The 112,462-nt window shown below is 36.4% G+C and overlaps 5 protein-coding genes across 7 annotated transcripts; 2 read left to right on the plus strand and 3 right to left on the minus strand.

The window, feature by feature from the left end:
- Positions 1–701: 701 nt before the first annotated feature.
- Positions 702–6,063, minus strand: LOC112051305 (probable N-acetyltransferase san). The gene is made up of 3 exons (XM_024089891.2): positions 5,869–6,063; positions 5,407–5,730; positions 702–3,166 (listed from the first exon to the last, which is right to left on the minus strand). Exons 1-3 carry the CDS (start codon positions 5,874–5,876, stop codon positions 2,968–2,970), a joined length of 531 nt encoding a protein of 176 aa, XP_023945659.1. The 5' UTR covers positions 5,877–6,063; the 3' UTR covers positions 702–2,967.
- A 656-nt stretch (positions 6,064–6,719) lies between these two features.
- On the plus strand, positions 6,720–14,958 carry LOC112051310 (probable cytochrome P450 301a1, mitochondrial). The gene is made up of 10 exons (XM_024089904.2): positions 6,720–7,058; positions 7,758–7,995; positions 8,532–8,725; positions 10,939–11,137; positions 11,358–11,431; positions 11,698–11,801; positions 12,186–12,355; positions 13,098–13,163; positions 13,582–13,795; positions 14,654–14,958. Exons 1-10 carry the CDS (start codon positions 6,722–6,724, stop codon positions 14,762–14,764), a joined length of 1,707 nt encoding a protein of 568 aa, XP_023945672.2. The 5' UTR covers positions 6,720–6,721; the 3' UTR covers positions 14,765–14,958.
- LOC112051312 (protein lin-52 homolog) lies at positions 14,831–17,604 on the minus strand. Its single transcript, XM_024089905.2, has 4 exons — positions 17,493–17,604; positions 17,257–17,358; positions 16,915–17,013; positions 14,831–15,820 (listed from the first exon to the last, which is right to left on the minus strand). Exons 1-4 carry the CDS (start codon positions 17,590–17,592, stop codon positions 15,681–15,683), a joined length of 441 nt encoding a protein of 146 aa, XP_023945673.1. The 5' UTR covers positions 17,593–17,604; the 3' UTR covers positions 14,831–15,680.
- Positions 17,605–18,048: 444 nt separating this feature from the next.
- Positions 18,049–80,047, plus strand: LOC112051307 (40S ribosomal protein S19a). Of its 3 annotated transcripts, XM_052886040.1 has the most exons (32): positions 18,049–18,137; positions 18,833–18,903; positions 25,002–25,211; positions 25,957–26,133; positions 27,959–28,265; positions 31,106–31,360; positions 38,842–39,003; positions 41,177–41,428; positions 50,838–51,100; positions 54,102–54,289; positions 55,684–55,765; positions 57,421–57,453; positions 59,369–59,632; positions 59,976–61,512; positions 61,815–62,013; positions 62,359–62,483; positions 62,952–63,173; positions 63,258–63,570; positions 63,790–64,004; positions 64,751–64,912; positions 65,589–65,755; positions 66,458–66,573; positions 67,863–68,089; positions 68,960–69,197; positions 70,096–70,371; positions 71,295–71,430; positions 72,200–72,305; positions 73,118–73,243; positions 73,988–74,133; positions 75,098–75,309; positions 76,101–76,307; positions 77,298–80,047. In XM_052886040.1, exons 2-32 carry the CDS (start codon positions 18,833–18,835, stop codon positions 77,357–77,359), a joined length of 7,056 nt encoding a protein of 2,351 aa, XP_052742000.1. In that variant the 5' UTR covers positions 18,049–18,137; the 3' UTR covers positions 77,360–80,047. The 3 variants fall into 3 exon arrangements, with proteins under 3 accessions (XP_052742000.1, XP_023945663.1, XP_052741999.1); XM_052886039.1 differs by lacking the exons at positions 18,049–18,137; positions 18,833–18,903; positions 25,002–25,211; positions 25,957–26,133; positions 57,421–57,453 and having other exon boundaries at positions 27,890–28,265; XM_024089895.2 differs by lacking the exons at positions 27,959–28,265; positions 31,106–31,360; positions 38,842–39,003; ... (23 more) ...; positions 76,101–76,307; positions 77,298–80,047 and having other exon boundaries at positions 18,091–18,227; positions 25,957–26,164.
- Positions 80,048–81,094: 1,047 nt separating this feature from the next.
- LOC112051306 (uncharacterized) lies at positions 81,095–87,340 on the minus strand. The gene is made up of 8 exons (XM_024089892.2): positions 86,434–87,340; positions 85,831–86,354; positions 85,396–85,743; positions 84,863–84,998; positions 84,013–84,151; positions 83,342–83,450; positions 82,189–82,316; positions 81,095–81,342 (listed from the first exon to the last, which is right to left on the minus strand). Exons 1-8 carry the CDS (start codon positions 87,096–87,098, stop codon positions 81,199–81,201), a joined length of 2,193 nt encoding a protein of 730 aa, XP_023945660.2. The 5' UTR covers positions 87,099–87,340; the 3' UTR covers positions 81,095–81,198.
- Between the last annotated feature and the right edge of the window lie 25,122 nt (positions 87,341–112,462).

Genomic DNA, 112,462 nt, shown 5'->3' on the forward strand with positions numbered 1-112,462 from the left:
AGGCTTGGGATGCGTCAACGACGTTTGCGAAATAAAATAACTATAACGCCATATTGGATTTGGAATGACGTCACAAAGTGAACCATGCATTATCATCCAATTTGAACAAGTATCCAAAATTTCAACTTAATTTGTTGAAGACTATAAGTAGGTAGGTATGGTATACCTATACAAAACAAGTCTGGTTAGTACCACTTGTACCTCCAGTTGGTTTGGAATGCGTCAACGACATTTGCGAAATAAAATAACTATATCGCCATATTGGATTTGAAATGACGTCACAAAGTTTGAACAATAAGAATCCTTTCAACTAAATCATCCAATTTGAACAAGTATCCAAAATTTTAACTCAATTTGTTGAAGACTATAGGTAGGTATGGTATACCTATACAAGACAAGTCGGGTTAGTACCACTTGTACCTCCAGTAGGCTTGGGATGCATCAACGACATTTGCGAAATATAATAACTATACCGCCATGATGGATTTGAGCTAATTAAAAGCTTGTAAAATATTGCTCTCTTTTGTTTTAATGTACACAATTCTAAAAGCGTTTGTTTTGTTCTGTGATTTAACCTAACAATATCTTTTTCTCGTTAACGTGGTTAAAATTTGGCACAAAAAATATATATTAGCTAATAAAAAATAGAATTAAATAAAAAATAATTTTTATTTATTCATTGAATGAAATAAAAAGGCCAGTTGAAATTGTTAATCATGTTTATTGTACTAAATCTAAAAGTTTTAGAGAAACATGATACATCAACAAATATATTTTTAAGAAAATTTTAGACAGCGGGCAAATTGACTTTTGGTAACACCTATTATTAAAACAATGAGGAAGAAATTTATACATAAATAAAAATAAAATACTTTAACAAATTTGGGTTAAAATTAATAAATGTACATAGGTATTACTATAGCTTAGTTATGACAAAAACAACAACATTTTTACATTTTTTTCATGCAATGATAAAAATGTAAATCATAAAATATCAAATAATTGCGAGGCGACATCCTTTTAAAATTACACCGTTATATTTTGAATTGAAATGAAATGACATTATTTGGGAGTTTTCTATTTTTATCATACACCTTACATTATTATTCTAGTACAGTAAAAAATAGACACTGAAATGGTGCCATTCAAGTTTAGTTAAAAGAACGCCTAGAGCTAAATTATGTTACTTTATCCAAAATGGAGAGAAATTTACAAATACTAAAAGCTATTTTTCAAAAATTATAGAATCCGTTTCCTGTAAATGTATCAGATAGGCGCATTTTGGAAAGTAAAAAGATCATTGGTAACAGTCATCGAACTCCTATTAAAAAATGGATGCACAATCAGCGACCAAAAAACGTCCCCTTAATGAGTGCCAAACACAACTTCTTGGCACTTAATTCAAGTAGTTGCATTTCCAAATGCAACCTTAAAACTCAATGTTTACTCCTTATAACTCAACTTAAGGTTGAATTTGCTCTGAATTTGGGATTTTAGTGAATATTGGACTATATTTAAAGGCCCTTAGGTATAATTTTCTTTACCAATAATTCTAAAACTGTCAAAGCAAAATTGGCCAGTTTTTAAGTGAATATTTCTACATGATTGTGCACCCTTTTATTATAAGAGGTCAATGGTAACAGTACACAAATATACACAAGGATACCTATGACCTGTATGCCAAGTTTTTTGTATTTTAATTAATTAATATAAAAATGTGAAATTATAGGCATCACCATGACATTTCATTGTAAATCTGGCCTGCAATATTATTTTCCACCATATGTCTAGTTCCAGTCTTATCAAAAACACTTCATTTAATTATTTTTATTTTACCTTATAAATGTTTTGAATCAAACATGTGAATTGCTACAAATAATCATGATAATGAGATTAAAATTTAAGATAAAAAACCAATATTTTTTTTCCTTTTCATTGCATTCCTGAAGCAGAATATTTGTCATGGGAATTATATTAATAATTAGCCAAAATATTGTTGAACATTTTGCCAATTAATATTTCTCTTAGTGACCAAGGCCTAGCTTAATTACATCTATGTAGTACTTCAACATATAATACACATAATCTGTACAGTACAAGATTCGACATATTAGAATGAAATCAGTCATAATTCAGCTATCATTATGGCCACAATAGTCCAAAAACCACAACCCTACTAATTATTATTTCACTGTTACAAATAATCGTTCATTGTAGATATATGTGACTTGATTATGAATCCTTATTTTATTTATCACTTGCTAAGTCTCAGTTACATGGAGAGTTTAGCTCTCTTTTGAAATCTTTAAAAAAAATCATTTTGCATATTTTATTGGACCTTAATTTAAGAACTCCAAAAAATTGGAAGTAGCAATAGGTTACTTGAATCATATCAAATTTAATATAAACAATATTCATTTCGTGTAGTACGTGGAAATATGAAATATGAAAGTTAAGGATTTCTCATAAAACTCAATTTATATATCACGTATTTTTCAAATTTTCCAAACATCAAAAACGCTGTCGTCCATTTTGTGACGTCACTAATACCCTTGATGTACCAAACATCGAACTAATTGATAACTATTTTTGTCAAACGCTCCATTTGTATGGGATTTATTGTAGTGACGTCATAAAACAGTTGAAATATAGACTGTCATGGCTGACTGGCGTTTTGGCTTGTATTGTCAAAAACATATTTAAAAACTAATATTTTCAGGTAATCATGTCTCAAAAAAATATGAAAAACTTTTTTCAGTCTAGTAGAACGATAATGAACTATTTAAGACATTTAAAAAAGTGTCAACTAGCCTATTGTATGGTTTTATCAGAATATTGTACAATTCATTTGTTCAACTTTTAGTAGTAATACTTCAATTTATTGTATCGTCAAGTAGTCACTCTTCATGTAAATGAGGCTATGTGCAATAACAACTGAGTTGAGACATTGAGAATCCTTGGTTCGTTTCAATCGTGTCCATTGGTCTTAGCATGAGGCACAGTCCCATTCATTAACGGCGCAGACTGTGGTTCTCTAATAGTCTTTTGGAGGACATGAGCGTCGGCCGGCTCTATTCGTTTGTAGTAATGTTCTTTCGTTTCAACAATCTCAAAGCCAAACCTCTTATAAAAATCTATTGCACCTTCATTGTTGACTTGTACATGCCTGAAAATCAATACATTTTAGATTAATTATTCTAGTTTCTTTCAATTTGAATCTAATTCTAACAAAAAATATAGAATTGTCTTTGAGACAGAAACAAAGATTTGTCTAATAAAGTACTATCACTGTGCTTATTTATGTTTATTTAGCAGCATAGGCATGGTTCAGTCAGAAGTGCATAGTTCACTGTGAAATTGCAGGCACATAACATTTATAACCAAAGCATCAGTTTGAAAAGGACTAGGACAGCATATTTCTATGTCAATTTGCTGACATTAATAACCATATTAAGGTAGCATTCTGTTCTTGGCAACCGCAACCGGGTCAAACAACCCACTGTTTAGTATGAATTTATATGGAGCACTAAACGGAGCCCGAGACCGCGTCACACGACCGCCTTTGTTTATCCGCCGGTCGTCGCCAAGAACGGAATGCTACCTTTAGTGTTACATTCCATGGAGAGAATAAATATTAAATTATTCTATTATTAATATCAATAAACATAAATAAAATTGAAGTGTCTGTCTGATGATTTTAAAATAGCTGTCCGTTAGACCATGCTAATCTTTAAAATGGCTGGACTGATGGATGGCTGGATGGTTTTAATGGTGCTTTCACTGGAAGCTCAAGAAGGTTATAGAACAGAGACAAATATCTTATCAATTTAGTACAGGTGTGGGGTCCATCACATGGCAGAGAGAAAAACACCAAGCAAACTCCAGGATGTGACCAATAGATGTAGGTTTAAGAAATTCCTTGACAATCAATTAACACTCTCTTCTTCCCTTTCTCTGCTCGTGCTGTTCTCCCTGCCTAGCCAAATTTGGTAAGATCCTATTAGGGCAGCTTTTGATACCTATTCTAAAATAAACTTGCTGCAGTTCTAGACAAGGTCTTTAAGCAAGTACAGACTAACTATTAGGTCATAATATTTATTCACTTCTAATGGCTATCCTGGCAAAATACATAGTTCCTGCAGAATTTGTAAAATACTGACACTGAATATCAGTGGACGAATCACGGGTATCCCCTATAATAAAATTAAGCTATAATATTAATTTTATTGAAAAAAAAGTAAATTCATAGATTTGAACTTAAATATATATCCAATAAAAATAGTCAGTGAACGTTTGCTCTAAAAATAATCATCACTTTCAATATAAGTCACAAACTAAAATTATAAATGTGAAAGTCTGTGTGTTTGTTACTCTTTCATATTATAACTGAATTAATTTGGATCAATTTCTAGAGGTCCCCATTACCAGGGTAAAAGCTCTGGATTCACACATGGGCTACTTTTTATCACTGAAACAACTTTTTATCACGGTTCCCATGGTATGTGTGAAAAAATGAACTCCATGTGGACAAAGTTACAGGCTTCAGATAGTCCATACTAATGTTATAATGAGGTAAAGCTCATGGGTTTGTAAGACCCTTTGTAAAGGTTGTAGTAAAATATTGAATTTAATAATTATTTAAATAGCCATATTATTTGTGTGTTATTGGCTATATTTTACCCCTGTATTTTCACAAGAATGAGAAATATGCAGGTGACATTGCAGAGTGCATGCTAGTCTAGTCATTTATAAATTACTTAGCTATACTATTAAGGAAAGCAGATTTAAATATTAACACTTAGAAATAAAGATTTAAGTTTGCGCATTTCTAGCTTGGAAATGGATATGAATCCAATTGGTATTATTATTTTAAATTTACTCCTATCAAAATTTAAATTTTCTTTAGCATTACACCTTTCTGTATCTCACACAGATAAAAGATGTTTTTACTGATCTATATATTCTGGGACAAAGCATTTCATCCACTATGATTATTAAAGTGCATCAAATAAACCACACAATTGTCTATTTTATGTAAATTATTTTTTTTGTCTGTAGTTCTCCTTGGTTATAAAAAAGAGACAACTAGGTTTCAAATTGCAGGAGTAATAGTTCAAATTAGCTTAGCTCTTTTTAATAAGGCAAGATTATTGAGGCACTAAGACAAACTCATAATATCAAAATATGAAAATTCAGGTCTAGATTTGAGATTGAAAAATGTGATTTTGTCAATAATTACCAGTCTAATGTATTGTTTGATCAAATATATAAGTATGATAACATGATAGGTTACTTTTGCTGCAAACAAAGTTGCATGTTAACCTTCACCATGCCATTATATTTAATGCCACAATTATGTGGAATTATAGCTCTGGGCACTTGGATAATGTAAAAAGGTATACTTACAAGAAAATGCTGTCAAAATTGCCATCCTGTTCAACATACTTTAGCACATGCTCAACCATTAGAGTGCCTATTCCTAACCTTCTGTAAGGATACAGGCAGCCTAGCGTCATTATATACAGTCTCCTGGAGTTCTCTGACATGTCTATTCTACAGCAGACGGCACCCACCACGATATCATTGTAATATGCAAGTTTGGCCAATTCGCCAGCCTCTAGAACGTCTTTGTAAAATTTGTCGTTGTATGACACAGGGAATACGACTGTGTTCAGCTTCTTTAATTGTTTTATGTTATGCGGTGTCACGTCGCCGAGTTCTATTTTAGCTCTGAAATGGGAAAGATATTCGTATAAAACACGATTTCGAGTGATACTCTAAAGATGTACTTGGACCACATTTTCAGGAATGCAAGGGCAAATGTATCACTAAAAATATAAACTCATGATTCCAGTAAACGTTTATTACCTAGTCATTTTAATAACTATTTTTTATTTTACACTAAAATTTTAAAACTAATCTAACACAGTTATATCACACGAGATCACTCCCGCCATCTACTATTTCAATTTATTCTGTGCAGTATGCACTCCGAGCACTACCATCTACTTTGCTTACTCGCTCACTCTAGGCCACTTCCTTCTTGTACTTTTCTACAATCTACATGAAGGGGTGGTTTCATGGCCCCTCAACTCAACCATAACCAATTTTGACACATGACATTTGATAGATCTCTGCCAGTGTTTACAGTTAATTAGTTTCCGTGGTTAATCTTTACCACTTTGACTTGGACGTCGTTCTAATTCTAAGATGCGATGTATCGTCGTTTTACTAAAAATAATAATTACATTGTAACTATAGTTTATTAGTATAATGAACATGTCTCAACTTATGTATTTTTTTATGAGATACAAGCAATCAAGGAACTAAATGTTACAGCATAACTAATGTGCAGTACGTCTAAATCGAACATAGACAATCATTAATTTTATTAGTATACTGCAACATGATGGGAGCCTTGTAATTTTGAGCTTACTGTAGCTTATGCATATAATCATCAAGATAAATGCATTTAATATTCTTTGCGCCCCCCAAACTATAAACCACGAAATAGTATGCATTTTTTATGCATTACGTACCATAAATATTTGATGTCTGACGTCTGTGACCATAAACTAATTCTTTACAAATTCCAATTGATGGCGCCAAATTCAAACATTCGACAGAAAACGTCTTTTGTTTTCCAGTCAAGAGGTGAATACATTGTTTTACAATATATTATTACAAAAAAAAAACAAGCTTTAAAAACCAATAAGGAAAAATGATATTAAACCATTTGAGACTTGTTCATCGCAATGCAGACAAATATGTTATATCTAAATTAAATGTATGGAAGAATACTCGAATGCAGTCTTCTGGTCAGATGAGCAATGCTCAAGCAATATCAAAAGAGCAAGCGGTAGCTGAAAACGAATGCGATATTTACTCACCTCCACGAGTGGTTCCAATGGTGTTACATGATAGAGAAGTGATTGTTTTGCCTTTCGATGAAGTCCCTGGACCTAAGTCATTGAAGTATTTGTCAACTTTACGAAATTATTTGACTGAAATCGGCACACAAGTTACTGCTAGCTTTTTGACATTCGGCCTCAATATTGGTGAGTTAAATGTCGTAGCAAAGGAACTACTGATATGAAAACTACTAAAAATTTGTTTCTAGTGAACGCCATGTGTAGTCCTCATTTCTGTGGGAATACAGGGGTAAACATGTAGCCTAAGTTACCTACTTCCTAAGCTATAAGTATGACACTGAGAGTAAAATATGGCCCAGGCTTAATCCAGAAAATTAAGCGGAACAAACAGACAAAATTATTGTAAAAAAATATTTTTTGAAATAAGTAGGTAGGTAGGTACTGTTAGCTACTTTCATTTGCTTTTAGTCAAAAGCTGTTAGAATTATAAACAGACTCTACAATTTTATTTATTTGTATAGAAAAGTAATAACGGATCATACTTTTACGGCTCCGCTTTTAGAGAAAACGAAAAAATCAAGTGATATTTAGATTCTTATTTTTCGTACATTGACAAAACACTGTATCATCAGATACAGTGTTTTGTAATACGACTTTGTACTAATATTAAGGTACATGCATTTATTGCCATTTAAATATTTTAAAACTTGTAAACACTGAGCAGGGAACTTAAAACAAACTGCGATTTCCCTTAATGCGGATGTCTATGTCTATTATAATTATCACCGATACAAAAAATAAAAGTGGTTAAAAATAAAAACACATGTATGTATGTATGTAATTTGTTTCAATAATACTATTTTTAATTCTTATTTTAAATTTCAGGTTCGTTACTAAACAAGAGAGAATCGATTCGCAAAATGTCAACACTATTCGATGAATACGGTCCAGTAGTTCGCTACGTGAACCCATTGGGCACTGACATTGTGTTGATTAACCATCCGGATCACATACAGAAAGTGTTTAGTCTCGAAGGGGAGCATCCTGTGAGGTCCACGCTTGAGTCGATAGAAAAATTTCGTACTCAATATAAAAATAGCGCTTATGGAGGCATTTATACTGTGTTAGTTAATTTATTTGCATAATTGGTAATTACTCGAGACCCGTTTTGGAAGTCCATGTAAGCCTATACAGCCTACGACCAGTAGTTGACGTCCATCGGTCATTATTAGACGTTGATAATAAATGTAATAAGCATATAAAAATTGGAAGTCAGTTATAATGCAGCTGTACACTAGTACTTTTACCTTTACAGTGATTGTTATTGCAAAGCATGTTACATAACTATAGTATAGGTCCCTAGGACTTCAGCTGCTTTGCATTTGGTTATATAATTTTAATCTCTTGGAGAAGGGAAGCTCCAAAGGCATTACCATACATCATTACTCATATCTGGCTCACGAGCACGAGTTTCCTCTCAGAGTGTGAGGGATTAGGCTAATAATTCATCATGCAGGCCCAATGCGGATTGACAGACTTCACACATGCAGAGAATTGAGAAAATTCACGATTTGTTTTCAGTTGTTGTGTGTGTCATGTGTGTTCCGCTTTTAAAAACCCCATTATTAAGTAAATATTATAAATGAAACTATTTCATAGCAAAGGTCAAGAATGGACGCGACAAAGATCGGCTATTCTCACTCCAGCACATAATTTAATCGCACAACATGCACAAGGACTATACGATATTAGTGACAAGTTCGCAACAAAAGTGTACAATATAAGGAACTACCAGGATGAGATAGCTAAAGACCTATACAAAGAGTTGCATAAATGGGCATTCGATAGCATTGGTAAGTTTAATTAATCAAGCATAGGTCATAGATTCTATGATCTACGCAAAAAATAAGTAAATAAGATTTATTGCGTAAAATAAGATTAGTAACAATATCTGCTGCACTTCCGTGCGATGACATTACACTATATCTTTATTTTGTGTATTTGTGGTACGCAATTAGTTGAGTTCCTCGCACGTGGATAAATATTTTTAAGACCGGCACTTAATAAACACTTTTTCAAGGCTGAAAAATTTACTAATAATATCATGACAATAAAGGGTTTTGTTATGACTAAAAACAAAGAACTGTAATTTCTCAAAAACTCATGATTTTGGATGATGACTCATGCGACTTGGATGACAAGGGTCATCGTCTATTGTCCCGAAATCTTAAATCTTTACTTGTCGTAAATTTATTATTATTTAATTATTTAACCCCCAATGCAAAAAGATTATTTACAACTCTAATAAGAATGTACTTATAAAAATTATGAAATTAAAAATTTAATTTAATTTTTTATTTTATACTTTGGGCGTCCGCTGGTAATGAATAATTTGGTTTTATTAATACATACATAAATACTATTTATGTATGTATTAATAATCTATTAATACATCTATCTATTAATAAATAGTATTTATGTTATCGCCGTTTAGTGTTGGAAATAGTAGTCTGTGACGGATATGACGTCGCACGATCTCGTGTTGGGTGTTGGTTTCAGTGTGCTCGTTACGTTCGAACCGTCCACATCTATTGTTGTGTAATTCTTTATGGGTTACTTGGGATAGTCGGGGAGAGTGACTTGAGTGGAAAAGGGGAGTGTTTGATATCAGTCAAAGGATCCTTTAACCCTACACACATCGTTCGCAAGTACGTGACTTCACTCAAGGTCATTCTCTGCCATTCTAGGGTCTTATTTTGGTTATAGTTTGATTTGTTAATTAAGTTGTCCTGACAAGTGTTGTGAATCATAACCTTTGTTCGACATTAGTTTTCTTATATTTATAATCACCTTTGAGTCCTATAATATCAGAAGTGCGATAAAGAACTTGTGCCCACAAAGTAAACAAAGATAACGACGAAGTTTTAAACTACCCTAAATCAGGCCAATCGTTTTTCATTTAATTGTTAAATCTGGTATGAGAGATCATTTTTCATAAAAAGAGGGTAATAAATTAATTGAGTAAAATACACCGATGAGTTTTACATTACAGTAAAATTAAATTCGAATATCAATAGTGTGTGAATCGTGATTCCAAATTTTAAGTATTGACGGTATAACTTTAGTATTGACGGTATTGACAGAAATTGTTTAGAAATTGTGTTCCTCGGTATTCTCGATGAAATTTGCGTTTTAATATTATGACAAGACGCGAAATTATGCCGTATAGATTTTGTGTTAATAATTGCAACTTATAACTGTTTGAAATTTGTGAATTTTGGTTACCTGATTAAGTAACCCTACTGTAATTTTTCGATAAAAATGAGTCATACACGACCTTACATACAATGGTGACTTGAACTATACATAACCCTAGATACACAAGGCCCATACACACTCATTCGATTAAAAATGAGTCATACACGACCTTCAATAGTGGTTTGTACACGCTCAAGTTGTTAGTGTAAACGCAACTGCACCAGACACGGACGCGATCCAGGGACGGATGCGCCACCAGGATGGCCGAATGTTATCGCCGTTTAGTGTTGGAAATAGTAGTCTGTGACGGATATGACGTCGCACGATCTCGTGTTGGGTGTTGGTTTCAGTGTGCTCGTGGCGTTCGAACCGTCCACATCTATTGTTGTGTAATTCTTTATGGTTTACTTGGGATAGTCGGGGAGAGTGACTTGAGTGGAAAAGGGGAGTGTTTGATATCAGTCAAAGGATCCTTTAACCCTACACACATCGTTCGCAAGTACGTGACTTCACTCAAGGTCATTCTCTGCCATTCTAGGGTCTTATTTTGGTTATAGTTTGATTTGTTAATTAAGTTGTCCTGACAAGTGTTGTGAATCATAACCTTTGTTCGACATTAGTTTTCTTATATTTATAATCACCTTTGAGTCCTATAATATTTATGTATGTATAAATAGATTGAGTTTTTTTATTATTATTTTATACTTTTTAGGGAACTGTGTCGGGGGTTTTTAAATTTTTTTTTATTTTCTCAGAAATACATAAAAGCTATAAGAATATATTAATTGCATTTGATGGTTATTTGTAGGTCTGATAATGTTTTCTAAGGATTTTGCAATGATGGACACTGAACTAGTGTACAGTCAGTGTGACTCGTCGTGGATGTACCACAGTTTGGAGAATGCCACGGAAGCGATCATCAAGTGTGAGACGGGCATGCATTTTTGGAAGTTTTTTACTACCCCCGCTTGGTATATTCTCGTAAAATACTGCGAGTCTTTGGATAGGTACCTACTATTTTTTGACAAATACTATTAATATTGACACTTCTAACCGTTAATCAAACCAAATGTTTTATAGCCTGATCAGACATTTAAAAAATAAATCTTGTCTTTATTATAGGCTTTATGAAAATACGTATTTTATTGTTTTTAATTACATTAACCGTTCGAATTAAATATAAATTGTTTGAAGTTTATGGTCTTATTAATAGGTACTTTTTTACAGTTTAATTGGCAAAAAAATTTTAGAAACCGAACAAGATCTTACGAATAAGGCAAAGAATGCTGATATGCCGCCGAGTAAGTAATTTTAGATATTTTTGAATAACTGATTATCACTTTTATGCTTTGACATAATATGTACATTTTAAACATAGGTATGTTTATGTGATAAAATGGCACCACCATACTTACACAAGTAGTTACAAGTTACTTACTTATACTTTAAACAGTAGATTATTATTTGTTGTGTTTTAAAATATTGTCAAAGAAAACATTTTAAGAAAAGCTATTACTTAAAGAAGATGAGGTGTTGTATGTAAGACATGATGTAATTTTGATTGCAGCTATCGATTCTTTGGCGAGTGCAATGTTGCTAAATGAAGATAAGTTCAAAATGGAAGACATAGCAACGGTATTAATGGACATGATGATTATTGGAGTGAATACGGTGAAATTACTTTAATAATATAATATGAATAAATATAAAACATTGTGTTAAAAATCGAAGATTTCTCCAACGTAATTCGTTGATAAACAACTATTTTTATATAATCTAAAATAGGTGTCGAAATTTCAAGCTTTAAATAATTTTTGATTTTTTTCCGCACTAGTAACCGTAGTTGCGCCAGTGCTATTTAACGTCTCTGCCGTTCGGATATAGGATTAATTACATTTATTCGTAGAACAGATACCCTAGTTTTTAATTACGTACCTCTTAAATATCCGAATTTTATCGGCAGTAACAGTCATATCACCTCACTTTCTTGTGACGTACCTATGCCAGAGCGAGTCAATGGGACAGTAGATTAATATTTTTTTTTGTTTTTCACAGATCACCTCAGCCATGGCATTTTTGTTATACAACTTAGCGAAACATCAAAAATGTCAACGGATATTATACGATGAAATAAAAGGCCTATACCCAAATATGACAGTAACTGATGTGGATAATCTGAGAGAATATACGCCTTATTTACAATCCTGCATCAAGGAGACGTTAAGGTGTTAAAATCGATTTACCTAAAGCATAAAGTACCTATTTTCTACTAGCATACCACAAGTCAGTTTTATATGTTTTAGAATTGGTGGAAATGGCCCCTAAACATCCATTTTTTAACAATTTAATGCTAGTATAAGAAATAAGTTTTTTTTTCCGCTACTACAAATCCCCGCAAAAAGTGATCCAAATTTAGCTGCTCCACTGAGCGCACAATACACAATTTTGTGTTTACTTACTACCCTACAGCCGTTCTTGATGAGTACTGTTTACCAACAAACAAATTAAAAATGAGGGTATAAATGACTAGTAATTTTACACCTAATAATAAATTTGATAATAAGCTTAGAACAATTAAATAAGGTTAATATATTTTAGATAACATTTTATAAACAAACCATAGTACATTATTTAAAATAAATAAGTTATGAAATGACATGCGTTTTATACCTTCATTTCTAATTTCTTTGTTGGTAAATAGTACTTATCAAGAAAGCCTGTAGTATAAATATAGTTGAACACACAACTCGACATTGTATACAGTATTTAGGTACAGTTTGTTCTAATAACTTTCGTTGTTTACTATGCGACAACATGAAATTACGACAATTAGTCACATTTATTCACCTCAGTTTCGACGCATTGGTGACATATCTAATAGTAAAAAAATCTTCGGGTTTTGGGTTTCGGCCGTATCTAGTCGGTATATATTATCTGATAATTGTTTAATAAAATTATATTCTACAGGTTGACTCCCCCCATACCAATGCTCACCAGGGTTCTACCAAAAAATATTACATTGGACAAATATAAGTAAGTGACAACGAATTTTATAACGTGATAGGCCCTGGGCTGGGCCCTTCAATAGGAGGGCGGGCTGCATTTCATAAATAATTTTTAATAGTGTTTAAACTGATATGTGCCATGACAAAACACTGTATCTAGAAACATGAAATTTTAGAGAAATCGTTTGTTTTAGTCGAAGACAACATCTTATTATTTCCTAGGTGTATAATGCATTTTCCCGTATTTTTAACATAAAATACAAATAATCATTTAAATGCAATATAAAGAGTACGTAACCATGTGCAAGAAACTCATATAAAGGTGTTAAAACATATCAAGATACAGTGTTATGTATCTGAAGATACAGTGTAATGTCATGCCACGGCAGTCGGCAGGGTTATTTAAAAATTATTTTTTTCCGATTGTTTATTCATTTTTATTGCAGTATCCCAAGAGGAACAGTGATTATAATGTCCACACAACACGCCTCTCTGAAGGAGAGTAACTATGACGACGCTACAAAGTTCTACCCCGAACGTTGGACCAAACCAGACGCGGAGAATTACCATGCATTTGCCTCCATACCGTTCGGTCATGGCGCCAGGAAATGTTTGGGACAAAACATAGCTGAGACCATGATGACACTCATGGCTATAAGGGTGAGATATGAAACATTGATTAATCGTAATATTTTTTTTTATTATTTACAAGTTAGCCCTTGACTACAATCTCACCTGATGGTAAGTGATGATGCAGTCGAAGATAGGGAAGTGTATGGGACAAAACATAGCCGACACCATGATGACAATCATGCCTATAAGGGTGAGATATGAAACATTGATTAATCGTAATATTTTTTTTTTATTATTTACAAGTTAGCCCTTGACTACAGTCTCTCCTGATGGTAAGTGATGATGCAATCGAAAATGTAAGCGGGCTTACTTGTTAGGGGGGGATGAAAATCCACACCCCTTGCAAAAATGCACTGCCTATCCTAAGGACTCAATACAAACTATGTTGGACCACAGCATACATTGTTGGACAAGGATTTTTCCAATTTTTACTTATAGTGCATACCCTAGTTAAAAACCTTATGCACGCCACTGCCCCTTACGGTTTCTACACATCCTATAGGAACGCTAAATCACTTGGCAAAAATGCACTGCCTACCCTAATGACGCAATACAAACCTGTGTTGGACCACTGAATAGGTGCATAATGGGATAAGAAATCTTCCAATTTCTATTTAGTGCATACCCTAGTTAAAAACCTTATGCACACCTAAAGGCGGATTTAATTTGTCTGACGTGTCGAGTTGTGACGCATCAGAACAGAATCAGTTTCATAGATTTTGTATGTGACATGTCAAAACACATAAGTGTTAATGTTACCATACAAAATGTATGATACCGATTCTGTTTTGACGCGTCAGACAAACATAAATCCGGCTTTACTGGCCATTATTGGCCTTTGTATTAGTGAAGTCCATTAAAAATAAAGTCTATTGATTTTCGAAGGTTTTACAAAAATATAAACTGGAGTACCACTATCGCGATGTGAACCCTACTAGAAGTTTCATTGCGAAACCAAACAGGCCTCTCAAGATAAGATTCATTGACAGAATATAAGTTAAACTTAGTTTTTCATATAAACTAACATAATATGTTAAAATGAAATAAATAAAAATTATTAAATTTAAAACAAAGACTTTTATTTACTAATATTTACACTAGACTTTATAGTTTACAATAATTTATTTTGTGGAATATATTTTAGGTAAGAGTTTGAATAGGTTTTCGTGACGAATATTTCTAGCTCAAAACTAGTACATTGCTTGTCTGTGTTCTTGCATTGTTGTGTTACAGTACAGTTGAAATATACTAAGAGGTACAATTATCCGCCCACTTTAATATGAAGCGAGTATATTAAAGTGGGCGAATAATTGTGCCTCTGAGTATACATGAAATCCACTAATAACATGTTTAAACTATAAAAGCTAAAAAAATTAAAGCAAAAACCCCCTCTTCTATATTCAATATTAAAACCAGAAACTAATTCTCTATATTCGCTTTTGCCTCAGTAGGAAATGACTAAAAAATACATTTTTTGCCCAAGTCAACTATAATCTAGCTTTTTTGGTTTCCCTTAGTAGGAAATGGCTAAAAATTATATTTTTTACTTCTTGGGAAGGCTTCTTTCACAGAGAGAAAAAAATAGATTTACAGTGGCACCCCAATGGTGCCATAATTATGTGCAATATATATTCCGCAAATAACTTCACAATCATAAAGATCCATATAAGTATCCATATATTAATAATAATATACATATAAGTATTCTTTAGATCAGGGAAAGCAGATAAGAGTGCCAGATGGCTTTATTGACCTATGACCTCTAAAGTATTTTTCAGATAGCATGGGACATTCATAATATGTACTATTATCGTGAATCACGGCAAACTCTTAAGAGTGAAACAAACTGTCACCAAACCCATGCTATCTGAAAAACACTATAATCAGTAAAATACTGTCATTAAAGATAGTGTTATCGGTTTCTCCTAGAAAATATGTTTAAGTATTTGCCTCTTGTCATTTCTTTGGCTTCTTCCAATCCTAGTTGATAGGCAAGATCATGAAGTTTCTTGACTTCCATTATGAGACTGCTTGTTGAGAGGGAGCCTAATTCTGAAAGAGAACATAAATTAATATAAGACTACAATTGCAATCAGTTACTACTAATAACAATACATACAAAAACTCAAATAATCTAATTCTAATAAGGCCTATGTCCTACAGTGGACGTCCATTGGCTGACATGATGATGGTGATGATATTAATATTATAAAGGTCTCTGAAATTACTAAAACAATTTGAAAAATTCTTTAACTTTTGGAAATCTATATTATACCATTCTATAGGCTACATTTTATCACCGTATTCCTATGGGAACTGGAGCCACGGGAGTAAAATGACACAGCGTTTGCTAGTTTAATAAACATAACAGTCACATGTTTGTTAAGGTATGGCAATCTCACAATACTATTTATTTTTTTAATTAATTTATTTAAATTAGGCTTGGTTTTTGAGCAAAGTTCACAAGCACTTTTGTAACATCATAGTATTAATTGTCTGTGTGCAGTTACTAAAACAGCTTTTCTATAACTATTAATAAAATTTCCACAGAACTGAATGTTAAACTTGCAACATTGCAAGTATTGTGGCTGTACTAACACCAGATTTTCTCCAATAATCTTCAAAAAAATACATAAAAGTGAAAGGTCACACATCCCAAAATAATCTCCACTTGATATACAAAGATGAAATTTGGTAGGAGTGTAACTTATAGTTAGTAGATGTAAGTAGATAATGGATTTTGCAATAGGGCTGGAATAAGATCTAAGAGTGGACGAAGTCACAGGTGTTAGTGTTAATTTAATATTTTTCAACATCTAAGTCTTATACATTCAACATTTTCTTATAAATATACATATAAGCACACAAGACAGTCTTGTAAAATACACAAGATTAGAGATAAGCTTACACACACATATTTTCAAATTTCAAAAATGAATGACTTAAGTAATTTTATTTGTACTTAGGGAAAGTATTTGTTAGTATTGAAAATCTTATAACTTATTTTTTGCAATGTCCCAATTTAGAAAATTATTGCAAGTGGTACAAATACGATGTTTTGTTGGGAAACATGAAACTTGATATGAAATTTTAAATTTTGGGAATTTGTTTCATATTTAAAGTGTACACAGTTATTTTTAACTTACGTTGCATATATGTGTAGTCTTCTTTGGTTAAGCCTTTATTCCACGACGGTGGTGATTGGTTGGGATTCTGCAGCGGCGCAAACTCTGACACTCCTGGAACTGCGAATGAATCGTTAGAACACCTCGACGCTTCATCGTTCGATAAATTACTGTTTCCATCGCCCATTTCAAATTAAATGTTCAAAATTCAGTCGTTATTAACCGATATGCCAAGAATGAATAGGCGTAATGGACGTCGGAATGACAACATTAGAATGGTAAATCCCGCCACATTTGAAAATAATGACCACCATTGTGAATAAACTCGACCGTGCCCAAAATCCAAATAAATGATGATCTTACTTTGTTCGGGCCATAATTCCGGAGATGCCCGGTCAAGCTTCTCTAAACTTAATAGGCTTTCTTCTAAAGATGTCAGGGGAATATCATCAGATGTTGTTTGACCTGGAAGAATGTCATCTTTGAAACCAATTACGAAATGTTACAAGCAAAAGACTATTATGAAAAAAATAATAGCAGTCGCAGCGACGTCCAATTTTTATATCAAAAAAGTGAATTGCACTGTTCACGAGTTTTACCTATTTTATCTTCGTTTACAAGAGAATTTTGTTTCGCGGCCATTTTCTCAAATTTGACAACAACAAAACAAACATAGACACCAAAAGGGACCATAGGCATGTCATAGACAACAAATTCTGATACAGATAATATGTAAAAGATGGTTTTATTTTTTTGTCGCCAGATAGTCGTAGCAATTCGTTCACTGTGTTGGCTTCCTATTTGGTCTCAGACCAATTATAGAAGGACCTGTTTCGCACTCATAGTCACGAACAAAATTGTCTGTCATATTCTGAGGAAAACGAGCTTAAATTTGGTATATATCTTATAATAAACTAAAAGGTTGCGTCCGTTTTTTACACAATTCAATTACACAAAAAGGTATTTTTACGGAGCTCTTTAACCGACGAACATGATTACAATTATTTAACAACGATTATATACAGATAGTTTTTAAAATCGCATTAGATCGTTGATCATATACTTTTACAGAAAAGTAACGTCTAACGAGGCGGCTCCTATACATTAATTGGTCTGAGTATTTGGTGTTACCATTAACATAGTGCCTAACTAGAGTGCAAAGCCATGTCATAAACTAGAGAAGATGGATATTAAAAAAAAATACTTTGTCTCTTTCTTTTTCCGGTTGCCAACTTACAGGCAAGGTGAGTGTCGTGCACCACATGCTTTTTATTAAAATAACCAGTGCAATAACAAAATAAACGTGTTTAAATCGTAAAACATTGACAATTAAGGTAATTCCATACAATACTTCTTATTTAAAACGATTTACATAGATGTAAACAACAGCCTAAATTGACGACGAAGTACCTACTCGCTTGATCGGACGTAAAAACTATTTTCCATAATTTTCACGTAAATTATTATCGTATTATCAATCCATTATGAAAAAGGAATGTTATTAATCATACAAATTGTATGAACCATTTATATTACTGTTAAAAAATGTAAATATAGTATGTCATATAAACATAACCTTACTTTGTCTTAGCTACAGAAAATTGTGTTTTAAAATAATAAACTTTTACGGTTTCTTTTTATTTGAAGAGTGTGTTTCAAGTACAGATAATATTGATATACTTAAATATATTAAATGTTATAGTTTCTTTAGATGGTGAAAATGTGTCTCATAAATTCTCAAAAAGTCCTGTGCAATCTGCTATTCGATATTTCCTGCAGTTGCAGATCCCAGTAAAATACTATAGAAAGAAAACAACTCAAATGACACTGCCAAGTTTATTTATTACTAAACGAACCCCATACCCATGTAATGCTAGCATTAATGTAACTTTTTCAGAATAGTGATTTATTTTATTTTTTTGTCTTTTATTTATTTTAGATGCGTTCCGTCACATTGAAGGATGTTGAACAAGACAAGGTTGTCAAGACTGTCGCAGCTCACTTGAAGAAGTATGTATGATTTCTCTTCTAACAAAGGTCAATGGGCGCTAAAAACTTATACGTACTCCAGGCAGTACGGATATAAAATGGAATGGAATAGATAGAATTTCTCTCTCTTGTTTATGACCCATTTGTGGGAATCAAATCCAAAACCTTGAATGCAGATTTGACTGCCTCTGTGAAGCAGTGGTATGTGCGATGGATTTACAAGACGGAGGTCCTGTACACCCCGGCTGGTCCAAATCTGGCTGGTGGGAGGCTTTGGCTAGTTACCACCTTACCGGCAAAGATGTACTGCCAAGCAATTTGGCATAATGGCTAACTTGTAAAATAATAAATAAAAAAAAGAATTCACAACCGACTGCTACTTGGTCAACAAATAATAGTTTCTGTAATGATTCAATTCATAAAATTAAGGATGTTACAATAATAGTGTCTTAAATTTCTCGAACACCTCTCCTTGAATCTCCTTCTCAGCAGAATCTGCCTTCCGAACTGGTGGTAGAATCTTTACAAATAGTCAACTGACGTATCAAAAGTGCTTGTATACTAAGCCTACTTGAAATAAATGAATTTTTGATTTTTTGCAAGTAATATTAGCAACAGCTTTTTATTGACCTGTAACTTTTTACAAAATCAAAACTACATAAAATGATAAGTGTCTTTATCTTAATAATTTAAGTCTATACTAGAGCCTTTATTAATGAGTACTGTTTACCAACAAACAAATTAAAAATGAGGGTATAAATCACTAGTCAATTCACACCTATTATTATTTATAATTACTTGTCCTTAAATTAATGAATATAAATTTGATTAACAATCTTGGAACAATTAAATATAGTTAATATATTTTATACAACATTTTATAATCAAATCATACATCATTTAAAATAAATAAGTAATGAAATGAAATGTGTTTTCTACCTTCATTTCTAATTTCTTTGTTGGTACACATGTTGGAACAGTACTCATCAAGAAAGGCTACTACAGCTTTTCTTGATAATGATAGTTTGATTATTGTATTGATAATTTTTCACAAAAATTGGGTCAGATTGTGCCTGTAGGACCTACCACCTTTACCTACTGAAAGGCCCACCCTACACGTGTCCCCTGGGTGGTGCTAAACGAGCGACAACGCCGAGTCACAGGCGGCGATTAAATAACCTGTCCGTGGCTACCACAAGCCCTGAGGACCTAAATACCCTCAAAAAAATGTGGCAGTAGTGCCTTGGGAAAGTGCTACTGGTGTTCTTCCCAACCCCCCCTTTTATTATGAAATGTCTTGCAATAAGGAAAGTGATTTGTCATGCCATCCGGCTAACCCCCGGCGCTCTCTGGTATCCGGGCTAGAGAGTGTGAAATCTGTTACCGAAGACACCACTGGAGTGAGTAACCAGGCTCCAGTGCATGTTAATGTTACTGGAAAGAAACTAATTCAGCAGGCTTTTCATCCCAGCCTATTTGTGAGAACAAGGAGCATGTCTACAGGTAGTGCACCATGCTTTAGTAATACAGAACCACCTATAGATCTCACTGAACACAACAACAAGGAACCCCAAACACATACATCTGTTCAACACCCTGAGTGGCAGAGGGTACCTACAATCAGAAACCCGAAACGAAAGAATATGTCGGCCACACCATCACCAAAAGGGAACATGCCAGTGTCAAACCAATTCGGATCATTGAATATTGATGTAGATGATTCTGAAACCCTACCTACAAACAATAAAGAGCATGTATTCAAACCTCCACCCATCATGCTATATGGCATTGAAGATGTTGCAAAACTGACAGAACTAATCAGATCAAAATTAGATAAAGAAGAGTTCACCATCAAAATTGTTACCCGAAACCAATTAAGACTTAGTTGTCCGACTATAGAGTCTTATCACTGCCTTATGAAAATAGTAAGAGAAAACAATCTGATTGGACACACCTTTTCTAGAAAGGATACAAGACCTTACAGAATTGTAATTAAGAAGCTCCATCCAAGTACACCTAAAGAGGCAATACAAGAAGCTATAGAGCAGTCCGGAAACACAGTTTGTGGTGAAATAATAAATGCTCGATATGGACCTAATAAAATACCACTATCGACATTCTTTGTAAACCTAGACCCACATCCAAACAATACAGAGGTTAAGAAAATTACCCATATATTCAATACAAAGGTCATTATTGAAGATCCAATAAGAAAGGCAAATGTGCCCCAATGCAAAAGGTGTCAGCAATATGGCCACACTAAGAATAACTGCCTTAGGCCATATAGATGCGTGAAATGTGCAGAGAGCCATAACACAGTAGACTGCCCAAAAAAAGACCGGAATACCCCAGCAAAGTGTTGCCTCTGTTTAGGTAATCACCCAGCAAACTACAAAGGCTGTGAAGTTTATGTAGAAATCAACAAAAGAAAAAGAAATACTTCACGAAGAGACTATATAAAACCTAGAAAACAAACAGAGGATAAAGACCAACAACAAAGCACTGGAAAACAAGAAAATATACAAAAATTAGATAGACCCTTCGCATCAAAGGAGAAGGAACACGCATATACTAGACAACACTCATCAAGTCAGTTTAATACTAGGACATATGCAGAAGTCGCTAAAATTCAGAACATAGATGAAACTACAACAGAATCTAAGCTAGAAATACTACTCACAAAACAAGCTGAAAAGCTAGATAAATTAATAGACCAAATGTCAATAATGATGAACTTATTGACCACAGTAATACAAAAGATAATCTAATGGCTACTCTAAGATTGGCAACATGGAATGTTAATGGTCTGATTGGACATAAGAGTGACGTCGAACTACTATTGAAAATCCACAAAATAGACGTACTACTGGTGTCAGAATCTCATCTTACTACCAACCACAATTTTGCTATAAAAGACTATATAACATACACAACACCCCATCCTGATGGAACTGCCCATGCTGGAACAGCAGTAATTGTAAGGAAAGCTTTGAAACATGATATCCTTGAAGACTACAAAACACCTCACTTACAAGCTACAACCATTGTATTATACGATAATCATGGGTCACTTACTCTCTCAGCTGTTTACTGCCCCCCAAAACCAAACCCAAAGGAAACTCACTTCACAGAATATTTTAAAACGCTTGGAAATAGATACATCTGTGGTGGTGACTGGAATGCCAAAAACGTGCAATGGGGATCACGACTAACTCTACCACGAGGCAGAGAACTTAATTCAAGTATAATCAAAAATAACCTCAGTATTTTAAGTACAGGTGAACCAACTTACTGGCCTACAGATCCCAACAAATTACCGGACCTCTTAGACTTCTATATATATAAAGGGCTATCAAACTTGTATATAAGTATAGATAGTTGCTATGATAGTTGCTCAGACCATACACCAGTACTAAGTACGGTTAGTACATCAATAATTTCAAGACCCGCCAAAGAATGTCTATACAACAAACAAACTGATTGGTCAGCATTCAGAAAATATATTGATACTAATCTATCGCTAAAAGTTTCACTCAAAACGAATGACGACATTGATGAAGCAGCAGAAACCATAACAAACATGATACAAACTGCAGCATGGATTTCTACACCGGATATAAGATACACGCCAGGTAGTAACAACTTACCCATGGATATCAAAAATAAGGTACTAGAGAAAAGGAGGCTCAGAAGAGTTTGGCATACTAGTCGTCATCCGTTGGACAAAAAGGCGCTAAACCTGGCAGCAGCGGAACTTACATCCTATTTAAAAGACGTAGAAAATGACACATTGAAACACAAACTGATTAATCTGTCTGCTTCGAAAAACAATGAATATTCATTGTATAGAGCCGTAAAGACTAACAAAGCTTCGCCTGTAACCATAAAACACCCACTAAAACTAGATAATGGTACTTGGGCCAGGAAAGATAATGAACGTGCGGAAGCCTTTGCCAAGTTTCTAAGTGAAGTTTTTACTTCAAATAACGGCGACCCAGACACTGATAGAGAAATCGCAGATTTTCTGGATAGCGACCTTCAACTAAGCTTACCAATAAAAAGCTGCACCCCCAGAGAGGTCTGGAGAGTAATAAAAGAACTTGAACTTCACAAAGCTCCAGGATTCTGTTTAATAACGGCAGAGGTCTTACTACAACTTCCAAGAAAAGCGATTGTCTTTGTGACTCAGCTTTTTAATGGCATCTTGAGAACATCCCACTACCCGTCTATTTGGAAAATTTCGGAAATTATTATGATTTCGAAACCTGGGAAGCCACCGCATCTAGTCACATCTTATAGACCAATAAGCCTACTACCAACATTGTCCAAGGTATTTGAAAAAATAACTCTGTCCAGACTCAAAACCATTCTTCATGAAAGGGAAATTATTCCCCAGCATCAATTTGGATTCCGAAGCCGACACTCCACTGTGGAACAGGTACACAGAATAGTCAAACAAATTAGAGAAGCCCTAGAAAGTAAACAATATTGCTCTGCTGTTTTTTTGGATGTTCAACAGGCTTTTGATAAGGTCTGGCACAATGGATTGCTCTTTAAAGCCAAACATTGCCTCCCACACAACTTCTTCATGTTACTGAAGTCATATGTCAATCAAAGAATATTTCGAGTGAAAATCAATGACGCGTATTCGAACTTCCATGACATTCAAGCAGGTGTTCCCCAGGGTTCCGTTTTGGGTCCCACACTCTATTTATTATACACTGCAGATATTCCTATCTCAAACAGCGTACTCACCGCTACATTTGCTGATGATACAGCTGTATTGTGTAATAACAAAGACGCAAACATGGCTTCAAATATTCTACAAGTACACCTGAACAAGATAAATTCATGGATGATTAAATGGCGTATCAAAGCTAGTTCCACGAAGTCAACACATGTGACATTTACCTTGCGAATGGACGAATGTACTCCTGTTAAACTGGGAGTTGATATTATCCCCCATAGTGACACCGCAAAATATCTTGGGATACACCTAGACAAAAAACAAACATGGAGAACGCATATAGTAAAAAAACGCGATGAACTAAATCAAACCTTCAGAAAACTTAACTGGCTTATGGGAAGGCATTCGCATGTCTCACTCAGTAATAAATTGCTCATTTATAAAACAGTAATAAAACCAGTGTGGACCTACGGCATTGAACTGTGGGGCACAGCCAAAAACTCAAACTTGGAAATACTACAAAGATTTCAGAATAAAGTTTTAAAAACCATCACAAATGCTCCATGGTTCACTAAGATATCGGAACTACATGAGTATCTTGACATAAAAACAGTAAAAGAAGAGGTTGAACTCAGATCAATGTGCTATAAAAATCGCATAAACACCCATGAAAATAAACTTGCTACTGCCCTCGGTCATCCAATAGATGTTAGAAGGCTAAAGCGCGCCTACATATGGGATCTCCTGTAAAAAAAAAAAAAAATCAAAATAATAAGAATGTACAAATGTACAAATGAAATACAAAAAGTTAACAAATAAAATAAATTAGCATGGCCTTCAATGGAAGGTCAGCTACACATGCCATGTAGTACCCACAAGCAATTTGCTTAAAGCTGTTTCAGCTGATTGCACAATAGTAATGAATTTAAAAAAAAAAAAAAAAAAAAAAAAAAGATTGTGCCTGTGTTCTTATCCTATTATCACTTTGTTTTGAATATTCCAATGGTTGAATAAGTTTTTATTCTGCTTGTTTATTTTATTCATCCTACTAATATGCAAAAGTTTGTATAGGTGTTTGCTACTCTTTAACACCACTACTACTGAAATTTGGCTGAAATTTGGAATGGAAATAGATTTTACTTTTCATTCAGGAAGAATCCATGGTTCCTGTGGTGACATAATCGCGGGCATCCCCTACTTTACTATAAGACTGAACCAATTTATAAATATTTAAAATCCTTTACGGAACTTATTAACATCTAATGTACTCAACTCTTCTCCAACAAAGTATAAATGGTTTTCAAGATTCTCAATTAGATCTATGTGGGATGACTATCTTATAATCTTCTCTTAATACAGGTTTTCTCGTTATCTCTCTTCCAAGTTGTTACTACAATTTGTATTATTATTTTTTTTTAATTGTGTTTTCTAGGATTGGCAAGGTTAAGGTACCAGAGCACATGGACCTTGTGAAGACTGGCAGATTCAAGGAATTGGCTCCCTATGATCCCGACTGGTTCTATGTGCGCTGTGCTGCTGTCCTCCGTCACATCTACATTCGGTCCCCCGTGGGTGTCAAAACTGTCACTAAAATATTTGGTGGCCGCAAACGCAATGGAGTCACACCATCACATTTCTGCAGGTAAATATGATACTTGCTATTTAAATACAGTGGAGACTCCATCTATTGTATTCATAATTGAATAACCATTACTGATAAAATGAATAATTTTTTCCCTGGCTAAAGCAAAGCCAAAAGGAAGTGTATAGTTCATTACATGTAGAATGGTGCGAGTGTCAGTGCATTTCACTCTTGAAAGTTCCCGCATTTCACAATAATAATATGTATTATGAATGTCATACAAGTGACTGTCCACCTTACCCCTGCTATCTGAAAAACACTAACCATTTGACTCTTAAATGGACGACTGGTCGACCGGATCGTATCTGTTATGTGACATGTAAAAAAATATAAAGTAAACTAAGGGCAATAGGCGAGCACAGTATCATGCTCCGCATGATAGAGGAATATAAAGATGTTCTAAATGGCTCACAACGGTAGATTAAAACCGCATTCCCTGACTGTCGGCTTCTTCAACGCAGACGGGCTTTTCGATAAAATACTCGCGGGCAGCGAATGGTTAAATCATTTTGGCGGTCTTGTATGCGCGTATGTTCCACTATAGCGCCTAAACTACGGAACCGATTTATATGAGTGAGGTGTCAAACACTGAGCTGTCAGGAATACGAAAAAAATAGTCAATGTAATTTAAATCCAATATGGCGGACGTCCAAGATAGCAGACAGGCTATTTGAAATGCACCCCCATGATATGGGTATCAACCGTGTTTTTTAGTTTTTTAAACTATTTATGCTCTTTATTACAGATCATCTGGCAGTGTAGCCCGCAAAGCCCTCCAGGCGCTCGAGGCTTTGAAGCTGGTAGAGAAAATCCCTGATGGCGGTCGCATCCTCACTGTACAAGGCAGACGTGACCTCGACAGAATCGCCGCACAGGTCCGCCTAAAGGCGAAACAGGCCGCCAAACAGAGTGTTATTGTTCTGTAATTTTATGACAAATAAAAATTAAAAATATTTGGTTTTTGATTTCTTTTGATAGCAATATAATTTCATAAAAAAAAAAACATACATACAGCCGAACGTAGAACCTCCTCCTTTTTGGAAGTCGGTTAAAAATTATCTAATTTATACTTATAAAGCTTAAGACGCCGTATCTGTACTAATATTATAAAGCTGAAGAGTTTGTTTGATTGATTGAACGCGGTAATCTCAGGTACTACTGGTCCGATTTGAAAAATTCTTTCAGTGTTAGATAGCCCATTTATCGAGGAAGGCTATATATAATCCCGGTATTCCTACGGGAACGGGAACAACGCGGGTGAAGCCGCGCGGCGTCAGCTAGTCATTGATACGGGGCCGCCGGGCTACAGGGGCCCCTTACGTGTGAAAGCTAAATTTGGTAAAATGTAATCCACAATGTAACTTATCCTGGTGTTTCCCGAAAAAAAAAATATATAAACAACTGCCTAACTTTCACTTAAGAAATGACAAAATTCAAAAAAAGCAATATTTTTTCCGTGCAGCCAAAAAAAAAAGAAATATCCTATACGATATGTTACTGTAAATTTTATTTAAACAAGCATTTTTATTTCTTTTGTGAGAAATTAAAATTGGGGGCTCCCATAGAACAAACGTGATTTTTTAACCGTTTTTATAGATATGTAATAAGATACGTAGTACCACCATCTAATATTCTGTGTACAGGACCTATCGTGCGCCACCAGTGTGACCATCTACAATTTACCGATCCTGCCATAATTTATTATAAAACCTGACTCGAGTAAATAGAATGCAAAAAACTGCCAACTCAGTTTAGCGCAATATAAAATATTTTCAACCTTATTTTAAGTAAAAAAATGCACTTGTGTGTATTAGTATAGTATTTTTTTTACATATTTTTATTAATTTAAATATAAATAAACTACGTACCTATTATACAAAAACACGACTTTCCAAGTAGTAACTTTAAAAATAAACCTGAAGAAAATAAACGTGTCCGTCTCGGGACGCTCAGCAAAAGTGATAAGTTGTTAAACCTGCCGCATGCATGAGAGAAAGGGAAGCCAGGCAGAGACGCGCGTAACGCTTTACGTTACGGAGTGGTTTACCCACCCATATGAAGTACTTTAAAAAATAATTAAAATAGATCTTGAATCTTGGACATAACATTTCAATCATCATCTTCTAGTTAAAAATAACAATTAAATTAATCATCTGAATTATAAACTGACATTTAATAGAACACGAGAAGTCTTGTGTTTGCCGCGTTTGGTTTAGTAGGTAAAGGTAAAATAAATACGTGCCTTGATTTGAACTTTATTGGAACGAAGTTCCATATCGCGCGTTGCGAAAGGGGGCTGGATGGAAAAAATCAAGACCAAAAAAGTAAATGTAACGGCACTTTTTACCCAACTGCTTAAGAAGGTTTGAAATGTTTTTGCTGCAGTTCAGCTAGTGAGTTCCAGGGTCCTCAAAAGGCCCCCTGCCCCCAAATAAATTTGCTACATCGCGAAACTGTCAAAATACTGCCAAATGTCTGAAACGTTAACCGATCATGCCACACGCTAAAATTAAGTAAGAGGTCAATTCTGCCGAAATAGCAGGAAACTGCCACATATGGCTACACTGAATTTACCACAGATGTCAATATTACGCTGTCATTGTCAACTTTCCACACTGTCAATCGTCACATTTTGACGCAAAGCAAATCTGTCATTTTGTTCGATTCAAATCCATTGTTTTGTATCTATTGAGTCGTGTCTGTGGTCTAAACAGTAAATTATTGTAAATCATCGTCATTTGTCGCAGTTTTATTCGAATTACAGTCGAAGTTGGATGTTATTGGATTTGCAGTGATGACAAAATGATAGCGGTATTAGGATTTAAAATTAGTGTTATTGTAACAGTAAGTTTAATATCGTGCGTGTACAGTGAAATACAGTATGGTTCGCCGGAAGGTACACTTTACGTGGCAGATGCGCAGAATTCTCAGAAAATAACTGTAATAAATAGATATACAGACGAGAAAGATGTATCTTTGGCAAGAACAAAACGCGATGCCACGGTACCGCCGCCGCCGCTGGAGAAAACAGTAGAACGAAGCATTAGTACATGGGTAACTAGCATTTCCTTTTCCTTATTAATTCGATAGCTTTGACCGGGCCCTTTGTTTTGCTAGCACTCTCCTATCGTTCGATGCCCGCATGATGTGACAATGATTTATTTTACTGCTACTTATTTTCCGATATTAACAAAACAATGTTATGCTCTAATATAGTTGTTTACTTTGTCGCGTACTTTCTTCTATTTTTATCGTAAAACGTCGCGCGCCGTCACAAGGAAGACCTTTACTAATTATTTGTGAAGGGCACATTGGAGCGTAAACAATTATTTTAGGTATCATTACTTGCGTAAAATCACCTCAATGACAAGATAAAATTTTCGATACTGAACAAAATCAACTGGTGGTAATTTTTGTTTTACACATTTCTATTTTTTCAAAATAGTTTTTAACCTGATGCTAAGTGAAGATATGGTCTAAGATGGGCCACTTGCCTAGAAGATATTTAGTATACAAGATATAAGAACCAGGAAACATTTACCTAGACCAAATCCTAGTCATGAATTTAAGGAAAGAAGATGCAAAAACATCTGTATATTTTAATTTACAAAAGAAATAAGAAAATTTCTTAATACTTCAGCTTTCTTAAGCTCTTCATTACCTAGATAAACTATCAATATCTATCCATTAAATTAAATCTAAAATGTGGCCCAATTTAGTCAGTTAATAATAAAAACCATGTATATTTTTTTAATTTATATTATTGTATTATATTGCATCATAGTAATGAAAAGGGGTGTACTTGATGTCTATATTGTAATCATGAATTTAACAAGTTGGAAGAATGAATGTAAATGTATTGTAAATCAATACAATTTAAAAGAGAGAAAGGAAAAGTGAGTCACTCCAGATAACAATAAAATGATAAAAACATGGTTTATATACTATGTTTTGATATTATCTACCACAATGATAATACTAATATAAAGCCTTGTTTGTCCAGTGGTTAACCGATGTGGTTTTGGTTCCCCAGGTCCTGGGTAGGGCTTTAAAATAGTGAGCTATTCTTTCTCTGTCTCAATTCTAGATTGAGAATTGTTGCTGAAACTTTCATAGGCTTGGTGCAAACGGATGACCGACCACAGCCACCAGTGATTGTTGCGTGCTACCACTTTTGTAACAGTGTCAGAAGCAAGCGAAAGCCACCATTGTTTGGAAGCTGCTAGATTTTACTTGGAAGTACTACTGATGAGACGCGGACTCTGCTGTAGCGAATGGCCGTCTCCCGCTTTTTCTTACACAATGTATGAAAAAGTGTGTTAAGTCGCTGTTGTTGGCCACCATTAGCTGTGATTAGGAGCTAACTAGTTTGTGCTGAGCCGTAGTAGAAAAAAAAGCTCAGTATTTCATAGACCTAGACATACATTGATAGATAGTGTTGGTGGTGTTACACCCTGTGCCTCAGAGAGCATATTAAGCCTTTGGTCCTGTTCATTATCATTAGCATCTGACAGTAATTGTTAAAGAATTTAACATTATCACCCTAAGCCTGTCAACCTGAAGCAGCATGGTTAGCCTAAGGGATATGAAACTCATTGTTCATTTACATAATCAGCAACTGCTACCAATGACGTCGCTGACTGCAGTCAACTGCCGTTGACTGTCGCTGAAATGTTGCTGTCTGCAGTCGACTGCAGTCATCGGCGTCGTTAGTAGTTACTGCTCCCGTAAATGAAAACTAAGTTCCATATCCCCAGTCCTATTTTGATAGAGTTTTTTTTTTCATTATTCCTTCTTGACTGCAATCTTACCTGATGGTACTCGTAAGTGATAATGCAATCTAAGATGGAAGCGGGCTAACTTGTTTGGTGTAGGATGAAAATCCACTCCCATTATGGTTTCTACACAACATTGTACCAAAACACTAAATCACTTGGCGGCACGTCTTTGCCGGTAGGGTTGCAAAATTCTTATACATACACATTATTTGTGAGTGTCATAATATGCTTTATTTTAAATCCCATATTTACACTAAAACTGGAACTATGTAGGTAAAACCGCAGGGTATCTGTTAGTATTATGGGTATGTCAAGAGTACCTATTTCCTATCAATAGTTTAATATAACTTCAATGCTAAGAAATAACACTTTTAGTTTACCTTGTTATGTTGATAAGAAGTATTGGGGTTAATTAATATTACTGTGTACAATATTTGATTATTTATTTAATTTCTATTGTTCTTGGAATATACCTTTGGACTTTAGAATAGTGAGACTATTTCTGGGTTCTAAATAATTGGTCAATAATTTTAATTACTTATTCATTTAATTATGCCTTTGGCAGTAGCAGCCACAGTATTTTTAGCCGTTTAGGCTGTGGCTAGTTACCACCCTACCGACAAAAACATAACCGCCTTGCGATTTAACGTTCTGGTACAATGTTGTGTAGAAACCAAAAAGGGTACAGATTTTCATCCTCCTCCTAACAAGTTAGCCCGCTTCCATCTTAGATTTCATCATCACTTACCATCATGTAGAGATTGTACCATTGTGGTGAGATTGTGGTCAAGGGCTGGCGTGTAAAAAATAAAAAAAAAAAAAATATATAGAAGTACAGCTTGGCAAGTTCGTTGATGACACTCACATGTCTCTGCCGTATGTAGGGTGGTAGCTAGCCACGGCTGAAGCATCCCACCAGCCAGGGATCAAACCCAGGACTTCTGTTTTTGTAAATCCACCACGCATACCACTGTGCCACGGAGGCCATCAAAAGCTCAAGCTCAGACAAACGGATGTGATAATATGTGTATTGTTGGCATTGGGCTTTAAATTCCAAGCTTAATGAAAACCTGGTTTATACATATATTTAATAATAATTTTTTATTTTCTTAACAGACTACCCACCTTAATGACAGCCACCAGCAGTTGATGGTGCACTGGGTGGGAGAGGGCTCCAATGTCATTATTTGCTTGGCACGAGACTCCAGTACCAGGAACAAAGGGATCACTTCATCGTCAGCTCTGTACATCTCCTATGACTATGGAAAAAATTTCACAAACAAGACTGAGAGCTTCAGGCTGGGAGACGATGCCAACAGTGGATATGCCCAGTTGGATAAGTTCTTCAACCATGCTAAATATCCGGAGTTTGTAAGTACAACTAATCTAATAACCTATAATCACAGAATAAAGATCATACAGAATGAGTCTATACAAGTAGAAGTCGGTGAAACCCATAAAAAAAACAAATGTCCCGCATCTCCTCACGTCCGCTTATACAAATATTTTTTCATAATTTATATTTCAAAATTTAACACTAACAATAACTACGTAAATTAATATAATAATCAATAATTACCAATAAAAAATACTCTATCATATTTCTTTAGTTTTTATGAACAGTTTTAAAATATCTAAAAACATAAGACGCCATTTTTCTTGAATAATATTGAAAGTTACTGATGCGACGCTTCGTGTCGTACTGACTCGTAAATGTATTCTTTTTTGAATTTCCGAAGGTTTCCGTTTGAAGTTCCGTACGCTCTATCTGCCGTATTATTGATTAATCTGTGTCCGTAATCATATTAATCTGATAATTTGCTATAAACATAACTAGGAAGCCCTACACTTCCTGTATGAATGAAAGTACATTTTTCTGGCGTTTTTAATGGATTTTCCATTGTTTACATAGCTCTGCCTTTACAGAGGAAGAAAACTTAAAAGAATATTTAAACTATAATAAGATTTAAAAGGAGGAAAGGGAAAAGCGCTCAATATTTCTTAGTGAAAGAGGAAATGACATATACTCGTAATTACATAAATTCCTTAATTATATTTAATTTTATTTATATAAAATACATATGGAAATTAAGCCTAACCATAGTGCAATACAAACCATAGTTGTTTTTACTGTGCACTAATTATAATTATACAGTGAATATTCGAAACTAGAAAAACAAACAGACAAAAACAGAAAAAATACACAAATGAAATAATGAGTAATAATAATAATTATCCATACCATATGACTAATGTTTTTTAAGGAAAAATAAATAGACACTAGATTATTATCTATGGGCAAATCACTGGATTTTGCACATAAGACGCCTTGATACAAATATTTAAAATCCCGCTGAATGTCTCACGACAGATTGCAGGAGTAAAGAGAGACTAAAAAAAAGGAAAAATAAAGATAATTAACTAAATAACCTATGTAGTATTGCAAAATAGGACATTAGAGGATAAAGAAAAAAAAACAACATTAAATACAGCTGTATATGTGATACAAAAACACATTCTTCATCATACAAACAAAACATGACAAATTTTATCAATGATAGTCAATATCCATATGTACTTGAATTTGCTAAGTAGAAGTCAACGAACTATGCCACACAATAAAATGCCACTTGCGTCGAATGACCGCACGAGGACTCATTTTTCATCACTTACGTATGAATAGTAGATACCTACCTAGCTAACTGCTTTGTAAAATAAAAGTAGCTATTGAAGATAGCAGAATAGGCTAGTTGACAGTTTTTTTGAATGGTCCTATATTGTGAATTATCGTTCTACATGATTGAAAAAAAAATATCATATTTTTTTGAGGCGTGAATACATGAAAATATATTTTTTTTTATATTTTCTGTTGGCCATGATCTATATTTTATCGTTTAATTTTTTTTTTCAATCTAATAGAACTCAACAAGACTCTTTTAAAACAGTGTCTACTAGCCTATTTTCGAGAATTAGAAAGATAACTTAAGGGAATAAGAGAAGAGGAAGGCCAAAGAAGAGATGGTTGGATTGTGTGAAAGAGGACATGTGTGTAAAAGAAGTGGATGATGAGTTGACGAGTAAACGAGGCGAATGGAAAAGATTGACATATTTTTCCGACTCCACTTAAGTGGGATAAGGGTTAGGAAATGATGATGAGGAAGATAACTTACAAGTTGATTCAATTTAACTTTGGACTTAACTGAACATGTGATTAAATTCAGTCCTTTTCATCATTTATATGTGTTAGCCTGAAATTTGATAGCAATCCAAAATGCGAGAAGTATTTTAAAATCTATATTTACATTCCTAAAGGCTATCTAATATTTTGCAATGAAGTTTGTTAAATACTCATAATAATAGATTTACACGTACCAGTTTATATCAAAAGCAAAAGATGTTATCGCTAAGTAAAATAAAATGTTTTTTTTAAGTTAATTAATTAGTTTTTACGCACGCGGCACTATTGCGGCGGAATACTAAATAGCTTGACAACTGCTTTGTATAGTAGAAGGCCTATCCTCGTAGATTCAGTTAACTAATAAAATCACTAAAATTGGTAAGCGATTTCGAACCCTGCTTCGAAGCCAAATCGGTTTTTAGGGTTCCGAACGTACGTACGTAAAATAAAAATTTTAATAAAAAAAATTCAACTGACTTCCAACTCAAAAATTAACCTAAACTAAAAAGCAAAAAATAACATCTTACCTATGTACTACCTTCTGATCAGTTTGAAGGCGGTGCCAATCCAGTGTCATGTTTTAATTCAAGCCGTTTAAATTACACAATTTCTGTGGTTCTTTCAGAAACGGCTTTAATCCTCCTTTTTGGAAGTCGGTTAAAAACGGAGCTCTTATCTGTGCTAATATTATAATCTGTGCTGTGTATTATAAAACTGAAGAGTTTGTTTGTTTGTTTGATTGAACGCACTAATCTCAGGAACTACTGGTCCGATTTGTAAAATTCTTTCAGTGTGAGATAGCCCATTTATCGATGAAGGCTATGTATTATCCCCTTATTCCTACGGAAACGGGAACCACGCTGGTCAAACCGCGCGGCGTTAGCTAGTTTATAATAATGGTTAAACAAATAGGTTCACCTGATGAAAACCATCGTTAACAGCAACATTGCGCATATGCAAGGAATCGTTCTATGATGTGCTGCCTGTGAGAGTCCCAAACCCAAAACCAAAACCAAAATTTTTATTCATGACAAGCGGACGCCCGCTACTTCGTACGCGTGAAATTCTTTTCACGAATCTCGCGGGAGCCGTGTATTTTATCGGGATAAAAAGTAATCTATAAGTTGCTTCATAGTTTCCTGTATCTTCAAGAGTCCCATTAAAATCGGTTTGGCTGATCCAGAGATTACCCAGGACAAACAGACAAAAAAAATGCTTGAATATGTTTTAGTACAGTACAGATATTAAATAATTGATTATGAGACGCGGGCTAAAACTCGACTCGACTCGAGTATGCCCGACTAATTTCAAACCCATACGAGGCCCTTTGTTATGAGCTGGTTCTTGCAATGCGGCACGACTCAAACTGCGACACGGCAGTGTGCCTTTGATTGATGGTGATCATAGGTACAGCTCAGATTTTGAGTTGTTCATGGCGAATTGGACAAAATTATGACCGTAGCGAACCATGGGGCGTTTTACTTTCGAGTTAGACTCGTCCGATAACAAATATGCCCTCTGAAAATTGACCGACAAGATTACCATTTGATTTTGAATATCTTTTTTTATCTATTCTGCAAAAATCAGCTCTCAGATTACATTACTAGCGGACGCCCGTGACTTCGTCCGCCCCTAGATTCTCCTTAATCCAGCCCTGTTGTAATATTCGTTCTTAGCGGATGTCTAATCACATATTCAACAATCTTGTAACCCACTACCATGGTTCATTCATGTCCGACTTACCGTGGATTCCTTATACTATTAGACTACATACACAAAATTTGAAATAAATATTTTGTTACCCAATGACTAATACAGCAATGTTGCTTTATGCAAAAACTAGCGGACGCCCGCGACTTCGTCCGCGTGAAATTTAGTTTTTCACAAATCCCTCGAGAACCATGGATTTTTCCGGGTTGAAAAGTAGCCTAAAATAGTAGACTAAAATCAATTTCCATTCCAAATTTCAGCCAAATCGGTTTAGTAGTTGCAGCATTAAAGAGTAACAAACATCCATACAAACTTTCGAGTGTATAATATTAGTAATATACGCATGGCAGGGTACTTCCTAAGACGATCTGTGTCACAAAGAACTCGACTACTAAAACTCTTTCAGAAAAATTTCAGCTGCACCAGAAAAATTAGTCTATCACTTTTTGCGAACTTTTTGCTGCGAACGACTTTTTTGTACGAGTCAGTAAACTTTTTGTCTGGTTCAAAGTAACGTGGTGATTTTTTTGAATGGATCGTTTTAATGATAATCAAGAACGAAGGGGACTAACCGACATCAGACAGTCTCTATTATTTTTTGCTATAGCAAACATGAATTAGTTGTACAGTGGTCATTGTCCTTAAGATTAATTACAGATAACTGTACAGTTATAATAATTAATTATGATTCATATTCTGCCTATTTATTTAATTGACTATGATAGCGTATGAATACATAAACCTAAAAGTAATACATACATTAATGCATACACATAAGTATATACAATGCATAAAAATAAATAAATAGAGTGTACAATTATTACCGCTACAACTACAAAAATTTTTTTAATTTTTAATTTCCTGGGTTTTACCCTAGATTAATGATTTTTTCCATAATAGGTTCGTTTGTTTTGTAGGCGGGTTCATAAACATTAAAAATGTAATAAGTCACACTTCTTAGTTTTATTTAAGGGATTTTTCTGCTTGACTAATTGACTATAAATGATGCCTGATGAAAAATAGTTATGTGGTATAAGTTGTAGCTACATATGTGTAAAACAAATCTTACCATTTTTATTCTTTACAAGTTAGCCCTTGATTACAATCTCACCTGATGGTAAATTATGATGCAATCTAAGATGGAAGTGGGCTAATTTGTTATAAAAAACCGTGTGAGGAGGGTGAAAATCCACACCAAAGGGGTGTGGATTTTCACCCTCCTCACACGGTTTCTACACGACATCGTACCGGAGCGATATACCTATTTATAATCATTATTGACAACCCATATTTGGCTCACTGTTGAGTTGAGTTATTGTTATCATAGTTTCGTGTTTTTGTTTATTTCCGTATAAAACATTTGAAATACACCTCTGACGAAAGATAAAATAACGTGAAAGATTAGATAAACTGACAAACAAAATGAAATTGAAAACTCCCTACATTATTGTTTTTATCTATAACTCTTGAACTCAAAAGAATTTCATTTACTTATTGTTTATCAAAACAACGGAATATAACCGTATAATGACTAAAATTGTATCGTTCTTAAAAGGTTCAAATTACATGTAGGGATTACTACTGAACGCCTGGAACCTCGTTCGCCTCGAAATCGGTTTCGGTTTACACCATTGATGAGTCCCTTGATGATAAAGGTGCTTGGAGGTCATTGGATCAGCTTCCACCTTCACACAAGAAGTAAAACTATAAGAAATTGTAATATTTTCATCAATTGTAAATTAAAATACTCTTATGATTTTTTTAAAAAGAGCAACTGTTGAGTTTCTTGCCGGTTTCTTCTCAGCAGAACCTGCCTTCCGATTCGGTGGTAGAATCTTTACAAACAGTTAATTGACGTATCAAAAGTGCTTGTAAACTGATCCTACTTGAAATTAACGAATTTTGATTTTCTTGGTTTTTTGTAATGAAAAAAATTAAACCAAGATGTTAATTCAAGATATAATATATAATCTACATGTTAAAATCGATTTGTTGATGATTTCTCAACTTTCTTTTTGTCGAATTCCTGATGTGGACTCTTGGCACGGGCTCCGTATGACTATCTGGTTACGATACATAATAGCTCAAGCCTCAATAGCTCAAGGGTGTAGAGATTATTATCACCGAGAGGTGATGTCCTCATCCGCTCCATTATTGTCGCAACTACGAGTACTTCTAACAGTCTTTTCTGACTAGTTAAAGCTCAGTCCAAGTGGAGGGTCGACCAACACTGCGCTTTCCAGTGCGGGGTCGCCATTCCTGCACCTTGGGACCCAACCAACAACCAACGTCCATTGGCTTTTCGATCTATATGCCGTGCCCATTGCCACTTTAGCTTTGCGACTCGTATTCAGTTACAAATAATAATCAGTAATACTTGTATGAACAGCATTCCGAAATTGTGATACGATTTAAAATAACTACACGACCTTTAACTGTTAAAAGAACATGTTAGATTGGACAAGTTAATTGAATTTTTATTAATTTCCGTAGTATTTATAAATTATTTATAATTAGTACGACATAATAAATTTATATTGTAACTTTCTTACATCACAGTGTCAAATAACATCCAGTAACAAATCAGTTACAGAAGCAATTGCTTCTAAAGTACAGTTTTTTTAAACAGCTATAAAATGTATTCTGTGGTAATGCTAAATTCTTTCGAGAATTAGTGTTCAAAGGTGACCTTTGCGGAATATACTGAATTATTTATGTGTTATAGAAATTAGAACTGGTCTCCGAAGTCGTAAAAATAAAATATAGTAATATTATGTAATGATAATAATTGACAAACTTCTATGTATACGAGTATAACCAGAGAAAACTAAACAATCTAAAACATCGCTATCATTATCAACCCATATTCGGCTCACTGCTAAACTCGAGTCTCCTCTGAGAATGAGAGGGGTTAGGCCAATAGTCCACCACGGATTCCAATGCGGATTTGCAAATATCACACACATAGAGAATGGGGATGATGACTAGGTTTGAATATATTGATTTTTATGATACATTCGGGTAAATAAGGTCAATGTTAACTCATTTATACATAAAAAGCAAAGATTGACTGGATATTTGCAAAATAAATAAGATTATAAAATTTCAAAATCTATTAAAAATCTTTTAAGGTAATTAGATGAAAATTCATACAGTTTTAGCTTCCTTACATTAAATGTGACATTTTTTAATAAATGAACTATAAACATAAACGCACAAATAACAAAGATATTAGTAATTTTGTTTGAACGCCCATACAAATCTAACGATCATTAATTGCCAACGACGTCATAAGTTCGTACCATTTTGTATGGGGCGTTTTTCAGGGATCCGTGGCAGCGCCGCAAATCTGACCCTTTAAATCCCTGTAGCTCCAAAAGTAATGATCGCAGATACCCTGTTACTTTTACAAAATTGCTTTACTATTAGCATACTCTTAATTTATATACAATTTAAAAAACTGTCATCATCCCCATTAAGAAAATTCTCTGGTATGCAGGTTTCCTCACGATGTTTTTCTTCAGCGTTTGAGACACGTGAAATTTCTTAAAATACACATAACTGAAAAGTTGGAGGTGCTTGCCTGTGACCGGTTTAGAACCTACTCCCTCCAGATCGAAGGCAGAGGTCATATCATATCCACTAGACTATCAGATGTTAATGATAATGCCCAGAAGGAACAGCTTAACTTGCTCTCCAAAACACGGTGATGTAACACAACCAACACTCTATCTCCGGGCTGCTTTTATGTATTTCTTGGGAGAAAGTACTCAATATTTCATAACCCGATTAATCTAGGACTTGAATGTCCTGAATTCAAGGACAAAAATGCTCATGATCTGAAACCTCATAGGTTTTAGATGGAGGAGTGACGTCAAGTCTTAAAAGTGGACTCAAAACTGTGTATTCAATTCAAAAGCATTATTTTATTGGACCTCTTTATTTATTGCATTTTTTGTTTTAGTGCGTGTTTGTGGACTCTACGAATAAGAAGCTTTATTACACGCAAGATAATGGTGTGACCATAACCAGGTCGGACCTCAGTTTCCACCCCAGCGAGCTCGCTTTCGACGAAGAAGTGCCTAACCGATATGTTATATTGGACAAAGTCGACTCTACGAGAAATGTAAGTATCATAATACATATTAATTCTTTCTGATATTTCAAAATCCAAGTCAGTTTTTCAAAAACTTTTTAAACAGCTGATCGCTGAACCAATGTGGATTAATTTTCGTGCAGAGATAAATGAGATCATGAAGCAGAACATAGCAGAACATTTTTATTCTAGTTTTTCCAGAATTATTCACGGTTTTTGAAGCATTAGTGAAAACAGATAAAGTTATCGAAGTTCGAGGGGGTAATCTCTGGGTCTACTGACACGCTTTTAAAAGCTCTTTCACTAATAAAAAGCCACGTTATTTGTGAGAGACATGGCTATATTTTCTCCCCATATTTCCACGGGCACGGGAACTATTCGGGTGAAATCTTATAAATCTTAGTCGGAAAGACTGTGTAAGGAGTGGATACATCAGTAGATCAGCGGGAGGGGATCTAATCCTCTCGGTTGTAAGTTTGGCCTGTTGTGGTATTTAGTGCTAACATGTGACCAAAGACATATATCGTGAAGAGAAATAGACAAATATCAACCAATAACGGCGCAACCGGAAATACCACTATCTCTTTTATTGCATAAGAAGAGATAGGTCTTGGACAACTTCGCCTTCTACACTTAGCCGCATGTTAGCACTACTTATAGCTTTATTTAAAAAAAGGTTAATATTTTATATTGTAATTTATGTTTACCTATACATATTTAAATTTTTTTAAGTTTTTTATTATTTACAAGTTAGCCCTTGACTACAACAATTTCACCTGAAGGTAAAAAATGTTGATGCAGTCTAAGATGGAAGCGGACTAACTTGTTAGAAGGATGAAAATCCACACACCTTTCGGTTTATACACGACATCGTACCGGAACGCTAAATCGCTTGGCGGTACGTCTTTGCCGGTACTAGCCACGGCCGAAGCCTCCCACCATTTAAGTGATTTATATTTAAAATTTAAAATTAATATTGTAGTAGGTTGGTAGGAAAGATCGAACCACTTATATATTAATGACATACCTACGAGTAGTCTCTTATCATTCGGATATATATAATATATATAAATATTATTGTACCGTCCGTGGCGTGACTCACGCAGTTCACGGAGCCAACTGTGAGGTCTGGGTCAAGTTTCGGTTTCGCTGATATCGTTTGTTGGATAAATATTATGTCATTTAGAACATTATACGTGTAGGTATCAAATACATACATACAAAGCGTACGAGTGTCTGTAATGTTATCACTAGTAAATGCCTCGCGGTTTCTCCCGCGGGATAAAATTCACAATTCATTTATTTCAAGTAGGCTCAGTTACAAGCACTTTTGAAACGTCAGTTGACTATTTGTAAATTCTACCACCGGTTCGGAAGGCAGGTTCTGCTGAGAAGAAACCTGCAAGAAACTCAAGAGTTGCTCTTTTAAAAATCATACAATATATGATTATAATTTACAATTGATGACAACATTACAATTTCTTGTAGTTTTACTTCCTGTGTGAAGGTGGAAGCTGATCCAATGGCCTCCAAGCATCTTTATCATTGAGGAACTCATTAATGGTGTAGTAACCTCGACTAAGTAAATTTTCTTAATCGGTTCAGTAGATCCAGAGATTACCACTGTAATCTCACAAACATACAAACACAATTTTTGGCACTTTATTTCACACCTTATTATTCAAACCTATACTTAGATTTGCAGGAAACAAACATTTAGTCTCATTAATTTAAATTGACAGCCGCGTGGCGCAGTGGGTAGTGACCCTGCTTTCTGCATCCACGGCCGTGGGTTCGATTCCCACAACTGGAAAATATTTGTGTGATGAGCATGGGTGTTTTCCAGTGTCTGTGTGTATTTATACATTATATAAGTATTTATATGTTAATATTATAATATCATACCATAACACAAGCTACTCTGTATGCTTACTTTGGGGCTAGATAGTGATGTGTATTGTTCAAGTATATTTATTTTTTTATTTATTTATTGATAATTTTAAATACCTGTGTTATGTTTGGAATTAGCACACTTGATTAACAGGTAATACTATACTAATATTATAAAGAGGATAGATTTGTATTTTTTGTGTGTAACAAATAAACTCAAAAGCTGCTAAACCTATTTTCAAAATGATTCTAATTTCAGCTTTATAATCTTAGTATAGATTATTATCAATATTAAATTAATCTTTCGTTTCAGCTGTACATGACTCTAGATGGGGGAAAAACCTTCAAGTTGATACAGAGTTATGTGAAAACTTTCCTATGGTCTTCGGCGCCGGGTTACGCGAAGATGTTCTACGTGGAAAGGTGGAAGCCTGGAGGCAACAGTACGGTGCTCAGTGTCAATGACCCCGCCAACATCATGGTGAATGCCCATGAACTGTTCGCGGATGCTAAGGACTTCCAGATCAAAGGAGATTTCATGTTCGCCACAAAACAGTCTAAAGAGGTAAGTTCAAATTCAAAATTCATTTATTTCAATTAGGCTTAGTTTACAAGCACCTTTGAAATGTCAAGATTATGTCATAATTTAATTTAATCTAATGGTGGTAATAATAGTCGAAAACTTAAAATTAAAGTTGCGAGGGTTTCAAACGCGTCTTGGTCCAAGAAGAGCCCACAACAAACTCAGCTAAGGTTTATTTTTTTTTGTTTACCACCATTTTACAAATTTATTTAAAACTAAGCACACAGTCGTATAATACAGTTTAACACCAATCTTTTTTAACCGACTTCAAAAAGGAGGAGGTTCTCAATTCGGTCGGTATTTTTTTTTTTTTTTTTTTTTTTTTTTTTTTTTTTTTTTTTTTTTTTTTATGTATGTACACTGATTACTCAAAGACGCCTGGACCGATTTCAAAAACTCTTTTTTTGTTTGAAACGGTGTAGTCCCCATTTGGTCCCATTGCCATCATGTCAAGATCTGATGATGGGATCCTGGAGAAATTGAGAGGAACTTTCGAAAATTATATGGGTGTCTAGTGTGTTTGTATACTTTTCCATTTAGTACTTTTAAGCACTACAATTTCATGAAAGTTTAAAATTGATCTGATGATGGAGCCATAAAACAGACGAGGGAACTCCTCGGCGATTTACAGCAGTTACCTTGTGTTTGGGCTTGATTAATTTGTATTAATGAGAACTTTCCACATAGATAGGTTGTGACTGTCATTTAGGGGTTTGGTGATGAAGACCAAGGACAATTAAGGGAACTCCTTAACAGTTTACAGTAACTACCTTGTGTTTGACCTTGATTAATTCGTATTGCTGAGAACTTTCTACATAGATGAGTTGTGTCTGTTATTAGGGGTCTGATGATGAAGACCAAGGTCAATTAAGGGAACCCCTTAACGGTTTACGGTAGCTACCTTGTGCTTGGGCTTGATTAATTTGTATTGCTAAGAATTTTTTACCAAGATGGGTTGTGACTGTCATTAGGGGTCTGATGTATTCGTTTGAGATGAAATTTTACACTAAAAATGTAAAAATAATAAAAATTTTAATAAAAAAAATACAACCGACTTCAAAACCTAAAAACGTACCCACTAAACTAAAAAGTAAAAAATAACATATGTTCTACCTGCTGATCAGTATGAAGGCGGTGCTTAGCCGGTATTGTCTTAATAAAATGTATTAATAATGCTTACGTTCACAAAAGTGGCTTACGTTTGTAGTGAAAAATTGTTACGTGTTGCGTGCGGGTCTATAGGTTATTAGTCTAAGAGGTACAAGTTTATTCTAACTATTTTGATACCTCTATTATATACCTCTGACATTTCTACGCGGCATCAATTATAGTAATGGTAAATCGTTTGACGGTACGTACTAAGTACGTCATCAGTAGATCAGACTAGATCAGAGCTAATTTAGGAAAAAAAATTAATTAATAGAGTTGGTAATCAAACCTAACATATCCAATTGAGCCTGAGAGGTCGACATAATGCGGGCAGTTTAACAAAGTAAATCTATATTAATCTATACTGATATTATAAAGAGGTAAAGTTTGTAGTGTTTGTAGGAGGTAATCTCTGGATCTACTCAACCGATTGTAAAATCTTTTACCTCTACAAAGCCACGTTATTTATGAGTGTCACACATATTTTTATCCCCGCATTTTTGCAAAACAAACCGCGAAGCGTCGGCTTGCAATTAAATAAACCTTAGTGTTAGTATTTTCCGCACGAATTCTTTGATTAAGAATCTTAATTGATACCCTGCTAATAATGTTAATAAGTAATTCTACTGGTATGTTTCCGTGCTCAAAAGCTTACATTAAAGTCGCCATTGACCGTCAATTATTCTCACGTTTCTGAAAAGCAAACGGTAGAACCCACGCGGATAGAAGTCATGTACGCAGTGGCCAACACGATCAATTATAGTCGAGGGTGCTACAGAAACATGAGAATAATTGACCGTTTGTGGCTAGCATTAAACGTAGATATTTAACGGGAAAGTTCAACTAACGTCTACATTATGAATTATGTATGTAACATGCAGGATGGCATAAACTATGGGGTGCACTTTTTGTGAACGGGGCCACGATAATAGTTGCTCTTCATCCAATCAGCCTCTCAACGTCATGTTTTATTCATAATATTGCATATTCACACGTTGGGCGTTGTAATCAAGCGACTAAGGTTTTAGTTTTTAATATGTCTGGTGTTACACACGTTAATTTCATTTAGTGGCATAGTAAACAACGAAAGTTTTTTTGACGGCCTCTGTGGCGCAATGGTATGCGCGGTGGATTTACAAGACGGAGGTCCTGGGTTCGATCCCCGGCTGGGCCGATTGAGGTTTTCTTAATTGGTCCAGGTCTAGCTGGTGGGAGACTTCGGCCGTGGCTAGTTACCACCCTACCGACAAAGACGTACCGCCAAGCGATTTAGCGTTCCGGTACGATGTCGTGTAGAAACCGAAAGGAGTGTGGATTTTCATCCTCCTCCTAACAAGTTAGTCCGCTTCCATCTTAGATTACATCATCACTTACCATCAGGTGAGATTGTAGTCAAGGGCTAACTTGTAAAGAATAAAAAAAAAAAACGTTATTTGAACAAATAATACGTAAATATCGTCTACAATATTGTGTGTACAGGAAGTGTAAAAACATATACATAAATATATGTATAATGTAAGTAAATAGAAAATTGTCCATGTGTTCGTTTAGGGGAGTAGCCAAATTCGAATCACTTTTAGCGGTGATTTTGTAGGCATAACAATAAATCAGTCCTTATTAGAATTTAGATGGTTGTCCGGCATAACAACTCGACAATCATAATGATTGTCTAGTGTAAGAAAAGTATAAAGGGTATGGCTATCCCTGAAAAAAATGTGATAGGTATTCCGAACTACATAATCTACATTTCGCACAAATGCTAGTCGACTAAATAATTTTCTTCTTCTTCTTCTTCTTCCTAGCTTCCGGCATAATCTTGCCCACTTTGCCCGATCTTGAGTGTCCGATTTCTTAAGTTTGTTGGCTATTAGACTATTAACTAATATACATTAATAAAGATAATAGGAGGTATAGTAATATTTTCTTATAAGCTACTAGCGGACGCCCGCAACTTCGTCTGCGTGGAATCCAGTTTTTCACAAATCCCTCGGGAACTGATGGCTTTTCCGGGACGCCTAGACACGTAGCCTGTGTGTTAATCCTGAGTAAAATCTATTTCCATTCCAAATTTCAGCCAAATCGCTTCAGTAGCCGCTGCGTAAAAGAGAAACAAACATATATACTCACTTATACAGACACACAAACTTTGGCATTTATAATATTAGTGTAATGTGGAGACTAATATATCAATAAAGATAGTAGTAAATATAGTGATATTTACTTATAACTAATACTGCGCGTGTCAATCCCATTCCATAATCCCGATCGCCCTGACAGTTGTCACTCCGGCCGGCGCGAGGAAGTAGTTAGTAAAGTGAATAATGCGAGACAAATTCGTCCCATTTAGTCCTTTGAGTCTAGAACGTTCTCGTTGAATCACAGCTTTGACCTCTGACCTAAAGTGATACATGCCTCTCTGTCATAAGTACCTATTATTTATTTACATAAGGGTCGTTGAGTACATTTGTATTTCCTGTTTTAATAGGTAATAATTTAATATGTTAAAGGAAAGAGGCAGTCAAAATTTAAAACCACGTAGCATCGTACCGGAACGCTAACGTACTGGTACATTTTTGTCCATTGGATGGAAATTAACTATGACAATAGCTAACCCTATACCACTTCTGTATTCATCAACTTGATTTATAAATTGAAATTCATCGAACTCCTTTGCTATACAATATATTTTTCATATAACAAAGTTGCAATATACTCGTTAAAGGTCAAAAAAAAATAATAACAAACAAAAAGGGAAAAGAAAAAAGATGAGCATTTTGGTGCAACTTTTTAGCCGAGGTCTATACATACCTAGACACAGTACGGTATAATTAGCATCGTGTTATGTACTCGTATTTTCCTTAACTATAAAATAGTTGGAACGCCGGTGAAAATCAATTCACAGAATTGGCATAATACTGAGTGATTTAGGTATAGAACATAAAGCCACGTTGGTTTTTTTTTTAATTTATTTTGCATAATAAGATTAGGTACTGTGTCATGGCTTTATGGCAGAGGATACTCGTAATGTTTCTTTCTGTGTACATACTTGAAATAGTTATTTTTAGTAAATAACTAGCGGACGCCCGCGACTTCGTCCGCGTGAGACTCAATGTAAACTTTCAACTACCCCTACCCTACCCCTACCCCTACCCCTACCCCTACCCTACCCTACCCTACCCCTCGTCCCTACCCGCCGTTATGCATTCCTACTATCGACCTCATCTGACTTCGACCCAAAGTTTAATAAGAAGTCAATGCAAAGTTGCTACATATAATATTATAATTATATACTTGTTTGCTATACGTTCTACTAAACAATATTCTTATCATAAAAATGTACACCTCTGCAAGTAAAACATTATTTATTATAAATAACGTATAAGGTTTCTAGTTGCATAAAGGTAGTGTTATGTTCTGTAATGTTTAGTCTACAGTTCATGTTTGTAGAATTGCATCCGGTGTCAACTTTGTATATAGAAATCTGTAGTAATTAAATATTATATTTATAAAGCTGAAGAGATTGTTTCGTTGAACGTACCTCAGAACTATTGGATCGAATTAAAAAAAGAATTGTATTGTATAGTCCAGTTATTAAGAAAAGCCTTCTGTAATAACTAAAAAAAACTGTAAAGTCAAGAAAATAAGGCCTGGCCCTGCAATGGGCCAGGGTAGCTACGAATAAAAATAGGCTGACAATAGGGATGATGACAGTTTTTTAAATTGTATATAAATTAAGAGTATACTAATAGTAAAGCAATTTTGTCAAAGTAACAGGGTATCTGCGATCATTATTTTCGGAGCTACAGGGATTAATAGGGTTAGATTTGCGGCGTTGCCGCGGATCCCTGAAAAACGCTCCATACAAAATGGCACGATTTAGTGACGTCGTTGGCTCGCTGATCGTTAGATTTGTATGGGCGTTCAAACAAAATTACTAATATCATTGTTATTTGTGAATTTTTGTTTATTGAAAAATGTCACATTTAATGTAAGGAAGCTAAAACTGTATGAATTTTCATCTAATAACGATAAAAAAAAATTAATAGATTTTGAAATTTTATAATCTTATTTATTTTGCAAATAACCAGACAATCTTTGCTTTTTATGTATAAATTAGTTAACATTGACCTTATCATCATCCCCATTCTTTTATGAATAATAAAAATTTTAATAAAAAAAATACAACCGACTTCAAAACCTAAAAACGTACCCACAAAACTAAAAAGCGAAAAATAACATCATAATATGTTCTACCTGGTGATCAGTATGAAGGCGGTGCTAAGCCGGTGATGTATTAATTCAAGCCATGTGAGAATATCTTATAAATTTAGATTTTGCAGACAAAGTTGTTTCATGTTGTCCTGTCAGAAATGGCTTAAATTAAGACAACACCGGCTAAGCACCGCCTTCATACTGATCAGCAGGTAGAACATATTATGATGTTATTTTTCGCTTTTTAGTTTTGTGGGTACGTTTTTAGGTTTTGAAGTCGGTTGTATTTTTTTTATTAAAATTTTTATTATTTTTCCATTTTTAGTGTAAAATTTCATCTCAAACGAATTCATCAGATCCCTAATGACAGTCACAACCCATCTTGGTACAAAATTCTTAGGAATACAAATTAATCAACCCTAAGCACAAGGTAGCTACCGTAAACCGTTAAGGAGTTCCCTTAATTGACCTTGGTCTTCATCATCAGACCCCTAATAACAGACACAACTCATATAGGTAGAAAGTTCTCAGCAATACGAATTAATCAAGGCCAAACACAAGGTAGTTACTGTAAACTGTTAAGGAGTTCCCTTAATTGTCCTTGGTCTTCATCACCAAACCCCTAAATGACAGTCACAACCTATCTATGTGGAAAATACTCATTAATACAAATTAATCAAGCCCAAACACAAGGTAACTGCTGTAAATCGCCGAGGAGTTCCCTCGTCTGTTTTATGGCTCCATCCATATAGTGCTTAAAAGTACTAAATGGAAAAGTTTACGAACACACTAGACACCCATATAATTTTTGAAAGTTCCCCTCAATTTCTCCAGGATCCCATCATCAGATCTTGACATGATGGCAATGGGACCAAATGGGGACTATACCGTTTCAAACAAAAAAAGAATTTTTGAAATCGGTTCAGGCGTCTTTGAGTAATCGGTGTACATACATAAAAAAAAAAAAAAAATACCGACCGAATTGAGAACCTCCTCCTTTTTGAAGTCGGTTAAAAATTATAACCACATGAATTTAAGTTTTTATTGAATTAAAACCGGTGCGAAGCCGTGGCGCATTGCTAATTTTAAGAGATATCGCAAAGTCAGTGTAATAAATGTATATGTTATATAATGATTTATTTATTTTGCTATCATCCGCGAAAATTCGGCTAAATTGTAGTCAAGGGCTAACTTGTAAAGAATAAAAAAAAAAAAAAAAGAACCCATGCGACAACGTCACCCAGGTCCGACAAAATACACTCTACGTACGTTTCACCCCGAAACCGGAGCATCCTCAGGAGATGAGACTCTACAACGTGCAATTGCAAAGTCAATTGCACGTTCGCGGATGATAGCAAAATAAATAAATCATTATATAATCATGATGAACTTCCGCAAAGTAACGCCTGCTTCTATCCAATATTTAAATGTATATGTGACATTATAAATTATATTAAGTCAGGTCATAAATTAGTTCAGCAAAAAATAACTGAAAACTAAATTACATACCTAATTGAACTATTGTTAGGTACTTAAAGAGTAAAGTAAAGAGCCGTGATAGCCCAGTGGATATGACCTCTGCCTCTGATTCCGGAGGGTGTGGGTTCGAATCCGGTCGGGGCATGCACCTCCAACTTTTCAGTTGTGTGCATTTTAAGAAATTAAATATCACGTGTCTCAATCGGTGAAGGAAAACATCGTGAGGAAACCTGCATACCAGAGAATTATCTTAATTCTCTGCGTGTGTGAAGTCTGCCAATCCGCATTGGGCCAGCGTGGTGGACTATTGGCCTAACCCCTCTCATTGTGAGAGGAGACTCGAACTCAGCAGTGAGCCGAATATGGGTTGATGACGTAGGTACTTAAATATCATTACTGTTTCTGTTGCTTGTTCAGTTTGAATAACATAAAGTCGGTGAATTTTATATGAATCATGGTACCTACTCGCTTTTGTGACTCACAATGCTTGTGTTGTATTTGTGTTCCTAGTGAATACTTAATCATTATCAGCTTATTCGCCCGGACACACTCAAGCCAAAACACACTTCCAAAATTTTTTCGGGCCAGTTTCTTCATCGCAAGTAACAGTCAAAGTAACGTCATAAATCAAAAGTGACAGCCTTATTCACTGAAAAATAAAGTCTTCTTTACTACTTACTCTGACGGCCTCCGTGGCGCAGTGGTATGCGCGGTGGATTTACAAGACGGAGGTCCTGGGTTCGATCCCCAGCTGGGCCGATTGAGATTTTCTTAATTTCTTAATTGGTCTGGCTGGTGGGAGGCTTCGGCCGTGGCTAGTTACCACCCTACTGACAAAGACGTACCGTCAAGCGATTTAGCGTTCCGGTACGATGTCGTGTAGAAACCGAAAGAGGTGGGGATTTTCATCCTCCTCCTAACAAGTTCCATCCCGCTTCCATCTTAGACAGCATCATCACTTACAATCAGGTGAGATTGTAGGCAAGGGCTAACTTGTCAAGAATAAAAAAAAAATTACTACATTTACTGTTACTTTAGCTTTACATGAAGAAACTGACTGTAAGTGTCGCCGCACACGGGCCACACGCGACAGCCACAAACGCCGCCACAAGTAGCAAGAAGGGGCCACAAAATTGGCTGAAGCGTGCGACAGCTAATTTTGTGGCCTGTGGTCGACACTTGTTGATTGTAGTCGTTGGCTGCTACATTTTTCACCCATACATGCAGTATCATTATCGCGCGAGTGGCGTGTTACGGCGTTTAGTGGCCGGTGCGGGCCACAAGAAGCGAGCAGCGACGATTGTAGCGTGTGGCGGCTACCGGCGTCAACCGTGTGCGGCGAGTCCATACAACCGGCATATTTCCTGTAGTTTCATACATTATGAAACTACAGGAAATATGCCGTTAGCGCGAACACAAATCCCGCGAGAAGCGTGAATTTTTCCAGGCTAAAAAGTGGCCTATATCAATAATATGGCTCAATAAGCTCTAACTTTCACTAGAATCTTCTAGTGAAAGTCTCGTTTCAAAGATTAGCTTAAAATTAATAAAAAAGCTTATTTGTTTTACTTCCGAATTAAAAACTATAACCCCTTGAGAAAACATATTATTTTGAATTCACAGTCGGACACTTAAATTTTATTTATATGTATTGAAATATTTGGTCGAGGTCATCTATCACTCCTATAATATTAAGTCTAATTTTAAAAATTATATAGTACCAGCTAAAATGTAATATAAAAAAAAAATATTTTGTTTTAATTAAATTATTTCAAAGCTTCAAAGGTTCAAGGTTAATTATATTACTGAAGTGTACTTAATTACAGTGATTAAGTTTGCCGTGTACAAAATTAATTTTTGGCCTTGAGTGAATTGCAAATTTAATAACATATATTATTTTACATTTTATAATGAAAAATATATTATTTATTCTTAGAGATTCTATTTCTAAAATGTAGAACAGAATATAGAATGATACAGAATGAGTCTTTACAAGCCGCGCGGTGAAACCCCTGAAAAAAACGAACGTCACGCGTCTCCTTGTTATCCGCGTATACAAACTTTTTTCATAATTTGTATTTCAAGATTTGACACTAACAACAATTACGTAAATTGATATCATAATAGACTGATAATAATCTTATTTTTTTAGAGAGCGTGATAGGACCTGTGCCTCCGATTCAAGAGGGTGTGGGTTTGAATCCGGTCCGGGGCATGCACCGCCAACTTTTCAGTTGTGTGCATTTTAAGAAATTAAATATCACGTGTCTCAAACGGTGAAGGAAAAGCATAGTGAGAAAACCTGCATACCAGAGAAAAGCCTAACCCCTCTCATTCTGAGAGGAGACTCGAGCTCGGCAGTGAGCCGAGTATGGGTTGATAATGATGACTGATGCGACGCTTCGTGTCGTACTGACTATATAGAATGTATTCGTTTTTGAATTTGCATTTTGAATGGCTGCAACCCTGCCGTGTTCCGCTCTATCTGCCTATTATTCTTTAATCTGTGGTGTAGTTTTATTTGTATTATATGTTGAATATTTTGTTTCAGAAAAACTCTCTGGACCTCTACATATCTCACCAGCGCGGCCCTTTCTTCAAAGCCCAATTCCAGACTGAACTGGACCTCAACAAGTTCCACATCGCCGATGTGACGGACAAACGTATATTCGTCTCTGTCATGCACACAGAGAACTTGGCCAATTTGTACGTGTCGGAAATAAGCAGGAACTTCACTCAGTACAACTTCGTGTTGAGTTTAGAACAAGTGCTGTGTTATTTCCCCGAAGGAAATTGGAAGGACAGTTGGTTAGAGTAAGTATCATTATATCCTAACCTAGTAATTTTTTTTCAAAGAAAATTTGCCATATTTTATATAACTAGTCTGGAAAGACTGCTAGGAGTGGGTACGACAAAAGACCAACGGGGCGGGGATCGAACCACCAATGATGATGAGTCCAACCGCTCTTACCGTTGGGCTTTACATTTTTATATTATAAATGTAAAAGTTTGTATGGATGTTTGTTACTCTTTAACGCCGCAACTACTAGACCGATTTGGCTTTAATTTAAAGCGATGATAGATAATATCCTGAATTAACACATACGCTACTTTACATCCCGGAAAAATCCATGGTCCCGCGGTATTTGTGAAAAACTGAATTCCACGCGAAGTCGCGAGCGTTAGCTAGTGGACTATATTCCATTTTCCGAAAAATATATTAGGCATATGTACTTTAGTAAGTAATCATAAATTACTTACTAAAGTACTTAGCGGAAACCATATTGAATAATATGTTTATCAACAAACCAATTGAGAATGAGGGTAAAAATCGCTAGTCATTTTACACTAAAAAATAATTTTAATTAACTTGTTCCTAAAATAATGACAATAAATTTTATTCTGAGCTTAGAATAATTAGATGTAGTTTAATATCTTTTAAATAATATACTTATAGTTTATAAAAAAAACAATACATAATTTTAAGTAAATTAAGTATGAAATTATATGCGTATTCTACAATAATTTTAAATTTATTTGTTGACTAGCAGACGCCCGCGACTTCGTCCGCGTGGATTTCAGTTTTTCACAAATCCCGCGGGATCCATTGATTTCCCGGGATGAAAAGTGCGTGTTAATACAGAGTTAAATCTATTTCCATTCCAAATTTCAGCCAAATCGCTTTAGTAGCCGCAGCGTAAAGGAGGAACAATGATACATACTTATACACAAACTTTCGCCTTTAAAATATTAGTGTGAAGTGTGCATAAACTTTGTGCATCGAGATTGGTTTTAGTATAGTAAAGGAAGCTAAATAGACGTTTGTTTATCTTTCTGAAAAAACCTACTTTCATGTTATATTAAACTGAAGGAGCGTTATCAGCGGATACATTAAGTTTTACATCGAAACGTGCATGTCTAACAACTGGAATGTCCAACGCGCATTCCTGGAATAAATTGATTACAACACTATATGCTGTAATCTGTGACGTGCACAAAGTTTTTAACTAGGGTAGGCATTATATGTACAAATAGTAGTAGGCAGTGCATTTTTGTATCTATTTAGTGCACGCCACTGGGTCTGTAAGGGTCAGCGCAGACAGAGGAGTAATCCTCGCGCGGTCTCGGGCATTTTCTTCACGGATCGCGTATGCTCGAGCTTGGATGCGACTTCTTTAAGCTCAGTGATAATGACAACACTGAAACTGAATGAATTTACGCGTACGACTTGACGACGCGCGGGGATTTTCGCGTATCTTCGAGGACGTGCAAGCATTTTTTGTTATGATCTGGTGTTAGTCGCGATGTGCATGACATCATGGCGTTCGCCACCAACACACGATCAGTTTTATCGGACGTCAAGCCGTTAGCCCTGCAGTCATGTGAGATTACTTGATCGTCAGGTGCTGACAAACGGTTCAGGCATTTATGCACTTTAGTTTAATAATTTTAAAGTTTATTTTCAAGTGCGTTGATAAAATGCTCTCCGCTGCGCTCCGTTCTGTCTGCGCTGACCCTTATGCTATGAATTACCATATTTATTGACGCGTTTTCTGGGGAAACACCTAAAATACATGATTTTAAAAAGGGAAACCCAAATCGTTTTTATACTCGTTTGCCACCGAAATACGAATCCGAGAATCGCTAATTTAAATGATTACGTTTGGAAGAAGTATGGTGTGACTTTAATGTTTGTATTTCTTAGTTTCTTTTTTACTTAAAATATCTTTTATGAATTGATAATTAATTTCGAAAACTTAAATGTCAAGGATGGCTCGTAATGTATCGTTTTTCCTTGTGTTGAATACGAATATAACATAAGGATGCAGAAAAATAAATTTTACATTTAATTATTGAAATTCACTGTAAAGCTATAAATAGTTTTCCTGTTCACAACGAACAGTGCAAAAACAAAATGTATGTAACTGTTGAACAATAACTACCTATACTTAAAAAGCATTGTAAAATGTTATGAAACGTACCATAACTTTGAATTAGCAGATCTCTACAGCCTTTCTTGCTGAGTACTGTTTACCAACAAAGAAATTTTTCTTTCTTTTTCTTTTTTATAAATATACTTAAACAATACACATCACTATCTAGCCCCAAAGTAAGCATACAAAGAAAAATGAAAGTAGAAAACGCATGTTATTTCATAACTTATTTATTTTAAATTATGTATGGTTTGTTTATAAAATGTTATGTAAAATATGAGTTAACCATATATTAAGAAATTAAAAATCACGTGTCTCAAACGGTGAAGGAAAACATCGTGAGAAAACCTGCGTACCAGAGAATTTTCCTAATTCTCTACGTGTGTGAAGAAGGGCGTTATTAGAAGACTCAAAGTCACTCAGCGGGCGATGGAGCGAGCTATGCTTGGGATTTCTCTGAATGATAGAATCAAAAATTGATCCGCAGACAAACCAAAGTCACTGACATAGCTCAGCGAGTCGTGAAGCTGAAGTGCCAATGGGCAAGCCACATAGTTCGAAGAGCCGATGGACGTTGGGGTCCCAAGGTGGACCGATAACATCAAGCGGGGTGCAGGGAGCCGCTGGATGCTGGTGGCTCGAGACCGTTGTGCTTGGAAGTCCAAGTCTGATAATGATGAAACTACATATGCGTTGCGTTTTCACCTTTATAGATCCTTTTTGAGGAAATATCAAGATAAAATAAAAAGTAGCCTATGACAGACTATAATCTGTTTGCCAAATATCATCCGTTTAGTCGTTACTGTATGATTGAGTATCAAACATTCATCTATCCGTCCATATTAGATAGAATATAATAGTACACTTTTTGTGCATTGTAGAGACGTAACAGAGGACCCATTCACGGACTTGTACCGAGTTGAAGGACTGAAAGGAATATACATAGCGTCGAAAGTGAACCACAAGTCCCAAGTGTCCAACATAGAACCGGAACACTTGGTGTCACTTATTACTTTCGACCACGGCGTCACTTGGTCACCGATCAACCCGCCGGTAGAGGATGAAAATGGTGAGTTTTTGTACATTTTATACATGCGTTCCCCCTTTTCAATCGGCACTAGTGCCTTAGTTTAATAACATAAAATTGAAAATTTTGAATAACCCCCGAAGTTCATGTAATTGTTAATTATACTCTCGATCAAGTCATCAATATTCTCTTTCAGTGCGCTTTCATTTGGGACCCCACTCGAGTATATTTGTAGACATTCGGTTATTCTTCTCCACTTCCACATTCTCCCACAACTTTTAAACGGATCAACAGATTTTTATTAAACAAATGTCTAAGAACACTTGCACCTTTAATAAAAAAAAAACTAAATTGAAATTGCTTTATCGCTTTGGGAGCTATGGTGCCATGACAGATAGACAGACAGACAGAGTCTGCCTATTTTATTAATCTATGGTGTAAGTAAACTTGTAGCAGAATACAAGAACATGGTCACTTACACAAGTTAATTTGTACAATCTGTACAATAAATGTTGCGAAAATGTTATAGTATAATGGAACTTTCAATAACTGCAGTAAATTTTACGAAACACGAACATTTGGATTCGTGTTGGATAATAATAATCGAAGGCAATTATCGATACAACTTTTTACCATTAATAAAAACGATAATAGCAGTATCAAAAAAGCTAATTTTAATAACATTTTATAGTTGAAAATAATGTTTCTTACGTAAGATTTTGCAAATTATAAAAAGGTTTTCTCTGGCTACTGGACTATATATTTTTTGAAATGTGATGAAATTTCTTGGTTGGGAAAAATACAGCTGGAAGCACATTACATACAAGAAGGGGGTCCTGGGTACGATCCCCGGCTAGGCTTTTAGAAGTTTTTCTAATTGGTCCAGGCCTAGCTGGTGGGCTTCGGCCGTGGTTACCACCCTACCGGCAAAGACGTACCGCGTAGCAATCTAGCATTCCGGTACGATGATGTGTAGAAACCGCTAAGGGGTGTGGATACAGATAAAAAGTATTCCTTGTGCTTGATTTCACACAGATTCAGCCGTTCAATCGTATTGATATTTAGGACTAATATTTATACAATAAAGTGTGCCGTTATAGCCCAGTGGATATGACCTCTGCCTCTGATTCCGGAGGGTGTGGTTTCGAATCCGGTCTGGGGCATGCATCTCCAAATTTTCAGTTTTAAGCAATTAAATATCACGTGTCTCGAACGGTGAAGGAAAAATATTCTGAGGAAACCTGCATACCTACCAGAGAATTTTCTTAATTCTCTGCGTGTGTGAAGTCTGCCAATCCGCATTAGGCCAGCGTGGTATACTATTGGCCTAACCCCTCTCATTCTGAGAGGAGACTCGAGCTCAGTGAGCCGAATATGGGCTGATAATGATTATGATGATTTAGGACTATCTTATGCAAATAATGCTTTTTCTGCAGGAAAACCACTTAACTGCCACATAGAGAATTCTTGCAGTCTACACTTGTGCCAGAAATTCAGTCAGCTGTATCCAGTTACAAGGTGAGGATGATATAATCAAATCTAATAAACTCCACTTGCGTATGGGATTATATTATGTAGTTTATACTGCGCTATTGTGTACGACTTTACGCCTTATCCCTATTGCAACAAGGTGCTTTTGTGTTTGCCAGTAGTGACCTGTAATGGTATGCATTACCCCAGTTACAACAAATTAAACTTTAATACTATTAGGTTATTTTAAATTCGTAATAGTCCAGGTTTTAATAGCATTGTAGTATAACAGTCCAAATAAATTTCGTTATCTTCAAAAACAGGTTGATTGATTATTACATAATACACATTTTGAATATTTTGTTTGGTATGATACAGAAGTGGTTAATAAACGGGAAAACCTGATTGATAAAAATTGGATATTTGGAATTTTAGGTGATATGAAGGTCACTGAATTAGCTATACTGTTAAATAGTTTTATTTTGTGAATTATTTCGTAACTATTCACAACTATATTTATAAGGTAAGTCATGCTAAAAGTGGTGGCATTGGAAGATAGTAATATTTAATTAAAGTAGGTTTTATTTTTCCATGCGGAACAATCAACAGTAAAATATTAGTCTGTTCCACGTAAACTTCATGAATATAAATGACGTATTGTGTTTATGTGGTAAATTACTACAACATAGCCTAATGCTAGCCACCCACCAACCAATAAGCCCACATGCCTGCAGCGCTAACGGCTTGATATCCGATAAAACTGATCGTGTGATATCGCGATGACATCATGCAGATGTCACGATCAGTTTGATCGTATGTTTTTTTTTTAATTTTTTACAAGTTAAACCGACTACGCCTGATGGTAAGTGATGACGCAATCCAATATGAAAGCAAGCCAATTTGTTTTGAGTTGGATGAAAATCCACACCCCTTTCGGTCTCTACACGACATTGTACCGGAACGTTAAATAGCTTGGCGGTACATCTTTGCCGGTAGGATGGTAACTAGTCAGACCTGGACCAATTAAGAAAACTTCAATTGGCCCAGCCCGGGATCGAACCCAGGACCTCCGTCTTGTAAATTCACTGTGCATACCACTGCGCCACGGAGGTCGACAAATTCAATGACAATAAGTCAAGTCGTAAGCGCTGCAGGCATGTTGGTTTATTGGATGGTGGGTTGCTAGCATCAAGCTTCGCTTCACTACGTCATATTCTGAAGATGTTCATTCTATTACAACACTGTCAAGGTGAACGATTGACAAGTTCTCAAGGAAAGTCGCAAAATAGCTTTATTATAAAACAACGAGTATTTATATATTATATTGAACTAAATTTAGTACGATACTGAATGTCTTATTATTATTTTAACAATGAAAATAAAAGCAAAAATAATAATTTTTAATAGTTTTAAACGCAGAGGTAGCCAATTATTCGCAGTGCAGTATATAGTTGGTATATTTTTTAGACACCAGTAATATAAAATAATAAGTATAGTTGAGTTTTATTTCCTATTTTTTTACAAATATACAACATACTAAGATACAAGTAATTTAATTTTAAAACTACTTATCTTATAGATAACCTTGTGTTTTTTTTATTCATGTTTTGTTTTAAGTCATACTACCCAATATTTTATCGACTTAACGATAAAAGTGCCTAGTAGTGGACAAACACAATGTAATAGATAATAATTCTTTGCAGTAAACCTGGAAATGTCACAGACAGTGTGTCGAGGTAAAATACAAGAGTTATAGAGAATGTTGTGTTAATACATCTGATTTGCATTAGACACAGGGGAGCTTAATGTCTATATTTTTGAATTGAGAAAAAATAAATACTAAAAATTACATTATGTGGGATTTTATTACGATTTTGTGTATAATCATTGTATTTTTGCAATTATGTCATTACAGTGTGGCTTGGTTGGATTTTGTTTTAGATATCACGTTCATAATGACCATTAATTCACGGTATATTTCATTGTGTATATAATTTTGTTCGCAAATGAGATGCTATTTTGCGGTTGGGTATATATGTATATGCATTTGTAGTGTGATCACTATTTTATTTACTTAGAATTCTGTTGTGTGCACATAAAAATTGGTATTTTTTCTAGGACATACATTGTAAATTTTTAGTTGCCTAGGTTTTAGTAAAATTATTGTTTTTTAGAAACAGTATATAGAAATTTTTGTGGCAGATTTGTAGTGCTATTCTGTAACGATCATTTATATAAATCGGAAGTGCGAGTTTCAAATTCATCTCTATCTTTCTCATTCTATCGTATTGTGTTAGACAGAGAGAGATAAATGTGAATTCGAAATTCGTACTAGCGAGTTATAAAAAAAGCGTTACAGAATAACGTTTCATCTTTAGAAGTCTTCTACTTTTGGAAGTTACTTTTGGATGTAGTAGTAAAGTAAGTTATACAGACAAGCATTTGACGTTAGTGTATAAATTTCCGCGGTAAAATGCAAACATACTATTAAAAATACAAATTATTTGCCTGTGCTAAACAACGGTTTTTTGATAAACGGGTTTCGATGTGGTACGCCTCCCTCTGTATAATTCCCAAGTAATTTCCCAAAAAATTACACATTCAAAGACGTTAATGCTTTCAACTTACTATTAAACCCAAAGGTAAACGGTCCTCCGGGAATAGAAGAACTTTACTACATTCATTTATATATTTGTCGTTAAGCAACATTTTTTTCGGCCTGAAGATTATGGTTGCCAGTGTTATTACAGGCACATGTGGCTTAACTACAGCTCCAGTAGTGCTTACATGCGACCAACAACATTTCTCGTGAAGATAAATCAACCAATAGCAGCGCAACCAGACATACTGCTATCATGTTCATGGGTGTAGCCCTGATTCTATCTGGGGTTCAGTTATACTAAAATCTGTTTAATGGGGTGTGGACGAAGATGGGACTGGGACAACTCCGCAGGCATTTGTGGACATTTTGTCTATTTCTCTTCATTTGGTCGCATGCTAGGGCCTCATATCAGAGAGAACGGGCGCAAGGCAGCGCATAGCAGAATGTTCTTGAGAAGTTTTGCGAGGTGTTGTGAAGTTATAGATGACGGTTTTAACTTATCCTCATCTGGGACATGTGCTTTTATGTTGCAATTATTACTTAAGATAAGGCTTTTTCCAATTTTTTTAGCTAAGGACGAATGATTGAAGCTTTAAATCAGCATTTATGAGATACATACAAATCTTACAAATCATCTTTGTAAAAAAATCATGAATGGATGTCTTGCAGAAGTTACTGGTTTCATACATGTTTGTCTTTTAACAATTTATCCACATAATACTACAAGTAATATGTGTTCGAATGTAAACACAGATAGCAATATAAATAACAATAAATAATAATCATATATATTATATGTTGTGTGTTTATTGTATATACCGTATCATCAACAATGTAAGTTACTGGTATCAAAGAGTAATGAGATGCACAAATTATAGGTTAGAATTATATAGGTAATAATTTAAAGCGGATGGGCGAATTTGTTTATATATATACTAATATTATATAGCTACATACTTGGTTGTTCGTGCTAATCTCAGAAACAACTGTTATTGTGTTTGTTTATATACAATTCAAGTAATATGGTTATATTTTGTATTTTCTTTCAGATCGGCTAGTATAATGAGTTCTAAATCCGCTCCAGGAATTATAATGGCTACCGGGGTTTTGGGTAAATCATTAAAAGGAATCCCTGGGGTGTATATAAGTAGAGATGCCGGTCTAACTTGGAGGCGTATACTAAAGGATTACTACTTCTTCAACTATGGCGATCACGGTGGAGTATTGGTAGCTGTGAAATACTTCAAATCTAGGGGAGAAACTAGAAGGATATTGTATTCAACTAACGAAGGAATTGAATGGAACTCTTATCAGTGAGCAAAATTATTCATTTTTCGTTCTTTTTTTTGTTTATTGCATGAGTTACCAACTTTATTCAATAATTAGCAATGTTAGTCTCCAATGCTGATGGTTACTTGATCAGTTAAGTTTGTGCATTAAAAAAGAATTTAATAGTTTAAGAATATTAAAAAAAATCTTTATCAGGCTTATTAGAATGATGTATTGTTAATATACATAATTAATGATTATACCATCAACAATATCTGATTGTAATGTCAATAGATACTTGTTGGATAGTGCCGAGGAATTTGTCTTGACAGTGATGGATCATCGAAAGATAAACTTCACAGCCAAATAACTCCTTTGTTTCCTCAGGTTCAATGCTGATGACCTACGTATATACGGGTTAATGACTGAACCAGGCGAGAACACAACGACATTCACTATGTTCGGCTCAGCCAACGAACAACATCAATGGATCATCATAACAATCGATCTATTGAACACTTTCCCTCGCAACTGTACACAGGACGATTACAAATTCTGGTCTCCCACTCCTCCCAACTCGGCCGTATCCTGTGTGCTGGGCACTCGGGACACGTTCCAAAGGCGACTGGCTCATACCAATTGTCACAATGGCGTAGGATACGAAAGACCGGTCAAAAAAGAACTTTGCGAATGCAGCCGGCGTGATTACGAATGCGATTTCGGCTTTGTATTGTCCCATAAAGTGTGTATACGCAACCAAAGCCTCAAATACCTCATCCCCACTTACGATCCCTACGCAACTCCCTCGGACTGCAAGCCCGGACATTTTTACCAAAGAACCAAAGGTTACAGAAAGATCGACGGAGACGTTTGCACCACCTCATTTTATATGCCCTACGAACCAGATCTAGTGCCTTGTCCTTTAGAAGAGCCGACTGAATTTATCCTAGTCGCCCTAAGAGACAGAATCGCGCGTATCAATTTGTCCGATAACACTACCGTGATACCGGTCAAGGGCCAGCAGAATATTGTAGCCATAGAGTTTGATATGAAAAATAACTGCATTTATTGGGCTGATATTGAAGTAGACAAAATCATACGTCAGTGTTTCGATAGCGGAAATGTTCAAGAAACCGTTGTCGATACTGAGTTAGCTAGTATAGAAGGAATGGCTCTAGATTGGATTTCAAATGTACTTTTCTTCGTTGACGGCTTGAGAAAGAAAATAGAAGCTGTACGGACCGATCTTTCTAGTCGAGGTAGAATGCGAGCTACGATTTTGGATTCTAAAGTCCTTTCGAAACCACGTGGGATCGCTGTACATCCCAGAGCTGGATATCTGTTTTGGACCGACTGGGATCGAAACAGTCCATCAGTTTCGAGATCCAACCTCGATGGAAAAGAAGTCAAAAAGCTATTTACAAACCCGATCGTCAAGTGGCCTAATGGTATAACGATTGACCAAATGGCAGATAGGATTTATTGGGTAGACGCGATGGAAGATTACATAGCTAGCGCCGATCTGAACGGCCAATACTTTAGAAGGATTCTTTGGAACGACGAAAAGGTTACGCATCCATTCGCAGTGGCCGTGCTAAAGAACAAAATGTATTGGGACGATTGGAAGGCGAAGTCCATTTTTACGGCAGACAAGGATACAGGCGCGAACATAGTGACTATAAATGACTCTTTGTCTGGACTGATGGACTTAAAGGTGTTCGCTTATTTCATGCAACACGGCAGCAACGCTTGCTCGTACAAGAACACGAGCTGTGACACCCTCTGTCTCGGCACTCCGGGCAATAAGTTCAGTTGTCTGTGTCCGGATGGGTTCAAGAACGTTAATGGGAAGTGCATGTGTCCGAACGGGTTAGAGTCCGCACCGAACATGACCTGTGCTAAACAAGATGGATCCTGTAGTCCAGTAAGTGAACAATTTTTCCTGGTTTTGTACTAATGGAATATAAAGTTGCTGGAGACGTGACGTTTAGTCGTAAAACAACGTAATGGCTTGTCGTTTTTTAATCGTTATTTACATAATTATTTCTTGTTTATAGTACACCTGTTATTAATAAATGTCTTTACTGATGCCAATGATATGTAAAAATAGAACTGCCTTACCAGGCTTGTTTTAACAAGAATTTAGCTTCCTTCTTCTTCTAAAAATCCAAGTTTTCGAATAGACAAATACCCGTTTGTTTTAATTTATTGTTATGTGCTCTTCAGGACGAGTTTACGTGCAAGAACGGCGTGTGTATAACGAGCACGTGGCGCTGTGACGGCAACGACGACTGCGGCGACAACTCGGACGAGGCGAGCTGCACGTGCGCGCCGCACATGATCGCGTGCGACGACTCGCACTGCTACCTGCCGCACTGGCGCTGCGACGGCGACACCGACTGCCTCGACATGAGCGACGAGAAAGGTACCATATCATAAACAATCGCATACTGTGTCTTTTGAGTTTGGAGAAGTTAATAATAACAGGCATCACTGACGGAAAAAGACCGAGGGGCCGCTCACCAACACGATGGGCTGACTAGCTGAACGAGGATAAAGGGACGAAGTTCTACACTATAGCAGCGATGGCCACCAACAGAAGCCGATGGAAGGCGTGGACCCGCAGGAGGCTGGGATCTTACCAGGACCACGATCTTCATTAATGAAGGATCGACTATAGAGAGAGAGAGAGACTATCTTTTATCTTCATCTCGTGTCTTCTGAAAAAGAAGCAATGTAAATTGTTGGTTAACTTAGCGTTCTCTTTCAGATTGTGCAAAGCCAAATTGTACAGAGAATCAATTCACTTGTGCCAATGGGAACTGCATAGAAAAGAGATGGATGTGCGACGGAGATAACGACTGCAAGGATGGATCTGATGAACTCAACTGCACGGTAATATTTTAATTCAGTTTTCTTTTACATTGCGGGGAATGCAAGAAGCTCGTCTTAAAATCTAATGTCCCGTGCCTGTCTACCTAAAAAGATAATAGATATTAGAATCAAATACAGACTTACCTTACTAGAATTGACGCAAGTTCTATATTAGACCAGGTATTCAAAGCTGCTCTAAGTAGGAACCTATCAATATTGACCGGGAAAGGTATGCCATATTCCAATTTATTTGAGTGAAAAATGGATAAAACACGTTTTGGCTTCCTTATCACTACCTTACCTTACCTTATCAGCTGATAGACTACTGCTGGAAATGGACCTCTTGCATGGACCTCCAAGGACAATGGTCTCTATCATCATCATCTATCTAATGGTCAAGTCTGAGTGACTTTGAGGCTTATAATAAGGCCCATAGGCAGAGACCAAGCGACCTTGCGACATGAAAATTATGATTGTTGAACTTTGTAGCAAACTCCACTAAAGCGGCCGGACGAGGCGAGCTGTGCGTCTGACAACGTGTTCGTTTGCGGGAACAAGACCAACGGCTTCTGCATACCCAACTTGTGGGTGTGCGACGGAGAGAGAGATTGCCCCAGCGGCGAGGACGAGCGAGAGGAGAGATGCAAGAACTCCACGTGTGCGCCTTACATGTACCGGTGCCCCAGCGGAAAGTGCATCTATAGGTCTTGGGTAAGTACGTTGTTCTGTCAACATCAGAGATTTAAATTTTAGTAAATGCAATGGAAGAGACTCATGTCAACCTGTTGTATGTAGGTGTGTGATGGTGAAAACGATTGTGGCGACGCGGAGGGCTCGGACGAGAAGGACTGTCAGCCCAGAACACACAACAAGCTGCTGCCTCGCTTCGACAAGCCGGACTTCCCCAACAACGGCACATGTGCCGACTGGATGTTCAAATGCGACAACGGCAACTGCCTGCCGTACTGGTGGCGGTGCGACGGCATCAACGACTGCGAGGACAACTCTGACGAGGTCGCCTGCGGGCTGGTGTACCAGGACAAAACCGTCAGCCCCGAACACGACGCGACCGTGAAGTGCGGCAAAAACCAGTTTACGTGCTCCCCTGGTGAGTTTTATTCATTTGCATAATAAATAAAGAACGAACGAAATGATGGCGCGCGAACCTGTTTATTTTAGCGCTCGTAGCGGCCATTTAAGGAAAATTAACTTCTAAATCTTATAACGGAGGAAAGAAATACTTTGACACTCAATAACTTCAATCTGTATCATAGAAAATTTGTCATAAATATGATACAAAGATGACAATTATTCTCTCATTGTGTAGGTATCTGCATCCCTCTGTCATGGGTATGCGATTCGGCGAACGATTGCTCGGACGGCGCGGACGAGCGCAGCTGCACGCGCACGCCGACGGGCGTGCCGCGCTGCGACGCCGACAGCACGCCGTGCGCCGACGGGCTCGCCTGCATCCGCGACAGCCAGCTGTGCGACGGAGTCATAGACTGCGCTGACCACAGCGACGAGCAGCATTGCGCCAACGTGAGTACACTTGCCATGGATATAATGTATACTAGCGAAGCGCGACTTCGTCCGCGTCAAAGTCAATGTAAACTTTCAAGCCCTATTTCACCACTTCAGAGTTTGTATTTTAAAAAAAATTGAATTCCATTATATTTCGTATTTTTTTTATGATTTATGAACAAATTTTTAAAACTGTAACTCTATAAATGAAGGACTTTCCATATAAATTTCAACCCCTATTTCACCCCCATCTTATTTTATTTTCGCAATAAAAAGTATCCTATAACCTTCTCCGTCTTAAACCGTGCCAAGTTTCATTTGAATTCATTCAGTAGTTTTAGCGTGATGCCCGAATAACAAAAGAACACGGACAGACAGACAAAAAATCGAAAAAATTTTTTTTAGGTTCAGTATCGATTATATAATGCCCCCAACAAAAATTTCAATATTATAAGTATTGATTCTATATGGCGCCAGTAGTGCTCCATATCACGGTAACGTTTGTTGTTACAAATGGTAAAAGTAAAATCTCAAATTTCGAATAAATGTATAAAATTCGACCAGTTTTATTATAAGTATAGATGTAGGCATCCCTCTGTCGTGGGTATGCGACTTAAACGAGATGCAGGTATCAGGTAGCTATAGATCGTGGTACAGCCAACATATGCCTTTTGGAAGTCCTTTCAAAAGGCATATATTTATGCAGTGGACTTCCATCGGCTGATATGATGATGGTGATATAAGTTTTATTTTCATGTTGACAGAAACACAAAACGGAAGTGGAGTGTCCAGCGCGCTACTTCCAATGCGATGATGGCACGCGCTGCCTGTGGCAAGTGATGGTTTGCAACGGTCACCAGGACTGTTACGACGGCAGCGACGAGGCCAACTGCTCCTCTGACGCGAGCGAAGAACACTTTTACCAGGTTAGTGTTATAATAAAAAAACATGGACTCGAATTGAGAACCTCCTCCATTTTTTAAAGTCGGTTAAAAACAAGTGTGCTTTAGACCATACGATGGAAGTAAAACTTCATTCAAAAATAAAAAACAAAGCGCCATCTATGTACCTCAGGCATAACTGCATCGCAACTGGTTCTTGAAGTGTACGAAAAGGGATGGTTTCAAAGTTTTCTAAAAATTCCATCTACTGGGAGTTTAAAATAACACAGTTTCACTATGGTTGTAGGTGGCAGCACGCTTCTTGTAGGCTTTTAAGATTACACTTTTCGTAACGCATTGACCAATTTACTCCCTAAGTCGAGCGTGCATGAAGAAGTTTTACTTCAAACATTGTACCATCGGATCACGATGCTCTTTTGGTAGAGGAAACATCTCGAGCAGGTCTCAGGACTTGTGACCTTGGGTGTAGGTTTAAAGGTCCCCTGCCTGACACTTTCTCTATGCCCACACAAAATAATTTATTATTAACAATTACTTTACAAAAGTTATTGCATAAAATCACAAACACAACAAAACAATGTTAAGAAGTTACGAAGCCACAAACATACACACACACAGTTAAACTTATAACACCTCATCGTTATTGCGTCGAGGATTAATGACAATGAGGAAGTTACATTGTTTTGTTTGTTTTGTTCAGTTCCTGGGTATCGGTGTCGATCAATCGTCCATAAACTCGACCAGCTTCCTCATCTCGTGTTGGATGGCGCAGCAAAAGATGGTCCTGTACTCGTTCCTGCCTTCCATATCCAAGGTCAGCGACGGCGTTTGGAAGAATATGACGTGGACCACTGACAGTGTATATAAGTATGTTGAATTATTATTCTTTAAAATATAGTAAATATAAATACCAAGTAGGGAGCTAATTTGAATAAATTAATGACAAGAGCGGTATCTCTTGAATATTTTTTCAATTTTTTGATGAATTACATTAATAGTTTCTAGCGTTGAAAAGTTCAATAAGATATGATTTGCTGCATTACAAGCTAACAATAAAACATTAGGTTATTTGTGGCCATGGCATTTTATGGTCTGCAGGGTTATTATGTAACTCGGTGTTCCATTCAAGTCACTACATCGTTTTTCATCGTATTTTCGTTTTTGCAATCATCTAACATTGTGTTTTCAACGAAATGATACAATAATCGTCATTTTACGTAAAGTAACATTAGTCTACTAGTGATAGTAGCAGGTAGTAACGTTATTTTAACGAAAAACTGATATTTACGTTATTTTGTTGAAATATTCATGTTGGACGAATGTTAAAACAAAACATCATTGCGTCAACCATCAGCCATCAACTTAATGTAAAATGGCATGGTCAAGGTAATTTCGTAGAAATAATTATAATAGATGATCACAAAAACGAAAATACGACCAAAATCGATGTAGTGACTCATTGTTTGAATGGCACATTGAGATACACAATAAGGCCGCTGGTAACACCTTGTATGAAAGTGGCTAACTTCCCTTAATTTTATAATAAAATATAAAAACAAATTGTTACAGATTTACAAATTTGGAGCCGTTCACAAATTATAATGTAACAGTGTACATACAAGACAGCAAATCTAATAAGACTTACGCATCAATGAAGTACGTCAACACAACCACAGGAGAAGGAAGTATGTCATTGTTATTGTTTTTTAACGAGAATGCGGGTCTAGTTTAAAACAAGCTCAAGTTGATACTGTTTGTATAAAAGAAAGGTAGAATGTATTTTTTTTAATATGGTTATTCCGTTTAACAGTCCCACTATAGCTTGGCAAGGTTGTTGATGACATTCCCATATTTTTTTTTTTTTTTTTTTTTAATTTATTTGGTTAACCAACAACCTTACATTTCTTACAAGCTTTATAATATTTTAATAATATAAGGTATCAAGGCAAAATGTTCGGCCACTTATAGGTTAACACTACATGCTCTAAACATTAAAATTATCTAAATATTACAATACTAATTAGAGTTAAACAGCTCTACAGCTACACACAAGAATATTCATACAAAATTGTGAAGAAAAAAAATCACAATCGCTTATAAACGTCTTAGAAATATATTATATACCTACATATTTAAGAATAAATCAGAGTGTAATGGGACTATTATATTGCGTTGAGTTGTACGTATGATTTGTTAGTTGAATTTTTACAATGTTACCAACTAAACTAACTAAAATAAGAGACTAAAATATGATAAAACTAAAATAGATGTTGGAAACATTGTAAAAATTCAACTGCAAAAAATCTGAAGAAAAATATATATTTTATGGGCTTCGTATTTGACAACTTTCATTGCATACCGTTAACACGACGTTCCGGACAGAACAACGCCTGGAAGGTCCCCTAGTAGTCTGATTATTAATAAAGTATTCTTTTAAAAAAAAAACATCGTCACCATCGTTTACCAATTTTTTTTAAATATGACCAATATTCTCATTCCCGTCCAATTAGTTGGGAAAGACTTTGCTAGGAGTGGTGGACGATATACCAACTGGGCGGGGATCTAACCACCGGTGATGAGACCGCTCTTACCGTTGAGCTATTGAAGCTGTTAAGACGATGTTGATATAACGATTTTGACGGCCTCCGTGGCGCAGTGGTATGCGCGGTGGATTTTCAAAACGGAGGTCCTGGGTTCGATCCTCGGCTGGGCAGATTGAGATTTTCTTAATTTGCCCAGGTCTGGCTGGTGGGAGGCTTCGGCCGTGGCTAGTTACCGGCAAAGACGTACCGCCAAGCGATTTAGCGTTCCGGTACGATGCTGCGTAGAAACCGAAAGGGGTGTGGATTTTCATCCTCCTAACAAGTTAGCCCGCTTCCGTCTTAGACTGCATCATCACTTACCATCAGGTGAGATTGTAGTCAAGGGCTAACTTGTAAAGAATAAAAAAAAAAAATGTTGACGATGATTACAGTGCCGTCCCCACCTCAGCGTTTGGCGGTGCGGCAAATGGTCGGCAGCCGAGTGAACGTAGTGTGGGACCCGCCGAGCGAGCCGCGCGGCTTCATACAGTACTACACCGTGCACTACGCGCCGCCGCTGCCGCCCATAGAGAAGATACTACCCGCCACAGACAACAACTCCTCTGTGTCCTCTGTTATACTTGGATACTTCAAGCCTGGCAAGAGTTACTCCTTCTGGGTAAGTGGCTAAACATACAGCAAATGGTCGAAAGTGAAATGAAGCTATCTGTCATAGAGAAAAAACTACCCGCCACAGACAACAACTCCTCTGTGTCCTCTGTTATACTTGGATACTTCAAGCCTGGAAAAAGTTACTCCTTCTGGGTAAGTGGCTAAACATACAGCAAATGGTCAAAAGTGGAGGGAAGCTGTCTTTGACTACTTGCTTAAAAATAAGGCAAATGGTCAAAAGTGATGTGAACCTATCTGTCATAGAGAAAATTCTACCCGCCATAGACAACAACGCCTCCTGTGTCCTCTGTTATACTTGGATACTTCAAGCCTGGCAAGAGTTACTCCTTCTGGGTAAGTGGCTAACTTTGACTACTCACTTCAAAATAAGGCAAATGGTCGAAAGTGAAGTGAAGCTGTCTGTCATAGAGAAGATTCTACTCTCCATCGACAACGACGTCTCACTGTCCTTCGTCGTCTCGATGAGACGTTCAACTTTTTTATTTTCGAAAATTCTTGATTCTGAAACTGTAGTAGCTAAAAAAGTAGTAAAAAAGAACAGCTGGTTAGTATCAACTTTTAATAACCTCGTTATTGATACAAGTTGGGAGGAGGATAGTTTACCAAAAGTTTATGTTTGTTTTACTGTTGCTTAAATAATAGTTATACAACATAACATCCACAATCTCCTACAAATTGCGTGGTACATTATTATTTCATTTCCTGGTAACTCAGCTAGCTGCCAAATTCAAGAATTTTCGTGAATAAAAAAGCATCATCGAGATGAAGCTACTTAAGAAAAATTAACTAATTGTGCTAGTCTTATATGGATGATCACAAATAGTCTCTACACAAACATAAATACATAATTTTGTAGGTAACCGCCACGAACAACGCGTTTACGTCCGAGTCGACCGCCATCATGAACATAACATTCGACGAGGGCGGCGACGTAGACGACATAGTGAACGCGAGCATGTCCCGCCTGTCCCCCACCTCGGTGTCGCTCAAGTGGCACAAGCTGAGGGGGGTCGAGGGCTACCTCGTGGAGACCAGGCTGCCGCGCCAGTACCCGCAGCCTCCCATCATCAATACCACGGATAATAAAGTTATTGGTGAGGCTTCATATCGTTCTATGTCATCATCATCATTAACAGCCGATGGGATCCACTGCTGGACCGTGGACTTCCAAACACAATGGTCTCGAGCCGCCAGCATCCAGCAGCTCCCTGCAATCCGCTTGATGTCCTCGGTCCATCTAGTGGGGGGTCGAACAACTCAGCACTTTTCGGTACGTGATCGTCATGCCAGCACCTTGGGGACCCCAACGTCCATCGGCTCTTCGAACTATGTGGCCTGCCTATTGCCACTTCAGCTTCGCTACTCGTGGAGCTATGTCAGTGACTTTAGTTCGTCTGCGAATGTCCTCATTTCTGATTCAATCACGCAGAGAAACTCCAAGCATAACTCGCTCCATCGCCGGCTGAGTATGTTATAACTTATATCATAATTGAGCGGATATGCATTTGCATATTTAAGCCATCTTTAGCAGTAACAATTTATTTATTAAGGCACACTAACGATACACATATTGTATATTGTATTAAATAAATGCTAATTAAACATTATGCATAATATTGATATCTATATCGATAAAGATTATCAGCCTCTATGTAAGGACTTCCAAACAGCACTGTCTCGAGCTGCCTGTATCCACAGCTCCCTGTATTGGTCTGGTACTTGACATAATAAGTCCATCTAGTGGAGGGTCGATCTACGCTGCCCTTTTCACTGCGGGGTCGCCTTTTCAACATCTTTGAACCCCAAACTTCTTTGGTTTTTTGAACTACGAACATGTGCCCCGTCCATATCTACTCAGCTCGTTGAGCTAAGTGAGTGACTTTGGTTCTTCTGTGAATCTCTTCATTTCTGATTCTATCACTCCATTTGAGGCCCATTATCTCATGATAGAGGTCAAAGACGTCAAATTAACAAATACTAATACTGTTTCAGTGAGAAATCTTCCCAAAAATTCTCAAATATACATTGATATCAAGGCATACAAGAACGGTATAATGGGTCAACCGTTCACGATACCAGTCGCTACGGAAGGCACCCCGGAAGAGCCCATCAATCTGAACGTTGAACATGTTAAAGACAATCGATCCGCAGTGAAGTTGTCCTGGAACAAGCCTTCTGGTGACCAGAATAAAGACAAGGAAGTGGAATACGAAGTGCACTATTTACTGTTCAAGGATTTGAGACGGCATTCTGGACATATGGAGAACGGTAAGATGCTATCTTAATATAGAAATGCGAAAGGTCATTCATAACGAAATCTCAAAAACCACTTGACGTGCAAAGATGAAATTTGGCAGGGAGGTAGCTTATCGATAGTAAAGGTTCACTAAGAACGGATTTTGTGATAGGGCCGGATTTAGGAGGTCTAAGAGCGGACGAAGTCGCTGGCGTCCTTAGTATTTGTATGGGCATAAGGTTTAGTAAAATTGAAAAAAAAAAGATACAATAGTTGCAATAGTTATACATTAGAACTTTTATTTTATTTTAATGACTATTGACTACCATCGTCCGAATGGAGGATCTGCTGAGAATAAATTCAACAGCTGTTTTTTTTAAATCACACATGTTGGTTGAATACATTACAATTTTTTTTACTTTTACTTCCATTGTGAATGTAGCTCCTACTTTCGTCAATCAACCCATCCAGTGGCCTCCATATGTAGCATATTTATCATTATTTGATCAATGACCCATTTTTCTCTAAAGATACGTACAAATGTGTTGAATTTTCTATTTAAATCACCATCAATGCCAATCACATTTTGTTTTCATTAATGTTTGCAATTTATTCTGCGATTTCTAATTTTTTTTTACATCATCTTCCGTAAATTCAAATATAATTAATGTTGTCATGGAGATTTCAAAAAAATTAGAACGCTAACCGCTAGACTATTGTAACCGACAAAAACAAAATTTTACAGGAAAAGTTTTTTTGTGATATTTTGTATGTTGGATTAGGAATTTGATATTTTTATTACAACTATTTTGTCATTATGTATATTTGTATTTTGTCTCGGTGCTGTTCCTAGCGGATTTTGTCAACATTTCTAGAAGAAAATAACTCATTGATTAACCTCGACATTGTAAAGTTTGTCTATGAAGTTTCAATACCCCACAAATATTGTTGACAGATACGGAGATAATTACGAAGAACACGAGTGTAGTGATCGGCGGCCTGCTGCCGTGCGAGACGTATGTATTCTCTGTGGGCATGGTCGGAGGTCAGCTGTCAGTTTTGAAGGAGTTCGTCACAGGAAAGGATCCCAGGTGAGAATTTTTTTTTTATTATTTATTTAATAGGGTGGGCCTGGCATCAAGTCTATTATTATTATTTTTTTTTGACTGCCTCCGTGGCGCAATGGTATGCGCGGTGGATTTACAAGACGGAGGTCCTGGGTTCGATCCCCGGCTGGGCCGATTGAGGTTTTCTTAATTGGTCCAGGTCTGGCTGGTGGGAGGTTTCTGCAGTGGCTTGTTATCACCCTACCGGCAAAGACGTACCGCCAAGCGATTTAGCGTTCCGGTACGATGCCGTGTAGAAACCGAAAGGAGTGTGGATTTTCATCCTCCTAACAAGTTAGCCCGCTTCCATCTTAGATTGCATAATCACTTACCTTCAGGTAAGATTGTAGTCAAGGGCTAACTTGTAAAGAATAAAAAAAAAATAGTATCGGAATAGAATTCCATATCGGTATCCCAGAATCCTAGGGTGGCCACAGGTCCATTCCCGCGATGTGCAACCTGAAATTATTATAAAATGTACCTAATATAATAAAAAATAATTTCTTTGTTAGTTCAGTGGTTGGTCTGTGGCGTCGGATCACGAAGTTGGGAAATTCTTTGAAAAATTGACCTTTTCTTTCTTTCAACAAATTTCAGAAAAGTTTTCAGTCCGGATTTGTGACATAAGTCAACTGTTTCTAAGATGACATTTTGTCTTAAAAAATTCCTTTATCAAAACATGAGTTTTTTTTCTTTATTTAAATCTATAGATAGCAACAGTACCCTGTATTAATTATTTTCATTTAATTCACAGAGCGCCTATAAGGGATTTGCATCTTGTTTTTGACAAAAAGAAGTCTGAGCTTCAGATATTGTGGAGTGCAAGCTGTGACGTGGTTACAGAGCGTATTGCGTACAGAGTAAGTGGATCATGTACTTAATAACGAATGTGTTACGAGATACTATAGTGCGGTTTCAGACTAGCGTTTTATAAGCACTTAGAAGATCGTTTCCGGAAGTGCTCTTTTTTTTATAAATAATATTTGTCATACCTGCGCGCCATCCGGCGATCGGGCGCCGACTCCCCAATCGAGTTAAAACCTTATTTTGAATGTAATAAAGACTACTTTAGCAGGAATAAGTTTATTGAGTTACGACCTTTGTTAAATTTCCAAAGGATTTGAATGAAGAACACGGTCGAATCTTGTTCATTATTTTAGTTCAATTACGTCATCCGTAACAGTGAAGTTTGTATGGTTGTTTGGATGTTTGTTACTCTTTAACACCGCTACTACTGAAGCGATTTGTCTAAAATTTGGAATGGAAATGACTTTTTACTCTGGGTTAACACATAGGTTACTTTTTATTCCGGAAAAATCCATGGTTCCCGAGGGATTTGTGAAAAATTAAATTCCACGCGGACGAAGTCGTGGGCGTCCGCTAGTTGCTAATAAAATAATTGACATTCGCCGATAGTGTACTCGTATAAACCGTCAGATAGCCGGTTACAAACATGTAATTTAAAATCTACCCGCATTTTTTTTAGCAATTATTTATTTTGATTTTTTGTATGTAGGATTTAAGTCTAATTAGTATGTACACACGTGAATAATTACCTTAGTGAGTTAATTGTATTTCTCATATAAGCGAATTTTATGTAATTCTTTTGAGAAAATAAAGATCTTAAACCAGAGATTGGCGGGTATATTAAATTTTTTTGTTCATTTCACAGCTGGACATAACCGAGTTGACGCACAATTTGATCAGTCGCTACGAACTGTCGCCGACCAACAACGTCGCCCTGTCGCACGTCATCGAGAACGTGCCGGTGGGCGGGCGGTACAATGTTTGCATACACGTAAGTTGTGTTCATCTCACAACTGGATATAACCGAGTTGAGTGTCGTCAGCAGGGTTATTATGTAACTCGGTGTACCATTCAAGTAATCAGTCACTACATTGCAAAATGATTGCAAAAACGAAAATACGATGAAAAACGATGTGGTGACTAATTACTTGAATGGTACACCGAGTTAGATAACCCTGCAGGGGCCAAAATAGTACGAAATATTCCGTGAGGTAGGTGAGGCCGAGTGCTGGCTATGTAGGCGACTATAGTCTGGCAAGTTCGTTAATAGCACTCTCATGATATGCGGGCGACGGGCGGAAATACTGCGCGGATGGGAAATCGTGCGTGCGGGGAAGTGACGTCATCGGAAGTGTTATGAACGAAGTTACCAAGCTCGTTTTTGTGACGTTCGATCCGTCTACATCTTTTGTTGGATAAACCTTCATGGATTATTTTGGGATAGGCGAGGAGAGTGACTTGAGTGGAGATGAGGAGTGTTAACTATTTTTAAAAGACTCTTTAACCCTACATACAACGGTCACTAGTCCGGGACTTCACTCTAAGGTTATTCTCCAGGGTTTATGGTAACACTCATAGAGACAATTGTTAATTGTATTTGACTTCTAAATCAGGAGATTTAAAATATCAATCAATAAAATAAATATCTTTCATCAATGAAAAAAATCTGTGATGTTTTTATATTATCCTAAATTCCTTCGAAATTGTCTTGACGAATGTGTTCTGTTGTAAACAGACAGCAGTGCCAGATTCAGAAGAGAAATGCGCCGTCGTCCGCAGCGGCGAGGTGGAGGCTCCCCACGCAGTGGTCGCGTTTTTGGCTCCCAACGGATATCTGACGGTCATGTGGCAACACCCCGAAGACAACCACACCGAGCCCAAGTAAGTGGTCAAATTGTCTAAGATCCGGCATTAGAAAAATATACTATAGGAAATGACGTAAGGTGGCGCGACTTGTTTCCGTAAAGAGTGGGGAGTTAGAGAGGGGTAGCGATCGGTTGGCGGGAACGACTTGCGATATAAGGCGCTCGTCGTTCGGTTGGCTCGCTCGCATGCTCGTGGCGTTCGAGCTGCCACATTTCTTGTTGTGTAATTCTTTATGGGTTACTTGGGATAGGCGGGGAGAGTGACTTGAGTGGAAAAGGGGAGTGTTGGATAACTGTCAAAGGTGCTTTTAACCCTACACGCAACGTTCAGAAGTGCGTGACTCCATGTCATTCTCTACTACCATTCTAGGGTTTTATTTTTGTTACAGTTTGATTTGTTAATGAAGTTGTCCTGACAAATGTTGTAAATCATAACCTTTTGTTGGATATTGGTTTTCTTATTTTTGTAATCCATTTCTGAGTCTGCAAAAAATCGGTTATTTATTAGTGCTATGAAATAAATGATAACATGACATGATATGAGTTTATTCGGTAAATTAATTTTTGTAACTACGAGTAAAACTCAACATGATATTCGTATTTTTATTTTATAGAACAATTTAATTAATTTTATTAAAATGCGTTGTAATTTTAGTTTAATTTAATTTTATTTAAATATGTCTAATTTGATGTATTCAGCAAATAAAGACTTTTTATTAACCAACACAAAAATAATGTTTTTATCTATACTAATATTATAAAGCTGAAGAGTTTGTTTGATTGAACGCGCTAATCTCAGGAACTACTGGTCCGATTTGAAAAATTCTTTCAGTGTTAGATAGCCCATTTATGGAGGAAGGTTTTAGGGTATATATTATCCCCGTATTCGAACGGGAACGGAAATCACGCGAGTGAAACCGCGCGGCGTCATCTATATGATGCAACAGATACGGAGTATATAATATTAATGTATTTTACAGGCAAAAATACCAAATAATAATCTCAGATAAGGAGATAGCAGAGGACTTGCTGCATCCGAGCGAGGACATGAAGACGGTGGAGGCGGACTTCTCGCCTGTGCTGATGACGGCGAACAGTGTCCCCAACGGGCCGCTATTTGTCAGCGTGCGGGCCGTGTCCAAGGACGGCTACTATAGTGATTTGAGCGAAGTGCGCACTTTGACTATGGAGGGTAAGTCTATATAAATTTTTTTTTTTTATTCTTTACAAGTTAGCCCTTGACTACAATCTCACCTGATGGTAAGTGATGATGCATTCTAAGATGGAAGCGGGCTAATTTGTTAGGAGGAGGATGAAAATCCACACCCCTTTCGGTTTCTACACGGCATCATACCGGAACGCTAAATCGCTTGGCGGTACGTCTTTGCCGGTAGGGTGGTAACTAGCCACGGCCGAATCCTCCCACCAGCCACCAGTTTGTGAGGCTGTAAGGGATAATCTCTGAACCAATAGAATGCCATGTTAATTGTAAGTTAGGGATTTCCTAAAGAATTTAATTTAAAAATTATGTATTTTATCGTCGTCAAACGTCAAAAACGCTGTCGTTCATTTTGTGACGTCACGATGTTCCATTACATTTTTCGTAACACATTCACCAGCTTACACCCCAAGTGCAGCGTGCTTTGTGTCGTAGATTAGCAGTGTTACTACAGATGGCGCTTTGTATGTCATCTCGATTACATTTTTTGTAACACATTTGCCAGCCTCCCCAAGTCCAGCGTGCGTAAAGAACTTGTTGTGTCGTAGTTTAGCAGTATTGATACTGATGGCGCTTGATATGTCGTTTCGATTACATTTTTCGTAACACATTCACCAGCTTACTCCTCGAGTCTAGCGTGCGTGAAGAAGTTGTGTTGTGTCGTAGTTTAGCAGTGTTACTACAGATGGCGCTTTGTATGATGTCATTTCGATTACATTTTTCGTAACACATTCACCAGCTAAGCTCATCATCATTGTCTGCAGGCGCGGAAGCTATGGAGTCGGAGCGCACGGCGTCCGGCATGGGCGCGGTGTGGTGGGGCGCGGGCGCGGCGTGCGTGGCGGCCGTGGCGCTGGGCGGCGCGCTGCTGCACATGGCGCTGCGGCACCGGCGCCTGGCGCGCTCGCTGCTGCGCCTCGCCGCCACGCCGCGCTACGACAGCCGCCGCGGGCAGGCCACCATCGACCACGGTGAGAGATCGTGACATTGGAGTCGGAGCGACCATCGACTGTGTAGTGGAGCGCACGTCCGGCATGGGCGCGGTGTGGTGGGGCGCGGGCGCGGCGTGCGTGGCGGCCGTGGCGCTGGGCGGCGCGACCATCGACTATCGCTTAGTAGTGGTCACAATTATAATTTAACGCCTCATCAGTATCAGCCGATGTACGTCCACTGCTAGACATAGGCCTCTTGCATGGACTTCCAAACAAAACGGTCTCGAGCCGCCAGTATCCAACGGCTCCCTGCAACCCGTTTGATGTCTTCAGTCCACCTAGTAGGGGGTCGATCAAAACTGCGCTTTGGGACCTTGGGAGCTCGCTTTGGCTCTTCGAACTATGTGGCCTGCCCATTGCCACTTCAGCTTCGCGACTCACTGAGCTATGTCAGTGACTTTGGTTCGTCTGCGGATCTCCTCATTTCTGATTCGATCACGCAGAGAAATCCCAAGCATAGCTCGCTCCATCGCCCGCTGAGTGATTTTATGCCTATTATTCTAATAAGGCCCATAGTCAGCGACAAAAGTCTCGGCAGTATCCATAGGTCATCACTGGCAACACGCACTGATCTAAGACTTTCGTCTTCAGGTGTTTAACGACTACTTCGTCGTCGTCATCAACCCATATTCGGCTCACTGCTGAGCTCGAGTCTCCTCTCAGAATGAGAGGGGTTAGGCCAATAGTCCACCACGCTGGCCCAATGCGGATTGGCAGACTTCACACACGCAGAGAATTAAGATAATTCTCTGGTATGCAGGTTTCCTCACGATGTTTTCCTTCACCGATTGAGACACGTGATATTTAATTTCTTAAAATGCACACAACTGAAAAGTTGGAGGTGCATGCCTCGGACCGGATTCGCACCCACACCCCCCGGAATCGGAGGCAGAGGTCATATCCTCTGGGCTATCACGGCTCTTACGACTACTTATATTAAATAAATGATGTGATGAATGTTTGTTGCAGACGATGACGACGTCCCCCCGATCACCGGGTTCTCGGACGACGAGCCTCTAGTGATAGCGTGAGCTGCATTGTGATACAGCGCCGTCGTAGCTGGGATGTTCGAAAAGCTTTAACTAAACAATAAAAATGGCGGTTTGTTTATTTTCCTTTTGACAATCGTAGTCTAAGATCCGGCATTAGAAAATATACCCCCATCTGTTAATCATTAGTGCTTTGTAATAAATGATAGATAACGTTCACAGTGACACATTGCAAATAGGTTGCCGAGTTAAATTGCGGCCGAATACATTTTTCATACGAAATCTAGGAGACCATGAATTATATCAAAGTGAACTTAATGCAGTAAAATTAAGCTTAAAATAAGCTTTCATTTGACAAATTGGACTACTAAATAATGAGGATATTTATATAACACTAGCGGACGCCAGCGACGGTCCGCCTTAGACCTCCTTAATCCGGCCCTGTTGCAAAATCCGTTCTTAGCGGACGTCTACTATCTATAAACTACCTCCCTGCCAAATTTCATCTTTGTACGTAAAGCAGTTTTCGGGATTTCGTAATGAATGACCTTTCGCATTTATATATTAAGATAACTGAACTGTTTATATCTGGCAACTCCACAGTTGCAATATGAAAGCAGGCGACCTTTAAGTTTTCAGTTTTCTTGGGTATTTCCTTTTAATCATTTAATTAATTAAGCAAAGAAAGAAGTAGATTGAATAATTTTAATAAAAATTTACTCATTTATTCTCATTTAGTCACCAGGCACAATTTTACTAGGCAAACTATTTGCAATGTGTCAATGTGAATATTTTCTATAATTTATTTCTTATCCCAATTAAGTAACAGATGAGTGTATATATTTGTTATGCCGGATCTCGTACTAAATAAAATGGCGGTTTGTTTATTTTTTTTTTGACAATCATTTATTACTAAATTGACTGTAGTAAGGTCACCTTTTCATACTAGCTTTGTCTTGCCTAATTATATTTGTTAATCATAAATTAACATGTGATAATTTATCTTATGTTTTTTTTTTAATTTTGTCTTTTCATTAGAATGTAACTACGTTTTTTGTAATTTATTTTGATTTTGAATTCATATGAAAAGTTTGATTTTGGGGTCGTATTGCATTTTGTGACTATTTGGAATATCTTAGCTACGGCATTGGTCTCATAGTAATTCATATTTATTAATTATATATCTGTATTATGTGTTATGTACAAGGTAATATTTTTTATGCATTTGCCAGTGAACGTTTAAATAAAAATTATAGTGATTGTCTATGTCTTTAGTAATTATAAATATAATATTTATCTATGGTGACAGTGAAAAAAAAATTGTTGTGTTAGGTTGTATTATGTGAATTCATTAAGTCCTGTTGCCTGTATATACAATTTATAAAATATTCATCGTAGTACATAATTATAATGTTTGATACAATGTTATAAAAAAACACCATTCAATAATATTTAAATACGCTCGGAGTATTATTTTGTTAGGTACACTTTTTTACTTTAGCTTTAAAATTGTATTTAAAATGTAAAATCGTTTGTATTGTATTTTTAAAACAATCGAAAAACATGAAATTTAATATTTTTTTCTTTGTCATTAACTGTTAAAAAATTTCGATATTACTAAAAAAAGACTATAAATTGACTGTTAAGATAGACTTGAGGGGAAACGTTCAGAATTATGTTTTTTTTTGTTTTGTAATTTAGAAGGATCTACGCGTTTGCCTCGATACAAGTTCGACACCAAAGATCAATGTAAATCTAAGATGTACAAGTTATAAATAAAGCTGGGTTTAGACAGAGCGATTTATAGTTTAATGGTTTTATATATGTTTAATGGTTTTTGGATTTCGAAGATCAAAGGCCTTTATGACCATCCGTGAATTTGAATGAGACTCTAAATTGATAGAGTATAATATATACATTATTAAAAATATATAATAGTGCATTTTAATTTTGAAGGTACCAGGGAAAAAGATATAATAGATTTTAACGGTTCCTGCATAAAGTAGCTATTTTACCTACTTCTTTTTAAGACGGATTTTTGACATGTAAAATCTCAAACCTGGGCGTTTCAACACAAAATGAGTTATTATATTTTTTGATCATCTCAACAACATTTTCGAAATAAATTAAAATGGCGGCTGCTCAATGCTCATAGGTCCACCGCCCATACAAAAATCTTCGAAGTGCTATAGTAAAGAACTGAAAGAAAGAAAGAAAATATATTTATTACTACATTATGCCACACATCACAATTATTAAAGAATAATACCCTGCGATATGTGGCATAACCTAGAAAAAGGTCCTAGCTCAGCATATTGCTATATGCTCCCCATAAACGAAGAAGATACGCTGATTTTCAGCTAGGAACTGTTTGTTTAGATTTAATTTGTAGTTATTTGAACTGTTGTATGAATTTGTTCGGTCTATCTAAACTCGGCAGTAAAGTTGTCAGTGGCAACGTGTTGAACATACAGAGTAGGTGGATCTCGACATTCCCATTATTTTGTGAGAATATTTCGTTTTAGTTCCTATAGTTGTGTTATATCGCGTCATCTTATGTCTTCGTGCATTCTATGAAAATTAATATTGTCATGAAGCAATAATTTATAGTTAATTAGCATTAATAATATAGTATATTCATGAATATTAAATTTCTTTAGAGTGCTGGTCACGTTTAAACATCTTTTGGAACGATGATAGTATATTGAATAAATTATATAGGAAAAATTATTCGTGTTTTATTTATATTAATTCAAAGTACCTTTTGAACTTATTCAAAAAATCAAAATCAAAATTCATTTATTTCAAGTAGGCTCAATTTACAAGCACTTTACTTGACTATTTGTAAAGATTCTACCACCGGTTCGGAAGGCAGGTTCTGCTGAGAAGATACCGGCAAGAAACTCAACAGTTGCTCTTTTGAAATGAAAAAGTCATACAGTATTATAATTTACAATTGATAACAATTACAATTTCTTATAGTTTTATTTCCTGTGTGAAGGTGGAAGCTGATCCAATGGCCTCCAAGCACCTTTATCGTTAAGGAACTCATCAATAGTGTAGTAACCTCGACTAAGTAAATGTTTTTAACACATTGCTTAAAGTTGTGCGTTGGCAATTTCATCATCATCATTATCTGCTTTTTACATTCTTTATACGACGATCGTTGATAGAGCTTAGACCCATCGCTGCTCTAATGAGAGAGTGATAATGACAATTTATTTTAACGACCACGGCCTCCGTGGCGCAGTGGTATGCGCGGATTTACAATACGGAGGCCCTGGGTTCTATCCCCGGCTGGGCCTAAAGAAAGCCGGCCGTGGCTAGTTACCACCCTACCGACAAAGACGTACCGCCAAGCGATTTAGCGTTCAGGTACGATTTCGTGTAAGAAACCGAAAAGGGATGTGGATTTTCATCCTCCTCCTAACAAGTTAGCCCGCTTCCATCTTAGACTGCATCATCACTTACCATCAGGTGAGATTGTAGTCAAGGGCTAACTTGTAAAGAATATATAAAAAAAACATCATATGTTAATGATAATGATTGGGACTGACGGCTTAACGTCTTTACCGAGGCACGGGGGTGTAAACTTACCAACTCCGGAAGTAAAATTTTCGAAATATGTGACGACAGGGAAGCTCGCAAATATGACGGACGGAGACAGGGGGGATGAAATATCATCAATATAATATGACAATCAATCGTTATTAGAGATTTATATTTAATTTTAAAAATGTTATTGTCTGTAATTTTCTATGTACCTATTTTTTAAACATCGTGAACATTTTTCACTGTATACCTACATAATCATGTTAATAATATATTACAGTACATACTATTAAAAAAAAATTTTAAAAAATAATTACATTAAGTATAACTTAATTAATTTGTAGTTCGCGTAGAGCGCTGGTGGCCCATTCGAAGGCCGGCAGTAGTACTACTACGTTTTCTCGATACACCGCTACTCCGACCGCTGACACACGATCCCCTGTTCTGCAAAGTAATGGCCCACCGACACCAGTCTGGAAAGATTTTGTTTTTATTAACCATAGCAGAACCTCGCGGTTTCACTCGCATTATTTTCATTCTCGTGGGAACAAAAAATACAACCCATGTTATTCCCTGATAGCATTCTGTGGCGCAGTGGTATGTGCGGTGGATTTACAAAACGGAGGTCCTGGGTTCGATCCCCGGCTGAGCAGATTGAGATTTTCTTAATCGGTCCATGTCTGGCTGGTGGGAAGCTTCGGCCGTGGCTAGTTACCACCCTACCGAGAAAGACGTACCGCCAAGTGATTTAGCATTCCCGTGTAGAAACGGAAATTGGTGTGGATTTTCATACTCCTCCTATCAAGTTAGCCCGCTTAGAGTGCATCATCACTTACCATCAGGTGAGCTTGTAGTCAAGGGCTAACTTGTAAAGAATAATAAAAAAAGCTTTGTGTTGGTAAAAGACTATTTCAAATCGGCCCAGTTTTTGAGTTTATTCGGTACACACAAATCTTTCCTCTGATAATAATTTTAGTGTAACTAGATCATCCACTTGTACCACGGGTGCAACAAATCTATCTATCACCGAGTGGTCCATTCGCAGTCCGCACGTGGACATTTCGCGAGCGAGGCGATCCGGTGATGGTACGGAATTGATGTAGTGAGCGCATACCTATATAAATCTATACGAAGAATACTAACCATTCGAAGCGAGGCGGTGCGGGTCGGGTCCCGGGTGGCTTTAATGAGCTACGTTTAAACGGTGAATCGTGGAGAAACCTTGGATTTGCATACCTGATAATTTTCTTAATTCTCTACGTGTAATCCGCATTGGACTCGTCTTCAACAGTAATGGGTTGTTAATGATGAAAACTTACAACAGTTCCGCGTGTTTCCACTGAGGCACAAAACGCGTTGGTGGGTAGATTGACTTCGGGAGACGACACTTTGTCATCGCAAGTGCGCTGTATTGTCGCGCGTTGCCACTGAGGACGTTCCTTCAATGCTAGAAACAGAACATGACTTGAAAGTATTGTATAGTTCTTACCAAAGATTTAATACTATTAGATATGTTACTAGTGCATTCAAACTGAGGCAAACAAAGGTGGCTAATTGTCTTCATTTCATTTGGTAGCGTAGTAAACAATTCAAGTCATTTATACTTAAATATTATGTAAATTATCGAGTATAGCTCCTCCATCAACTTAGATATCTCAACGGTAAGTGCGGTCGAACTCATCACCAGGGGGTGGGTGGTGGTTCAATTTCCGCCCCGTCGTCGTACCCACTCCTAATAAACTCTTTCCGACTAGTTTGGGGGGAGGGGGGATATTGGTCATATTAAAAAAAAGATTAGATAGAATTAGAAGACAAAACAAAAAAAAAATGTCGAGTTGTGTTCAGGAAGTGTAACAATGTAAGTAAACACACATGCACAAGCATGTGTGCGCTGTACGTATGGCATAGCTAAATTCAGATCACTTTTTACGGTGATTTTGTAGGCACGTAACCAAAAAGTATGAAAAGCGTTGGTTCCCACATTTGCCGGCGGATTTACAAATTTGCCGCCACTACCCGTTCAATTTTTGCCGCTCCTTTTCATCTGAGAAATTCGATACCAGTTCGCAATCACATTAACCCATTCCCAGCATCGAAAGCGTTGAAATTTCGTGTTTGTTTATCTGGTAGGTACCTGACCCAGCTGGTAATCCAAGGTATAATCTATCTTCATTCCAAATTTCAACTTTATCGATAGGCACACACTTACCTAACAGCCACATACACTTCAGCCTTTATAATATTAGTGTGATTTGGTGGGTTCTGCTTATTCCACTAATTACCTACTAAAGAGTTTTTAGATAGAATGGGTACGGTGACAGTCGCCTGTATGACGTTCACTATTAAGTATCGTGAATTGCAGCAAACTTTGAACAGTGAAACGAACTGTCACCCGCACCATCCTACATGAAATAAACTGTATAGTTCAACAAATTGGAGACAATATAATTTAATACAATAAAGTATGCTTACCTTGGTCGTAACCGCCCCAACCAACGAAATAACACTCATCACCTACGTGAGGGTCTGCCAAGCAAGCGGAATATACGTTGGTATGCAGCCTTAGAGGACGTTTCCAGTGCTGTATTAGAAACAATATTAAATACAATTTTAAATTTAATTTCAATGGTATTGGTACATTTTTAAATTACCTAATCTAAACAGGATGGATAATTTTTTAGTCTTTAAAAAGGGCTACAATCTCACCAGACGGTAAGTGATGATGCAATCTAAGATGTAAGCGGGCTAACTTCTTAGCAGTAGGTGAAAATTCATACCCCTTTCGGCCCTTTGGGTTTCTACACGATATCTTAACGCTAAATCGCTAGGCAGTATATCTTTGCCAGTAGGGTGGTAACTAGCCACGGCCGAAGCCACCAGTCAGACCCGGACCAATTAAGGAAATCTCAATCAACCCAGCCGGGGATCGAATCCAAGACTTCAGCTTGTAAATCAACCGCGCATACCACTGCGCTGTGACAATGATAGTCCAACGAGCATCCAATGAGTCCAACGGAGATCACCAGGTGGGGAGTCGACCAACATTGCGCTGTCTAGTGCGGGGTCGCCATTCCAGCACCGTGGGACCCCAAAGTCCATCGGAAAAAATACATAGGTAGCTACTGTAACTAAATAAAGCTTACCAGTATAGCGAGATCGTTCGCTAGATCATCGGCACTAAACTGCGGATGAATGTGAATTGACGCCATTCGATGTTGTGATTGTGTTCTCTCTTTCAGCTTCCAAACACCTGCTACTGCCAAAATATCACCGGTTGCCTTTCTAAAAAATATCGCGAGTTTTATTCTACAAAATCTGAACTTTACTACAGGTTTTTTCATAATTACATACGATACAAAGTTGATTTGCATATTATAAAACAAAAGCCTATCCGCTTATCTGTTTGTTTTTTCAATTTATACGCTGATTGGGTTTTCATACGGTTTTCTTATGATGTGATTTATGGAGAAGGTTTTGGTACATAATTACCGTCTGATACTTTTCTTCTTTTCTATTGTAAGTAGATACTTAGTACCTACTACATTTATAATCTTGTCATCATATTCTCAAGTTAAAATTTTAATGAGACGCAATGAATTATAAAAATATCAAATTCAGTTTAGATATTATAATTATTATTTTAAATTAAATTAATTAATTACCAGATTGTGGATATACCTACCAAATAAATACAAAACTGTGGATGGATGGCGGTAATCAAAAGAGAATGGCAAATAAATATTTTTTGACACATAACAAAAAGACAAAGCGTCTATTAAAGTTACAGCTTAGTTGATAGCCTCCGTAGCGCAGTCGAATGCGCGGTGGATTTACAAGACGGAGGTCCTGAATTCAATCCCCGGCTGGCCCGATGAAGGTTTACTTAATTGGTCCAGGTCTGGCTGGTCGGCCAAAGAAAAAAAAAGCTTGCCTTCCATATTTTAATTCTTTTGTATTTTAGCTATTTATTTCTATCTAAAAACTAGAACTAACCCATGGACACAGCTAGCTGCCGTCAACGCTGCTCGTGGATGCAAGATAGTCGCGTAGCACAAAATGTTGTCTGGACTCTTTGTCAACACAACTACTACGAGCCAAGGATCGCTTCGCCCCTCTGATGGTCCTTTGCCTTTATTATATCATAAAATATCAATGAACTGCCCAATTGGGAAGACAAATCTATGCTAAATGCCTACTAATCTAATAAAAAGCTGATGACATTTGCTGAAGAGATTGTTTGTTTGCTTGAACGCGCTAATGTCAGTAACTAATGGTCTAATTTAAAAAATTCTTTCAGTGTTAGATAGCCCATTTATCGAGAAAGGCTACGCCACGCTGTTTCACCCACGTGGTTTCTGTGTCCGTAGGAATAGGGGGATAATAGCTTATAGCCTTCTTCGATAAATGGGCTGTCTAACACTGAAAGAATTTTTCAAATCGGACCAGTAGTTATTGAAATTAGCGCGCTCAAACAAACAAACACTTCAGCTTAATAATATTAGTATAGATAGTAAAAATGTAGATACCTGAAACGGAAGACTTCGTCACTCTCGTCTTACCACAATTTTTAAACACTTGTTGGTTAACATCAAATTCATCATCGTAATCAAAATCTACATTCGTTATAAAAGGAGATGTGTTTTCTATCGACTGTTCATCGTTTGTGTAGGATTTTTCAGTAGTGGGCTTTCTTGTGTGTTTGTCTTTGTTTTCGGCTAAATTTATTAGTTTGAACCCTTCCAATACGCGGAAATCTGGAGTTGAATGAAAATGAATAGTTTGACTTTCCGAAGTCCCCATTGAATCTTCAATTGCTGATGGAGTTATAGGTCGTTGTGGATGTCTTCGCTTGGAGGGGGTAGTTTTACGAGTGCCTGAAAACGACAGATTTTATAGATTATACAAGTCATTGATATTATTAGGTATTATATTTTTTAGGTATTGCATGAAATCAATATTACCAAATCGTGGATCTATTGTAGAATACCCAAATCCTTTGTCTTCTTCATCACTTTCTTCATCTATGCCATCAAATGAAAATCCTTTGTTTGTTTTTAATTTCCAGCTAGTTACTCGATCTTCGATATCAGAATAAAGTCCAGCTAAACCAGGTTTTGGTAATTCCGCTGCATAGTCCTCATCATAATCCTTTTTGTTTGCATTATTATTGAACTCTAAGTTTGGATTTCTAGATTTAAGATTTTTAATATTCCAAAATGGATCGACATAATCATTTGGTCTTACGATTTTTTGAACGGGACTTGCACGAACTGTTGTAGTTACAAATTTTGCTGATTCTGTATTAGAATTATATTTTCTTTGTAACAAAGCATTTCTTTGCTTTAGAGCAGCGTTTAATTGTTTGTCTGGATCAGAACGTCTATACCGCTTATAAAATACGTTAGAGTTCTGAGGTTTTGATGAAGATAGGGGAATAACGCAACAAATTTTACACGTGTTAGATGGTATATTTTTCGGACAGGAACTGCAAATAATTTTAAAATAATTATAATTAAAATGTTATTAATATTTTTTTTATTTATAGCTTTTGGAACAACACTTACCTTGGTGCATTTATGAATCCCTTTCGTACCAGACATTCATGTGGACTAACAAACGTACAGATGCTTTCTGTTTCAATATCTTTCTTTTCTTCTTCAAACCATATTTTGTCGTTTAACACAATTTTAGGGCTTCTTTGCTTTTTATTGACTTCTATTGTTGAATTGGAATATTTTAAATCAGTCGTGAAGTTTTTTATTTTATCCTCCCACGAATCTTCATTATCTACCGGAAAAATAAATTTAAACTCATCTTTACCTTTCTTACTTGATTCTTCCCGTATGACAGGGGTCGCTAAAGGTTCCACATTATTTTGTTTAATAGCTTCATTAATATTATTATTTAAAGAAATGTTTGTTTTAAAAACATCTTCTTTGCTTAATTTCGTGCGATCAACAAATACTATAAAAGGTAATATTTTGTTCTGAACTGTAAACTTATCATTGCTTTCTCTACCAGTTCTTTCACTGGAGTTCAACACATTGTCTTTAAATAAAACTTTAACACTTTCATCAGTTTCCAATTCGCTGATTTCTTCAAATTTTGGTTGCGGCGGTTCAATGTTGTGCATCGCTGCGACCTTTTCATGTAGCCACCAAAATTCACCGTTTAACTGGCACAAAGCAGTTTTCGATAGCACAAGCGTAATAAAAACGAGCGAGAGCATTGCCGATAGGTTTTCGCGCGTTCACGTTTTAAATGTAAATAGGGACTACGCACAAAAGGTGATAGGTTGAATTTAAAAGCACAGGATGTTACATAGAGTATGTCTATTACCGAGTGATTTTGATAATTATGCGGCTATTAGTTCGGTCGTTATGTTGTACGCGAATAATGTTTGACCCACTGTGCGTTGGTTCTGCGTGCAATCGTATGCATTGTAATGGACAATTAATTTGTGGTCAATTATCGGAATACGCTCATAATATATGTAATATGTGACTTCACTTCTAGGTATAGTTGACCCAGTAAATGTTTCGCAATCACTATCTAGGTACCTAGATCTAGGTACCTATCTGTACAATTTTTATTAGTTGTACTTAGGTATAGGTTTATTTATTTCCTATTACAGTTTTAAAATAAAGCGTTAATATAAAATGCAATGGGCCTGACTTTGTATGTAATAAGTTCAAAGTAGTTATTAAAAAAAAGGTTATAAAAAACTAATTTATAATTTGATGGTTTACGCTTTTGTTATTATATTAATTGTATATAATGAGGTTATAAGTTTATATTTGTTCTTTAGATCTTAAACAACAACAAATATAAAAGCTTTTTTTTTTAAAGTTTTTTGCTTTTAATTTAATTTATATAATATTTACGTTGACAATAAATAAAACAAATGTTGTTTTTATGGTATTCCGGAACACCATCGGTTCATAGAGCTTTTTAACCCAGTCTGTGCAGTATTTTATTCTGTGCTTTTCTATCTTTGAGATGTATAGCACTAGCAGATGCCGCGCGGTTTCACCCGTGTGGTTCCTGTTCCCGTAGGAATACGGGGATAAGATATAGCCTTGGGGATAGGGTAGCTTCCCAAATGTGGATTTTTTTTCTAATCGGGTCAGTAGTTTCAGAGCCACAACAAACAAACAACCAAATCTTTCGTCTTTATAATATTACTATATATAACCTATTATTTCAGTTTAAGTTTTTGTATTATTGAAGTTGACTGTACAATTTTATTATGAGTTCATCTGGGAAGGATAGATGACTAAATAAATAAATATTGACCTACATATTTATGAATACACTCATATTCCAATAAATCATTATTAGAATAGGTATGTATATTAGTCAAGCCCTACTGACCTACATAAAACCAAAAAAACATCCTACAAGGATATTTTAAGGTTAGATCTATAATAGGAAACTAATGTTAGTCATTGTTTAGTTAAATTATCATAATACTAACTAAGTCAACTATTACATGTTCCGATGTTTATTTCAGTTAATGGTCTTATAGCGGAAAGCTTCGATCAACATCTTAAGAAGCTTTCACTTAACTGTTGGATCAAGAGTCGGATACAGAAGGCAGTGATTCTTGAGACGGCGCGTATTGTGAGGAGGTTCCTCACTCCAGATCCCCAACCGCCGCAAACTCAGGCAGCCTAAAAACACTGGGTGTTGTTGATGTTAATAGCCGATGGACGTCCACTGCTGGACATAGGCCTCTTGCATGGACCTCCAAGCACAACGGTCTCGAGCCGCCAGCATCCAGCGGCTCCCTGCAACCAGCTCGATGTCTTCGGTCCACCTAGTGGGGGATCGACCAACACTGCGCTTTCCGGTGCGGGTCGCCATTCCAGCACCTTAGAACTCCATCGGCTCTTCAAACTGTGGCCTGCCCATTGCCACTTCAGCTAGGCGTCTCACTGATCTATGTCAGTGATTTGGTTCGTCTGCGGATCTCTTCATTTCTGATTCGATCACGCAGAGAAACTCCAAGCATAGCTCGCTCCATCACCCGCTGAGTGACTTTGAGCCTTCTAATAAAGCCCATCTCGTATACTTATAATAAGGATCAATACCCGGCTACCTAGGTACTTAAATATTGCGGAATTCAGTTATGCAGATTCAGTATTATTTAACATTTAAAAGCATCAACGATATAAAGTTTTTAACTTGTATATAGAGAATCTTTTAGCGAAGTTTTCATCTTAGACTCGATAGAAGTTAGGCACTTCAAAAACTTGTCGTGCTCTTCAAATTGATTTCGTTTGAAACTTTAACTGGAAACGCTAAGAACTGATAACTTCATTTTCTGTTCGCTTTGCTAAAAATACTTATACGGCATTAATTATGCTAAAAGGATTCGTTTTATCCTTGCTCGCCAAAAGTATACATAATCAATTACTGAAAAACTACTCGTATCTACGAGAACTTACTACCTATAATACAACCAAACTTACTATAGGTAATAGCAACAAACAAATTAGATATGAAGTTAGGGAAACACATGTTAATTAATAACTTATTTATTTTAAATCATGTATTTATAGCTTATAAAATGTTATTCAAAATATATTAACCAGATCTAATTGTTCTAAGCTTACTAATCTTTATTTACTTACATTAATTTAAGAACAAGTGGATTAAAAATATTTTCAGATGTAAAATGACTGGCGATTTGTACCCTAATTTTTTATTTATTTTTATTTAATTGAGTAATTCTACGTTTCAAAAATCTTTGTAATTTTAATTCTTTCATTAAAGTTTTGTACATTTCCCAAAAAGGATCTCCTACGGAAAGTGCCAATTTTTTTCGGTTTATTATAGATTTTGTGTCACGTCGTGTAGCTCACCATTGCCACCGTCGCCAGCAATCTACTCGTAAAATAGAAAAAATATGCAAATAATATTGAGAATAAACTATACGAGAGAAGGCCTGGCTATCATAATGATAGAAAAGTGAAATATCGTAGAACCCCATCCCCATCACAGATAGCAGTGTGGACCATACGAAAACCTATTCAAACACACACAAAAAGTCATCATCGGTACAGTCGTACTTCAGAGCGGACGTGCTAACAATACAAGTATATTTGCGTACTTGCCTACGGAAATAATCGAATAATAAAACAGTAAATAAATATGAGATATGTAAATAAATATAAATAATTTGTTTACGAGCATTCTACGCACGTTCGTTTGTAGGTCCATTTACTTTATATCTTTACAAAATAAACGTATTCAAATTGGTTGTTCAATACGTATCACAAAAGCTGGCGAAATGACGTGGAAGTAATTCAGTTATATTGATTGAGCCATTCCATAATGCGGTGCAATCAACAACTGGGCTGTAACCTGCTCAATGATGCTTTAAGGTAATTTATAGGAAAGCGAAACTGGTGGTCGTCTGTGACTTCGACTGTGTTATTCAATCTGAAACCTAATAACTGTGAAAAATAACATTTTTGGGCTTTGACAGCCTCTGTGGCGCAGTGGTATGCGCGGTGGATTTACAAAACGGAGGTCCTGGGTTCGATCCGGCTGGGTCGATTGAGATTTTCTTAATTGATCCAGGTCTGGCTGGTGGGAGGCTTCAGCCGTGGCTAGTTACCACCCTACCAATAAAGACCGGTACGCCAAGCGCTTTAGCGTTCCGGTACGATGTGTAGAAACCGAAAAGGGGTGTGGATTTTCGTCCTCCTCCTAAAGTTAGCCCGCTTCCATCTTAAACTGCATCATCACTTACCGTCAGGTGAGATTGTAGTCAAGGGCTAACTTGTAAAGAATAAAAAAAATATATATGTGCTACCTTCTGATCACTTTGAAGGCGGTGCCAATCAAGACGTTTAAATCATAACGTTTTTCAGAGAGATTTTCAGACGGTTCTTACCGGTGGTTCTTTCTGAAACGGCTTTAATTAATACGCCACTGGCTTGGCTCCGCCTTCAAAGTGATCAGAAGGTAGCACATACGATGTCATATTTCGCTTTTTAGTTTATTTTTGTGATTTTGAAGTCGATTGAATTTTTTTTTAAATATATTATTATTTCTTAAATTTCTTATATATATTTTTTTTGTTGATAAATCACACTGTCAGTCAATAGTAATGGGAGTTGAGTTGTCTTTAGATTTACATTTCAATATTTATTTAAAAAATCAGACAGAATCTAAATGGAAATTCTATATCTCTAAAAGTTAATACTCTTAGATCATACATTACATATTATCTACTCTCCATACTCACTGCATGAGAATACATATTCAGTTCATTTAAAATTCAAAGCTCGCTTGAAATACTAACATTGATATGAAGTTGAATTTAAAAATTCATCCGACACGTCCCACCATAAAAATATGATTAAAAAAGTTATTGCATCCCTCGTACTCCGGGAGTGACTTTAAATAAAACTACAAGCATATTTTGTATGTATAGGATTTTGTGTAACATGAAAGCATAATTTTACACAGGCTCTATAAAAGTTACGGAAAATATTCTACACAAGACATCGACACGCGGTTTCACCCCTGTAATTCCCGTTTAAGTGGGAATACAGAGATAATATACATTCAATGATACTAACAATTAACATGGCATTCTATTGGTTCAGAGATTATCCCTTACAGCCTCACAAACTGGTGGCTGGTGGGAGGATTTGGCCGTGGCTAGTTACCACCCTACCGGCATAGACTTACCGCCAAGCGATTTAGCGTTCCGGTACGATGCCGTGTAGAAACCGAAAGGGGTGTGGATTTTCATCCTCCTCCTAACAAGTTAGCCCGCTTCCATCTTAGACTGCATCATCAGGTGAGATTGTAGCCAAGGGCTAACTTGTAAAGAATATAAAAAAACCCTACCCTTATTACCCTGTTACCAGTCGTTAATTTATCATGCACACTATGGAGGTATGTTACAAAATAATAGCATATATCAGTAAGAAATGCTAAAGATAAGATAAGTAAGTAGCGGAAGTTCGCAACTTCCCTTAGGCCCTTAATCGGGCTCTCTTAAAATGCGTTCTTAGCGGACGTCTAGTAGTAGTAGTAGTTAATAGTAGGTAAGTAGTAGGTAAGTAGTTCATAGTATTTCATAGTTGCCAATATAATACTGAAAATGGTAAAGAAAAATGTATTGGCAAAGAAATACCTACTGACCTCCGCAGTGTTACAGAAGCGATATAAATGGGAGTGCGAAGTCCATTTTTGTTGGAATGTTGATCTCACAAATCTCTCTCGGTCGAGAGGATAGCGTCGGAGCAGTATTTTAACCAGACGCGTAACAACGTTCCACCTACGAAAACAATCTACCTTTCCGAGATTGGTTTTTTGGTACCGCCTTAGCTATTTGCAATCAATGTTTTAACAATTCAGACGCCTGGAGTTTGTTAAATTTTCACTCTCCACTTTAACATATTTTTTTTTATCTAAAACCACAGGAATAAATGTTTTGCCATGTTATTTTTATTTATATTTTACTTGTTTTTTTAAGCGACTTAAAAAGGAGGAGGTTTTCAAGTTGATCGGTATGTTTTTTCATGTACGTTCACGGATTACACGCTTGAAATGATTTAGAATTTTTTTTTTGTTGGAAAGGGTCTCCATGTGGTCCCATATTCATGATGTTAGGATTTGATGCTGGGATCTTAGAAAAATCGAGGGAACCTTTATAAAATTATAGGAGTGACTAGTGTAAGTATTTTAAAGCGCTACAATTTATTGTATTTTATGACAAGTTAGCCCTTGATTGCGATCTCTCCTGATGTTAAGTGATGATACAGTCTAAGATGGAAGTGAACTTACGTGGAAGAGGTACAAGTTTATTCTACCCATAACTCTGACGGTTTCTTTGCGGCGTCATACCGGAAAGCTAAATGGCGGTACGTCTTTGCCCGTAGGGTGGTAACTAGCCTTCCGCCAGACACAAACGGATTTTAACGGATAATATAACAATTAGCTAATCTGTAGGCATCATACACGTCTGAAAGTATGTCCCTACTCTAGATTATCATCATCATCATCATCATCATCATCCTCATCATCATCATCATCGTCATCATCATCATCATCATTATTAAATAGCTTCGTTGAGATTTGCACAGGTACCGTTAAAGATATAAAGACTAAGAAAACTAGATTTGTTAGTAAAACATGTTTTTGATTCTACCATAGAGTCATACATAAGGTTCTTCATTTAAAATGTACATTGTACAACTAGTTATTTACGTACCTAATTTATAAGAAAGTGGGTTAAGGCGGAAAATTACTAAAATACAGTTGCCAGTATGTATAAATCGTAAGCAAATTTAAAAAATTCAGGTCCATACCAACATAAGTTATACGCTGCACTCTGTTTCCATTTAGTTTTAATTTGGGAATGAAGGAATTTAAATAAAGGAAAACATTTTGAACGAACAAAGGTTTTATTTCAAACGGATTTATTTATTGCATTTCTTCGATTGCTTTTTTTCCATTTGATTGCATTGATCGGATCGTTATAATATTCAAATCAAACTGAAAATATAACGGCATGCAAACTAGTTTCATCTTTAGTGATGAATGTTCACGGCATAGACGTCATATAAAGTCCAGACACCGTCTGTTGAACTAAAAAGTGACGCACCGCAATTCTGCCAGTTCGTATATATGCGTACACGCCGACGTGAAACACAGATGCACCGAAACGGGTCTAGATTTTCATCATATTCCAACATGTTAGTTTCCATCTTAGATTGCATCATCACTTACCATCAGGTGAGATTGTAGTCAAGGGCTAACTTGTAAATAATAGAAAATAAATGTAGACAGACCGCCATTAATTTCCTATATCAGGAAATACACTTCATATTAACACATAGATATCTACTCGGCGCCATTATGGTGCTTCAGTTGTTTGACAGCGAGATACCGTCTGCCTATTTTATAAGTCTACGGTATACGGGCGGTTTGTGTGATACGGGATGCAAATATATCGAGCTAATTATCAATTTATCAATTACGCAGGCGTAGGTTAGCAGTATTGCTGATAATGTTTGCTGCAATGATTTTACGTTATTAATAACCTATTTGTTGTTGTTGCTCGCGGCTTCATTCACGTTGATTTATTTATTTATTAGGTTTATTTACAATCACTTACACTAACTAAAATAAAAAAATGTAACTAAATTATAAAGCACTATAAGTGTAATGATTACTTACAAATAAACACAGCATGAAATAAAGAAGAACAGTAAATAAAAGATAACTTAACTTGATGTAAATTTTATTAATCAATTTTATGTCCGACGACGTCTTCTGCCTTGTTGGTTCAATGGGCAACCCGTTAAAATTATTCGGATTTTGTTTTTTCGGAGACATTTGTTTTTTTGAAATTGGAATTAATAGACATTCCCTTGTCTCGGAGAACACGTTAATTAAATTGGTTCCTCACGACAACTGCAGTCGGTAGAGACCTTTAAGGGCGGATTTACATTTGTGGGGGGTCGTCCAACACTGCGCTTTCCGGTGCGGGGTCAACATCCCATCACCTTGGGACCCCAGCTCATCAGCTCTTCGAACTATGTGGCCTGCCCATTGCCACTTCAGCTTCGCGACTCGCTGAGCTATGTCAGTGACTTTGGTTCGTCGGCGGATCTCCTCATTTCTGATTTGATCACGCAGAGAAACTCCAAGCATAGCTCGCTCCTTCACCCGCTGAGTGACTTTGAGCCTTCTAATGAGGCCTATAGTTAGCGACCAAGTCTCGGCAACTCATCACTGGCAACACGCACTGTTCGAAAACCTTCGTCTTCACAATTCGGCACTGAGGAATTTCAGACGGAAAGCTGTTGAAAACCCTCGTTGAATAAAGTTTACACGAGCTTACGGCATTTATAGAATCAGAAAAAAAAATCTACCCACCTGTACTTTATGATAAAAATACTAAAATGTTAGATTTTTTTTCACAAATTTCTTCTCAGAACATAAACCATGTTAAGCAGATATGCTATATTCGTGAAAGCCCAGCGAGCCAGTGATATACGACGGCTCCTAGAGCGAGCACGGCTGTGCGGGATTACACGGAACCCTCCCGGGAGTACTGCCGGTGAAATATAGTCTTTGTGATCCCGACTTACAGGGACTTGAGGTTGTAATTAAACGTAAAGAGTAATTGCATCACTTACATGTCTAGTAATGTTTTGAAACAATTGAAAATTTTGTTGTAAAATTCTTTAAAATTTTACTCAATCTATAATGTATGACTCAATCTATAATGTATGTCGTAAAAATCGGAGAGTCATTAATAAAAATATGGACAGAATCGCTGACCTAACCTTGGTCATCGGCTCTGCCAATTACAATAGGTATGCTATGTTTATCCTTACTAATCGCTTACACAATAAACTACTCTTAATTTTACTATTTTACCCTGGTAGTTGTGGTAGAGGAAGCACATCGAGCAAGACCCAGGACTTGTGACCAAGGGTGTGGTTTAAATCAAAACGGAACAGTATTTTGATTGCAAAATGATTAGATTACTAGATAATAAGTCGATTCGAAGTAAATAAAGAGTAAACATGATAATTAATAGGTTTGAGGTTATAGATTTTTCAGTGAGCCAAGCTTCCACGGCGACATAATATATAAATGAATCGCAAAATGCATTGGTAAGCGCATAACTGAACGCCTGGACCAATTTGGCCAATTCTTTTTTTAAAATGTTCGTTGAAGTTCTAGGATGGTTTTTACAGTGAGAAGAATAATTGCCGGAAAAACCATAAAAATAGCCCTTTTCTTTTTAGTTCAAATTTTACATCGAGTTTCACGCGGACGAAGACCCGGGCGTCCGCTAGTAATTAATAATTTTGAAAAATATTTTTTTTTTGTCAAATATATTTTTTTCCATATGAATTATGTGTATGTACTAAATTATTAAAATACGTATTTAAAACCCTAAATAAATCAACGAGTGTGCTTTAGACCACACGACTGAAGTAAAACTTCTTTAGCTTTCCCTCTCAAAGTCTGTTCGCCTCCCTGATTACACTTTTCGTAACGCATTTACCAGGTTATTCCGTAAAGAAACTTCCGTTACTTCAAAACTCAATTTCTATTTGTTTTAGATCTTTTTTCTATTAATTCATGTTATTATAATAAATGATATATTTTTTCAAAACCCATTATTACTTATACTGATGATCATGAAAAAAAAAACTAATATTATTTTCGTTACCTGCAGTATAATTTAACAACCGAACGTAGAACCTCCTCCTTTTTGGAAGTCGGTTAAAAATATAAAAGTTCTAGTTAATTGATTATGAAACACGGCTAAAACTCACGTGATACAACGTTGGAGTATGCCCGACCATCCAACCCATACGGGGCCCTTAGTCATGAACTAGTTCTTGCAACGCGGCACGATCCAAACTGCGACGCTGCGGCTGCATCAGCTCATAACTAAGGACCCCGCATGGGTTCAAAACTAGTCGGGCATACTCCGACGTTGTATCACATCAGTTTTAAGTATTTCATAATCAATATGAATAACACTCACGACAGTTTAAATTCTAGAATAAAATTTCACTACTTATGCAATTTCCCATTACTGGAACTAGAAAATAATTTAAATTGCATTCAGCATGCAGACTGTTAGTATTCACGAACCACGCAATTAAATTGCATTCTGGGATCGTGCGATTTAATTTTTAATCTAAAGTTTATACTTATCATATTTATTTTATTTTTAGACTAGCTGACGCCGCGCGGTTTCACCCGTGTAGTTCCTGTTCACGTAGGAATACGGGGATAATATAAAGCCTATAGCCTAACCCGATAAATGTGCTATCTAATGCTGCAAGAATTTTTCAAATCGGACCAGTAGTTCCTGAGATTAGCGCATTCAATCAAACAAACAAACAAACTCTTCAGCTTTATAATATTAGTATAGATTATGTAATGAACATTTTATTAAATTAGCAGACGCCCGCGACTTTGTCCGCACGTTATCAGTTTTCCACAAATCCCGCAAGACCCATGGATTTTTTCGGGATGAAAAGTAGCATATGTGTTAATTCACTGTAAAATCTATTACCATTCCAAATTTCAACCAAATCGCTTCAGTTATAGCGGCGTTAAAGAGTAACAAACATCCAAATAAACATCCATACAAACTTTCGCGTTTATAATATTAGTAGGAATTCCTTAACCCTACATCCAGTGGTCGCAAGTCCTGGGCTTTTATCGCTCTACTAAGCGATGGACCCGGCACCCGCACGGTGAATCTATGGATTGCTAAAATATTCATCTCCGAGTGTGTCAACGTCTCTAATGAGCTGTGACGTCCATTCCCATAAGTAGTATTAGTAGTAATCATTATTATCAACCCAGATTCGGCTCACTGCTGAGCTGGAGTCTCCTCTCAAAATGAGAGGGGTTAGGCCAATAGTCCACCACGGACAACAAACTTCACACACGCAGAGAATTAAAAAAAATATGCAGGTTTCCTCACGATATTTTGCCTTCACCATTTGAGACACGTGATATTTAATTTCTTAATATGCACACAACTGAAAAGTTGGAGGTGCATGCCCCGGACCGAACCCACACCCTCCGGAATCGGAGGCAGAGGGCATATCCACTGGGCTATCACGGCTCTTCGGTTATTTGTAGCCTATTGTATTGTAGTTTTGGGCTATTAGTAGTAATAGTAAGTTTAAAAGGTTCATTTTCCCAATCGTCTAGTCTAGCGTCTCAAAATATCTCATCGTCCAGTCGACGTAGTGGACGCACTTGCAATTGCGACCAAAACATTTTTAAGCCAACTTGTAGGCTCTCAACTGAAAACCAAAAACACGATGTGAGCGGCAAACCGCAGTCGTTACACCGTAGTCCCTTTACATGCCGTCATGCGAAAAGGATTTAGAAAACAGTGCAATACCAACTACAACTCCGATTTGAGACTTTATTGTATTTGTAATAGAGTATATTTTGTATTGACACTTTACGCTCATTCTTTCCCTAATATTATATCATAAGTTCAGGAATACTTTTGTGTTTATTTTGTTTTATAGTGCTGTACTGTATCTGCAGTGAATTTAAAACACGGGTTGTGAAAAATACAAAAGATTTAGATAGGCGATGGATACAGCATGACAAGAAGTCCTTGGTCCCATTAGTGAAACTCATCAGTAACTTGAAACCAGAAAATAGTCAGTTAAATAATGTACCTAAACTAAAATACTTCTAACCAATAATTGGTCCCGACTGTTTTCTATTCTAATTGTTTTCTACACTTCTGGACTGAGCTTGTTTTTATATTACGAGTATATCCAGTTAGGTTTTATTAATTTCTTTAATTAATTTAATAATTTTAATTTTGAATTTCATTTGGGAATAATTATTATAATCAATTATAAGCATTAATTGTGATATATTCACACACAAATCACATCTCAGACGTGGCGAGTATCTTCAAAAAAATTAATGCTTTATCTGTGACGTTATTTTTATTGAATACGCGGAGTAAAAAAAACCTACAGTCTATATATTTACGTCATTGCTGCCATTGCATGCATAACACATGCATGCACATTAATATATTTTCGTACAAACGCAATTGGGCCAATTCTCATTTCGTCCAATAATCCTAACTCGCGATTTGTGTCAACTGCGAATTTGAATCAATTGAGACTTGAAACAATCGTGACTAAAACCTGATTCACAAACTTATTTGATTATTTTTTTAAATAATGTAAGTCGCTTCTTAGGGTTCCGTACCTCAAAAACAACTTTTTCCAAAACTTACAGCCTACATAAAAGTATATATTGCAAGCTCTTAATCAATTATTTAAATAATTAAAAAGGAGCTTCTAAGTACCTAATGTTTGTATTAATTAACCGATATCAAAAAAGGAGGACATTCTCAATTCGACGCGTATGTTTTTTTTATTTTTACCTTAATTTTTGTTTTTTGTTTGAAAGAGTTTATCCAGATTGGTCTTAAATTTTTGAAAGAAAGAAAGAAAGAAAGAAAGAAAGAAAATTATTTTATTTGGACACACACACACATAATACACAAAAGACAACAAATACCTAAAACAAAAGACAGAAATTTTAAAAATATAGTAAACTAATAATTTAAAGATATTAAACTAATGATTAAATTAAATCCAAAAAAATGATGTGTGTGGTACCAAAATGGTCTCCACTCAGCATGTGCTACGCTAGTGATGGATGCACCAGCGCAGCGCTGGTCTTCCGTGGAACCATGTGGTGACGCGGGCGGAAACAACAAGAAGAAGTGTTACTAATTGATAATTAATAATAAGAACATAATAAATAATTATATATATATATCTTTATAATTATATATATATATATATATATATAGTGTGTTAAATAAATTATTAGTAGTTGTCAGTGAGAAATATAATATAGAGTAGAAATAGGTCCTCAAAACCTTCCCGGAGACTATTTAATATTAATTAATTTTTAAAGAGGGTAGGTGAGGAGCCTGGGATTGGAGACTGTTACTTACCCTGCTGTTGTCAAAGTAAAAGGTTTTTTACCGATTTCCTAAACCAGGCTTTGGACTTACTGACATTGCGCATGGGGGGAGGTAGATTATTCCAGCACTTGGTGGCAGCGTATCTAAAACTACCCCGAAACGCAGCAGTAAAGTGTTGAGGTGCTCTCAGTGTCCAGACTCTGATAGAACGGGCGCTAGACTCTTTGTCCCAATGAAATCTATCGAAGAGATATTTTGGTTCTTTGTCTTTAAGAACGCCAAACAAAAGAGTTGCCAAGTGCAATTTTCTTCTAGCTGCCATATTTAGCAAGTTGCCATTATTAATATATGGTGAAATGTGAGATCTGGGAGGGATGTCGTAGCATTTTTCACGAAAATCGGTTCAGTAATTTTTTGTCGGTTAAATTTTCATGTTAAAAATATTTTGTTTTACGAGTAGGTACGTAGGTGTTTCGTTTACGCTTTGCTGGTTGCCACAATTCAGTGTGCACTAAAATGCGTATCACAAAATATTCTGAATTGTTTCCTAGGAAGCGCAAATGGAATAAATAGAGTGCGGTGTAATTTGATGCTTTGAATTTTTAAACGCGACCATTTTCACACAAAGCCGGTTCATATTGTACCGGATTTTCGTAATTCTCTCTTATCTGCTGTGTGAGCTTAAATAGCTTTTGTTCTATTAAAAATAAATTTTGGATGAACGTTGTGGTACCGTGCAACTAGGTAAACATATTTATATCCTATATATGTTTTAACTATATTATATTTTGACGACCTCCGTGGCGCAGTGGTCTGCGCTGTGGACTTACAAGACGGAGGTCCTGGGTTCGATTCCCAGCTGGGCCGTTTGAGGTTTTCTTAATTGGTCCAGGTCTGGCTGGTGGAAGGCTTCGGCCATGCCTAGTTACCACCCTACCGGCAAAGGTGTACCGCCAAGCGATATATCTTACGTTAATGTTAATTTTACCGTGTGTGAAAGTTTATACTTTTAGATGTTTGAACGTTTGTTACTCAAGCAAAAACACCATATGGTTGTATAGCTAATACTACCAGATATATATATTTGATAGCAATGACATTCTATTTAGTTTCCACATAGAGGCTAGTCTTATTATATACTAGCTGTCTCCTACGACTTTGTCCACATGAAATTTTTTCCAGAATAAAAAGTGGTATACCTACATTTTTTTTTGTTCAATAACCCTTTCTCCCAGTGAAAGTCAAATCGGTCCAAGCGATGCAAAGATTACCCTGGACGAGCAGGCAGACAGACAGACAAACAGCCAGACAGAAAAATTAAAAAAGCTTTTTTGGGTTTTTGTATCTTAAAGATAAATAACTTAAATCTCTTTTTTTATTCTTTACAAGTTAGCTCTTGACTACAATATTACCTAATGGTAAGTGATGATGAAATGGAAGCGGACTGACTTGTTAGGAGGAGGATGAAATCTACACCCCTTTCGGTTTCTATACGACATCGTATCGGAACTCTAAATCGCTTGGTGGCACGCTTTTGCCGGTAGGGTGGCAACTAGCCACGGCCCCCCAGGAAAGCCTCAATCGGTCCAGCCGGGGATCGAACCTGGGACTTCGGTATTGCAAATCCACTGCGCATACCACTGCGCCACGGCAGCCGTCAAAATACACTTATTTTTCTAAATCAACATCTCGGTATTTTTATAAAAAAAACCGAATAATATTAAGGTACTGTTACACATGCTCTAAAATAGCATGCTCAAAACGTGCTGTTAAGTATGCTCCATACGAGCATGCTTATCGTCAGTTTACATTTGCTAGCAAAAAGCATGCTATTTTTAAGTATGCTCCTGAATAAGCATGCTCAAAGCAAATATTTCAATTACACATGCTAATTTGTATCTATCGCTCTCTGTCTATAGTATCGTGTTAGACAGGTTGAGATGAAGGGGATGAGAATACAGAACAGCAATGCTGATCGAATAGCATAGCATCAATAAGCAAAACTGTTCAGGCGCGCTAAAAGCACGCCCCCTTCCACCCGTGCAGCAAGTAGCATGCTCATAAATCGCACGACTGTTAATTCTTGAGCAAGCTCAAAATAAGCATGCTCATTATTAGCAATGTTGCGATACACATGCTAATAAGTAGCAGCTGCTCAATAGTAGCATGCTTTCTTGCTTGAAATGAGCATGTGTAACAGTAGCTTTAGGTATTTCATTATGTCAAAATAAGTAAAAATATATTTTTTTTTTGGAAAAACAACGTAATTCAACTTGCATTTCTATTTTTATCTTACTCCCTTTTACCTACAACTATTTCCTTACACTCGAGCTTTTTAAATGCATGTGATAAGATCCAAAGTATCACGGGGACCACGAGGACGTTTCTATTCCTTCGGAAAATTTATAGACTGTGAAAATTCTGCTGGCTCGAAATGACAAACGTGACTTGGATGAAGAATTATGGGACCCCGTGGGTACGTTCCTAAACAAATTCAGGAGGAGCTTTAAGTGGAAAGTTTGACGCCTTGTGTGAGGATTATTGTCTATAAAAGTTCTTGTTTTAGGGTAAAAAAGAAAACTTCTTGTGGATTTCTATTATTAATTTTTCGTAATTAAATAATACCTCGTACTGGCCACTATGATATCAAATATCTCCTCTTCGGTTAGAAATTCCAATTTCAAATTTATACAGCTACTGCCTGACGCTGCGCGGTTTCACCCGCGTGGTTCTTGTTCCCGTAGGAATATGGGGATAATATATATCATATAGCCTTCCTCGATAAATGGGCTATCTAACACTGAAAGAATTTTTCAAATCGGACCAGTAGTTCCTGAGATTAGCGCGTTTAATCAAACAAACAAACAAACTCTTCCGCTTTATAATATTAGTATAGACTAGCGGACGCCCGCGACTTCGTCCGCGTGAAATTCACTTTCACACTTACACACAAACTTTCGCCTTTATTATTATTATTATTTATTAGTGTGATGTGAAGAGTGATAGTGTGAAGTGCGATTTACTCATGCTTTTGTGTTTTGAAAACCCTAATTCATTTGGTTTTTCCTCTTTTGATTTTTTCTTTGCGTCACTCAGTTTACAAAATGGAAAACTTGAAATATCACGATATAATATAAATCGGTATAGAACGCGGCCTATAAGTTGACCTATGCGCAGAAATACATTTTCGGATGTTAACGACTTGCCGACTATGAGTAACCATAGCCAAACCTTGACGACATTAAAATCGGGTAAGACAATTTCTATGATTTGACATCTTATGTTTTCCTAAACCGAAGGTTGCCTGGAAGAAATCTCTACTTAGCGATAAGGCCGCCTTTTGTAAGCTGATCTATTCATAATATGTTTTTATTTCTCTTGTTTTTGTCATTGTGGTGTGCAAAAAAGTATATATAATAATGGTATATGTAATCTTTAATGCACTGGGTAACCACGGTGCAGCATTTAACCCTTTGGTTTATAATTGTACCTGAGCAGATGACCGCCATTTTGGTTCAACTTACTTGCCAGGGTCTATACCTTTTTAAAACTCTCTAGAGAGAAAATTTTATGATTATACCAGAACAAATGTCAATAGTTAGGTATTTATATTTGCTGGATTTCGTATGATACTGTATATTTTCTTTTTTCTTATTATTGAGAAAGAATACAATAAGGAACTTAAGCTAACTCATATATAACTATATAAATCATGCCCACGTGGAATGGTGGCAAGAATACTGGCTGCATTTCCGCGCTGGACAGCCAGGCTGATCCTTTGCGCAAAAAATGAACCAGCCCTTCTGTCACCAGTCGAGGCAACAAGCCGCGGTGATATGATTCGGTAAAATTTTTTGGCACTGCGACTCTATGGCCCAAGGGTCTCCCCAAAGGTACAAATATTTAACTATATATATTGAATGTAATAAAACGATTTCTATGTAAACAATGATTACTGTTGTTAAAATTTAATATGCAAAGTGGATGGACCTTATGCAAATAATTTAGGATTTTATGATTGCCGCATTGATTTGCATATCAAAATTATGTTTATCATTAAATATACAGAGCTGATATTTTGGATTTTTAAAATACATATGTATATTTAAACGTTTCAATGCCATTGAAAGCAATATTGAACCTTAATTGAACGGTATAATATTAGCTTTACAAAAATACACGACGTAGACCATAGATTTTTACGTAGACCATAGATCTTCACGTAGACCATACGTAGACACTCGTAGACAGAAAAAAAATGAAGTAAGTAATCAATGTTTGTATTTACATTTTTGACTAGATTGTTTTTCTATAAATGCTATTCTTACTCTAATAAATAGTTAATTAAAAATAAATTGGAGATGCTACGAAGTGAACGTGAACTGTATCGAAGCATTCTCAGGGAGGTTGCGATTCTAATCGCTAGAGCTTCCATGGTATTACAATGTTTTATGAGGTACCTACAATGATGTTAGAAGAAAAAAGAGGTAAATAGGTTATACGCGGACCGCAAGTTGCACGTTAAAACTATGCTAATTAGCAAACCAGAGCTCAGTCGTCGCACTATTATTTTGCTGTTGACAACGGCGCTGAAATGATTTTTGTGTGCCTGTTTTAAACATCGAGTGTAGTTTATGTAACCTATCTACCTTATTTTTCTTCTAACATCCTTGTGTACCTACCTAAGGGAGAGGGGAGTCGAAGAGGAGTTTATGGTACTCCAGAAGGTGTGATAATGAAGGGATGCAGCCTTTGAAATGACTCTTTTTTGGTGTAATTTCACGAACTAGCGATTTGTCAATCTGTGTTGTGTGACGTGCTATACAGGTAAAATTTCTGGACACAATGCGTGCTTTATAATGACGGCTTCTGGTGTTTTCTGTGTTCTGAGTTTTTGGCGTCATTCGAGCGCAATAGATGAACATATGGACACCTTGCTCGTTGTTGGTTGTTAAGTACCTCCACCAAGTAAGAATCCATAATATTGGTGTAAAAATTCGGTTACGGATATTAAATTTTCAAGAAATTTCAAATTAAAATACAAATAGAAATTCGATAAATTCCATAACACAACACTTTTGTTACAATTTGTCAACTATTCGTGAATGTAAAATTGCAAGTTAGTACATTATGATGACAACAGAAGAGAACAAACAATTTGCGCGGCTTGTGTGTCGGCTGCTTCCGACTGATTAAAACAACGGACAATTACGGAGCTATCTAACATCCCTGCTTTACACCACCGGTCATGCTGGACTATTACAAGCAATTCCCAAGCGTGTAGAAGGCATAAACGCCTTTAAGAATGGGGAAAGAATTCAATTCAATAAAAATTACTTTTCTCTTATACCTTCTTACCTTTAGATTTCTCTTGCACAAAATTCGGATTCAATCTTTATGTCAACATGGTTTCGTTTGCAAAATTTATTTGAAATTCCACTACGCATCATATCTTCGATTTTGCTGAATCAAATAAAACGAAGCTTATATTGTGACTTGGAATCTAAAGTTAAAGTGAGCAATTCGTGAAAACCCCTCTAGTTTTGGCAAGATGCCCTTAAAGTAAGACCGAGACACAAAAATTCTAATAACTTCCTTTGTCTTCAGACTTTTTAAAGTAGTTTCAGAAAGTAAATACCTACTACTAGTTTCATTTGGATATTATTATTTACAAGCGGACGCTATCGGACTTCTTCTGAGAGTATTTCAGTTTTTCACAAATCCCGTAGGTACTGGAGGTACCGTGACTTTATCTGTGAAACATTTAAAATTTTGAAAATTTCCAATGGTCATAAAATTATTAATTACACTCTCGATCAGTACATCAATATTCTCTTTCAGGGCGCTTTCATTTGAGACCCCACTCGAGTATATTTGCAGACATACTGTTATTTGCCCCATTTTCACCCCCCATAACTTTTAAACGGCTCAACTGATTTTTATCAAACATGTCTAAGAACACTGGCGCTTAAGTCACTTTTAATAAAAAAAAACTAAATTATAATCGCTTCATCCATTCGGCAGCTATGGTGCCACAGACAGACAGACAGACAGACATGTCAAACTCATAGCACCCCTTTTTGCGTCGGGGGTTAATAGAGTATCCTATAATATTGTTCCTCAATAAGTTCCTCTACCTTCCCATTAAAATCGGTTCAATGGTTCCAAAGATAAGCCTAGACAAACTGACAAAAAGTCAGTCAGACAGACAAACAAAAGGTTTAACCTTAATTGTGTTTTGGTACCGTGTAAATAGGAGACTCAGAGGCAATTATCCGCCCACTTTAATATACTCGTCTCATATTAAAGTGGGCGGATAATTGTGCCTCTGACTATATATAATTATGTTAAAATCTGCTATCTTAGTACCCATAATACAGGCTATACGTTTACTTTGGGGCTAGGTATGTGTGTATTGTGTTAGTGTATTAATTAATTTATTTATTATTTATTAACAAAAAATACAATTTTTAAATTGACGCAACTGTGATTGAATACAAGTATTTGTCTGGTAAAAATAAAGTGCATCAATTTTGCCTTGACTCGGATCGCGGGTTTAGAATATCAAAGCGAAGCAAGGTGTCACAGAATCATCTTATTGGATTAAGAAAATTTAAACATTTCAGGGGATGTTTTGATCAACTAAGATTTGTGTAAAGTAAGCCGGCGCTTAATTGACTCGTTAACTAAATCAACATTATATTATACTAGCATCATCCCGCGAATTTCCCTGCGTGGAAAGCCCTTAGGCTATGTTCCCACTAGGAGCGGCAGATTTACAGGAAACCGGACAATGAACTGAGATGTTCTCATTACACCGGATCCTACAAGAAAATCGTACAGTCAAGTGAGTAAGTAATTGACTGTACTTAATCATTATCATCATCATCATATCAGCCGATGGACATTCACTGTAGTCAGTAGTTGACGGCCTCCGTGGCGCAGTGGTATACGCGGTGGATTTACAAGACGGAGGTCCTGGGTTCGATCCCCGGCTGGTTAGATCCCAGATTGAGGTTTTCTTAATTGGTCCAGGTCTGGCTGGTGGGAGGTTTCTGCCGTGGCTAGTTACCACCCTACCGACAAAGACGTACCGCCAAGCTATTTCGCGTTCCGGTACGATGTCGTGTAGAAACCGAAAGGAGTGTGGATTTCATCCTACTCCTAACAAGTTAGCCCGTTTCATCTTAGATTGCTTCGTCACTTACCATAAAGTGAGATTGTAGTCAAGGGCTTGTAGAGAATAAAAAAAAGTCAAGTACTTCAGTTATATTTGGACCTGTGGCAAAAATTCACGGATCGATTTTTTTTGCTGGAACCGGGAAAATTTGAATAGTTTCATAAAAATTGTTCGTACTAGCCCTTCGGGTAGTTTACCGGTCAGGCAAATCTCACGGTCCGGTGTAGTGAGAACCCGGCCTTAGTTACCCTTCGAATTTACAAGAACTTTCATATAAAGTTTCTCTCACTTCTGAATCAACCACGTCTTCAAAGTAAGCCCTTTTTGTATAATTTAGGCTGTTTGGCAGTCTACAAAAAGAAATATACAGACTGACAAAAGAAATCGCTTTCTGATAATTACTATAAATTAATCCCCTTCGTAAGTAAATAACATATTTTCAAGAAAATACTATCGAAATTTAAAATATCACTATTTAAATACAATAAACATGGTGTTTATATGCATCAAGGGTCACCAAGTTTTTAAACTGTTACATATAGCAGATGCCCTGCGGTTTCACTCGCTTAGTTAAATATAGTTTATATTACTCGCTAATAATGTAGCTTTCCCTTGGTGAAAGAATAAGAGGAGTAGAACCCCTCGAGAACCTTTGTTTATTATTGTATTAAAGTTGCATTTCTCCGAATGTATATGTGTAAAAGCTTTGTTGTAAAAGCTTTTTGGCTCTAGCATCGTTATAACTTGCAGTAGCAATTCAGGTCATGTTATAGAGGAGTGCAGTCTAATTAGGATACTAATTGAAGCGTCTGGGTGCTCGAATTAGGCCCAGAAAGAGCTTTCTATGTCTATACGTTTCTACGAGTCACAATAGACTGGGTTTGTTATTTTCAGTCTTATGAGATAGCTTTTTGAGTTTGTTTGGAGAAACTTTGAAAAAAATGAATGAAGTGTGCCATTTTAGTTTTACAATTAGTCAGGAATCCGTAAAACATTATGTACAATTGTAATTACTATCAAGTTAATTTTTCGTAAATAGCTTCATCTCGATGAGACGATCAACTTTTTTATTTACGAAAATTCTTGATTCTGGTAAGTAGCTGAGTTACCAGGAAATAAAAATTTGGAACATTTTCTTGAAACCAAGCTAGATCGATTTATCGCCCCTGAAGCTTTCACCAAACTTTTCATACCTAAAAGCTACTGGAGCCGTTATATCTACGTAAAGATGCCACAATTGCTCGTTAAAAGGCATTAGATAGATTGAGAAAGAATAGAATAAGAAACTTAAAATAACTTGTCCTAGTAACTATAATATAAATTATGCTCACGTGGAATAGTGGAATGGTGGAAAATGGCTGCAATGGAGATGATGACTAGGTTTGAATATATTGATTTTTATGATACATTCGGGTAAATAGGGTCAATATTAACTAATAATTAAATGAGATTATACAATTTCAAAATCTATTAAAAATATTTTGTTGTAATTAGATGACAATTCATACAGTTTTAGCTTCCTTACATTACACGTGACATTTTTTAATACTTGAATTATAAACATAAACGCACAAATAACAAAGATTAGTAATTTTATTTCAACGCACGCATTACCTACGACGTCATTAGTTCGTGCCATTTTGTATAGGGCGTTTTTTAGGGATCCGCGGCAGCGCCGCAAATCTGACCCTTTATTTCCCTGTAGCTCCGAAAGTAATGATGGCAGATACCCTGTTACTTTTACAAAATTGCTTTACTATTAGCATACTCTTAATTTATATGCAATTTAAAAAACTGTCATCATCCCTAATTACGAGTAAGTACTTTGAAACTGCCCCTTTTTGATTGATCCCTAATCTGTTTTTATAGATTTAGTGACAAGTTTGCTTACCAAGGGAACTGTGTGGCATATGTCGACGCATCGTCGCCATAAAACTCTTGGCGCCATAAAAAAACTATCAAGAAAAATTACGTGAAAAAGATAAAATTATATGGCGCGGCATAAACTGCGATAGCGGTAAAAATTTTTCATGAAAATCTTAACCCCGCAGCTTGAGCTTTACGACTTCAACCTGCAAAGCCTTCTTTGCTTTCAGCATATTATGATGAACCTAATATCATAATTTGTTATAATCTATCATATATTTTACGAGGTTTCTCATAATAAAAATAATATTACTTCAATTACTTAGTTATAGCTTGGAAAATTCGTTCGTAACATGGAACGGAGGGGGGTAGCGATGCCCCGTGCGCACGACTTCACACCCGCGCAGTCCTTTCCCCCCGTCGCCCGCATATCATGGGAGTGTCATTAACGTAATTGTCAAGCTATAGTTATTAAACTCAATCATTTTAATCCGCGGGAGTTTTGATCTTTATTTACTTACTAGGTAGGTAATTTTATAAAAAAAATCAAAATTAATTTATTTCAATTAGGCACTTTTGAAATGTCAGGATTATGTCATAATTTTATTTAATCTAATGGTGGTAATAATAGTCGATAACTTAAAATCGTTTGAGACATGTGATATTTAATTTCTAAAAATGCATATAACTGAAAAGTTGGAGGTGCATGTCCGGATTCGTATGCAATCAATCAATTTATTTATTTGCAGATACATGCATTAATCAAAAGTCTTCGAACAGTGCGTGTTGCCAGTGATGACCTATGGTTCCGAGACTTGGTCGCTAACTATGGGCCTCATAAGAAGGTTCAGAGTCACACAGCGGGCGATGGAACGAGCTATGTTAGGAGTATCTCTGCGTGATCGAATCAGAAATGAGGAGATCCGCAGAAGAACCAAAGTCACTGACATAGCTCAACGAGTTGCGAAGCTGAAGTGGCAATGGGCGGGGCACATAGTGCGAAGAGCCGATGGACGTTGGGGTCCCAAAGTGCTGGAATGGCGACCCCGCACTAGTAAGCGCAGTGTTGGCCGACCCCCCACCAGGTGGACTGACGACATCAAGCGAGTCGCAGGGATTCGCTGGATGCAGGTGGCTCAGTATCGTGATGTTTGGAAGTCCCTACAAAAGGCCTATGTCCTGCAGTGGACTTCCATCGGCTGATATGATGATAATGATGATGACATGCATTAATTATATATACAGAAGGTCGGTAGATGTAAATGGTAATCAAGGGCAGAGGTCACATCCACTGGGTTATCACTGTTCTCCGAATTTCCTTTAGCTAATTACAATTTTCTTAATAAATCATGACAATAAAAGAGAAAAGCGAAAATAAATCTTGTCTGTCACCAGTAATTTCATCTTTACTGAAGGGTGACGGAGTGTATTGAGAAAATGAATAGGGGACCGCCCCTCTAATGCGTACCGCATTGATACACAATTTTATTTATACGTCTTGTTTTGTAATTAGATATACTTCTAGTATATAGATGTCTTAACCCTTATAAGCTACAACGGTATTTTTACAGTCAGATGATTTAGTTTTGTATCTATATATTTTTCAATTAAAGAAGATTTGTGCAAGCCCTGATTTCGAAATATACTCGCAACCAGGTGTTTTACACCAATTGTAGTCATATTTAGGTATTGACTTACAGTGGAAGTAATGAAACTTTTTAGTTTTATTTTTAGGTATGTGTGCAAAATATGACATTTTCATGTGTATTATTGTATGTTTTATGTATAGTATTGATTTGTATTATTTCAAAGATTTTCTTGTTTCAGTCAATGGTCTTATATACATATAAGACTATTACTAGTTGTTAGTCTATTATTATAATAGTCTTAGTGTCTATTAGAGGAGTCCTCTCTACTTACGGCGAATTTATAGGTATGCAGGTTTTATATCTTAAAGCCTGTGTTGTATGTAGTTCCATCTCACTGGAGTTAATATAAAATACATTAAAAGCCCTAAAAGGCATCTCTTTCAGTCCTGCCCTCAAATAGTCTACAAGCATTTTCATAATGCCTCTCAAACGCCAATATAGCTGCACAAAGGGAGTCCTTTCTTTCTCGTCGCCTTTCACCGCAGTTTAAGTAGGGTACATCATTCGCCTTTGTCCGTTACAACTCCTCGTGCGGTGTACTTATTAACATCCCTGGCATTGCGTTTATCAGACAAGCAATAGAACATAAATGGTCGTAAAATGTATTACATCTCACCTTTACTTAGCAGACGGTTCGCGTTTTCACCAGCGTAGATCCAGTTCTCATGAGAATACGGGGATGAAATTTCACTATGTCCATATGTGGATCTTACCAAATATGGCTAGGCAGGGAGAACAAAACGAGCGGAGGCGGGGAATGTTGATTGATCGTCAAGAAATTCCTTAACCCTACATCCTGTAGTCACAAGTTCAGGACTCTGCGCAGAGTTTTTCTCTCTACCACGCGTCTCTCTCAGTGTAGCATTCTGTTAGTAAAGAATTTTCTTTACTAACAGAACTCGGTTCACTATATCCAGAGAATTACCCCTACAACCTCACAAACTCACAAAATTTATCTATCTAGATATATATTTAGATAGATTATATTTATTTGTATATTTGTATGAAGGCCTAGTTAATTTAAAGTTAGCTTTGGATTTAAGACATTCAAGTATCAGCTCGTTATAGAAATTGTATGTTCAAGAACATTTTTATCTTACACGAGTTTCATCTGAATATTTTCTATTATTAAAGGGGAATTACCTAAACTGTACGAGTCATACAAATTCGTGTTTTTATCTTAAGCGAGATTAATTCCCGATGAATCAGTGAGTTTGACGCCGAGCGAATTTTTTTACGGAGCCTTACCTACAAAATTACTCCTAAAAGTGGTGAATGTTACAACGCAAAATTACCTGAACCACTATCTGGTAGTTATAATATCAAGTGTCACCGTTTCCTCGAGGATACTCACAAATAATGAGGCTTTCTATTAATAAAAGACATTACAAATTCGGGTCAGTGTATTCAGTGATTACTCCCTTACAATAACACAAACACCTTTATAATATTAGCATAGAATAAGAAATATATTATTATTGATTGTACAAAACACACAACTAGGCGAATGTGGTTTCTAATCCGGATCTACTATTAACTATACAATACCAGTAAACTGAAGAGAATGGCGTAAAAGCTTCGAAATAAATTCAATTTGACAAATTGACTTAAAAGTACCTACTGAGCTTAAAAAACAAACCGACCGAAGTCACGGACTGATTTTAACAGAATTAGAGAACTCGTTTAAATCTTTAAGATTCAGTCCCGCATTGTGTTGTCGTGGATTACAGACTCTTAAACAAAGACATTGTTTCCAGCACAAACCTGAATTTAGTTTTCCCATCCTTTGTATTGTTGCGAGTTGTTTAAACTACCTATGTAAACAATATATTCCGAGAGAGTGCGGGCTATATTGTGGGGGTGTCTTCACAATTTTAACTTACGATTACACTTTACGATTTCACCTTACGAGTGGTGTTAACAATTATAATTCTCTTATTTATTTATTTTTTTTTTAATTGAGAAAGACTACAATAAGGAACTTAAGCTAACTTATCCTAATAACTATACAAAACATGCCCACGTGGAATGGTGGCAAGAATACTGGCTGCATTTCCGCGCTGGACAGCCAGGCTGATCCTTTGCGCAAAAAATGAGCCAGCCCTTCTGTCACCAGTCGAGCCGCAACTATTCCCTTATTAGAATAAGGTATTTGTATAAATTTGATAAGACAGTAAATAGTGAGAATAAGAGGATGTTTAGTGACGTGTTCAGTTCTTTGTTGAGCAACTCTCTTACCGTCATACTGTTTTGTCGTGTAATTTGGAATGTTTTAATGTAGGTATAAGGACATATCGACGCTAGAAAACATAAACGTAGTAACCCGCAAAACTGAAATTGTTCACCAGAGCAGAAAAACTTTTTAAATTTTTAAATAAAAATCATAACTTTCTTATCTATGGACC

This window comes from Bicyclus anynana, chromosome 16 (assembly GCF_947172395.1).
Source record: "Bicyclus anynana chromosome 16, ilBicAnyn1.1, whole genome shotgun sequence".
Lineage (NCBI taxonomy): Eukaryota > Metazoa > Arthropoda > Insecta > Lepidoptera > Nymphalidae > Bicyclus > Bicyclus anynana.

What these genes read in the sequence shown, in the direction of transcription:
- LOC112051306 (XM_024089892.2), bottom strand. Translation starts at nt 87,098, where the DNA reads ATGCTCTCGCTCGTTTTTATTACGCTTGTGCTATCGAAAACTGCTTTG. An exon ending in GCAGCTAGCTGTGTCCATGG is followed by an intron (nt 84,152 to 84,862) that starts GTTAGTTCTAGT and finishes GATATTTTTTAG; the next exon opens with AAAGGCAACCGGTGATATTT. An exon ending in TTGGGGCGGTTACGACCAAG is followed by an intron (nt 82,317 to 83,341) that starts GTAAGCATACTT and finishes TTCTGTTTCTAG; the next exon opens with CATTGAAGGAACGTCCTCAG.
- LOC112051310 (XM_024089904.2), top strand. Translation starts at nt 6,722, where the DNA reads ATGATATTAAACCATTTGAGACTTGTTCATCGCAATGCAGACAAATAT. An exon ending in TGATTATTGGAGTGAATACG is followed by an intron (nt 11,802 to 12,185) that starts GTGAAATTACTT and finishes TGTTTTTCACAG; the next exon opens with ATCACCTCAGCCATGGCATT. An exon ending in TGCATCAAGGAGACGTTAAG is followed by an intron (nt 12,356 to 13,097) that starts GTGTTAAAATCG and finishes TATATTCTACAG; the next exon opens with GTTGACTCCCCCCATACCAA.
- LOC112051307 (XM_052886040.1), top strand. Translation starts at nt 18,833, where the DNA reads ATGCGTTCCGTCACATTGAAGGATGTTGAACAAGACAAGGTTGTCAAG. An exon ending in AAGATGGATCCTGTAGTCCA is followed by an intron (nt 61,513 to 61,814) that starts GTAAGTGAACAA and finishes TGTGCTCTTCAG; the next exon opens with GACGAGTTTACGTGCAAGAA. An exon ending in CAGAGCGTATTGCGTACAGA is followed by an intron (nt 72,306 to 73,117) that starts GTAAGTGGATCA and finishes TTCATTTCACAG; the next exon opens with CTGGACATAACCGAGTTGAC.
- LOC112051305 (XM_024089891.2), bottom strand. An exon ending in AATTTTGACAGCATTTTCTT is followed by an intron (nt 3,167 to 5,406) that starts GTAAGTATACCT and finishes ATTGATTTTCAG; the next exon opens with GCATGTACAAGTCAACAATG.
- LOC112051312 (XM_024089905.2), bottom strand. Translation starts at nt 17,592, where the DNA reads ATGCCTATGGTCCCTTTTGGTGTCTATGTTTGTTTTGTTGTTGTCAAA. An exon ending in TGTAAACGAAGATAAAATAG is followed by an intron (nt 17,359 to 17,492) that starts GTAAAACTCGTG and finishes ACATTCTTCCAG; the next exon opens with GTCAAACAACATCTGATGAT. An exon ending in AGACTACACATATATGCAAC is followed by an intron (nt 15,821 to 16,914) that starts GTAAGTTAAAAA and finishes GTTCTCTTTCAG; the next exon opens with AATTAGGCTCCCTCTCAACA.